This window comes from Leucopleurus acutus (assembly GCF_964270905.1).
Source record: "Leucopleurus acutus genome assembly, chromosome: 12".
Classification (NCBI taxonomy): Eukaryota; Metazoa; Chordata; class Mammalia; order Artiodactyla; family Delphinidae; genus Leucopleurus; species Leucopleurus acutus.
This window is the reverse complement of record NC_139154.1, coordinates 34,917,174-35,061,352: the sequence shown is the minus strand read 5'-3', so window position 1 is coordinate 35,061,352 and position 144,179 is coordinate 34,917,174. Positions and strand designations below refer to the sequence as shown.

The 144,179-nt window shown below is 48.0% G+C and overlaps 2 protein-coding genes across 2 annotated transcripts; one reads left to right on the top strand and one right to left on the bottom strand.

The window, feature by feature from the left end:
* The first annotated feature begins 67,565 nt into the window (after window positions 1-67,565).
* On the top strand, window positions 67,566-90,504 carry PDIA6 (protein disulfide isomerase family A member 6). Its single transcript, XM_082851627.1, has 13 exons — window positions 67,566-67,662; window positions 73,031-73,172; window positions 76,441-76,498; window positions 76,950-77,076; window positions 80,188-80,294; window positions 82,021-82,151; window positions 82,549-82,663; window positions 83,195-83,335; window positions 84,110-84,194; window positions 84,317-84,389; window positions 85,515-85,673; window positions 89,336-89,432; window positions 90,038-90,504. Exons 1-13 carry the CDS (start codon window positions 67,644-67,646, stop codon window positions 90,104-90,106), a joined length of 1,323 nt encoding a protein of 440 aa, XP_082707753.1. The 5' UTR covers window positions 67,566-67,643; the 3' UTR covers window positions 90,107-90,504.
* A 124-nt stretch (window positions 90,505-90,628) lies between these two features.
* On the bottom strand, window positions 90,629-143,796 carry ATP6V1C2 (ATPase H+ transporting V1 subunit C2; the record flags this gene model as incomplete). Its single annotated transcript, XM_082851628.1, has 12 exons — window positions 90,629-91,245; window positions 91,519-91,651; window positions 96,833-96,930; window positions 100,231-100,324; window positions 100,442-100,534; window positions 102,445-102,513; window positions 103,126-103,224; window positions 104,548-104,639; window positions 108,866-108,960; window positions 115,790-115,875; window positions 141,004-141,071; window positions 143,668-143,796. The coding sequence occupies 12 exons, from the start codon at window positions 143,794-143,796 to the stop codon at window positions 91,156-91,158; spliced, it is 1,146 nt and encodes a 381-aa protein (XP_082707754.1). The 3' UTR covers window positions 90,629-91,155.
* Between the last annotated feature and the right edge of the window lie 383 nt (window positions 143,797-144,179).

Genomic DNA, 144,179 nt, shown 5'->3' with positions numbered 1-144,179 from the left:
CCAGCACCAATGGAAGAGATAATCCCTCAGACAGAGATAGCTCAATCTTTGATAAAGCTGCCCCCCCATCCGACAAGGATGCTCATGACAGCTCCGAGAAATGGCCAAGGCAATGATGGCAGACCAGAGAGGGCTGCAGGGGTTGAGCTACTGGGATTCCTAGCATGAAAGGAAGATTGGCCTTTCAAAGCCATCAGCAGGAACAAACGTTTCACTTGTAGTCCTGCCAGCCTGTCTGTACCAAATAAACAGCTTAAACAAGTAGATCTTTATTTTGATAGTTTTCAAATTGGAGTGGTGTTGATTTACCCAGTGTCTGACTTTTGCAAAAATCACACCATTTGAGCTCTAGAGCACTCTACTCCCCGTCTCTGGGGTAAACTGACTTTTAAACGAACGTAGCTAAACAACCACATCTCTGCCAGCAGGCAGGCTAAGAAGTGCGCCTGCCTCCTACATGGCCGTGTCAGTTTCTGAAGGCGTTTCTGTGACTGTTTTCAGACCATAGATCTTGAACCCTTTCCTATCCCAGCAGACATGAGAAAGCAAATGGGGACAGATCCTGGCGAGAGCAGACTCAAAGCCAAGAAGCCAGATTGGGCATCCTCTGATCCAGGACTCAAGGAATACCAAGAAAGCAATCCTTTTTCCTTTTCACTTACCTTTCACACAAGAAGGAGAGCAGACTGAGCACTCAGAGTGGTGGTCCCAGCCTGTGCCTAGGGACTCTCGGGCATAAAGGCTGCTGGCCGGACTCTCACAGGGAGGATGTTGGTCACTATATCCATCCATCGCCCGTCCGTCATGGAGCCACCAAACATTTCACAAGCCCCTCCCACCACAGGCTTCTTGCTGTGCTGGACACTCTCAAGGCGGAGGTAGAAACGAATCTGACGAGTCCCTGCTGCCAAGGACCTCACGCACACACAGGTAGGGACATAGCCAATGTAACGCCCACAAAGCCGTCTCTTTAAAACTCAGGACTCCAGGGCTTCCCTGGTGGCGCAGTGGTTGAGAGTCCGCCTGCTAATGCAGGGGACACAGGTTCGAGCCCTGGTCCGGGAAGATCCCACATGCCGCGGAGCAACTGGGCCCGTGAGCCACAACTACTGAGCCTGCGCGTCTGGAGCCTGTGCTCCGCAACAAGAGAGGCCACGACAGTGAGAGGCCCGCGTGCCGCGATGAAGAGTGGCCCCCGCTCGCCGCAACTGGAGAAAGCCCTCGCACAGAAACGAAGACCCAACACAGCCAAAAATAAATAAATAAATAAACTTATAAAACTTATGACTCCAAAACACAATGAAGTCAGACAGACCCAGGTGGAGCCCAGCTCTGCCACTCACTAGCTTTGTCTCCTTAAGCCTCAGATTTCTCACTGGGAAACCTTCAAGTCAAGTAAATGAAACTTGAAAACAATCCTGTGTGTGAAATCTCCGAGCACACAGTAGGTGCTCAGTAAATGTTAGCTCCCGTCCTTCTTCCCATTAGATGATTACTGCGAGCCTAATACCAGCCTATAAGACTGAAAGTGGAGATGGCAATATAACGGATCCTGATGGGAGTGGGAAAGACCTTTCCCCTCTACCCAAGAATTTCATTCTTCTACTATGTAAAAGAGGTTGCTGGCCCCCTCCTGCCCAAAGCATTCAGCTTCCCTGCTCCTTCTGGCTTCTTAGCCACGTAACCCCAGCACCTAGACACACGGTGGACATCAGCAAGGGTTCCGTTAAACAAGGTCCCTCCAGGATTTCTCAAGTCAATAACAGCTTCTGCATCTTTCTGGTGGCTGTATTGCTGTGTTCCTTTCTCAGCAATCCCAATGTGTTTTTTAGGATAGAGGCTCACCTGCTATAAAGATCCAAACATGAGAGAGAAATATATTTCCAACATGTAGACAGTTCAGGGAAGGTAGTGCTTTTTTATTGGGCACTTAGTATACTCAAGGCCTCATGCTAACAGTAATATGTGGTATCTAATTTAATCCTCCTAACAAGAGATGATGGGTGGACTGAATGTGCGTGTCCCTGCCAAATTCATGTGTTGAAGCTCCAACTCCTAGTGTGGCTATATTTGGAGATGGGGCTTTCAAGGAAGTAAATAAGATTAAATAAAGTCATAAGGGTGGGGTCCTGATCCAATAGGATTAGTGTCCTTATAAGAGGAGACACAGAGAGCTCACACTCTCTGCCATACGAAGACACAAGAGAAGGTGGCCATCTACAAGCCAGGAAGAGAACTCTCAGCAGAAACCAAATAAGCAGCACCTTGATCTTGGACTTCCAGTCTCCATAACTGTGAGAAAACAAATTTTTGTTGTTTTAGCCACTCGGTCTACAGTATTTTGTTTTGGCAGCCCAAGTAGACCTAAGATGGATGATAGTTATTCTAGTTTTACAGGTAATAAAAATAAACACAGGAAGGTGATTTGACTTGCTGGGGTCACACAGCAAAGCCAGGATTTGGGCCCTGATTTGCCACCCTCCCCATGGCCAGTGCTCCTTGTACTGTCCTCCAGCCACCTCTTTTGATAGCCACATGTTTTGTGGTGAAAGTGTGGTTAGAATCCTGCAGTTTGACGTCTAGGGCAGCATATCCCAAAGAGAACCCTGGGGAGCCCTATCTCTGTAGGATGTACTATGATTCAGTTGTGTCCTCCAAATAAGACATGCTGAAGTCCTAACCCCCAGTACCTTAGAATGTGACCTTATTTTAAAATAGGTCTTTGCAGATTTAACCAAGTTAAAATGAGGTCATCAGGGTGGTCCCTAATCCAATATGACTAGTGTCCTTTTAAAAAGGGGAACAGAGACAGACACACCCAGAGGGAAGACAGTGTGAAGAGATGCAGGGAGAACATTCTATGAAGATGGAGGATTGGAGTGATACACCGACAAGCCAAGGAACACCCGAGGTTCCCACGTCCATCCAACACGTCCATCCCCAGCACCTTCAGAGACACCATGGCCCTGTCAACACCTTGATCTGCTTTCCAGTCTTTTCTGCTGATGACGGGCAGGTGGTGGGCATTCGACTTTAACTTCACCTAGTCACTTCCAATTTTAAACTTTGACTCTTTTGAATATATACTCAAATTTAGATTCTGCCCCTTCCCCTTATCCTCCCTAGGATATCTATGTATGAGGGAAGCTCAAGCCCAGAGGGAGAAGGTGGATACCTCTCCTCCCTAGTCCCTAGCTGTGCTGCCTAGTCCTTGAACATCATGGCCTGGCATCCATGGGCTCCCCCTGGATGTGGCAACCAGGCCACACACCACATAGCCTCCTCATCATTGCCCCACCCCCAGGCCTCTTCTGGTCTATGATCCTCACATCAGGTCTGCTGGGTGCCAGGGAACTCTTAGTCATAAAGCTTTTAAAATATGTAGTTTTCTGTATGCTGAGAACTACAAAACACTGATAAGAGAAATCAAAGAAGACCTAAATCAATGGAGAGATATACCATGTTCATGGATCGGAAGCCTCAATATTATTAATAAGTCAGTTCTTCTAAAATTGATCTACTATAGATTCTGAGTGACAGTAATCCAATCCCAGCAGGCTCTTTTTGTAGAAATAAATCAAACATTTGTATGGAAATGCAAAAAAAAATTAAAATAATTTTGAAAAAGAAGAACAAAGTGGAAGGATTCACACTATTTGATTTTAAGACAATATAAAGTCACAGTAATCAAGACAGTGTGGTATCAATGAAAGAAAGACATGTGGATGAGTGGAACAAAACAGAGAATCCAGAAAGAGAACCAAACATGTATGGTCCATTGATGTTTTACTGAGGTGAAAAGATAATTTGTGGAGCAAGGTTAGTCTTTTCAACAAATGGTGCAAGAACAACTGGATATCCATACACAAAATTAAAAGAATCTCAACTCATACCTCACACCATATACAAAACTTAACTCAAGATATCAATATATCATAGACCTAAATGTAAAACCAACAACTATAAAACACTGAGAAGAAAAGATAAAAGAAAATCCTCCTGACCTGAGAATTAGGCAAGATTTTTTTAGATAAGACACAAAAAGTAGTAATCAAAACAGGAAAAAATTGAACTTCTTCAGGATCAAAAACTGCTCTTTGAAAGACACGTAGGAAAATGAAAAAAAAAAAAAACCCATAAACTGAAAAAAATTTTGCAAAACATATACATGATTTTAACAAATCTAAAATATTCCTAAAATCTCAAAATTCACCAAAACAAGCCAATTTTTAAATCAGGCAAAATATTTGAACAGACACTTAAGAAGAAACATGGATGGTAAATAGCACATGAAAAGATGCTCAACGTCATTATGGAAATTCAAATTAAAACTATGAGATACTACCACATTCCTATAAAAATGACTAAAATGTATACATATATACACACACACCTATATGGAGAGAGAGAGAATATTAAGTACTTGGAAAGACACAGAGCAATTGGGACTCACACACTGCTTGGGGGCAGTCACTTTGGAAAACAGTTAGGTAGTTTCTCAAACAGTTCGACATACCCCTACCATATGATCTAGTCATTCCACATCTAAGTATTGATATTTTCCTAAGAGAAATGAAAGCATGTGGCTGTAGACTTGTACCTGAATGTGCATAGAAGCTGTATTCATAAAAGCTCCGAACTGCAAACAACCCAAATGTTCTTGAACGGGAGAATGGATAAATAAATTGTATTAGGCTCCTACCATGGACTCAGCTATAAAAAAATGAACTGCTGACACATTCAACAACACAGATGAATCTTAAAAACATTATGCTAAGAGAAAGAAGTGAAACATGAAAAGCTACCGTATGCCTTCACTTATAAGCCATTCAGAAAAAGGCAAAACTCTAAGGACAGAAATCCAGAGGTTGCCAGGGGATGAGGGTGGGAGGAGTGACTGACTTCAAAAGGGACAAGAGGGAACTTTTGAGGGTGAAGCAAATATTCTGTCTGGATCGTGATGGTGTTTACACAGCCATATACGTTTGGCAAATCTCACAAAACTGTAAACCTAAATTTTATGATATGTCAATTACATCTTACTAAACCTGACTTAACATTTTTTATCATTATTACCATACTCAGAGATTGTTCTCTCTTTTTAAGCAGAAGTTTATCATTAAAAGAGAAAGGAAGCACTATTTATGCTAATTTCTTCTGATTAATACATGACTAAATACCATGCTTTTGTATAGAGAGAGCTATAAATAAAGAGCTACATCTCACTCACGTGGTACGTTCTGTACCTCGCACCTGACAGGAAACTTTTAGAGTCACTGCTTCTAGAATAGTCCCTGCACAGAATCAAGGTGAGGAAAGTGGTCAGGAGTGTTAATTCTCTGCTTCTCACCCACATGCCCCTCACCACAGCTGGGGAAGGAAGCACGGTCACCGTTATTACTGTTTCCATCACATAAACAGAAAGATGCAAGAATGCAAAGATGAAGTTAGAGTTTGCTAAAGGTCACGTGGCAGGTTGGTGGCAAACCCTGAACTTGAATCCACATCTTTTTACCACAGAGAAAATTGTAATTTTTTCTTAATCTTCTCCCCAGAAATAACAAAGTGAAAATGTGTGGGGTGGGAGCTATAGACAGAGGTCTAAGCCCAGTTGAGGGGAAATGGATGAGCAGGGAGAAAACCTGTTTACCAGTGGGCTATTTTGGGTGCTTTCCACAGACCAGCTCAGTCGATGTGACAGCGCCACCCACATCTCAGCCCGGAGCCCGTTAGGTGGCGTGGGCCCAGGGGTGACAGGAGCTGGGACACGCCACCTGCTGTGCTTCTGCAGCCTCTCTGCTCTGATGGGCCCTGAAGTGGAAAAAGCTCCTCTGGGGACAGACGACCTGGACCCGAATCCTGCTCCAGCCCACGTCCCCTGTGGGGTCCTCGGGGCCCAGGACAGAGGGCAGGCCCGGAGAACCTTCCCGTGTGGATAAGCTGACTCCTGTGTCCCCACCCTGCGGAGCTTCCCTTTCCGCACAGCGGGGAGCAGAACTCCACTGCCGGCCCCTGGAGGCCTCCCCTATGTCACCCCACCCCTCGGCTGGCTGCACCTTGTTCATCCCAGGCGGCGTTTCCCCTAGTGAGCTGCTCTCTCCACCAGCTCTGTGGGGTCATTAAGGGGCATTTTCGAAAGAGTTCTGAGGAAAAAAAATAAGTTCAGTGGGAAATTCTGGGCTAAACAAAAGAGTTATGGGTTGAATTGTCCCCAAAAGATGCATTGAGATCCCGACCCCCAGTGCCTCAGAATGTGACCTTATTTGGAAATAAGCTTGTTGACGTAATTAGTTTAAGATGAGGTCATTCTGGAGCAGGGTAGGGCCTTAATCCAATCCGACTGGTGTCCTTATAAGAAGAGGAGAGACGCTCACACAGGGAGAAGACGACCACGAGGCAGAGACTGAAGGGCTGCCGCTGCCGAAGACCGCCAAGGATGCCAGCAACGCCAGAAGCTGGGAGAGGCGGGAAGGGTCCTCCCCTGTGGGTTCCACAGGGAGCACAGCTCTGCTGACACCTTGATCTGGGACTTCCAGCCTCCAGAACCGTGAGAGAAGACATTTCTGTTGTTCTAAACCACCCAGTTTGTGGTACTTTGTTACGGCAGCTTAGGGAAACTGGTATACCAAGTTCAAAATAATTCTGTACTTCTCAGTGACTTTAATAAGCTGACCTGCAAGAATGTCCAAAAAGGAAGAAATAAGCCTCATTTTCTCAATGGATTTTTACCACAGAACTCTTTGGGAAAGGGGGATCTTCAGGACTCACCTGTGGTCCCCCAGGGAGTTGACGTAGAAAGAGGGACCAGGGGGCCCACACAGCCTGGGTGCACCTCCAGGCATGATGCTCCCTCCCATGGGTCCACTGCCAGTCCCCACAGAGAGCCCTGCTCCTGGTCAGTGAAAGAAGGAAGGAAGGAATGAGCACCCCTGATTGGCGGTGGTGTCATCCTACTGATGCATGACCAACGCCCCACCTCCAGGGGCTCACCCCAAAGGGAGACACCACAGGACATTTGCTCGCCTCTCTGGCCTCACCTCCCACCCTCCTTACCCCTTGCACACCAGAGCTTTAGTTATACGACACTAAAATGCACCGTGCTTTCTCTCCTCTGGGCCTTTGCACGTGCTGCCCCTGCTGTCTAGAATGACCCCCTCTCCCACCCAAACCCACCTTCTGTCTCTGGGTGGGTTACCACTCATTCTTTGAGGCCAAGGTCAGGGCCTAGGGAAGCCCTATCCCAGCACCTTGCAGAGGGCCCTACCGCAGTCCTTACCCCTGGTCTCCAGCGAGGGGTGGCCGCAGTCAGAGTGGGACCCAGTGCAGAGAGATGGGCCTGTGTCCTCAGGTCCAGTTCAGTGTGGCCTCCTGGCTCTGACCTTGGGCCCTCACTTTACCTCTCCAACTTTCTGTTTTCTCATGTATAAACAATACTCTTTGTCAGACTTTCATGAAAATAAAATAATATATGAAAGGTGCCAGACATTTAATCAGATAAATAAAAGAGCACTGTTTTTATTTTGATGTTTGTCCAGGGCATGTCTTGCCAGCTAGACTGTGAGCCACTTGAGGGCAGGACAGTGTGTGTCCTTCCTCTTCGAGTCCCAGCCCCTGACACAGCCCAAATCACAGAAGCCAGTGTTCCCAACCCAACCAGAGAGCAATCGGCACAGCAGGCTGGGGCACAGCAGGCTGCCGGCTATGCTGTCAGCCCTTCCTCCTGCTGTTTCACAACTGCCCCGGGGACTTAGGTGCAGCACTGCCTGCCTGGCCGCTCCTGAGGCACCCTTTACACCTTTCCCCGTGGCCCAGAGCCTGGCGTCTGCAGAGCACAGGATGGTGGTGGGTCCCAGGGCATGATTCAGCGCTCGGGGGTCAACCCCAGCTCCCCGCGTTACATCCACGCCCACTTCTCATCCATCAGCAGAGCAGAGCAGGCAGCACTTCCTGTCTCAGAAAGTCCTTGTCATTTACCAAAGCAAGTCGAAAACTGCTATAGCAGATCGCACTGAAAGCACGTGCCTGGGAAGGAGGTGAGTTGAGACGCTGCACTAACCACTTCAGGGCTCCACTCTGTGTGGGAAGAGGTGCTCTCTCCTTAATGCTGTAACTCTTTCCATTTCCAAATTTATATAACATACTGATAAAAAACATACAAAAATGTGCATTCGTTAAACAGATATTTGAGCATCTTTTAGTCACCAAGCTCTGCGGAAATCATGGGGACAAAAATTTTAAAGTCCTACACTTAAGAAATATATTAGTTAAGGTACAAGCTAGATAGCTAGAACAAAAATTCTCCAAATACAAGGCCCGAACCATATAGCAGTTTATTTTTCTCTGTTACAAAACTTCAGAGATGAATTCTACTCCACAGGGTCATTCAGGGAACCAGGTTCCTTCTGTGTTTTTTCTTGCTGTGGTATAACTTACGTATAATAAAGCACAGAACTCTTAAGACGGCAGCTCATTTAATTTTTATATGTGTAAACACCTGTGTAACCGGCACCCGGATCAAGACATAGAACATTTCCAGCATCCAAGGCCCTCCTGTCTTACTGCTTTGTCACACTCTAGGGTGTTATCGTCCTACTGTGGTCAATGGTCAAAATTCACTCAGATCACCACCTGCACGCTCCAGCCCAGAGGACAGGCAGTAGGATGGGGTGGGGTTGGGGGGAGGCGCACAATCTCCTAATACAAATGTGATCTGGAAATTGGACACATCACTTCTGTACAAACTCCATTGGCTACTTCTTAGTCATATGGTCACATGGGCTGCAAGGGTAGCTGGGGGAAATTGCCTTTATTTGGGTAGCCGCGTGTGCCAAAAAATACTTCGTGAGGTTCTGTTACTAAGAGGAAGAAATGGGGAATGGATCCCAGGTGTGGAAGTAAGCAGGTAAGTAGGCAGACAGCACACATACCTGGTCCTCTGGAGCCTGTTTATCGAGGGGACCCATGGAGCCGTTGCAGGGCATCAGAATCTGGGGGAGGGATGGACAGTGGCCCTTGGGCTGTGAGGCTTTTTAGCTGCACAGTTAGAGGCGTGCTGGTTCCTCCCTAGCCAGGTCAGAGACTAGGATCCAACATCAGTATATGTCACGCTGGGATATTGGCTCCATCTCAGCCTCCATGGTTAGGAGACCACCAGCCCCTCCCGTGTCATTATCAGGGGATGGGGTGGAAGCCCTACCATTACAGCTTTTATGGCATGGCCACCTCAGGAACCTACCAGAATCGACTGCCTCAAGCTCTTGGCTTTTGCTAGAGTCTCCATGAGTTTTGCAGGAGATCGACGTACAGAAAATCAATCTAGGACAAACGTACTCCTACCTGTAAAGAGGGCAATTAGCAGTGAGGGTCACAACAGGCTCACACTCTAATAGACGCTGTCAACAAGCCAAAGCAAAGTCGGCATGACAGAAGCTCTAGTGGAAGTCTAGGAGCGCCCTGTATGGAAGGCTGTCAGTGCAGAGAGAAAACGCTTCAAATGCGTCATAAGGAAAGAGGGGGCTTTTGAGTGCACAGGGGAAAGGACATGCATGGCAGGGGAACAGCACGGGCAGGGCAGCAAGAGGTGTGACGGTGGGTATAATAAGTCCCTTAACAAACACACAAACGAGCAAAGATGAACTGTACATAGGGGAAGAAACACAATAAAAAGAACCTTATGGTAACATAGGTTTATTATAGTAAGCATTAAATTTACCCGGCTCTAACTTTCCTGGAAGTCAAAGCGTACAGGAAATTCGCCAGATTATATAACTTTCAGTGCCTGATCTAAGTAAGGACACAAGCTTGTCAAGAATTATATCTTCCAAAAGTGCTACCTGGCATATACTTGGTTTTAACATTAAAAGGAATTCAAAATTATAAGCAAGATGGGTAGAATTTGTCCACTGTGATATCTTAGGAAGTCTTTGCAACCTACGTATGTTAGGGGTAGCAATAAATAATTCTGAACAGCGTCCAGCATAGAGCCATATTACAGATAACTGGATGCCTAACCACACCTTAACTCTGCTAACATGTAAACTATTTAGGGTTCAGTCTACACTGCTGTGTCAGAGGCCCCCAAATACAGGGACTTAAAATAGACACGTGTTTCTCTTTCACATAACGGTCTGAACGTGGGCAGTGGGCCGAGACTGGCAGGTACCTCTGCTCAGTGAGGTCCTTTAGGGACCCAAATTCCTTGCCTTGTGCTCTGCCACCCCCGAGGCTGTCATCACTATCTACGTGGTGAACCCTGGCCCCTCAGAACCCCCTCAACATCCCAGCCCAGGAAGGGTGGAAAGAGTGAGCAGGGCAAGCGGCTTACATACTTAAAAAAGTACGTTGATCTTCTAGAAAATACAAACTAGTAATATAAAAATAGTAATCTGGGCTTCCCTGGTGGCGCAGTGGTTGAGAGTCCACTTGCCAATGCAGGGGACACGGGTTCGTGACCCGGTCCGGGAAGATCCCACATGCCGTGGATCGGCTGGGCCCGTGAGCCATGGCTGCTGAGCCTGCGCGTCCGGAGCCTGTGCTCCGCAACGGGAGAGGCCACAACAGTGAGAGGCCCGCATACCGCATAAAAATAATAATAATAATAAAATAAAAATAGTAATCTGGTTTCAAAATCGTAATAATTTGGAAATGGCACGTACCACTTCCTTTCCCATCCTACTGGCCGAAAGTTAATCATATGGACACAGTTAGCTGCAAGGGAAGCTAGGAAACGTGGTCTGTGGTTAGGGTTAGGGTTAAGGTTGACGTATGCCTGCTTAAAACTCAGAGGCTCCTGTTGCCAAAAGAAAGAAGGGCAGCTCGCAGCCTCTGCCCCAGCGTCTAAATACAGGTGTTCACAGAGATAAAGTAACCGAATAGCAAAGGAGTAGGAGCTCACTAAGGCAGCAAAGCTCACCAGTCCCAAGGCTTTTCTATTTCTTTCAAAGGAAACATCTGTTTGTTGCTGACCCTCACTTATGGGTGAGGAGGAGAGAGGATTGGAACAATTCAGGGAGGCCTCCATAAACTCTCCAGGCAACGGTTCAAACTTCTACTCCATTAAACCCTCTGCCAAGATAAAGGCCAACCTAAGCAGGTAGTCAAGGTGACAAACTTATGTCCCCTTTTCTCGCTTTTGCCACATCTGGGTGATGCCAAATCTGGCCTCACGCCACCTGACCCATCCCTTGCGTCCTGCAGACTATGAGACCCTCAGCACCACCAAGAGGGTAGAAACTTGCAGTCGCTGTGCATACGTAGTACCAGCAACCGAGGCTCCTCGCTCTCAGATGGACACGTTTGTTATAGATGGAATGCTCTTCCCACCGTGAGAAGGACGGTGGTTAGGAGTGGCTCAGTGACTCGTGGAGACCCACAGTGGCTGCCCCGAGGACACAAAAACAGGAGAGGATCGATCGAGCGGGCTCGCGTAGCTACAAGCTGGGCTGGCATGTGATGAGGCTCCGCGGACTTCGGGCAGGAATGCCGGCACTCTCCCACCCGGGGCCCCTCCCCTGGAAGGGATGAGCCCGAGGGACCTGAGTGTGACCCCGCTGGAGGACACCGTCTATGCCGCAGCAGGCCCCCGCCAGGTGGGTCTGGACCCAAGACCAGAGACACAAGCCTTTGTGATAATCTGGTTCACGTCTCCCTTCTCCCCAAAGACTCTAAGTTCCGTAAGAGCAGGGGCCATGCCTGTCTTTTGCACTGTTATGTCCCTTGTGCCTGGCACATAGTAAATGCTCAGTAAATCTTTGTGGACTGACATCCTCCCAACTCAGGCCTCACCTGGAGCCACGGTGCAAGAACATTTGTTGGGTATCTGCTACCTGCTGAGAACTGAATTAGGTATTTCACCATGTGGTATCTTAGCTCATCTTAACAACCTCCACAGGTATTATTATCCTCATTAGGATGGAACAGAGCCTGGGGCCCCTCCTAGACACTGTGTTCTCGTCTCAGGATTACAGGCTTCCAGAATGGGGAGCAGAGGCAGATTCTAAAGATAGCTCAACTTCTTCAACGCGCAGTCAGTCCCATTTTCCACATTTTAAAAAAGAGGAAACAGGCTCAGAAGGATTAATAACTTGCCCAAGCCCCTCAGCTACAGGCACCAGCGCTGGGTTTGAACCCAGATCATTCTGACTCCTAAGCCCCAGCTCCTCCCACCTACGTGGACTCAACACTTGTTCTTGGCTGTGGACTGAATTTTGTCCCTCCCCCAGAATTCATGTGTGGAAGCCCATGTAACTGTACTGGAGACGGGGCCTTTAAGGAGGTGATGAAAGTTATATGAGGTCATAGGGTGGGCCCTGACCAGATAGGACTAGTGCCCTAATAAGAAGAGGAAGAGACACAGGCACCCTCTCTCCATATGTGAGGACACAGCAGGAGATGGCCATCTGCAAGCCAGGAAAAGGGTCCTCACCAGAAACTGACCACGCTGGTACCCTGATCTCAGATTTTCAACCTCCAGTACTATGAGAAAATAATTTCTGGTGTTTAAACGAGCCAGTTTAGGGTATTTTGTTATGGCAGCCTGAGCAGACTAATACAAGACTTTTCTAACACCAGATAGCTCAGAGTTCAGTGGAGCAACCTCATAAGGATTGGCTTCCTCATTGTTCAATATTTTAGGGGAAAAAATTGCTTTAATATCTCCCAAGGACATCACAGAGTGTAAAGAACTGGGAATTGCTGTAACGCCGGGCCTGCTGGTTTAACTTCCTCATAAAGAATTTATGGGGCACAAGTACTCCCCGGGAGCTTCCAGAAACTCTTAAAGCAATTCTTCCCAGTCTGAAGATCCTGCCTTGTAAACGCCTGGCCCTCATCACTCCTCTCCAGGGGGCACCTGCCCTTTCCCTCTGAAAGGCATCTGTTCTACCAAGAATCCCTCACACCTTCCCAGTTGACACAGAGCGTTCAGAACGCCGAGGAGGTGGATTGGCATCTGCCCATTTCCCAGGAGGGAAGATGGAGTTCGATGGGGGGCAGGTCCCCAGACTTACTGAGTAACAGTCCTTGAACTCCAGCCAGGGTCTTCCGACATGAAAACCGGCTCCCATGTCAAAGTACAATGTAAGAAAGTACATCTGAATTAACTGTGTTAAATACGTGAATCGATTCACGGGCAAACAGTTACATTCAAAATGACAACTAAATAATTAGAGCTGTTTGAACACCGTGTTAGCCAGAGAGAGAAGTTACACAAAGATAAAGAGGAGTGAGGGACGGACGAAGGAGGAGGTGGAAAAGGGGAGATGTGCATTTTCCTCTCTCTGTTCATCTGAGGCTCCTTCAGTCCCCCTTCCAATTCAGTCCGTCCAGCAGTTATTGACGGAGGCCACGGGCCAGGCATGGGGCGAGGAAGGACTGAGACTCAGAAATGACTCCACTGAAGCCCCCTCGAGGCTCATCACACTCTGTTGCGTCTCCACTAAATTGTGCCGAGCAAAGCAGCCTCTGGGAGTGGGAGGGTCTTGTCTCTGGGCTAAGCCAGCAGTCTGTCACCATCAACACGTGACATGAGAGTTCAGGGTCCTCCAGTGCTCTGATCGCACCCCCTTGGGGACACGGCAGGTTTGCCAGTAAACTCCAAGTTAGGGCTTCCATTCACTTCCTATGTCTCATCTATGCCTCCTAACACCCTTAAGAAGAAGGTATTGTAACCAGCTCTTTTCTTACAGAAAAGGAAAATAAGGCTCAGGGAGGCTAATTAACTTGCCCAAGGTCAAGTATCTAGTGAGTGACCAAGCCAGGTTTGAACTCAGATCTTCCTGGCTCCTGCCACCCTTCCAAGTTGCCTCCGGTCCTGTGTCCGATCCCTCATTCATACACGCACACGTAGGTCTAACTTGGCACTTAGAGTCCAGACAAATTTGGAGCTGGGCACAACTCAAATTCACCCTGACTCTGAGTGTGTGAGCAATGCATACCCTTGGAAGGAAACTATTTGCACCTGTTTCTGAGGGGGATCTAAAACCAGGGAAGTAATGCCTGAGAATGAACCTTGTAAATTTCTGAGCCACCCAAATGTGGGTTGATGCCAAGGTCAAGGTCCCTCACTCTGTGTCTGCCAGCAGGAAGCAAGACTGGGAGCCCAAGTTCACACCACAAGGCCTCCTTGAGCTCTTACCAGACCCTTCCCTGGGGGAGAGTCCCCCACCCTGGTCCCTTCCACATCCCACCATAACCAAAAGCCTCCACTTCTCCATCAATAAAAACATAACTTAAAATACATTTGATGATTCACAGCACAGAATAGAAAGGCATCCCAGTGTCCTAGCGGGTATTGGCTCTGCCAAAGCAAGTCCTCATGGCTTTCCGCAGCATCACACGCTTCTTCAAAAGAGAAAAATGATTTTAGCCGTCTCAGTAGATGTTAAACCAGAAATGGAGTTTCAGATCTACATTTTGAAGTGTTTCATAAAGCATTCCTCTGGAAATAGAAATGAGTTTGCTTTTTACCACAATGCATGAACTAGCTCATTTCTGAGCTCTTGGAGTGATCCAATTTTTTTCATGGATGTGGTACAAGGGGGGAATGCGTGAGATTTATATGTAATTCTCTTACAAATGTTTTCCCCCCAATGTCTAATTATCCCATTCAAACCCAAGTACATTGTCTTCTAAATTTCTAAGTGGTTTCATAATAGAATTGCTCCGTTAACTCTGGTCCATGCTCAGGAATCAAGCAAAACAATTACAGAAGAGATAATAAAACAAGCAGCTGCAGACACGTGCACATCTGGGTTCTAAACACTCATGGACTTGGCAGCGGAGGCTGTGCTATGGAAAAGCCATTACTGGGAGTCCTTTGGTTGCGAAGGCCTTAAAAGGATTGTCCTACCGTCTCTGCCTCTCCCCTTCCTTACAGAGGCCATCCTTGGGAGGCCATCGGTCACTCCCATCCATTCTCTCCTGCTTTCTTCCCACCGTGAGCAAACTGGGGCTCCACTCTCCTGGATGATCAATGCACAGAACTGAGAAGACGTCTTGGAGCCCTCCCTCCTGCCTCTCCATCCTGTCCGTGACTATGACCCATTTAGATTTCTTTTCCATCTCGTGCATAGAGGCCCAGGGTGATGGGGATCACTGTGTCTCTCCACTTTGTCTGCAATGAGAAAATAAGAACCTGGAGAGGAGAAATGACTTGACTAAGGTGACATCAACTAAGGGGCCAAACCAGGACTAGGATGCAGGCACTCCAGCTCCGCACCTCCTTCACTCCCCGGTAGCCCTCACGTGGATGCCCGCAGACTCCCGACTGGTCTCCCTCTTCCACAACTCCCTCAACTCACCTGTCCCACCACAGCCTCGACAATGATATCTCAGCCTCCCACTCGCACCCCTTCAAAGTCTTCCCAGGACAAATAAAGTCCCCGATCTTTCACCTGGCATTTGGGGACCTGACGATTCACACTCGCTCTACCCTTCCCACTACTTTGGACAGAAACTTCCAAATGGGTGATCCTCCAGCACACCCTGCTTTTGGCCACCCCCAGTCTCATCCCCTTGCAACTCAAACAACCAGTCAGCACCCCCCCACACCGCCCTCTGTGGCCCCTCCCCGGCCAAGTCGCCCCGACAGTGCAGTGCTGGACGCCCCTCACAGCACCTGTGGTCCTCTGCTACCTGGCAGAGCCTGTTGTGGGCATGCATCCTCTCCGCCAGGCTGCCAGAGTAGGAGCCACATCCTAACTATTTTTGTATAACGTTCCCTCTGAGCCCAAAGCTTAGCACAAACCAGACACTTAGCAATCAGGCCCTTAATAAAGGTGAAGAAAGTGTCAGTCCTTCTTAAGAGTGATAGCTTTCTGCATAGTAACTTCCTCCAAATTGGTGCTCATTGTCTATACTGTGAAGGATTTCCAACTGAAAGAGTTTCCGACACAAGTCTACCCTCCAAAGGTGCTGAGTAGGATGATACTTGTGCTTCAACGGTAAGACCCAAGCTGAGGGCCCAAGCTAAGACCTTTCGCAGAGAGTCACCAGGGAGTCCCCCACGCAAGGGGGTGCAGATACCTCCCACTAGGGATCCCCAAGTCAGGACAACCAGCCCTGCCCCCAATGACTTCCCCACCAGCTCTTCTACTATGGAGAAACTGGACTGGGGGTGGGGGAAGTTGAGGGACAAACATCCAGGACCAGGGGGCTCACAGCCCAGCAGAACTGGAAGGACACATCTGAAGAGAGCCCAACGGCAGAGCAGGGGGCCGTAGGCACAGTCAAAGCATGCAAGATGATCCCTTTGACTGCACCTAGATGAACAAGACGCTACCAGATGGAGGGGGCTGGCTTCGAGAAGAGGAGACCTCTCAGAGCCAGACCAAGGGCTTTCCACCCTTCCACTTGGCCATCACCAGCAACGTACCTCCTCGTGGCCATCAAATAGGCTCCATCCCACGCAAAGGGACGCAGGCCTAGAGGAGGGGCATTGCCTCCTGGTAATTTCGTTCCTTAGAGAACTACCGCCCTGCAGACTTATCCCACCTCCACTGGCCGAGGCTGGGTCACATTCTGCATTTCAACAATCACTAGCAAGGGGGATAGAATTATCACCACAACTAATCAACCTCAACTTCCTGGGAGATCCAGGGAAGCATGGAGGCCCCCCACCTGAACAAAATTGGGGTTCAGTGGGCGAGGAAGAAGGGGGGTAGTGGCCGCATCAGCTACAAAAGTAGAACCTCAGCCCAACATACTCAAACCTTCCCAGTTGACTCGATCTCACAGCCCTCTCCCGTAGGGTAACAGGACTTCAGCCGGGAGAGGCAGCATGTGGGCCATCAACGGCCTCAGAAGAATCTGGACTTTCCATTCAGTTCTGAAACCTGAGAGTCATCTGGCATTGGGCAAGTCGCTTAACCTCTCCAAGAAGGTTTTGTCACCTGGAAAATGGGGCTTACGCAGCTACGGTAAAGATCTGCTGAGGACCGGTTTGTGTGCTCTGTAAAATCTTACCCCATGTAAAGGGGCCTCCTTGCCTGCTCCTCAAAACAGTGTAAAGGATGATTGTGACACAGGATGCAGTTGGCTGGCTGGCACCAGTGGTGGCTATTTTGGGAGGAGTGGTTACCAAGAAACACGAGGCTCTGGTAACCTTGACAACTATAGGTAAGACAGCATGATGGTGCATCGACTTTCTGGATTCCATTCTTATCTCCTCCTCATCAAGCTTGGTGTCTGGTGATCTGTCTGTCAGATGCAGCACCTGCCAGGGCCAAGCAGGGCCTAGCATCAGCTTGGCTAGGCTACGCTTAGACAAAATGGTCCGGACGGGCTCTGGAAGGACACAGACAACTCCCCGCGTCTAAGGTCTTTATGGAAAGTGCCCGTTTTCCGCCTCGCTCCTTGCTGTCCTTGACACCATCCCATCCTCACTCCAGAAGTCCAGACTACACCAAACACTGTGTGTGGGAGCAGGGACTGCACAGAGTAGACTCTGGTTAGCAATTACAAGCTCAGACAGCAGCTATAGGGTGCAGGCAGGGCTGCCCAAGAAGAGGCAACTGTGATGCTCCCTCGTAAACTCAAAGCGTTTGAACCGCTGCTTCCATTGAGTAGGTATAGAAGATATTAGTAGATATAAATAGACATAGAGGCATATTTATAACCAGTGGGTAGCGTGTAAAGACGACCAGGGCTACAGGCGCCCACATACCCACAACCCAGCTTAAGAACCAGAATGTGGCTGGCACCTTGGCAGCCACATGTGCCCTTCCCCATCACGTCCCCGCCCCCAGCATCTGGGTGCCTCTATCATGAATTGTCTGTTTACATTTCCTTGCTGTGCTTCATAGTTACCGTGTTTGTATCCCTGAAAATGTATTTAGTTTTGCATGTTTTTGAACTTTACATAAATGGAATGATATAGATTAATATAGACTCATTCTTTTCCCACTGCTATTTTTCTTTCTTTGGATGCACCAGAAATTCCTGAGACTCACCCTTCTTTTTTTCTTTTTAAGATTTTTCCCCCTTTTTAAATTAATTTTATTTTTGGCTGCATTGGGTATTCGTTGCTGCACGCGGGCTTTCTCTACCCGCGGCGAGCAAGGGCTCCTCTTCGTTGCGTTGCGCGAGCTTCTCATTACGGTGGCTTCTCTTGTTGAGGAGCACAGGCTCTAGGCACGTGGGCTTCAGTAGTTGTGACTCACAGGCTTAGTTGCTCCGCGGCATGTAGGATCTTCCCGGGCCAGGGCTCGAACTCGTGCCCCCTGCATTGGCAGGCGGATTCTTAACCACTGCACCACAAGGGAAGTCCCGAGACTCACCCTTCTTGAGACACACTTATTTGTAGTGCATTTGTTGTCATTGCAGTATAGTGTTCCATTGCATAAATACACCAGGAACTTATTTATCCCTTCTCCTGACAATGAACACTTAGGTTGTTTCCAATTTTATGCCACTTGGCACGATGCTGCCATGAGCATTCTTTTTTTTTTTCCTTTTTTTTCGCAGTACGCGGGCCTCTCACTGTTGTGGCCTCTCCCGTTGTGGAGCACAGACTCCAGATGCGCAGGCTCAGCGGCCATGGCTCATGGGCCCAGCCGCTCCGCGGCATGTGGGATATTCCTGGACCGGGACACGAACCCGCGCCCGCTGCATCTGCAGGCGGACTCTCAACCACTGTGCCACCAGGGAAGCCCCCATGAGCATTCTCGTTAAGATTTACTCTAGAACGTGTACCTAGGAGGATGACTCCGCTGGGTCCTAAGGTATAGGCATCTTTAGCTTTGCTAGGTAATGCCAACTTGTTTTCCAAAGTACTTGTGCCAATTTACATTCCCACCAGAAATGGACAGATTCTTGAATTCTCTTCAAATCTCTTTAATGAACAAATTTTTTTATTTTTAATGTTATCCGATTTGTCCATCTTTACCTTCATGATCTGTACATTAAGTCCCCTACATACAAACAAGTTCTGTTCCAAGAGTGCATTCATAAGTTCAGTTTGTTCATAAGTCCAACAAAGTTAGCCTAGGTACCAAACTAACACAATCAGCTATATAGTACCATACTGTAATAGGTTTATAATGCTTCTCACACAAATAATACATAAAAACAAACACAAAAAATAAAGAAAATATTTTTAATCTTACAGTACAGTACCTTGGAAAGTATAGCAGTACAGCACAACAGCTGACATCCAGGGGCTGGCATCGAGTGAACAGGCAAGAAGAGTTACTGACTGGAGGAGGGAGAGGAGGTGGGAGATGGTAGAGCTGAAGGATCGTCAGCAATAGGGGATGGAGGGCAAGCCGCAATTTCACTCACGCCTGACGCTGACGGCACAGGTTCTGGTTCCTTGCTGGATTCAATTCTACCCACCCTCTTGAAAAAACGATCCAGTGATGTCTGGGTAGTAGCATGTTCACATCTTGGAAAGTTCTCTACTTGAAGGTTCGTATGTAGGGGACTTACTGTACTTTTCTGTATCCTGTTACTTCACTTCAGGTCATAAAGATAAATACCACATTATCTTCTTAAAATTTTATAATTCTGACTTTCAAAGCTAGGTCTTTAATCTGCCTGGAATTGATTTTTGTAAATGGTGTGACAAAGGATCCCATTTCAGTTTTATTCTATATTGCTATTTTTTGCTGGGCACCGTTAATGAAATGTACATTTCCCCCACTAATCTACACTGCCTTGTTTCGTCATAAATCAAGTTTCAATGCACATCTGTTTCTGGGCCTGCATTTCGCTCCATTGGTTTATTTTTACATCCCTGTGCCAATGCCACATCATCTTAGTTACTACAACTTTGTATAAGTACTGTTACGTCGTAAGGCCAGTCCCCACCTTGTTCTTCTGGGGTATTTTACCTATACTTGGCCAATTGCTCTTCTGTATATATTCTGGAATCAACTTGTCAAGGTCCACACACACACACATACACACACTCAAAATGGCTGGGGCTTTGAGTAGCATAGAATTGAATGTGTAGGTTAATTCACAAAAAATTAACATCTATATGATTTTGACTATTTTGTATCAATAAACATGATACATATTCCCATTTCTTTTTTAATACTTTTTAGTAAAAATTATATCATTTTCTCAACCTTGGCATTACATACTTCTAAATTTATTTCTATGCATTTATTATTATTTATACGCTAAGTGCTGTTTTTAATATCATTCTCTTTAATAGACTGTTGGAGTATTAAAGTGCATTTGACTTTATCCTGCCTTTCCTCTACAAACTGTATGCCTGGTTGTTGAGGACAAGGTTATTTTTACCCCTGTATTCTAGCTGATAATTGAGGGAATTATAGAATTACACTATCACCATTTCACAATTTCTAATGGATTAATGGATATAAGTAATGATCATCAATAGCTACTGACAGCCCCCCAAAATAAAGAACCAGTCATTATGTGTCTCTTAATTGAAGAGTACAAGAATACCCTATGAATGAAAAAAAATGAAAAAGAAAACCATAAACAAACAAAATATAAAAACTTAAAAAAAAAAAGAATACCCTATGAAGTAGCCTCGCCTAAAAGAATTCAGTCTAAAACTGATCAAGACTTTAGATCCAATTAATAATTTACAGGAAAAACAGAGTATAGAAGAACATGTTAAACACCACGGGCACGCAATAGGAAAAATCCACAACAAACAAACCAGTTTGTTCGACAAATAAATTGCAGGCTTCACTGGTGGTGCAGTGGTTGAGAGTCTGCCTGCCGATGCAGGGGACACGGGTTCGTGCCCCGGTCCGGGAGGATCCCACATGCCGCGGAGCGGCTGGGCCCGTGAGCCATGGCCGCTGAGCCTGCGCGTCAGGAGCCTGTGCTCCGCAACGGGAGAGGCCACAACAGTGAGAGGCCCGTGTGCCACAAAAAATAAATAAATAAATTGCAAGGAAAAATAAGAAACCACAGAGACGTATCTATAGATTACAAGAGACCCAAGAGACACATTAACAAATCACAGTGTGAGTCGAACAAACTATATGTATGAGAATTGGAGAAATTTGAACTCTGACTACTACATAATAAGGATTCATTGTTAACATCAGTTTTTAAGTGTAATAATGGTATTATGATTATATTTTTAGACTGTCTCTATCTTTTAAAGATACATACTGAAGTACTTATGGGTAAAATTGTAAGCTGTCTGGGATTTGCTTCAAAAATAATCCAGGATAGGGGAGTGGGTGGGGATGGATGACCAGGACCGGTCATGAGTTCATAAATCATTTAAGCTGGTGATATGCACATGAGAGCTTAATAAGCTATTTTCTCCACTTCCGTACATTTAAAAAATTTTCCATAGTATAAACCTTTTTAAAAAAGCTAAAAGAAAATAATGTCATTTATCCATTGGATGCAATTTTCTATATATTGATATATATATTACATCAAGCTTTCTAAATGTATTTTTTTCAAATTTTCTATGTACAAACTGAATTTTTTATCTGCTTTCCCTATCAGATAATGAGAGAGGTATAGTTAAATCTTCCAATTTGATGATAGATTCGTCAACTTCCTCTTATAGTTCTTTTCTTAAACCAACTTTTGCTTTATATATTTTAAGGCGATATTCCTAGGTAAATACAAGTTTAGAGTTATAATATCTTTCTGATGAATTCTTTTATTAATATGCAATAATCCTCTTTATCTCCAGTAATTCCTTAACCTCTATTTTGCCTGCAATTAGATTATATTGTATACCTGCTACTTACATAATATTGTACATCAACTATACTTTAATAAGAATAATCAAAAAAAGAAAAACAAAAAATCTGTTACACTAAAAAATGCATACTTAATAAAACCTGATGATAATAATTGTATCTTCCTTCCAAACAAAAAAACCTTATAATTCATTTGCTAAGTTTTCTAGTATATTTGTTCTACTTCATTTCTTTAATCTTGCAAATTAGTAATTATTACTATTATTGCTGTTGTTGTTTTGGTATAATCAAAGGCTGCTTGGATTTACATACTTACCAACTTCTTTGCCCTCATCTCTTTTTACATTTCAGATCTTCCATCTAGAACGAGCCCTCGGCTTTTAGAATTTCCTTTAGTGAGATCGTGTTTGTGATAAGCTCTCCATTTTTGTCTTGAAATGTCTGTATTTTACCCTATTCTTGTAAAATAATGTTTCTGTATATAACACTCTAGATTTCCAGTTATATTTCCCAGTTATGTATTACAGATATATAGTGCCCTTTGAAAGTACACTCTCTTCTGGCTTCCACTGTTGCTATTAAGAAGTTAGCTGTACTGCCTTTTTACAAATAGTACTGAGAGCGAAAAATGAAACCCCCTACACCTCCAGAAAAGGAAGTCAAAACAAAGCCAAGAAAGTAATACAGAAAAGGTGCCCATAGTCACCACCAACAACAAAAAATGATGAAAGGAATGAAGGAGAATTTGTTCCATGTCACCCACATTCAGGCAGCCCAAGACACTGCAACTCTGAGGTATCCAAGTACCCTGAAAAAAATGCACCCTGAATAATCAGCTTGACCCATATGCTGTCATCAGGTTTCCCCGGCCACAGAGTCCGCCATGAAGATGGAGAACAGCTGCACGCCGGTGTTCTCCATGGACGTCAAGGCCAACAAGTATCAGATCAGATGAGCCGTGAAGAGGCTCTCTGATGCTGGTGTGGCCGAGGCTGCGCCCTCACCTGGCCTGATGGAGAGAAGGCGGCACTGGAACTGGCCAACGAGATTGGGGGATTATCTAAACAGGGCAGAGCTGGTGAGTTCTCAATAGAATAAGCTTTTCCACCATCCACAAAAGGAAGGAGGAGGAGAAAGAGAAGAAATCTCTTAGTATAAACTGTCGTTCCTTTGAAAGCATCTGACTCTCCTCTTGTTGCCTTTAATGTCTTCTTGTCCTTGTCTTTGGTGTCCTGTAGATTCAGTTTGACATGACACCAGCTCTTTTTTATTCTTTACAACAGCCCGTTGAGGCAGGCAAGATAGTTACTCAGGAAAAGCCCAAACGGACTGTTTGGCCAGCCCAATATCACTTGAAAGATGCAGAAGCTAAGGCTGAGAGGTCAAGGGTTACAAGGGAAAGAAAGACTGGAAGGCACTTTCAACCATGAAACGTCCTGCTCTTTATAATAAAGGATGAAGAAACGGCTAAGTTAGATGTAGGTTCTGCCAGAACTAGAAGCAGAGACCTCAAAGAATGTCAGAGATCTCACTGAGGGCGTCGGGCTGGCCCTTAGGACTGCACACGTGTGACAGAAGGTCATGAAAGTAGAGAGGCTAGTTCTCAGCTTCTCAGACCCAGAAGCTCCAACCTCCTGATCTCCCGACTGCTAACACCCAAGCTCTTGAGATGCTGATTGGGATGATAAGAAAGGATTTCCGAGAATTAATTTGCAACTCAAAACAGAATGACCAGAGGGCTCAGACAGTCCAGAGCAGTGATCTCCCAATTTTTTTAATGTGCCATCCACCAGTAGAATGTCTAGAGTATGCATCCTCAATAAATGCACTTTTATCTTTTACAGATTGTTAAGTAGTGAATAAGACTAAAGTACCACATTACGTACACTGTAACAAGTAAACTGAAAATAGAATGGGGGTGGAGGTGGTGGGATGACTGGGAAGTTGGGATTGACATATATGCACTAGTATGTATAAAACAGATAACTAATAAGAACCTGCTGTATAAAAAAAATTAAATTTAATTTAAAAATAGAATGTCAGAAAAGGATGAAATATAAATACAAATGGAAGTTCTAATATTTGTCCCCAGTCTCCAGTGAACCATCTCGTCTCTCAAAGCAGCAATAACAAAACAATAACAGCAAGGTTCCTGCTGAAAACCTTATGAGCTACAAATGTTTTCTTTACATCTGAGGAAACCAAGGATAAGTAAGGTCACAACCTTGATCTGCATCACACCAAGTGGGGGACACAGCCAGGACTTGAACTCGGGTCCACCTGGCTTCAAGTCCTGAGTATGACCTTTTCCCCCACTGTCTTTGCCCCAGTTTCAGGGGCAAGTTAGCTAAGACAGGAGCCTTAGCAGGAGTGGAATCACCAGTGCTCTCACAGTCAGTAATTACAGCTGAAACAGCCATGACTTCAATACCATATTTAATTTTTGTAAATACTTGGCTTTCTGACTGCATATAAATAAAAATGCCCACTACACTAACCAGATACCCAGAATTAGAAAATAAGCCATTTTTAAACCACCAAAACATCTAGAGGTATATAATTATTCACTGCCTACAGACTTTATATTTTTAAAAGAGTTGCAAAGAGCAGGAATAATGAAGCTGGCATTATTACTCCATCATTAGATCACCATTGTGTTTTAGTCACGTGATTAACAGATTTCCCTCCTGATTGAAACTGAAATGCCTGTCAGGATTAGCTGGATTTCAGGGTCAGTCATGGGAAAATATAAAATGAAAGTGGCGGTTTTGATTACACAAGCCTAGAAACTGGCAGGGTGCAGCCTCAGACACCAGCCTGCTGTCCTGGACAATCTACCAAGTAACAGTGTGAGCTCCCTGTGATGCCACTGATTTGATGCAGTTGGAAGGAAATTCCTGTCAAGGTGGCAAACTGTCACTGCCTGGTGCCCCCTCCCCTAAAATCGACCTGAAGAAATTACAAAGCAAGAGAAGCACGGGTCAGAGGAGCAAACACCAAGAACCACGAGGTCAGAAGGTTCCGAAAACCAAAGAACGGCGTAAGCAATGCCTGGCATCAAAGGTGCCTCCCAAACATCACCCACACGACCTGCTGAGATGACCGGGCTTTGCCCACCACGGCCAAGGGGAGCATCACCCTCCAAAGGCCTGGCAGCGTCTCGGAGGGGGCAGGACACCGTCAACACTAACTGAGAATTGGAAGCTGGTTTCAGGCGGGTCTTCCGAATGGGGAAAGCTTGACTAGGACCACGCAGGGGCCTCTGATTCTGAGGCCAAGGGTTCAACGAATCTGAGGGCACAAACAGGCTTCTGAGGTTTTCCATCGAAAAGTTGACAGTCTTTCTGGAAATTTCTATAAGAACAACCAAGCAATTACCTGGAAAAATAAAGTTGGGGAAGACAGAGAAATAGCACAGGGTCATATTAGTGCAGGCAGGAGGGGCAGTCCAGGCCTGGTATGGGTAGATCTCTGTTCTTACTGGTTGGAGTGGAGCTGGCGCTGGGGTGCTGGAAGACCCCCAGAGATGGCAGTGAGAGGGGAGGTTAGGGCACTTTTTTTTTTTTTTTTTTTTTTTGTGCCGTACATGGGCCTCTCCCGTTGCGGAGCACAGGCTCCGGACGCGCAGGCTCAGCGGCCATGGCTCACGGGCCCAGCCGCTCCGCAGCATGTGGGATCCTCCCAGACCGGGGCACGAACCCGCGTCCCCTGCATCGGCAGGCGGGCTCTCAACCGCTGAGCCACCAGGGAAGCCGTAGGGCACTTTTAAGTTCCGCTCTGGCCGCCATTCTGCCATCCTTAGAACAGTCATCGTGGGCCCATCAGGCCAGGCCCCTGCCCCTAGTCTCTGTGAGGTAAGGCGAGCAGTACGTGATCCTCGCTGGGGTGAAGATATGAGAAAAACAGGTGAGGACAGATCCCCAACCTCAGGCAGCACCCCCAAGCACCCACAGCATGGGGGCCCGAGGGGACTGGCTCCTTCCAAGGCTGCTGAGGTTCAGAGATACAACCCCGACCAGAGCTTCAGGGAGGGAAACAAAAAATGGAAGTGATGCTGTGGGATCTGGACCTCCACACCCTGGGTTCTACAGGCAAGGGAGAATTCTTTTTCCTTCTCTCCTCCTAGGGTCTCCAGCTTTGAACTGGACAGGTTGACAAAGAGGAAACTTTATTAGCTGTGCATCACGCATACACATGGGAGTACCCAGAAGTGGAGAACTCAAAGGGGGTTAGAATGTGGGGTCTCTTCATCTAATTTAGTAGCGGAAAGGGATGGGGAGAAAGGACATTTGGGGAAAGGCAAATGACTTTTTGGAAAGATAAATGGGCCTTTCGGGGAATAGATGGAGATATGACCGTTTGTGACAATGTCTGGATGGGTGGTACAGACTCCGGAGGGGTTTATGACAACTGAGTTCTCTTTGGAGACTCTGCTTTCAGGCAGATAAGGGATTTCAGGAACTCAAATGCCTTCAGCTCAAAATAATTCTTATGTCAACATGGCAGATTTGTGGTGGCAGACCCTGATCCCTTGAGCTCCATCCCTCCCCTCCCACTAGACTCTGGGATCGACACAGGCCTGGCCTTTGACATTCCTATGGGGTCCTGAACCCACCAAGGCCAAAGTAGCCAGGTTCCTGAGAAGGACAGCCATTCTGAAATAAAGACGGCCAAAGAAACATCATTTACCCCCTGAAGCAGAATGATTGGAAGAGGACGACAAAAAATTTTAAAGAGCATAATAATCAAAATACCTAAGATAAAGGAAGACTTGGCAAAAACCACCTGTAAGAATAAGAAAACATTTTTTTTTTTAAAGAAGAGGAAGGGCAAAGAACTTGAGGAGACATTTCGCCAAAGAATATAACACAAACGGCCAATGAGCACAGGAGAAGAGGCTGAACACCATTAGTCATTAAGGAAATGCAAATCGAAACCACAATGAGGTACCACTGCATACTCATCAGGATGGCTATTACGAAGGGGGAAAAGACAGAAAATAACAAAAGTTGAGGAGGTTATGAAGAAATTGGAATGCTTGCTGATGGAAATGGGGCAGCTGCTATGGAAAACGGTACAGCGGTTCCTCAAAAAGTTAATCACAGAATCACCATTTGACCCAGCAAATGGGTATAAACCCAAAAGAACTGGAAGCCAGGACTTGAACAGATACTTGTACACCCATCGTCATAGCAGCATTGCTCACAGCAGCCAAAAGGTGGAAGCAACCCCAGTGTCTACTGACAGATGAATGAATAAACAAAACACGGTATATACAAACAAAGGAATATTATTCAGACTTAAAAAGGAAGGAAAGGAGGGATAAATTAGGAATATGGGATTAACAGACACAAACCACATAAAATACATAAACAACAAGGATTTACAGTGTAGTATAGGGAACTATATTCAATATCGTGTAATAACTTATAATGGAAAATAATCTGAAAAAAACATATAACTGAATCACTTTGCTACACACCTGAAACTAATGCAATACTGTAAATCAACTATATTTCAATTACAAAAAAGATAACTAAAAAAAAAAAAAGGAAGGGAATTCCAGCACATGTTATAACATGGTTGCCAGAGGAGAGAGGAAATGGGGAGTTATTTTTTCAGTTTGGGATGATGAAAAGGTTCTGGTGGCAGTGATGGTGGTGGCGCAAGAATGTACTTAATGCTACTGAACTGTCCACTTAAAGTGGTTACAATGGTAAATTTTATGTTATGCATATTTTACTCTGATTTTTTTAAAGATTTCATCCAGTTACTCCATTGAGACAAGACTCTACTCTCGCTGTAATCTGAGCATTGCTAGGAAGCTGCAGTGTCCCTGGCGGGGACATTTCCTGGGCACCCTGCGCCTCAAGCCACGTGTCCAGAGGTGTCGCTCTTTAAGGAAGAGACCAACCGCACGCCGGCCCTCCCTCCACACCTGTCTCACAAAGCAGTTTTGAGGATAAAATGAATAACGCCTCCAACGTGCCTAAAACCATAGCTGGCTCACGGTAACCCCCGATATTTTAATTAATATTACGATTTCGAACATCTTCACAGAACTTAAAGCGTTTTAGTTTCTCGTTTAAAGTAGAATTGCAGATCTTTTGTCTTGGTTCTCCAGAATCGGCCTCATCCCGAGCGCAGATGAGAACCATGCTAAGTGAAAGCCCCAGAGCATCCCAGAAGCTACCAAGAAGTTGCCCTCAACCTTCGGTCTTTATGCTTCCCTGAGAATCAGAAACTTTAGCTTACATCCCAGGTCCTCATCGTTGGCGCCGTGACCCCAGTCGGGCAAGTGGGTGAGCCTGCTGAGGCCTCACCTGTGCGCGTGAAGGTGAGCTGGGCCCAGCAGCAGAGTTCTGGGCTCGGATGTGTTGTGGGTCGTGGAGGGCGGGGGGTGCCCAGATCAGGGCACTCGGGCTTGCTCGGGGAAGCATGTACGCAGGCGCACTGGCAGACGCAGGAGGCCTCGGGTCTCGGGAGGGCTGACTCGGTCATCGGATGGAGCCAGCCTGGCCTCACGCCCAGAGAGCAGCTCGGGGCCAGTAGCTCGGGGCTCAAGGCCTGAAGAGCTTCTGGCTCCAGTAGGAGGGGCTGCCCGGAGGCCCAGGTGCAGCAGGAAGGTTGTCGCACAGCCAGAGGCACCTAGCAGGCCACAGGCCCCTCGCGTGGGGCTTCACTGGGCCCACTCACTGCCTCTCCATTCCTGGGTGACTTCCTGAGACCAGCATCCAGGCTTCGAGGGTCCATCTCCAAGCCCTCTGGCCACCTGCTCTCACCACCAGGCCTCCCTCAACCTCCTCTAGCACCCCACCAGCCTTACCGTACCACGACCGCTGCCCACACCCCAAAAGGTTGCTTTCCCACAGTACATCTTAGTGGTGCAACTGAAATATTGGTTCCTCCTCCTTCCAGGACAGGGAGAGCTTAATATCCTGACTGTGCTATAAGGCAGGGGATAAGTACATTCCATTCTTCTAGCACAGAAAAGATAAGGTTTTTTTGTTTCCTATGAAAACAGGCCGAATGTTTATATTCTGCCGTAATTTCAGTGCATCACCTTCTAATGAGTGAGCTGCGGCCCCTGCCTTGAGATTCTGCTCAGTCAGCAGCTAGGTGTCAAGGAAAGCGCCCTCTGGTGAGGGAACTAGGGGACAGTTAGGGTGTCAGCAAGCAGTGCAAAGAGATGTCCGGAGAGCAGCCTGGGGGCGGGACTACGGTGTCCTAGGACAGTCACTCGAGAATCAGGGTTTGGGCTGGGCGGAGATGGGGCTGCAGAAAGAGTGGAGCATTGAAAGAGCAAGTTGGCAGGAGAGGGGAACCAGCCGGTGCTTCAGGGCCATTTCCCAGGAGCCGTTTGACTGGTCCGAGGGGGCTGGCTTGGAGGACTTGGAAAAAGGCAGGGATGGAAGGGCTACGGTAGTCCTAGGAAGCAGGATTCCCATCAACTGAGGGAGTCAGTCAGTGCTCCCTCGAGCCTCTGAATTCAAGCAACGATACCCAAAACTGGGACAGACCCAGAGTGCCCTGACAATGAACGTGTCAACGCAAGGCACCCTCCCGGCCAGCAGCAAGATGCTGCCCAAGTCCGCTGCTGGTGTAAGTGGGGTCTGCGATTTGGGGCACAGAGCAGCTGATGGACGATGCATGGAACACTCTTGTCGACGGTGGGCAGCTCAGAGCATCCTTTCCTCTCTGTATCCTCAGGGCACAGGTAGGCACCCTCTAGGAGTCTGCTGACTGGAGCAGACTTCCGGCAGTCTGTCTCTGATGCATGCTCACCTCAAAACAGGCCTCGCTTTCTCTTTTAGTTCCTGTCTCTCAGAGGTCTGGCCCGAGTCCCCACCTGCCAAGCCTGGACAGGAGCTACTTGTGTGTTTCCGTGCTTGTTGTGTTTCTTCCTTGCCTCCTCCCAAAAAGGATCTGAGGTAACTTTCCACGATATGAACGAGATGGAAAGTGGATACCTTTAAAAATCAGGGCATTGGATAACAGTTGGTCAGTTTCTTACAAACTAAATATATTCTTACCATATCATCCAGCAATCACAGTCCTTGGTATTTACCCAGATGAGTTGGAAACATCCCCACACTAAAACCTGCACATGGATGTTTATAGCAGCTCTACTCATAATTGCCAAAAGTTGAAAGCAACCAATATCCTTCAGTGGGTAAATGGACAAGCTGGGGGATATCCAGGCAATGGGAAATTATTCAGCACTAAAAAGAAATAAGCCATCAAGCCATAAACAGACGTGGCAGAAACTTAAATGCATGTTACTAAGTGAAAGAAGCCAATCTGAAAAGGCTGCATATTGTATGGTTCCAACTACATATACGACATCCCGGAGAAAGCAAAACGATGGAGACAGTGAAAAGATAAGTGGTTGCTAGGGCTCGGCGGGAGGGAGGGATAAGCAAGAACAGCGGATTTTTAGGGTGGTGAAAACTATGCTGTATGATGCTATAATGTTAGAGACACGTCATTATTCATTTGTTAAAATTCACAGGATCCACAACAGCAAGAGTAAACTGTAAACTATGGCCTCTGGGTGATGAGGTGTGTGATGTGTGTTCATCATTTGTAACAAATGTACCCTCTGCGGTGGGAGGCTGATAGAGGGGAGGCTGTGCATGTGTGGGGCAGGGGGTGTATGACAAACCTCTGTACCCTCCTCTCAGTTCTGCTTTGAACCTAAAACTGCTCTAAAAACAAAAATCGATTTTTTAAAAATCTGGGCAATGAAAAACACTAGTAAAGTGGAAAGATAATGCCTGGGACATCCCTGGTGGCACAGTGGTTACGAATCCGTCTGCCAGTGCAGGGGACACGGGTTTGAGCCCTGGTCTGGGAAGATCCCACATGCCGTGGAGCAACTAAGCCCATGCGCCACAACTACTGAGCCCGTGCTCTAGAGTCCACGAGCCACAACTACTGAGCCCGCGAGCCACAACTACTGAGCCCGCGAGCCACAACTACTGAAGCCCATGTGCCTAGAGCCCGTGCTCCGCAACAAGAGAAGCCACCGCAATGAGAAGCCTGTGCACCGTGACGAAGAGTAGCCCCCACTCGCCGCAACTAGAGAAAGCCCGCACACAGTAACAAAGACCCAGTGCAGTCAAAAAATAAACAAATAAATAAAAATAAATAATAAGGAAAAAAAAGAAGATAATGTCTGAAGGAAAGTTAATGGGTACGTATTCAGTTACATATTCTGATACGTATTCTGTTTCCCTTCCCAGTCCTGTCCCCTTCACTTACAAAATCAGGACAAAGATTCCTAAGAGCAGAAATTGAGACCCAATCAGTTAACATGTTTACTATACCAGGTAAAATAAAACAACTAGTCCTATATGCATCTGTATTTACAGATCTCAAAAATACAGAAGGTTGAGTAGAAAAGCAAGTTCGAAACATTGTCAACAAGAGAACAATAAAATATCTAAATACATTCTGTGATGCTGCATGTTGCTTATGGAAGCATGCAGGATAAATTATGAAATCATGGCATGGATGCATGTCGAATACATGACAACAGTCGCCTTTCAGGAGAGCTGAAGGGGACAGGACTGAGAAGGGAAACAGAAGGGGCTTCAAATATTACCTGCAGTGTTTTATTTCAATAAAACAAGCAAACGAAAATGTCTGAAGTTGAATATCTGTTCCTTTAGGGTGTCAGAAATGTGAGAGTTATTATCCTTTGCACTTTGTATTTTTAAGAATTCAAAATAACTATTGCTAACTTCATCATAAAAAACTTTACCACATCCAAAATGGCAAAATCGAGCCAGCCAGTCAGAAGGTGGCTTTTCCTGGGGAATATGTGTCCCAAGGCGCTCATAAACAGGGCAGGTGGGATGCAGTCAGCAAGGGCCTCGATGACCAAGTGCTTTCAGTAAGCACGGTGGCCAGTCCTTCCACATCCCTCGGGACAAACCAAAGGCACAAGAACAAAAGAACTAGGGAGAAAGGACCTGAGTTGGACCCCACCTGAGGCCATTTTAAATTATTTTATATGATACTTAAGAGAACCAGAGCGGGGGCCCTGACATCCATCCTCAAGGATCTGCAGGAACAGTGGCAACACTTCCTTAAAGTTCTCTGGGCCCGCAAGGGCTGAGCTACTCCACCTCCATCAATGGTCTCATCGCACACCCAGGCTCAGAGACTGCCTTCTGTAACCATGAGGGACAAGGGGACTGCCAGCGACAGGATGATAACATGGCAATTCACCCTGATTTGCCCAGGAAACGCCCCCTCTCTCTTGCCTAAAGAAAGACCTTGTCCCCGTCATGTTGTTCTTTGTTCGACAGCAATTGTTAGGTCCACCCTGTGCCAGGCACAAGGCCAGAGACACTACCTTCCTAGACTTTGGGTCCCGGCATTGCAGAAACACTGTACTTGTAGGTGCCTCATGACACGCCACGCCAGCCCACACCTGCGTGTTCTGCAGAGGCTGCTCCAGTGGTCGGAAACATCTTTCTACAAGTCCCACCAGGCTGACTCCTTCTCATGCTACATGACCCAGTTCAGGCATCGCCGCCTCCAGGAAGTCTCCGGGGATTGCCTAGTGCTGGATTAGGTGCCCCTCATTCTGGTTTCTTCCCTCTAGTTTGTTGCATTTCCTCCAAGGAACCTGTTTACTAGGTTATCTCCTCCACTCAGCTGGACCTCAGGGGAGGGGGCCAGACCTTACTCATCCTGGCATCTCCTGAGCCTGGCACACAGCAGCCCTCAGTACTTACCCATAGAAGGGAACCCCACGAACAAACGCCTGCGCCCAGCCCTGCCTCGGAGACCAGCTCACTGTCTGTCTATTGGGAGATGGTGTTACTAGAACAAATATCAGACATCGGGTGGGCTAAGTGCTCTCCCTGAGGCGTGCGAGGTGCCCAGAGGGAGCACCCGCAGGGGAATGGCAGCCTTGGAGGTCTAATACCCCTCCCCCATTTTCTGCTCATCAGTAAAAAGCTGCTGAAACTGAGTTTTGGGGTCGCATCAGCCACCACTGCTGCAGGAGGATCCACAGGGGGAGGGAAAGAAGGGCACCGCCAGTGTCTCAGGAGAGCTTATAGTCCCACAGAGGATTCTGAAGAACACTTAGTGACGTTTAACTCCCTAGGTGACAGAGTCCAACTCGCAGCTCATTTCCCTGCTGGGACCCTGCTCCTATCCTGTTCCCCCCCTCAGGTTAACTTCGCATTCAGGGAGATGACCCTGGCAAAGCACTTAAGTTCTATTAGCCTGTGATAGCCTAATACGTGCCTGTCATCCACTACCTGGAAATTTAGAGGAAAGTTGGGGTAATTTTTACCAATCTCTAAGTACCTCTAAGTAGGAAATTGGCTGACAAACCCATGCAGACATTCTAGAACATCGTGTTCTTGTGTAATGTGGTCTCACTTTCTAGAACACTTATCCCTGTTGAGAACACGCTGTTGCTAGGTTACGACCAGTGAGTAAACACCCTGACTTTCTATTATTGTTTCATAGAATCCCAGCCCCTGTCACTTCATTAAAATGGCTTTGCTAAGGGTGCCCGTGACCTCTTAATCGGTCTCTCTAATGGACACTTTCTAGTACCTCCCTTGCCAGACCTGTGGCCCACGAACTTGGGTATTTATCTCTGTGGCCTCTGGAACATTCCTTGGGCCTCTTTGCTCCTTCCCCTGTGCCCCTCCCCGCAGCCTGCCCCTTAAATACGGCTGGTCCCCAAGCTCCTCCACCACGGCCGGAATAGGGTGAGGGGATGAGGCCCAGGCAGCAATTCTCAAGAGTGCAGGGCCTGCGCCCGAGATGGAGGGCCTCCTGCAATCTGCATCCCAGGCCCCCAGCTGGCTTCTTCCCTCTGATGCTGTCTCCCCAGGTACACTGGTCCAGGCCGCCCCATAAGCACAGGCCTCACCTCCCACATCTACTGGGGCTTCTCCCCGAGCTTTTCCCCAGCCTCAGGCCCACGTGTCCACCTTCCTTCTGACGTCTCCACCAGGATGTCCTTGGCTGCCCCAAAGCAACCTCCCTCACCTTCCCAGGAGATTGCATCCCCCATCTCAGTGAGTAAGGTCACCTTTCTCCTTCAGTTACCCAAGGTAGGGAAGTGAAAGTCATCCCCCCACCAAAAAGAAAAAAACACATCTCTATCACCTGCGCACGATGACTTCATGTATTTCTCCAAATCACCCCCACTGTGACTGCCTTACATCAGACCCGCACATCTCTCTCCTGGACTGTTGCAAAATTCACCTAGTCACTCTCCTTGCCTCTACCTGGATAACCTACCTCGCCCAGCCATCCAAGACTCAGTGCATTCCTGCCGTAATGAATAGACTCACGAACAGGAATTTGTGCGTAGAATGAATTCCCTTCCAGTGCAGGACTATTCGGCAATATTTGTCAAAAATTTAAATGCAAATGCCCTTTGACTTAGCAATCCCACTTCAGGGAATTCATGCTCCGCACCCATTCCTATGTATGAGGATATTAATTGCAGCCTTGTTCGTAATAGCGAGACACTGGAAACAGCCTCAATGCCCATTCCTAGGGTAAATGTTGAGTACAGTGTGCTGGACCCATGGAACATTTTATAGCCAACAGAAAGACCACGGCAGCTCTATATGTACTAATACAGGATGACCCACAATGCAAAGAGTAGAACAGTGTTGTATCATGTGCTACCACTGTGCTCAAAGTGGGGTATATCCATATACACTCTTACATTTGGATTCTGTCTGGAATAAAACACCAAAAAGGGACAGTGATTGCTTTTGAGATGAAGACTCGGGGATAAAGGCCAGGGGAGACTTGTCACTACATACTTTTTGCACCATCAAAAATTCCTTATGCTGGGGCCTCTCTGGTGGCGCAGTGGTTGAGAGTCCACCTGCCGATGCAGGGGACACGGGTTCGTGCCCCGGTCCGGGAATATCCCACATGCCGCGGAGCGGCTGGGCCCGTGAGCCATGGCCGCTGAGCCTGCGCGTCAGGAGCCTGTGCTCCGCAACGGGAGAGGCCACAGCAGTGAGAGGCCCGCGTACCGCAAAAAAAAAAAAAAATTCTTTACACTGACCATGTTTTTACCTTTTCAAATAAAAATACGTTTAACCCGTCTTGCATGCTGGGTATCTGGGACGGTCACAGTTGATACCTGTCATAGAGTAAGTAACATCTGTGAGGTATTTTTAGCACCTTTTCACTCCCAAAAGTGTCCTGAGTGGTTGATACATTATATCCTTTCTCCATCGGTGACACTAAAGATATAGTCTACCCTCCATAACTGGAGCTGCACATCTTCCTCATCTGGCCCATCTCCCCAGCCCCATCCGACGCGGCCCCTGGATAGCTTTTTGTTGTTTTGTTTTGTTTTGTTTGTTTGTTTTTTGCGGTACGCGGGCCTCTCACTGTTGTGGCCTCTCCCGTTGCAGAGCAACAGGCTCCGGACGCGCAGGCTCAGAGGCCATGGCTCACGGGCCCAGCCGCTCCGCGCATTTGGGATCTTCCCGGACCGGGGCACGAACCCGTGTCCCCTGCATCGGCAGGCGGACTCTCAACCACCACGCCACCAGGGAAGCCCCCCTGGATGGCTTTTTAAACTCCAGAAACTATTTACTGAACGGTTTACTGCTCCCCTGCACACAAGCTATTTTTAGCCCCCTTTGTACCCTCTACTGGGGAAACCTAGGTCCCCACCCAGCCCCAGGCACAGCCAGCCACTCGGCCCTCCAGACTCTGGCCCCAGGCATTGCCTCCTGTCACTGCACTGTTCTGAAAGCCACACAGAGCCCGAAGCCTCCAGCACAGCATGAAGCTCTTACATTCCTGATTTCTCTGCTATTCTTGAGGGCTGGAACTGTGTCCTGTTTGAAATCGAAGAAAACGGTAAGGCACTGAATTCCAGCCCAGCTCCAGAGTCAGAAACACTTGGTTTGAATCAGGAGTCTGCCACTTAGCTGTACATCCTTGGACCAGTTACTTCAACTCCCTGAGTTTTCCTTTCTTCATCTGTTTTTCCACTCAACCTCCAATATTTTTTTTGAGATCTATGAATGTGGATGCATGTAGTGCTAGCTGGTTTATTTCACCTGGTGTAGTAAACATGTTAATTGATCGAGTTTCTCTGTTTTCGCTCTTAGGAATCTCTGCCCTGACTAACTGAATGTACACACATTAACTTTCCTGCGGGCATTGATCGAGTTTCTCTGTTTTCATGCTCTTAGGAATCTCTGCCCTGACTAACTGAATGTACACACATTAACTTTCCTGTGGGCATTCTCTTTCTACTTCACCTATTTTTCTTCGCCCGGATTTTTTAATGTATCCACTCTTCATCCCGTTTGTATCTGGGTACACTGTCTCAAGCCCTTCTGGGGATGAGCAGGAAGGACACATAAGCAAGAGAGCACACTAACAACACCAGGCCAGACCCCCCGCCCCAGGGAAAGACCCAGAAGAAAAGGGGAGCCTGTCATGAGGCGAACAAGCATCAAACAACAGACAGCCAGCAACTGCTAGAATGGAGTCTCCCCACAGCACTGCTGAGTGGCCCATGAACATATTTGAGCCTCAGTTTCCTCATCTGTAAAATGGGGACAACAAGGGTGCCTACTTCACAGAGTTGTAAAGATGAAATAATTCAGGGAGTTCCCTGGTGGCTTAGTGGTTAGGATTCAGAGCTTTCACTGCAGGGGGCACAGGTCCGATACCTGGCGGGGGAACTAAGATCCCACATGCCGTGTTGTGCAGCCAAAATAATAATAGTACTAATTCATGAAAGACCTTCCTACAGTGCCTGGCACATAGGAGGGACAATAAATGTTGGCAACACATGAGCTGATACAGGATGTGGAAGCACTCTCAGAGATCACCTAGAGAAATCCAGCCCCCCTGACTCAGGACTCAGAAAGAAGTTACTGGAGCTGTCCTACCATGCTCACAGGCTCTCCCCATGGAACTCTGACTCCGTCTACGAAGATCATCTTCCTGCCTGGAAGACAGGACAACTGACCCGAGCTAGCATGTAGCCAGGTCCTGTCCGCATCGGGCAAGCTTGTCCTCACTTATGCCTGCTATCAAGAACCCAAAGGAGAAGGCATTCTGCAGGAAGAGGTGCTCAGGGATGTCAGAGGTTTTCTCTTCAAAAGAGAAAACCTGCCATTTTTAGAAGGCAGGAAGATTTTTAAGTGGTAGTTGAGAGAGTCAATTGAAAACCAGATCAGCGATGAGATATCTGCTCTTACACAGCCTGTGTACACAGGGTCACAGGCTTTCACAGACCTGATCAAGGCCGCGTTCTAATAGTGGCGCTTCTGAGGCCAGGGCACCCCTGGGGCCTGGGGCTACAGAAGGCAGTGTTTCCATGGCCAGGACCCACGTGGTCAGCAGACGGCTAAGTGGTCAAAGAAGGACAAAGCGAGGGCGAGCACTGAGCTCTAGGAGCGGAATCCAGCAGGGATTCCAGACCTCGTGAGGGATGCGCTAGAAGGAACACAAGAGGCAGATGAATACCCCTTACTCGCAGCGTGACTTCAAACGTGGTACTTAACGTCTCTGGGCCTCTTACTGACTTACCTGTGCAGCAGGGGTGATGATAACCGTGTAGATTAAGAACACGGATGACAACGGGGTGGCACAGATTACACAGTTAAGTAGTACTGGGTTTCATCCCTCTCACAATACTTTTTAACTTTTTTTTTTTTTTTTTTTTTTTGCAGTACGCGGGCCTCTCACTGTTGTGGCCTCTCCCGTTGTGGAGCACAGGCTCCGGACGCGCAGGCCCAGCCGCCATGGCTCACGGGCCCAGCCGCTCCGCGGCATGTGGGATCTTCCCGGACCGGGGCACGAACCCGTGTCCCCTGCATCGGCAGGCAGACTCTCAACCACTGCGCCACCAGGGAAGCCCTCACAATACTTTTTCAATGCAGTCTTGCAATATCACAGAACTTTGAAAAGCTGTGCGGGAGACACACTCTTACCCCTCACACAGCCCATCATGCTTCTGGTCCCTAACTGTGTCAGTTGTCACTTTATTATCTCTTAGCTCCAAATTCACCCTGTTTGCCCGCCTTGGGGATATGGGAGCTGGACCCTGGAAACATTTCCCCTGGCCAGAGCCAGCTGGCTCTGTCCCTAGAGGGCGCTGGAGGGACACTGCAAGGCCGCGCAGGGGAAAGGGCTTCTCTCCCGGCTCCCAGGCCGCCAGGAGGACTGGTGTGCTGCAGTCGTGGAGGCATTCCTTCTCTTGCAAACCTCACCACCACCCAGCAAGCCGCTTTCACTTTCGAGGACGAGCTCCAGCCTGCTCTCCCAGCCCAACAGCTTGGCCCTGGAGACCGCTCTGGCCCCATTCTGGCAGGTTTTTTGTTCCTGCAGGGGTCACGCCCTCTCCTAAAGGTCTGAGTCCCATCCTGGGGACTCCAAGTCCACAGTCCCTTCGTTGTCTACTTCCCGTCGGCCCCCGCAGGGGCAGCGGCTCCCCGCACCTGCTATTCCTGTGTGTGTGTGTCCTCGAGGACTCTTTTGCCCTTTTAGTGGTGAACCACATGGATTAGTGTCCTAGGGCTGCCATAAACAACTGGTGGCTTTAAACAACAGAAATGTATTCTCTCACCGTTCTGAAGACTAGAAGTCCAAAAGCAAGGTGTCCACCAGGGCTCACCCCTTCTGGAGGCTCTACGGGAGCAGCCGCGCCACACCTGTCTCGGCTTCTGGTGTCGCCAGCCATCCCGCGCATCCCTTGCCTTACAGCTGCATCACTCCAGTCTCGGCCTCTGTCGTCAGATGGCGTTCACCTGTGCATCTCCGTCCAAATTTCCCTCTTCCTATAAGGACACGAGCCATATTGGATTAGGGTCCATCCTAATGACCTCATCTTAACTTGATTACATCTGCAAGGACCCTATTTCCAAATAAGGTCAGGCTCACAAGTACCACAGATTTCGGCTTCAACACATCTTCTGGGGGGAGATACAATCCAGCCGATGACACCCCCTTTTGCTAGCTGATCATTCCTTTTTTTTTTTTTTTTTTTTTTGCTGTACGCGGGCCTCTCACTGTTGTGGCCTCTCCCGTTGCGGAGCACAGGCTCCAGACGCGCAGGCTCAGCGGCCATGGCTCACGGGCCCAGCCGCTCAGCGCCAGACCGGGGCACGAACACATGTCCCCTGCATCGGCAGGGCGGACTCTTAACCACTGCGCCACCAGGGAAGCCCTGATCATTCCTTTTATGACATTTCCCCCGTGCAAATTACTGCTGTGGTCTCTGCTTCCTGACTCACTCAAGTCACCGTGCCTCTCACCTCTACCCCTCCAGCACCCCGAGCCGCTCACTGCCTCTGTGCTCACCCGCCTGCAACCCCATTCAGAAGGCAGCACACAAGACCACGTCACTTTGTTGCTTACAACCCTCCAGAGGCTTCTTAGCCAGGATAAAATCCATGTTCTGCCCTGGCTTGCTGCCCTCACTCATTCTATACCTACAGCTCCCTGCTCACTCACCATGGGCCAAGCCCACTGACCTAGTTTTAGGCCTCGAACCTGCCAACGCCATCCCCATCTCAGGGTCTTAGCTGTGCTGCTCCTTCGGCTGGGCCTGCTGTCACCCCCCAAGACACTCGCCCGCTGCTTCCTGGTTGTTCAGGCCTCTGCTCAGCATCTGCTCCAGGGAGAGGCCCTTTCTGAGCAGCTGGACTGTCCTCCTGGTCACCCTCTGCCACATGGCCTCATCTGATAATCGTTCCCACATATATCTGTACCTAAGATCACTGTATTTGTTCTGTGTCTGTAAAATGTAAACCCCTGGGACGAGGACTCTGGCTTTGTCCTTGCCTACTGTCTCCAGCACCAAGTATGTGCCCAGCACATAGTAGGTGCTCAATAAATATCTGATGACCGACTACTGACATTTTAGAGTTTATTAGGACTGGAGTCTGAAGAATACTGTGGTTACTCACCCAATGTTTTCAAAAATCAGACTTTTACAAATAACAATAACCTAAAAGAAATTTTGCATTTTCTGTTTCCTTCTTAAAACTCAGCACCTTTGTCCTCTCTCCTTTGTGTCCTGGAAAACGCCGTATGGTCAGACCTGCAGCTGACTGAGGTCATATTCTGCTTTAGGGACCTTTAGTGACCCTGTGTGACTTCCAGGTGGACAAGGGCCATCCTGCCAAGAAGAACTTCCACACAGACCTGTCCAGAAGCAAGGCCAGAAACTAGAAGGTTCTCCAAGTACAGGTGCTGGTTTCTGAGAAGCAGCACTTTCAGGTACAGAGAAGACGGACAGTCGGTTGTGGCGAGGGCTTTGCTTCCCAATGTGTCACCTCTGTGTCCTTGGAGCACACCTTCTACCCCGGCCAGTCATAGATCTCCTCTTGGAAATAAGTGCATATTCTCCATCTGGGTCGGGTCAGGAGACCCTGCTTTGAGGGAAATGTACCCAGTGGAGAGATCACCTACAATCTTGCAGTGCTCCAACTGTGATAAATTTACTGCCAATTAAGCTGTTTTCTAATACAAACCAACATAATCATTAAGAGAACAATCTTGATGGAATTAGCATTTGCTTAAACTCCCGGGAACTGTTCACAAGATAAAAACCTACAAATGATTAAAGCAAATTGCCAGGAGCCTGCTTCCTCGGTTGGGGGGCTCCACCCAGATCAGCCTCCTGTAGGAAACCTGAGAGGTTTCCAAATGGAGCTGTCTTGCCTGGAGGCTTGGCATGTGTGTCACATCCCAGCAGACATGGATCCCAAGGAGATTCCATTCCTCCCTTCTCCACTTTGGGAGCTCGAGAGAAGCACATCCAGGTGGTGGGAGAATGGTCAGTTCTGGGCAAAAGAGCTTCCGTGTGGACCTCGGCACCCGCTTTCACACGAACTCTCTGAGCCTCTATTTTTCCTCTGTGAAATGGGGTTTTAATCCCTACCTTCCTGGCGCATAAGGATTAGTGGTACAATACGCAAAGTGCCTGGCACAGCGTGGGCTGCCATCAGCGGTGCTGCTAGATCATCATCTTCAGGGCCTGTGTAGGGGAGGGATCGAGGCCACAGCCCAGCGGCCTCCCAGCTGTCCAGTCAGAACCCCTCAGCCCCTTGCTTCTCACAACCCCACTCCCGGAACACAAGGTGGGCAGGGCAACCTGTTTGTTCTCAGCTGCCTCCCTGGCACCCAGAACCTGTGTGCGCACGCTGGGACCTCCATAAACATCTGTAGAATGACCACGTGAATGAACAAGCACCAGCTCCCAACACTAACCACCGTCTTTGCTAACGTGCCTCTCACCTCGAGAAGTTTCTAGAGGGTCTCAGATGTCATCCCTGGGTCCCTCTGTTCCTGAGATCCATGCCAGTCTATCCAAGTGGTCCCCTTAGCTCTCCAGAGAAGCCCCTGTACAGTCTCTACCCTTCCAAACCCCTAGAGATGATGACGCCCGTGCCGGTAGAGCAGGTCTGGGCCCCCGGCAAAGACGGTCCACTGACCTCTTGCCTTCGGTCAGCATCCTTCAGGGTCTCAGTTGAAACTCAGACAGAATAAAAGTCTAATTCTAAACATCCCTTTGCACAGATATAGAAATAGGATGAAATAAAACGCAAAATGCACATGATTTCTGAGACAAAATGCAAGACTTCAAAGATTTTCCTTGTTTGTCCTGCTCCAGCTCGGGCAGCTCTGCCCACACCTGTGCACGCCTGTGACATCAGGAAGCAGCAGGGGCTGCACGAACTTGCCCACCAGGCTGCCGGTTCAAACCCCAGGTCCGATACCCGGTAGCTGGGAGTCCTTGCGCAAGTTACGTAACCTCCCTGTGCCTGGGCTTCCGTGCCTGTAAGATAGGGATAATAATAGTACCTGCCTCACCAGGTTGTCATGAGGGCTAAACGAGTCTATATTTGTAAGACACTTCCAAGCGTTCCTTAAATCTTCATCTGTGCTTTCTTTCCCAACCTCACCCTGGCTTCATCTTTTTTTTTCCTCTCCTCGTTTTATTTCTCTCCTATTACCCACTTTTTAAAAATCTTGTCATATTGAATTATCTTTACACACTTTGGGGAGCTAAGCAGGGCACAGATAAATAATATACACTCTGTTCTCCTCTCTCTGCTGTGCTCCTTGGATATCTAGTAAGTCTTTATGAGAATGTCAGTCCTGGAGAGGGGGTTGTACCCAGCATGGGGGAGAGGGCAGCGTGCTGGTGGCACAGCTAATGGAATAGGAGAGGGGGTGGGAGAGTGGTGACAGTAAGAACGGAAGCAAGGGGCAGAGCCAGGGCCTTAACCAGGCTGCCTCCAGAAGATTCTCCTTCTCAGCACCAAACCCAGGCAGCTTCAGTGTTCTATTGTTTAAGAGAGGCAGGGTTTCCTTGTTGTAAGGGGGACATATCATCATTAACCTTTATTAATTTTTAAAGATGGGGAAACAGAGCCTCAGAGAGATGCTATCCTCTCTCTGTGCGTAGAGCATCAGGGCCTGGAGGGCTAGTTAGTTCCAGGTGGGTTTCCCTGGCCCTGCCTGCTACACCGAGGGCTTCTGCGCAAGACACACGTCCCTTCCTCGTTATATAGAGTAAGCCGTTTCTTTCTTTTTTTAATCCCCATAGAACACAAGTGGGAATACAAAGGCACAATACTGAGAAAATGTGCTGGAATTAGACAGTGGTGAGAGCGGTACAACCTTGTGAATATTAAAAAAACAAACCCAAAAAACACTGAATTGGACACTTTTAAAAGGTAGATTTTATGTCATGTGAACTATATCTTAATTTTTTAAAAGCCTAAAAATAATTTGTTTAAAATCTCAGAGCCCCAAAGCCCCAGTTCTATTCTAGACAAGGACGCTGCAGGCCTGATGTCAAGAGAGTGCCCACAGCTGCAGCTGTAGGACGAGACAGCCTTAAAGGAGTGTGACCATCTGTAAGTGAACTACAGGAGCCTTAGCTGATATCTGCTCCCTAGGAGAGAGACCCTCGGAAAAAGAGGGCTAGCTCCCCACTTCCATTCCATTAGTGACCAAAGTAATTTTAATTTGTCAAACAGATATATCAATGAGTTTAATGGTTTAATGAGTTCTTGGTGCGAGGAAGAGCTAAGGTATTTGGGTACCAAAAAAGATGTAACTTTACCTCCCTGAAGGCAGCAGATGGAGGTGTGTCTTCAGCTGAGCTGGGTAAATGTGTCCTTCTTTCAGGCTCTAATTTGAGTCCCTGGGATACAGGATGACCCAAACACTGGTGAGAGTGGCCGCATCACCCCCACCCCAGAGGGTCCACAGTGCCTGCCCCAGTCCCCCTGGAGGGGATTCCGGTTTGTGGGACAGAAAGCTCACCCTCCAGCCAGGGTCTCCACTCCCCGGGGCAGAGCCGCTGGTCCTATTCAGAGTGGTCTGTTGAATTCAGTGTGGTTGATTGTGCTGGATGTGGTGACATAAAAGCCTGGAGGGAAGGGGAACCCGGGCTTGGCCCCAGGTGGTGCTGAGGTGCGAGTGAGGGGTAGAGAGAGGAGGAGGGGTGTGGATTGAGGGTGCCCTGAGCATCCTTTACCTCTAAGATGAGGGTTTGGGTTTTAGGGCCTCAGAAGTTGCTTCTATAGTAAAAGAAGCCGATTTCTCCATCCCCACACACGGAAGGTTCGGGTTCAGGAATCTGGGGACTCTTCCTGAGTCTAGGCTAACTTCTCATCCGGGTGCTACGGTCCTAGATTGAAAGTTTTTTAAAGAGACAGGCCTTTCTCTTCCAGCCCTGAGAGCAAGATGAGGCCAGCAGTGAGGAGGGTCTCCTTACCTCCAGGGTGGACACATCCGGCAGACAGCTCTCTGGGGTGTTAGTTCCTGGGGCTGCCATAACAAAGCACCACGGACTGAGGGACTTAAACAACAGAGGTTGATGGTCTTGCGCTTCTGGAGCTAAAAGTCCAAGATCAAAGTGTTGGCAGGGTTGGCTGCTTCTCAGGGTCCCTCTTTATAAGAACACCAGTCATACTGAATTAGGGGCTCGCCTCCTCCAGGATGACCTCATCTTAACTAATTACATCTGCAATGACGCTACTTCCTGATAAGGTCACATTCTGATGTGCTGGGGGTTAGGACTTCAACCCATGAATTTGGCGGGGTGGTGGCGGGGGACATAATTCAGCCCGTAACACCTGCTTGTGGGTTTCTGTTCTCAGCCCCCAAGTGTGCAGGCTAGAGAGCAGAGCCAGCCCCTGAGGTCCCCTCTGCCATCACTGTGGGTCTCTCCAGTCAGTCTCACCTCTGAGGTAAACAGGACCAGAGAGGGACACCCTGTTCTGTTCCCTTCATGAGGAAAAGTCATGCTTACAAGTGTCCATATTACTTATAAGGGTTTCGCTGGTGGCGCAGAGCTAAGAATCCGCCGGCCAATGCAGGGGACACGGGTTCAAGCCCTGGTCCGGGAAGATCCCACATGCCGTGGAGTAGCTAAGCCCTTGCGCCACAACTACTGAGCCCGCGCTCTGGAGCCCATGAGCCACAACTACTGAAGCCCGCGCGCCTAGAGCCCGTGCTCCGCAACAAGAGAAGCCACCACAATGAGAAGCCCGCGCACCGCAACGAAGAGTAGCCACCGCTCGCCGCAACTAGAGAAAGCCCGCACACAGCAACGAAGACCCAACGCAGCCAAAAATAAATAAATACATTTACTTATTTAAAAAATATATATTACTTATAAGATGGGGGTGTCGTCTCTCTTTCCAAATGCCAGATTTGAGATGCTGCCTCCTGATTTTGCCCTCCCTCTGTGCGAGAATTAGACCAGGTAAGGCAGGAAGCAAGATTTTGTTTCAGCTACTGCGGTCACTGTCCACACTGACCAATGGCCACCGTCACTTCATGCAGAACTCTAAGAAGTTCTGTCACAGAGAACCAGCCAAAACAGGGGGAAACAGGCCGAGGATCAAGTGACACATTTCCCTCACCTCGGTTAACAGGATCATCTCGGGCTGGAACAGCGCTTTACGGCTTCCAGGCAAGGTTGCAGCCCTTACTTAACTTGAGGGCTGAGGCTACGGTCCCGAGGAAAGGTGACGCTCGAGGGTGGAATCCAGGCCAGCACTTTGCACCAATGTCCTCCCGGGTCCAAGTCAAACTTTGTTTAGTCTTAGTCCAAAACAAAATGTTTTGTTCACGAAAACAATGGCTTGATTTCGCTCCCCCAGAAAGGGATTCAAACGCACTTAGAAGCCCTACTTCCTGTTCCCCGCCAGCCTCCCGGCCTCCCGGGCCGCGGCGCTGCCCCCACGCCATCCGCAGCGCCACCTGCTGGGCGACGCCGGCCGCGCGGCTCCCCTCCCGCCGCTTTCGTCCCGGCCTGAGCCGCGGGCGTCGAGAGCGCGGAGGACGCGGGGCTGCAAGAAACAAGCCCAGGAAGGAAGCCCAGAAGGTGATGGGTGGGAACGTGGAGTCGCATTGATTCACTGCGGGCCTGTAAGGTCAGGAACACGGGCTGACGGTCTTGGGTGTGCCGCGCGCCGCCCTCACCTTCCAGCCCTGTGACCCTGAACCTCTCTTGCCTTGTCACGTCTAAAAGAAAAATAACGCGTCTCGGCTCACAGACTGCTTGTGAGGTCCGCAGGACCTCAGGCCTGCAGGTAAAATGTGAAGTGGCGGCTGACCCAGAATAAGTGCTGGAGAAACACAGAAGTATTGTTAATTTCATAAACACATGCTATAAAATCAATTCATTCGACAAACGTTTTCTGAGTGGCCACTGTGTGCCAGCTGCACAATGTCCAAAGGGAAGGGAAGAGCCTACCTCTCTGTGTTTATAAAACGAAGGACCCGGCAGACTCCCCTAGGCCACAGGAGCCCTGGTCCTTCATCCAGTCAAAACCTGTTCACTGAGCACCTGGACCGCCCAGGCCCAAGGAGAGCACATCCCTCAGAGCCCCAGTCCGGAGGGACCAGGGGCCAGCGGATGCCTGGGGCAGTACCACAGGGTGATGCCTGCCAGAAGTCTGTGCCCAGACCCCCAGGAGGGAGGGAAGCCTTTCAGAGGAGGAGGCGTACAAATCTAGAAGGTTCTGGAATGTTCTCTTTCCACTGAGAGTCTTTTTCTCTCCAAAGCACACAGCTGCGGGCAGCACCTGTGGCCCACATAGAATCAGAGCTTCCGTTTGATCCAGCTTGAGATTTTTACCTTTTTAATCTCTGCTCAGAAATGGAGCCGGAATGGAAATGGAATTGCTGCCTCCTTTTGAAATCATGCAGCTGCTGCCGCCAGAGAAAAAAATTAAAATGCATCGGGGATTTTTCTTCCGCTCTGCGTCGCGCTTACCGTGTAAGCTGTTGGGATTCCGCAACATAAATTATGAATTGAGAAAATTCATAATGCCGGGTTTAGATCTTCTTCAGACATTTGGGGGTTGCAGGAGGATGAGGAATTTATTTTAGAATTCTGGGTCTCTGTGGCATCATCAAAAGATAAGTGAAATACAGAGAAGCACTGACGAGGGCTGGGAGAAAGGAACATTCTCTACCACGAGTGCCAGCGGCTTCTGATAACCAGATGCGGGCAGCCGCTCCAGGATCCTGGTACCCAGACTTCCGCTCCGAGACACTTTGTAGCTTCTAGCCCTGAGGACATGGTGTAACCTTTCCAGTCTTGATTTCTTTATCCACTTATTATCCTGGAGAGCCTGCTGTGCATCAGCACTTTGCCCGGGGAATGCTCATGGGCCTGAGTCACGGCCTTACCCTGCAGGAGCTCCAGACCTCCGTCACTGCGAGAAGGTTGCGTCACAATTCAAGGGGTCTGTGCTAAGTACACGGGCATTCGGGAACCTTCTGAGAAGGGGCTCAGGAAAGTTCTGAGCAGACTGCAGTCACCGTTTACTTGACAGAAGCCAGGGGATGAGTCCTCCAAGGGCTCGTGAGGTCCCAGGGCCTTTGCCTTTGTCTGTGACATTTATTTACGCACCTGCAGGACTGATTGAAAACCCCCAGTGCGGTGGGATGCATGCAAGCGTGGAGAAATTGCAGCAAAGAAGCCTTGAGAAACTGCCTCCCGGACATCCTGATCCCAGGAATCCCAAAGAGGGACAAGGTGGTGGCAGCTGTGTGGAGAAGGGGAGTGGGGGGGAAGAAAGTAGGTGGTAGGAGGGGCGGAGACCCTGAAACTCCCTCAGGCAGGAAACAGCCCGGACCAGATTGGGTCTGGAGGCCAAACTGACATCCACCCCTCCTGTGAAGCTGGCCTGACCACTGGGGATGGGCTAGGTGGGCTGCAGCCTCAGGTGTGCTCCCAAGGCTGCTTATTGAACCTGGTCAGCACCTGGTGACACAGCCTGCCCAGGCTATGAAGAGGGCTAGCAGGGATCTAGCCCTGCCCTGTGTACAGGGCTGGCACATAAAACACTGTATTTGCAGCTGGAAGTGAGAGACTATGGCCACGCTGCCAGAAGAGGCTTTCAGTCCAGAAGGAATTGGTCACCTTCTCCCCAGGCAGCGTGACTGGTGCAGCATATTCTCAGCACTCCGAGTGACTCTGCAGTGGTGGGAGAGCCCTTGCAGATCAACCAGGCCAGGGGTTTCCACCAGTTAAGAGCGTACCCTTTACATAGACTACAATATAAACAGGGCCCCTGGAACTGGGCAGAGCTGTGGCCCCAGCCACAAGGGTCAAGGGGAGGCTGGGGGGGTGGGGTAGAGGGGGGTCACAGAGCCAATCAAGTGGAAGCCTCTCTGTCCCCTCCTTGTACCCCTCCTACTGCAGTAAATTCATCTCTGGCTCTAAGTATTAAGTTGAAACTAACCCAAGCGAACTGTAAGTGAAAGGAATCCCAGAAAGAAAGAAATTGGTCGAGGGATTCTTTCAGCAGGGGCTTGAAGCAGAGTGGAGGTCCCCGCACTTCCCCAAGGGCCCTCCGAGTTTAACAGGTGGGAAGGACCACCTCGTGGCTCAGGGGCAAGGAGAGGCTGGTTGACGCCTGTGCAGGACAGGGTCCTTAGTGACCAGAAGAAGGGGGCTGAGAGGTTAGCTGGGGAGAAATGAGATACTCTCCCGAAGGGCTGCTCTAAGCGGTTCATGCCCGGAGGAGGCCACACCAGCCCATCCATTTACCTCTTGAAAAATCGGCCGAGGTAACACTGGGGACTGCACCCAAGTTCTAGTCTGCTCTGTGAAGTGTCTCTAAACTGAGGCTACTTCCTTGGAGTATTTTCTCCATTTAACTGAATTTAGGATCATTCACAAACTTCTTTGCCTCCCTGGGCTGGATTTGGGATTTCAGAGTGAACTCATGGATGCTTCTTCCAGAAACAATCTGGAATAATCTAGTCTCTTAGGATGTGCTCCCTTGGCCTGCAAAGGAGGGCATGGACAACACACACAGCACGGGCACTTAGCGCCACCTGGTGATCCTTCTAATTATACTGGGGCGCCGTGGACAGGCGGCAGGTGAAGGCATCTGGACTCGATAGTGTAGCTACTGGGCCACTGAAGTTCGATTTGTGTCACCGTTTCACCCGGCCTCTAAGTCTCAAAGGAATCCACAGTCAGGCTTTCGAGGTTACCTCCAAGCGAGATTCAACATTTAGTCACGAGGATGCGCTGGCAGGTAGAAAAAGTGAAACATTCATTAAACTGCTTTGGACTTGCGTCATCAAGTCACACCACTTGGGATGGACTAGATCGTATTAACTTTTTTTAATTCTACAAATTATCTTGTGACGAGCCCTCCTGGATAGCATTACATTTTTTAAATTTAAAGCATTGATTCTCTTAAAAGTAAACATGTAAAATCCATCATAACCTTATAACCCTGCTTTGACTAGTCTTTGGGTTTAATGTGTCCAAGAATAAAATAGGGAAGGGGCCTGGGCCTCTCTCAACCTCTGGAAGTCTCTGGAAAGCTCTGGAAAGTTCTGGGGAAGGATGGAATGGAAGAGAACCAGAAGGAGGTGAAGCAAGGAGGCACTTGTAATAGTTCAGGCCTGAGATGCTGGAACCTGAGCTGGGCCAGGATCTGTGTGGATGGAGAGGAGAGATGCTGCTTAGGTTTCAGGTTTGGCAGGATTTGGCGATAGATTCTGCGAAAGGAATACAGTGGTTTATGATCCCCTGCCTGCTAATGAGGGCAGCTCCTGGTAACCACAGGACCTTTGGTTTGGAGAGCAGAGAGTCAACACCCTTGGCGTCAATGGCAGAGTATCAGGCAGGGGAGGTGGGGGAATGAGAGCTTGAAGAAACAGGAAGGGGCCAAACTGCTCAACCAGGAAAGGGAGCAGGGATGTGAAATGTGGACATTCCAGAGGCTTCAGGAGCCAGGGGTCCTGGGGCCCGCCCCTGGGAGGGTCTCCACAGGAGGGGGCCCTGGGTATCACGGGACCCAGGAGACCCCCGGAGAGATTTGGTTCAGTCAGATGAGAGTCTTCAGGGAATTCTGAGACCTGCTGAGGTCAGCCCAGTAATGGGAATGGCCTGGGGACCCAGGCCCAGGACAGGGGAGGGAGGCGTCCAGGATGAACCCCCAGTTTCTCTCTCTGATGACCTGGCTTCTGAAGACCGACTTCTTGAGGAAGAGCCAGCTGTTGGGGAGGTGATACAATCAGATGTCCCCACATCACACCAACCTGTGGGTTTGAATGGAGCTGTCCTATTATAACAGCAGAGTGCTGAGAATTCTCCCTGAGAATTTCCCCAGGGAGCCGCCGGTGCTGGGGGGACACTGCCTGACCCGTCAAGCCAGAGCGGGAGGTCATTTCCCCTTTGTGCTCCTCCCTGAAGGAGGGGTCTCCCAGGAGCATGCTTGTGCCCCCAGTTCTCAGAGGTCCCCATAAGAATCAGACCAGGGGAGAAACAGAGCAAGGCTGGGCCGTGCCCAGCATCGCCCTCCCCGGCAGTGACCGCATGTACACGTGGCATTTCATCTGTCCCCTCTCCTCCCAGGGTGCCGTCTGGATGTACGGGGAAGCCTTCTGTGTCCTGTGCAAATGGGGAAGGGAGACGGAGCCTCAGTGATATCTGCTGGGGGTGGGGAAACCAGTACCTGCTAATCCCAGCCCAGATTAGAGCAGGCTAACCAAAGACCCTGGAGTATTCTAAGGTCAGCCCCGGAAGTAGAGCATACAAACAGTCCATGACCGATACCAGAGATCCAGCTGGAGATCAGGGAGATCTGGGGAGATTCAGAAAGGGAGGGCCCTTGTCTCTGTCCTCAGGAAGCTCTCCTGAGACTTGCTAGAACAGCAATACCTAATACTAAGGCTCAAACTCTGAAGTGACCACTATGTTTTTCGGTTTTAGCTTTGCCTAGAAGCCCCACAAATTGTTTAGGAAGGTAAAGCCAGGCCAGAACATTAACCAAATGCCACTGGGTCGATATCCAAGCCTCCTGTTTGACTTGTTACAGGCCATAGAGGGTGGAGCTATTGCCGTGCTATGAAAGGCCTCCTTAGAGGAAAGACTCGCAGATAAGGAGAATACGCCCAGTTATCTCTGTTTGCTGAACTAGGATGAAAATCACTGATTATTGCCCTTAGCTGGGATCCTCACAGCCACAGAAACACTTACAATGCTGCAGAGGGACAGCACTGACTTCTCAAGAAAGGCTTCTGCTTTCTGGTGTTAACATCAGTTCAGATATTGCTGAGTAGGGGGTGATACCCAGGTGCGCAGCCAGAGGCCTCCCCTCAGGGGAACTGGGGACCTGGCCTTCCCGATGCCTCTTTCTCTTCTCTCTGCCGCTGCTCCCCGGGTATCATGTATTTATCCAGCACTCATTTATTGGAGACTTGCCTTGCAAGGGGTACTCTGTCCAGCCCCATGAGGGCTGATAGTTGATTGACTAAATCTTGCCCTCCACTTCTTACGGGGCAACGGTAGAGACGGAGGGAGCAAGGCGAAGTGAGTTGGGGATGCGCTGATACTTCCAGCTAAGAGGAAAGGAGGGGGGCGGGGAGTAGGCAGATTTCATCAAGGCTGTGAAGGATGGGCAGTATTTCATCAACAAAAAAGTGAGAAAAGGGCATTCCAATCTGTGAATAAATTTCCAACTCTGAATAAAATAAATCTCTGAAGACCTTTTTAGAACATGGCCCTGAAATGCTTTGCCGCTCTTCTCACTCAGAGATGGGTCTAGTCCCCTCCCCTTGAATCTGGGCCCTATGACTGCTCAACTGATGTCAGTTTCCTGGTCCAGGCCTTAAACTGGCAGCTTCCTCTTCCTAACTCTTAGGATGCTCACTCTTGAACCCAGCTTCCAGACCAGAAAGGAACCCCCAACTAGCCCATGCGAAAAGACACAGGGAGAGGCACCTGTAGGTGTTCTGGCCAAGAGCCCTGGCGGAGGTCCCAGCCAACAGCCAGGGTCAAGGTCCAGACATTGAGTGAGGCTGCAGGTGCTTCCAGCTCCTAGCCCCCGAGCCACCCTGGCTGCCGCCGTGCAAAGAACTGGCCTCCGGTAAAAGGAGAATAGTGATTTCCAACCTGCAAGGTTTGCATGAGGATTAAATGGAACATAATATGTGATGTATCCCATCACCAGGAACAAACCAGCGGCGACAAAGTTAGGCTCGGTAGCTTCCTGCCATATGACGTGGGCTGGGGGCAGGAGGGACTGCAGAGAAACGGGGAAAACGCTCATCAAAGGGAGAAGTAAGATTGCTATATGATTTTGGAGAAGAGTAGAGTTTAGGTAAAACTTAAGCGAAGCAGCGTATCAATAGGCTCAAAGCCAAACAGAATTTTGTATAAAAGGATCACCGTCAGACCAGAGCTACAGAGTGGACTCAGGGTCCTCTTTCCTTAGAAACCACGAAGTTGAGATAAATGTGTTCAGTTGCGCCCAGAAAGCCCTGGGCTGGAAATAGAGGCGACTTCTCACCGTCACAATGACTCAGACCTTCCAGGCGAGACAGAGGTGTTCCGTACTTGCTGTATGGATCTCAGAACAGCGAAGCTTCTGCAAATCCGTGCCTTTAGGGGACTGGGTTCTTCAGCACTGCGTCCTTTTGTTGATTAACCAGCTTTTACAGGTTCACGTATGTGAATGCCAGGCACACTGCCTACGTATAGTGAACGTTCAATAACGGTTTCCCCGTTTCTGCACCGCACCTCCTCTTCTCTCTCACTTTTCAGCCTAAGCTGCTTCTCTGGCCCGACCCCTGTCAGGGAGAAACCCCATAAGTGTCCAACCACCATGGCCATTGCACCCGATAAGCAGAGGAAACTCCCCGAGTGAGAGCCTCCCTCTGATTCACAATAGCCCAAAGGCGTGAGCATCTCCAGCGCCCACAGATGGTTGAAAGGATAAGCAAACTGTGGTCTGTACATGCGATGGAATACTACTCAGCCTTGAAAAGGACAGAAATTGCAATAGAGGCTATAATATGGATGGATCTTGAGGATATCATGTTAAGTGAAATAAGCCAGACAGAAAAGAACAAATGTACGTGTGGTTCCACTTACATGAGGTGCCTAGAGTAATCAGATTCTGGGGCAAAACAGAAGGTGGTTGCCAAGGGCTGGAGGAGAGGGGAATGCGGTTATTATTTAATGGGCACAGACTTTCAGTTTAGGAAGATGAAAAAGTTCCAGAGATGGATGGCGGTGACGGTCCAACAATGTGAATGTACCTAGTGCCTTTGAGCCACACACCTAAAAGTGGTTCAAATGGTTAATTTTACGTTGTGTATATTTTACTGCAATTTTTAAAAAGCCTCTCCCCACTTTTCCTTACTGAGAACAAGACGCTGCTCTGCTGTATTCTGAGCCTCAGAATAAATGAAAGGGGCTTCCCTGGGGACGCAGTGGTTAAGAATCCGCCTGCCGATGCAGGGGACACGGGTTCAAGCCCTGGTCCAGAAAGATCCCTCATGCTACGGAGGAACCAAGCCCGTGCGCCACAACTACTAAGCCCGCGTGCCACAACTACTGAAGCCCGCGTGCCTAGAGCCTATGCTCGGCAACAAATAGAAGCCACCGCGATGAAGCCCCAACGTAGCCAAAAATAAATAAATAATTTTAAATACATAAATAAATAACAATTTTTAAAAAAGAATGAATGAGAAATTCAGACAGGAGCATCCCTAGGGAGAAGCCAGTGTACCCTGGAGGGGTCTGCCCCAGTCCTCTCCATTCGTACATTAGTCAAAGCAAAACTAAACTGTGTGACGAGTTATTTCAAAATACAGTGGCCTAGAGCTATAGGGTCTCCTTTGTCTCTAAAATAGCAGCCGTGAGGCACTGACCTTCACAGTCCTTCTGGACTCACGTTCCTTCCCATCACTGTTCCTCACCCCAAGGGCACTGCGGTGGTCTGCGTGGTGGAAGTTGAGGTGCCCCACGGCTAAGGAGCAGCTGGGGAAGAGGGAAGAGAGTGCCAGGCTAAGTCGTTGAGACATCACCTCCTCTTTCATTCCATCGGCAAGGACTTAGACAAGTACAGGGCAGCTGGGCAGCCACATACCCAGCTACAATTCTATTATGCTGAAGGGAGAAGAGGACAGATTTTGGTGCTAAACTAGCGGTCTCTACCAAGAGTGACTCTGAAACAAGAGTCACCCTCAACACTGGTACTCGAGGAGAGTTCTTTGCTCCGATCCAGAAGGATGACGAGGATGTCTAGAACTCGGAATTAGTGCCTGGAGACCCTTGGACCCAAATGGAGGAGGTTTGCCGCCATAACTCTATCCATTCTATCATAACCGTGTCACCATCAGCTGTTAAGGGTGAAGCAGGTGACTTGTTGCTAATAATAAAGTACACATGTCTGCAAACCGTTTACTATTTTATGTAGAGAGTAACCAGGTTAGCCTCTTAATGGCATCACTGTCACTCGAGAAAAACCACATGGGCTTCCTGAGTGGGAGGGAAAGGCAGAGTGAGGCCCAGCAGCCTGGAGTTGCGTGACGTGTGTTTGCATACGTGAGTTTTACCCCTCAGGAGCATCAGCAGGGCACTCCCGGCGTGAAGGGCTGGAAAGGCAAAGAAGTCTAAGAACAGGCAGCAAGATCCAGGGGAAAGAGCATGAATCCGAGACTCAAGGGACTCGGGTTCTAGTCTTCGATCTGCCGTTAACTAAGCCAAATGAACACATATCCTGAAAGCCTGTAACGTGCCAAGCACGTGTGCAGAAATGTCCTTGGGCGGATCACATGACCTCTCTCCCTGTTGGTCACTTCAACCCCTGCCCCCATAAGATTAAAGGTTGAATTCAGTATCTGCTGAAACCTCCCTCAACTCTATGATATCCGATTCTGTGACGTAAAACCTCACCCCCTGTGATCTTGGGGAGCGAAATGAATGGGACAAGAAGAAGAATTCACAGAGAAAAACCTCAGTCCCTGACACAGTCACCCTGCCAAGAATGCAGCTTGAATCTAATCACAAGAAAACAACAGATCAGCCCAAATGGGGAAGGTTGTATCAAAATAAAGTGGGTCAGAGGACTGTATCCTTTCAAAACATCAATGCCATAAAAGGCAAATTAAAATCGTGGAAATACTCCAGATTAAAAGAGTCTCAAGAAGGACTTTCCTGGTGGTGCAGTGGTTAAGAATCCACCTGCCAATGCAGGGGACACGGGTTCAAGCCCTGGTCCGGGAAGATCCCACATGCCACAGAACAACTAAGCCCGTGTGCCAGGACTACTGAGCCTGCGCTCTAGAGCCCATGAGCCACAACTACTGAGCCCGCGTGCCACAACTACTGAAGCCCAGGTGCCTAGAGCCCGTGCTCCGCAACAAGAGAAGCCACCACAGTGAGAAGCCCACGCACTGTAACGAAGAGTAGCCCCCACTCGCCGCAACTAGAGAAAGTCCACGTGCAGCAACAAAGACCCAATGCAGCCAAAAAAATAATTAACTAATTAATTTTTTTAAAAAAAGGTTCAAGACACATCACAACTTAATTAAACACCTGACCTTAGACTGGATCCCATGGGGGCGGGGTGTGTGATTTTTTTTTTAAAAAAGACATTAATGGGCCAACTAACAAAATGATATATTAGATCAAGTATTGTATCGATGTTATATTGACTGAACTTGACATCAGTTATATGGCTGTGTAAGAGAATAACCACACATACACACAACACACACATACAAAGAGAACAACTTATAAAGCAAATTGGATAAAAGGTTAATAACAGGTGACTTTGAGAAAAGGGTATACGGGAAACTTTGTACTATTTTTATTCTTTTTATATATGTATTTTTAAATTTATTTATTTCATTTATTTTTAATTTTTGGCTGCGTTGGGTCTTTGTTGTGCATGTGGGCTTTCTCTAGTTGTGGTGAGCAGGGGCTACTCTTCATTGTGGTGCATGGGCTTCTTATTGTGGTGGCTTCTCTTGTTGCGGAGCACAGGCTCTAGGGGCGCGGGCTCCAGTAGCTGTGGCGTGTGGGCTCAGTAGTTGTGGCTTGTGGGCTCTAGAGCGCAGGCTCAGTAGTTGTGGTGCATGGGCTTAGTTGCTCCACGGCACGTGGGATCTTCCCGGACCAGGGCTTGAACCCATGTCCCCTGCATTGGCAGGTGGATTCTTAACCACTGCGCCACCAGGGAAGCCCCTATTTTTATTCTTGCAACTTGTCTGTGAGTTTGAAGATTTTTCCAAATAAAAAGTTATTTTAAAATTTCTTTCTCAGTCCTTAAATATCTACCCAACTGTGGTCAGTATCAGAAATTCTGACGCTTGGAAATATATTCCTTTGAGAACTTTAGAATGAGTTGTAGCGAGCACTCTCATGTACTACGGATAGAACTGTAAACTGATTGAGGGTCTGTCCAGAAGACAATTTACCGATATAAATCAAGAGCCTTAAAATGATCATGGATTAGTGAATAGTTGTGAGATACAGCAAATACAGTAAAATATTATTGTAGAACTTGGGTGGGTATGTGAGTGTTCACTGGAAAATGCTTTAGACATTTCTATCTGTTTGAAATTTTTAATAATAAAACATTGGAAGGTGGAAGGGCTCATGATTCCCTAAGAGTGAAGCCTGAGGAAATAGTCTGGTGATGCAATTTAAAAACCTGTATTGCAGAATGTTTGTGATGGACACCAATGACCTCTTTTTTCCTGGAAGCTGCCCTTCTCTCTCAGTCATGAGAGAGGGTCTCTGCCGCCACGCTCCATCCCCCTGGGCACTGTTGACTTAACTGGGCATTTAACCCACTCCTATCAGGTTTCTGTCTCCAGAAAGTTGGAATTTGACTTATAAATTTGTGTTCATTCTTGGCTGGTCTGTTAAATGGGAAAAATGTCAAAATTTAAGAGCTATACTGTGGCTGTTATGGGATGAATTGTATCCCCTCAAAAATATGTTGCAGTTCAAACCAAGGACCTCAAAAGTGATCTTATTTAGAAATAGGGTCTTTGCGGGTGTAACTAGTTAAGAAGAAGTCATGCTGGAGTAGGGTGAGCCCTTAATCCAACACGACTGGTGTCCTTTTAAGAAGAGGGGAAGAGACACAGACAGACTGGGAGAACTCATGTGACGATGGAAGCAGAGGCTGGAGCGATGCATCCCCAAAGCCCGGGGACACTAAGGACTGCAGGAAACTTCAGAGCTAGAAGATGCGAGGAGGGCTCCCCCTACAGGTCTCAGAGAGAGCACTGCCCTGCTGACACCTTGATTTCAGACTTTGAGCCTCAGAACTGTGAAAAGATAAATTTGTCTTGTCTTAAATTTCTGGTCCTTTGTTATGGCAGCCCTCAGTGGCTAGCGCAGTGGCCGTCCTCTGCCATGTGAACTGAATAGAAGAAGGAAGCAGATGCGTTAAGAGATCAGGGAGGAATGGGCTAGCGTCTCAGTTGAGGACATTCACTTTCTGCTTCTAGTCTTCCTGAAGACAGGCTACATCCCTGCCCTCGGGCTCTGAGACCATGCATGTCCTTCACTTACAGAGCCGTTATTCTATTTCAGCCAGCTTGAGTCACATGTTGCTTATAACCAAGTTCTAATAACGAGAACCATGGTCAGTGCAGCCTCACTTATAACAGCAAAACAAAAAGGGGAGCGGGGGTAGACCAACAGAACAGCTGACAACAGAGAACCAGTTACATACATGGTGGTACATTCATAAGAAAGGCCATTAAGCAGTCCATCAAAAATCACATTATTGAAGTGCATATACTCCTGCACTTTACACCTTTTTTCTTTAAACATTTTTTCTGTACACATTTTCCCCTTAAATATGCTGCTGCCTCTGAATTACAGTGAAGTCCTTTTCCTCTGGGCGTAGAAAGTCATTCTTTTCATCCCCAGATGTAGGAATTTAATTCCCTTCATTTCCCTTCACTCTAAGTTCACGGCCACTGCCCTTTTTTGCCCCCTGGGAGCACCTGCGGCCATCACAGCTTCCACAAGGCGAGGATGATGGAGTTTGTCGCCTTCCAGGTGGAGACTGACACTATGTGTCTGGACAGAAATGGTGCTGAGACGGGCCTTTTCTAAGAAAGATGGCCTTCCATGACCCTGTGCTCTCTGTTCCAATCCACCTGGTCCTCTTGGAGAAACAGAGGCAAGGTCATCACTCCCTGCTAAATACCGCAGAGCCCTGGCTATCCTCCTGGGATGTGGAATGAACACAAGGCTCCCCACAGACACGCGCCCCTCCATGGAGCCTGTTGTACCCGAGCAGGCTTCCAAAAACGCACTGGCGTGAGGGTTGCTCGTTTCTTTTTTATTAAAATAAAATACATACTAGAGCCCTAATTATGGCAGGTACTGTCCCAGGTGCTGTCACTGGCCCCCAGGAGCACTTGGCTAGCAGAGGGTCCAGACGAGAACACGGCGCATTATACTGTTCTGATCCAGAGAAGCCTTCTGGGGGCCCAGGAGAATAGCTTCTCTTTGTGTTTGTTCGATTACGATGGTAAAATACACACAGAATAAAATTTACCATTTTAAGTACACGATTCAGTGGCATTGAGTACATTGACATTGTTGTGCAACGATCGCCACCATCCATCTCCAGAACCTTTCCATCTCCCCACACAGAAACTCTGTACCCATTAAACAATCCCCATTACTCTGTCCTCTGGAAACCTCTGTTCTACTTTTTTGTCTTTATGAATTTGACTAATCTAAGTACTTCATTCAAGTGGAATCATATAACTTGTCTTTTTGTGTCTGGCTTATTTGATAGAACTATTATACAGGTGTTAGCATAAGTGCTTTCAAGATTCATCCATATTATAGTGTGTGTCAGAATTTTATTCCTTTAGAAGGCTGAATAATACTCCATTGCATGGATAGATCACATTTTATGTATCCATTCAACCATCCATGGACACTTGGGTCATTTCCGCCTTTTGACTACTGAGAATAATGCTGTAGTGAAAAGTGGCATACACTGTTTAAGAACATTGGCGTGTCTGTTTAAGTCTGTTTTCAATTCTTTGGGGTACATACCTAGGAGTGGAATTGCTGGGTCATATGGTAACTCTATGTTTAACTTTTTGAGGAGCTGTCATACTATTTTCCAGAGCAGCTACACCATTTTACATCCCTGCCAGAAGTGCACAAGGATTCCAATTTCTCCATGTTTTTGCCAACACTTGTCATTTTCTGGGTGTTTTTTTTTTTTTTTGCACAATAGCAATCCTAACAGATGTGAAGAATAATGTCTTTGCTGAATTTGGAAGAATGCATAGAACTAATTAAGCAACAGTGCGGGGAGAAGAATGCCCACAGCAGAGCCAGCAGTACGTGGGATGTCAGGACTGCATGAGAGTCCTAGGGGCTGTGAGTAGAGTGGACAACTGGGGAGACCAGCGGGGAGGCTGGGGCTTCAGGGAGAAACCAGACGTGGAGGGCCATGGGGGCTGGGCCCAGGCAATGAGACACTCCCTAGAGCATCCGGAGCCCCAGGATAGCGTGGAGTGCGGTGCAAGGCCCGGAGGCATGCAAGCTCGGTGGGGACCTCCTGGTCCTCTGGTCACCCGTGGGCCTTCAGGCACGGTATTCCACCTACCTGACTTCCATCTCCTCCACTGAAAATGGGGACACAGTTGTCACTTCATCACAGGATGGCTGCCAGGCTGTAATGAGACAATCCAAGTAAAAGTCGCACAGCCTCTGACCCAGGGCACTCGCTCCCTGGATGATAGCCGCTATTATCAAGGGGAGCGAGTTGTCCTAACAGGAGAACGATAATGGTGCAGACATTTGAGCAAGGCACTGAGCACAACATGGAGTGAGCCCCAGCCAGGCCACGTGGAGGATAAGAGAGGACTAAGCCTCCCTCCTCAGCAAGCTCACGGCCCCTTGCAGGAGGCTCTGAGCCAGGCTTCTTACTGCACTTTGGAGCTGCAGAAGCCAGGTGAGAATCTGTGGTGGACTTTATAAATTTTCTGCCAAATGTTCCACTTACCCTCCCCATTTCCCTATGAGAAAATGATCCGTCGCCATTACCAAGTGAATCGTGTCACCTCAAAATTCATATGTTGAAGTCCTGGCCCTCAATGTGACTGTATTCGGAGACGGGGTCTTTAAGCAGGTGATTAAGGTTAAATGAAGTCACAAGGGTGGGATCCTAAGCCAGTAGGACTGGTGGCCTTATGAGAGGGAGAGACACACAGAGGAAATGCCCCCTGAGGACACAGACAGAAGGCAGCCTTTCTACAAGCCAAGGAGAGAGGCCTCAGAAGAAACCAACCCTGTGGCACCCGATCTTGGACTTCCAGCCTCCAAACTTGTGGGACTATAAATTCCTGTTGTTTAAGCCACTCAGTCTATGGTATTCTGTTATGGCAGCTCTAGAAAACTAATACAGTCCCTCCTAGTTGAGCTCATGTGTCCTGCTTGGTCCAATAAATGTGAGATGTGTGTCTTCCAAACAAGATTTAAGAGCCTGTGTGTTGCTGTGTCAGGGACTCCTTTGGCCTCAGCAACATTCCTGGTGGAGGCTACTCCAGCCCCTGGGCCCCAGAGTGAAGCTGCTGCAGAGCAGAGCTGTAGGCCGCCCATGCGAGGCAGGATGACTTAGAAGCAAGCCTGTATTGTTTTAAGCCTCTGGCATGAGGGTTGTTTGTTACTGCAGCATCACCTAGGCCATCCTGACTGTTGTAGATGCTAAGATCCATAGCTCTGTGAGCTCGCTGAGTTTTTTTTCACCTTTCTGAGCCTCTTCTTATATATAAAAGAGGCATGATAATACCTGCCTTGTAGGGTCATTATTCCTTCACTCAACACATATTCACTGCGGGCTGCTGGGTGTCAGCCCTGGGCCAGGCACGGTGGTACAGCAGAAGCAGCAAAGACACAGAACCTGCCTTCATGGACTTCACAAACAGGACAAAAGGAAGAGAACAAATAAATAATTACAAACTGTGATAACCTCTTATGGTAGGCAGGATGATGGACCCCCGAAAATGTCCATGTCCCAACCCCCAGAACTGGTGAACACGCTACATGACGTGGCAAAGGGGAATTCAGTTTGCTGATGGAATTAAGTGTTGCTGATCAGCTGACCCTAAAACAGGGAGATTGTCCTGGATTCTCTGGATAGGCCCTGTAATCACAAGGGTCCTTAAAAGTGGGAGATGGGGACAGGAGAGAGGAAACAGAGAGAAGTGACACAAGAAGGACATGGCCTGACGTCGTTGGCTTTAAAGATGGAAGATGGTGCGGATTTTAAAGGTGGGGTCAGGAAAGGCCTCTGAAGACTTGAAGTGTAAGCTGGTCCATAAAGGATGAAAAGGTGGGAAGAGTCGTTTGGGGGCAGATTTCATAAGTTAATGAAGGTTGTGAACTTAACCTCATGCTTGACCCCTACGACGCAACCAAGGTATAGTGACTATGATTATAAGACATGCATGTGTACGGTTTTCAGAAAAAATCCAGCAGCTGAGAGAGAAGGCCATGCATTTTCCTGCCCCCGTGCCTTTGCTCATGCCACACCCTCTGCCTGGAACACCTTTCTCTTCTTTCTCTGACTGGTAAGACCCTCCACTGGTATATATATGTATAACTGAATTGTCTTGCTGTACACCAGAAACTAACACAACATTGTAAATCAGCTATACTTTAGTTAAAAAAAAAAAAAGAAGGAAAGAGAAAAAAGACCCTCCCCCGGTGTCAGAGGAGGCAAAGTCAGATGGTTTTCCGGTTCCTTCCTCAGGGCTTTCATTTCATTCACTTCAGAGCAAATGTAACACACACATAAGAATGTCCCCTAGAGGTACTTATTCTCATCCAGCCCCACGGCCTTCCTCTCCTCTCCTTTCAGGATGGAAAAGGTGCTACAGAAACTTGGGATTGACGGACAAGGGCAGACAAGCAATAATGACAATAACTGAGTGTGCGGGGCTGGAAATTATAAGGAAATGAAAGGAAAAGAAATGTCCAGTTTATTCATCAACATCACTACCCCTGCTTTAAAAAATTCTGGAGCTAGAGCATACAAAGTTATCACCTATTACTTATTTATTATCATAATAATTATTATTAAAATAATTATTATTAACTATATGAAGCATGGTGGGAATTTGAGTTATTAATTCTGCTTACTGTCCTAGAAAAAAATCAGGGTTTCTGGACAGTCCTCCCTTGCTCCTTAAATCATCTGTCTTTTTCTTTTCTGGTTGGTGATCAGGCCTTTGAGGATAGAACAAGAAGAGGAGCCTGCGGTACTTCAACAATATTATTGCTGTCCTTTCTGTCTTTTCCGGAAAGAGTGGCCCAGGGCTGGTGTTTGATCAGCTCAGCCTCCAGCCAAAGTCGGCAGCACTTTTTGAAATTGTCTCCAATCTTGGTCACCCAACGCTGAATGCTCCATGCTTATTTGCTGAGCGCCCAAAGAGCCACACAGAATGTGGGCTCAAAGTTCTAGAATTCGAGAGATTTAGTTATGTAAAATGCTTTAATCTCTTGTTTTTAAAACTCACAGTGTTGATAAAAGTGTAGCTGTTGAGACTGGCCCCAGTCAACCTGCAACGGAGGGCTGGTCAGGTTTCTCCACACACCATGCACTTCTCCACTTCTGTGCCTTTGGTCATGAACCTGCCCTCTTCTGGAACATCTCCTTGCCACACCAGTAACCCTCTTCCACATCAGACTCCCTCAAGCAGAGCAAATTGCTGGCTTATTCTATGATCCCAGAGGACTTACTGTATATACCTTATATGTACCTTCACTGTAGCTTTTTAATTTTTTTTTTTTTCTTTGTGGTACGCGGGCCTCTCACTGTTGTGGCCTCTCCCGTTGCGGAGCACCGGCTCCGGACGCGCAGGCTCAGCGGCCACGGCTCACGGGCCCAGCCGTTCCGCGGCAAGTGGGATCTTCCCGGACCGGGGCACGAACCCATGTCCCCTGCATCGGCAGGTGGACCCTCAACCACTGCGCCACCAGGGAAGCCCCACTATAGCTATTTATTGACCTGCCTCCCTCATTGGACTGTGAGCTCCTTCGGGCAGGGAGCATCTCTTCATCATGTTAATATCCCCAGGACCTACCACCGTGCCTGAAATAAGGGGATATTCAGTAAATATTCGTCGAATGAATGAGTGAAGGAAGGAATGAGTGAAAGAGTGAGTGAACAGTGAATTTTCCTTTGTTTACACCTGTAACCAAAGCCTTCTTTGTACTTTAGCTTTTAGATTCAAAGCCCTAAGAAGAGCCAGAGAGACTTCCCTGGTGGTGCAGTGGTGGAGAATCCACCTGCCAAAGAAGGGGACATGGGTTTGAGCCCTGGTCCGGGAAGATCCCACATGCCTCAGAACAACTAAGCCCATGCACCACAACTGCTGAGCCTGCGCTCTAGATCCCCCGAGCCACAACTACTGAAGCCCGCGTGCCTAGAGCCCATGCTCCACAGCAAGAGAAGCCACCACAGTGAGAAGCCCACGCACCACAACGAAGAGTAGCCCCCGCTCGCCGCAACTAGAGAAAGCCCGCGTGCAGCAACAGAGACCCAACACAGCCAAAAATTAATCAATTTTTTAAAAAAAGAAGAGCCAGAATGTTCTAGATGATAGCAAAGTGTACTGATAAACCTACCTTTTGATGGCTGAACCAGTGTTCTCTATATTCCCACATTTGGCCTTCAGTGCATAGCTGAGGGAAGCAGCAACATACCTCACGCCATAGACTAGCTGACTCTTTTTGTCTTAATTTACCACAATTCTCTTCGGTCCTGAGTAGTACTTATTAAGTGACCCCAGGCCTACTAAACAGTTTGTGGTTGTGAGATATATTGTTGGAGCTGAGATTTAAACTGTAATACAATCATACACTCAGCAACGCCTTGAAAATACCTTGGGGCATTGACAGGGAAACGTGTGTCTGGTCTTTTAAATACCTCACTGTGTCAACCTGCCGACGTGATGTGGAAACAACCCAAGCGTCCATCAGAAGAACACGTACACCGTGGGCTGTTTATACAATGGGGTACAACAAGGGAATTCCCTGGCAGTCCTGTGGTTAGGACTCGGCACTTTCACTGCTACGGCCCGGGTTCAATCCCTGGTTGGGAAACTAAGATCCTGCAAGCCGCAAGGCACGGCCAAAAAAACAAAAAACAACAGAAAACAACGGGGTACAACCAGCCATGCCATGGATGAAACGTACCAACATAGCGCTAGATGAAAGAAGCCAGACACAAAATAGTACATACTGATTGATCACACTTGTATAAAGTGCCAAAACAGGGCTTCCCTGGTGGCGCAGTGGTTGAGGGTCCACCTGCTGATGCAGGGGACACGGGTTTGTGCCCCGGTCCGGGAAGATCCCACATGCCGCGGAGCGGCTGGGCCCGTGAGCCATGGCCTCTGAGCCTGCGCGTCCGGAGCCTGTGCTCCGCAACGGGAGAGGCCACAACAGTGAGAGGCCCGCGTACCACAAAAAAAAAAAAAAAAAAAAAAAAAAACAAAGTGCCAAAACAGACAAAACTAATCTATGATGATAATTCATGGTATTAGTTACCTTTTGAAGGGGGTGTTAGGGGTTTTTCTGGGGTGCTGATTACATGGGATGTTTGCTTTACAAAAATGTCAAGGAACTCTTACCTTTAAAGATTTCTGCTCTTTTTTAGCATATGTTTGTATGAGCCTGCTCAGAGTAACACAGACTGGGAGGCTTAAACAACAGATGTTTATTGTCTCACAGTTCTGGACACTGGAAATCCAAGATCAAGGTGCTGGCAGGGTTGCTTTCTCCTGAGGCCTCTCTCCTTGGCTTGTAGACGGCCGCCTTCTCACTGTGTCCTCACTTGGCCTTGTATGCATCTCTGGTATCTCTCCCTCTTCTTATGAGAACGTCAGTCCTATCGGGTTAGAGCCCTGCCCCTATGACCTCACTTAACCTGTATTACCTCTCTAAAGACCCTATCTCCAAATTTAGTCATTTGGAGATTAAGGCTTTGACATTATGGATTTGGGGAAGACACAATTCAGTCCATAACAAGGTTTTATTTATATATATATATATATATATATATATATATATATATATATATTTGTGTGTGTGTGTGTGTGTGTGTTTGTGGTATGCGGGCCTCCCACTGTTGTGGCCTCTCCCGTTGCGGAGCACAGCCTCCAGACGCGCAGGCTCAGTGGCCATGGCTCCCGGGCCCAGCCGCTCCGCGGCATGTGGGATCTTCCCGGACCGGGGCACGAACCCGTGTCCCCTGCATCAGTAGGCGGACTCTCAACCACTGTACCACCAGGGAAGCCCACAAGGTTATATTTTAATAAAAAGTTTACTTAAAGCAAAACAAAAGGCACAAACACAAACAAAAGAGTCCTTGGACTCCGAATCTTCCACAGGCAAGAGGCAGTCTTTGAAGGCTGGGCAGCCCCCTAGGAGATCAGGCTTCCTACCTCCCCCTTCAGATGTGAGTAGAAGACTAATCACCAGCGGAAGCCTCTGAGGATGGAGGGGGCCAGAGTTCCTCCCAGAGAGCAGAACTGGAACCTAATCGAGGAACCACCTTTCTCCAGTGTGGGAGCCTTACAGTGTCCACCCATTAGGATTTCAGAATTGCCCTGAACCAGGGACTTCTGTGTGTCTCCTATTCTCCTTTCTGAAAGGGAGCATTTATTAGGATTATACTGTCCTGTCCCAACAACATTCATTGGGAGTTTCAGGGTGGGGAGGATCCTCTTCTTTTTAGTCCATGAGCTCTACACCATGAGGAGTCACATCCTGACACAGGGGATCAACACCTCACCCAGACACCCAGGACTCTGAGCTGGGTGCAGTGATGGACGCCTCTCCTCCTTGGGGAGGGACTAAGCATGTTTCACGTGTGGAGGAAGAGTAAAGTGGATACACGGAGGTCAGAGGGTAGACTACCACGGAGATTGTCTTGATCCTAACCAATCCACCTTCTCTTCTTGGACACAGAAGACTATTTCCCAGACTCCTTTGTAGCTACATTGGGGTCACATGGCTGGCTTCCAGCCAATGGAATGTGAGTGGAAGGATGCTACCAGGCCTGGCCAAAAGTACCTGTGCAATCCTCCTCGTTCTCTCTTTGCTCTTTGGTCAGTTGGATGCAGAGGAGCCAATCAAGGACTCCAAGGAGGTTCTAGAACTGTGCTGTCCAATAGTTGCATGTGGCTGTCAATCACTTGAAATATGGCCCATCTAACATTAGATGTGGTGTAAGCGTAAAATATACACTGAGTTTCAAAGACTTAGTATGAAAAAAAGAATGTAAATAGCTCATTAATCATTTTTGTATGATTACATGTTGAAATGATAATGTTTGGGATATTTGGGGTTAAATTATATTATTAAAATTAATCTCTTTGTTTTTACTTTTTCAATGTGGTTACTAGAAATTTTTTAAATTCTGTGTGTGGTCGTGGCTCACATTATATTTCTGTTGGGCAGCCCTGTTCTAGAACAGTGTTTCTCCACTTTGTTTTGCATTATCACCCCCCTGTGGAGACTTTTAGATGTCTCTTCTCCTAATTTCTTCTCTCCTATGAAGTTTGAAACACATAGATATACTGTTTATCTGTTTATGTACTGTGGCCCTTGTAATATCTAAGATTTTCTCATCCTTCTGCCCCAAGAACCAATTGTGCCCCCTTGGGAGCAATATTTTCCATGTTGAAAGTGCATTTTTATTTTTATTTTTTTATTTTTTTGCGGTATGCGGGCAGGCTCCGGATGCACAGGCTCAGCGGCCATGGCTCACGGGCCCAGCCACTCCGCGGCATGTGGGATCCTCCCGGACGGGGGCACGAACCCGTGTCCCCTGCATCGGCAGGCGGACTCTCAACACTGCGCCAGCAGGGAAGCCCTGAAAGTGCATTTTTAGAAGACAGTTTCTTTGTAAGATGGGAGGACCCAGATGGAAATCTGCTCCCTAATGAAAGCAAGAAACAAACCATTATGGTAAAAGCCACTGAGATTTTAAGGTTTTCCCTAAAATTTACCCCAACACACCAAAGCCTAGATTTTATAGTAGCATCAATAAACCCAAAGACATCTTACAGAATCAAAAATCAGGAATTGGGCTTCCCTGGTGGTGCAGTGGTTAAGAATCTGCCTGCCAATGCAGGGGACATGGGTTCGAGCCCTGGTTCGGGAAGATCCCACATGCCGCGGAGCAACTAAGCCCGTGCACCACAACTACTATGCCTGTGCTCTAGAGCTCGCGAGCCACAACTACTGAGCCCATGTGCCACAACTACTGAAGCCTGCGCACCTAGAGCCCGTGCTCCGCAACAAGAGAAGCCACTGCAATGAGAAGCCCGCGTGCAGCGATGAAGACCCAATGCAGCCTAAATAAATAATTTATTAAAAAAACAAAACTCAGGCATCTACATTGCTCAGTCTATATATGATCTTAATGTCTCACCATGTCACACAGCCCCCAGCACCACCCCTGTATCTGGCTTTTGTTGCCAGCTTCCTTTTCATGGTGCCAGTTCACCCCACTGTGCCCTCTTCACTCCCTTTGCTCCCTTTGCTCTCTGTGCCTTGAATGACTTTCTCCTCCTTCCAGACTCAGCTCTAGTGCCACTTCCTCCAGGAAGCCCTACCAGTCTCCACTACTCCCAGACCCCATAAATGCTTTGGCCAGAATCAGAGCTGTTTTATGCATTAAGCACTACAGAGAAATAAACCATTAGTAATACAAAAAGAAAATGCTCGAGTCCGCTCTAAATGTCAGAGAGGAAATCACAGTGGAAAGATATTGAAGTCTTAGCCTGCTGTGCTTAAAATATTTCACTTTTGCATATTTTGCAAAACACATGACCGTGTGAACTCATTGCTAGGGCCCCTCTCGGGTGAGGAAGTAAACCCTGTAAGTTAGGAGCTCTGAAGCTTAAGCCCCACAGGGTTTCTACAGAGAACTGAGTGCCTGTCTGTGAAAAGCTTTGCAGTCTTGTGCCCTGGTCGTGGGAACTTTTAAAGTAATTCAACAAAATAAATACTTGTTGAATTATGTTATATACAGTATGTGTTTAGCAAGTGTTTTATGACTGAATACTCGTTCGGGCACAGGAAAAACTAATATGTCATTTGATAAGGTCGTAGATGTACTGAGGGCCCAAAGAAACTTATCCTCCCTAGAGACAAAGAGGATAAGGGTCGGGGGTGGGGGGGAACAAGGGATGAATGAGGGTTGGAAACGGTCTCGTTGGAAACAAGTGGGAAAAGAGAGAATCCTAAGGATCAGAGAGGTAAACCAAGTACTGTACTCCTGGAGAGAAAAGGACGGAGAGCCCAGGAGCCACCGTACGTACGTGAGGGACACGCGGTATGGAGGGGCTGGCCTGCCCCGCCCCCAGCTAGTCCCTCCTTCCGTCGCTCGCCCCGCCCCCTCAAAACCCAAACCGGTAACCTCTACCCGGCTGCCTCCCATTGGCTATGCAAATGAGAGAAGTCTGTCGGGACCAATAAGCCGCGGCCACGGCTTGGGGACGTCTTCCGGCCCTCCCCTGCTGCACCGCCCCGCGTTTGCCTCGCGGGCCGAGGACTGGACGTGAGGCGGCGGGGGCGCGGCACGGCGGAGGGGAGGCGGTGGCTGGACGAGGCGGTGGCTGGACTACGCGGTGGCCCCGGACCTCGGCATGGCTCGCCTGGTGCTTGGTAGGCGCAGGCCTCTACGTCCGGGGCGGGTGGAGGGGCAGCCTGGGAGACCGGGAACCCCCATGGCGGGCCGCGGACGGGGGAGCGAGCGGTTGCGTGGCCTTGGCCGGGCCCGCGCTGGCGGGGAGGGTCGCTGGCCCGGCCCACGCGGAGGACGCAGTAGGGGAAGCCCCTGGGGCGGTGGGGGAGCTCGGGGGACTGGGGCTGCTCTTGGCCGGAGCCCCCTGCGCGGGCCCTCGGGCAGAAGTGCGGGGCGCGTGGGGAGATGAGGGCGCCCTTGCCGGGGGCGACTTTCTCCCATCCGGGAGGAGCGTGTGCCCGAGCGCGGCCGGAGGCGGGAGCCCCGAGACCGGGCTCGAACCCAGGGAGCCTGGGACAGCTCCGAGCGTGGGGCCGAGTGGCCGGTGCCGGGCTCCGGTGAAGGGGCGGCGTTGGGCGGACGGGTGTGAGCGAAGGCCGGGAGCTGCCTTTGAGCCCAGAGACCGGCTATGGCTGATCCCTGGCCGAGGTTGGGTACTGGGGGGGCCACCTAGCAGGGGGACCTTGTTCTGGGCCTCGAGTGTGTGCGGGAGAGTCACGGGCTTCTCACACTGAAAGTTGTCCTCACCACCTGTTTTATGGAATTCCCACTTGTAAAAAACCTGAACTATCAAAACCCGGTCCTGAAATAAATCCTTCCTAAAGCGGGTCTTACGATGCAAGAGCACTTTAAATGTGGTTGCACTTCTAACAACCAAATTGAACCCAGACTTTCTGGACTTACGTAAATGTCAGTTTTAGAGACTACAGTAGTGTGGTTGAGGATCCCGTTCCTTCCTGGGCTCCCCTTGGTCCCAGCCAAGGTGCTCTGACAGTGGATACCTGAACACTGTGGATCCAGATAGCAGGGCTTGAGTCCCACCTCTCCGTCACCCCCGCATCTACTAGCTGTGTGGCTGGGAGCTAGTTACTTAACCACTCTGGGCTAGTACTCCATAGGGTTGATCTCAGGATTAAGGAATTTATATGTCTAAAGAGAGTAAACAAGATCGAAATATTTGCCGTATTAGAAATATTTGCTGTATTACCGTAGAGAGAATAGATGAGGGGGAAAGAACTTAGTTTCTGTTCAGTTGCCTGCGAGTGACTTCAGACAGGGCTGTGGAAGAGTGTAGGATTCTTACAGTTAATTAATTATTATAATAAATATAGTCAGCCTTTTGGGGCGCCCTCGGTTTCTGGATGAGTGCTTTGGGACCATGTACTCTTGCTAGCAGGTGTGGGACAGAGATGTTAGTGACGTGGATTTATGACATCCTTTACTACCCTGGAGGAATCATGGGAGGCCACAGATGGCAAACTCATCTGCTCACATAGATTCTAGACCCTTGGGTGTTCCGGTTTCCCGTCGGTGCTCCTTATCAGCGAGTGGAATGGCCAGTGAGTTTTAGAAACAGAACGGTATTGGTCAGCCTTGACCTACTTTATCATCTTAAGTGGGCTGAGGGGTTTTGTGGGCGTAGTTGCTGACTGCTTTTCAGCTGTTGGAATTTGTACCTCTTCTAATGCTTTTCTGAGTAGCATGTTTGATTTCCTTGTAACCCTACTAGGTCTTACTGCCTTCTCAGGAACTTAGGTCTTGAACCTTCATCAGGACATTTCCACTGACAGCCATTTATGAGGAGGGAATGCTCCTGTGAGAACCAGGCCACTTCATAGATAAGAAAAGTCCAGCCCCCTTACTAGGGGGGGAAAAAAGCTCAAGTTCATGTCCTGCTGAGTGTCATTAGGCATGACCATCTTTGTACAGAAAGGAGGCCCATTCCTGAGGTAAACAGTCATGGTTCATCCTTTGATGACTCCGGCCTGCTTGACACAGCATGAGGAGGAGAGTTCATTGTTTATTGCTGTCCCTGATTGGCATGAGGAGGGAAAGAAGGTAATTCTCCTGCCACAGGCCATAGAATGCCCCTCCTGGGGTTATACTTCTGTAGGCTCCAGTCCTTTGGTTAAAATTTGGGGTTGCATAGCAAGGTACTCTTTCTAATTATGTGGCCTTAGGCAAGTTACCTTTTCTGGTCTCCATGTCCTGTGCTAAAAATGGGCGTGACGATACACACCACATAGAGTAGATGAGCTACTGGTACACAGTGCTGTGTAAGTGTTATTCTTAGTTAAGACGGCAGTTTTTGGAGGGTACTTGGACAGATACATATATCAGAATGTCAGCCATACCCCATTCCCCTTGTAAGATTTTCTCTTAAAGAAATCATATTTATTTGAGGCGGGAAGAAGTATTAGAATTTTTAGCATTGGCCTGTTAATAGAGAAAAATGGAGACCATCAAATTATGTCAGTAGTGGATTAGGAACATGATACAGCCATTAAAAATGGATACATGGGGGGTAATGGGTAATCCATTATTACTTATGTAGAAAATGTAACTTATTTTGAGTGAAAAAAGGTTACAGAAGGGAATGTATGTAGTAAGATCACATTTATATAAATTTTTAGGCCTCTGTATAGTATAGATATGTTAGTTAAGAGTACCCACCAAAATATTAACAGTTCATTCTGGTGGGACTGTTGATAGTTTTTCTTTTTTTGGCTTTTCTCATTTTTGAAACTTTCACAAGGAGCTCAGTATATTGAAAAACTAATAATTCCTACGGATTTTTTTTTTTAAAGAAGATAAACGTCTTTAAACGTAGTAGATCTCCATAGAGGATTTCCTAAGACCAGTCTTCCTCTCACGCTTACTCAGAATTAGGACTATCTCTGCTTAGGTTCTTGATTTACTTGCTTTATTAAATGTCAAACTCTGTAATCTTTCCTGCAGCACCATCCAATAGAAATATAGTGCCAAGTTTGTATGTAATTTTAAATTTTCTAGTAGCCACATTTAAAAAGACAAAAAGAAGTAGGTGAGATTAATTTTAATATATATTTATTTATCCAGTATATCTAAAATATCACCTCAAGAGGAAATCAATATCAGAAATATTAATGAGATAATTTACTTTTTTCCCCTACCAAGTCTTTGCGATTTGGTGTGCTGTTTACACCTACAGCACACCTCAGTTTGGGGCAGCCACGTGTGGCCAGCGGCTGCCATGTTGCACAGCAGTTAGCAAGGGAGCCTCGCTTTGTTTGGCTTGACCTCCATCCACACCCTTTCCCACCTCTTGAGATGGAAGACGAGGTCATTCGGTTGCAAGCTACCCCCGTCTCTGACTCTGGGTTCCCTCCCAGCCTCCTAATTCAGGCATTTTGTTACATTATTCCCTGTACTTTAGCCTCTCCCTCCACATATTTCTTCACTTTGTGCTCAGCTCACTCCCATCTTTAAAAAGAAAGCTTCCTTCAATCCCCCATTTTCTTACTGTCTCCTGCTCTTTCTAAGAAACTTGTTTAAAGAGTTATTGTGTGATTTTCACAGCTTGTCCCCTCCTGCTCTCTCCAGCCCCGTGCAGCCTGACTGCTGCTTACTTTCACTACTGTACCTCAACTGCCCGGGACCCCAGTGACCTCTCTGTCATTATATCCAGTGGACAGTTTGCAGTCGTTCCTACTTCACCTCCCAGTAGCCTTTGTTACTGTTGCTCATTCCGTCTTTCCCCTGGTTTATGTGAAACCGCTCTCCTGATAATTCTCCATCCACTGTCCACACTGCAGCCAGAATACTCTATAGAAAGCAAGTCTGATCCTACCCCCTGCATGGTAACCCTTTAGTGCTTCACATCACCCTTAGGAAGGTCCACAGTTACGTTCCTGCAGTACTAGTCATGTCTATCATTCAAATGCAGTGTTCTCAAACAGTGTCATTGTTATTCATGCCCATGGCATACTGAACATTTTTATCTTGAACACTAAAAAGACAGCATGGTTTAATGGGTAGAGCTTGGAAGTAGAAGTCAGGGAGCTGCTCTCCCAGTTATATGTGTGACCACAGACGGGCCACTTGCTCTCTATCTGCCCTTGTTTCCTTATTTACAAAATAGGGATGATTCCCACGTTCTCCTTAGTAGTGCTGTGAAAAATCAAGTGGATCCAATGCGTTTGAAAGTGATTTAAAAATTCAAAGTGCCTTGTAAGTATAAGGTGGAGGATTTAGCAGTAGAACAAGTAACACCAGTATACACTTATTCCAGAAGAAGTTTACCATTGGGTTGTTCAAAAAGTTCCATTTGAAATCTTCCAAATTCTGTTTACAAAATAAGCATGTGAAAGTGTGACTAAGATGGCATATACACACATGCTTTCTTAGAAGACAGGTGAGTCTCTTATAATTCTTTGCATCAAGAGATTAAAAGAAGGAAATTATATGGTCATCTTCATAGATGTTGAAAGTAATAGAAATTTCTTTAATATCATTAAGTTTATCTGTTTCAACCCAAAAGCTAGCAAATGGCAAAATATACCTATTGAAGTAAAAAACGTTCTGTTATTTAGCATTATTCTGGAGATATTAGACAATGCAGTTAGAAAGCAAATTATATATTTTATAAAATTTCATATATAACATATATAATTTATGTTGTGTGTCTGTGTATACATACACAGACAAATTTAAAGGAGGTAAAATTCTGACATTACCAATTCAGAAAACTTGGGTTTTTTAAATATTCAGAACTTGTTTTTCTATGTAATTGTTATAATCTGCATGTAAGTTCCCAGAGTAGCAACAAAAATACACTTGGTCCACAGTGTGGCTAAACTATGCTATTAATGATACAGACTCTCTGTCCTTCCTTTATAACATTGTTCACATGAACATTCTTTCGGAGCTCATCCTGCAACACTGTGAGCGCCTGATGATGTGCCATGGATAGTGTTAGTAGAAAGAAAAATATTTAAACAATCATTGCCCTAAGAGAGTCACAGTCTAGTAGGGGAGGCAAATAATTATTTTTCCCATCAATAAGCTTTAATAAAGATAGCGTGCTAATACTGCAACTGAATAACACAAGAAATACCATGTGGATTATCCAAGGTCACAGAGCTAGATGTAACTTCCCCATTTTCCAGTGCCCTTGCCCATAAAACGGTGATAATAGTACTGCCTCATAGAGTGTGGTTGTACAGAATGAAGGTGTTAGTGTAGGAAAAGCACTAAGAAGAGTATTTAAATCTGGTCCCAAGGCAGCTCAGGAGATGAGGGTGTGGGCTGTCTGTTCCCTTGTTCAGCACTGCACCAGGGGGGACTCAGATTCCAGGGGCTACAGCAGCAGCCAGGCTGGGGGTGGGAGTTGGGGAGAAGGGGGTTAGGAGAGAGCTGACCCAGGCTGTCCTCTGTGAAGGGCCTTGGTCAGTTGAAAAGGACTTTGGTGGCCCAGATTTCCTGTCAGCATGAACCCTGATGTTGATGGTATGCTTTTTGTTACTCCAGGTCTGATGAGCTGTACCCTCTTTATAGCAGTTAATGGTCTGTATTCGTCTAGTGATGATGTAATCGAATTAACTCCGTCAAACTTCAACCGAGAAGTTATTCAGAGTGATAGTTTGTGGCTTGTAGAATTCTATGCTCCATGGTAAGTATTATAAAATAGTTGTCAGTTATTTATGGTACTTGATAAAATTAAGAAAAATACTACATAAAAATGTAATTTTATTCAGCCATCTCATTTACCTAGTTTACTGATTGTTTAAGAGGTAGAGGACACATCCATGTAATACTAATAAGAATAGATCTCATAATGGCAAAATATAAATAAATAAAAGACGTAGAGGAGAGGGAAACTGTTGATTGAGTCTGTTAAAGGGTGCAGAGATTGAGCCAATGACAAAAAAAAATGGTGGAAGTAGCTAATAGTTGCAAGAAAGAAGGAAGGAAAAAACCCGTATAATTTTAGGAAGATACATCTTTATGATGAGGTAAGTGGGGTGAAGATGGAAGGGAAATTGATTTTTTTTTTTTTTTTTTTTTTTTTGCGGTTCGCGGGCCTCTCACTGTTGTGGCCTCTCCCGTTGCGGAGCGCAGGCTCAGCGGCCATGGCTCACGGGCCCAGCCGCTCCGCGGCATGTGGGATCTTCCCGGACCGGGGCACGAACCTGTGTCCCCTGCATCGGCAGGCGGACTCTCAACCACTGCGCCACCAGGGAAGCCCGGGAAATTGATTTTATGCAGAGAGAATATCGGGCAAAGGAAAGGGAAGGACCAGTGGTTGACTCCATTTTGTTTCTTGAAGAGGGTTGCTTCCAAAAATATGTAATTAGAAAATTTGGTTTGATTTAAAAGCTCTTCTCTTGCCTTACATCTGTTTCTGGGGCGGGGGAGGAGGGGAGCAAACTTGTAATTACCATTGAAATTAATAGTGCCCAGTTTCATACAGCTGACCCTTGAGCAGCACAGGTGTGAACTGCGCCAAGTCCACTTACATGTGGATTTTTTTTTTTTCCAACAAATTTGTACTACAGTGTTACACAATCCACTGTTAGTTGAATCCATGGATACGGAGGGCTGACTGTAAAGTTACATGCAGATTTTCCACTGCAGAGGGTCAGCACTTCTAACCCCCATGTTATTCAAGTCAAATGTGCAGTCAAAATGCAGTATTGTTTATGTAGTTAAAACCTTTAACGGAAACAAAACAAAAAACCAACAAATACACATGTATAAAATAAAGGCTACAGGATCACAAAGGAAACCTAAAATGTTGGAATAACATTATTAAAATAGCAAAATAAATCTTGATATGATTATGTACTACTCATTTACTGGAACGTAAATACCAACATCTAACAGCTAGCTACCATAATACTGAAACAGTGATGAACATAAATGATGTTTAAAGATACCTGCAACAACTATAGTGGTGATAAGAAAATAGCTCTGATTTTTATTTGTGACAGTCACAAGTACTAACCAACTATGATATGTTGTTAATGTTTATAACTGAAGGAAATCCTAAATTTCAATTACAGGTTAATGAAAATAGAGGATTTTTTCTTTTCCCATCAGAGTTCACAGAGCCCCTCAATTTTTATCCACCAGTCCTTTGGGGATTCTTAGACCCCAGTTGAAGAACCCTTGAGTTACAGGGTGTGCTGCTATATTTATATTTGTGGCATTTTGATCTGTCTTTACATTGCTTTACATTGGAATTGAAGGGGGTATATACTCTGACAATCTCCGATTTGAGTCCCCATTTCATTAGAATAAATTGAAATTAAAGAGGCACAAAGTCCTGTAAAATTTTGACTTGTGGACTTCTAAGTAGCTCACCGAAATAGCAAAGCATACTGTATATGTAGTATGTAGGATCAGCATTTCAGGACGTTTTGCTGAAAGATCCTGACTTTTAAAATATTGGATTGGACTTCCCTGGTGGCGCAGTGGTTAAGAATCCACTTGCCAACACAGGTGACACGGGTTCGAGCCCTGTTCTGGGAAGATCCCACATGCTGTGGAGCAACTAAGCCCGTGCGCCATGGCTACTGAAGCCTGCTCGCCTGGAGCCTGTGCTCCGCAGCAAGAGAGGCTGCGCGGTGAGAAGCCGGTGCACCACAACGAAGAGCAGCCCCCACTCGCCGCAACTAGAGAAAGCCCGTGCACAGCAATGAAGACCAGTGCAGCCAAAAATAAATAAATAAAATAAAATATTGGATTAAGCTTAAGCCCCTATGAAAGGTGATGTTACATAGTGATTAAGAATGTGGGATCTGGAGCCAGGAAAACCTGTCAGGCAGCTTTGTCACTGGGTGGTATTGGGAGGGTTTCTTAACTTCTCAGGCTCTGTTTCATCATCTGTAAAATGAAAATGACAAAGCCTGCTTGCAGGGTGGTTGTGCTGATTTAATGAAATCCTGTATGAAGAGTGCTCACCGTGGTGCTGGCACGTGGCATTGGCTCATTAGCTCCTTAGAGACTTAACTAGAAGAAAATATACTTTGTTTAAAAAAGGAAAAAGTCACCTATATAGGTAAACTAGCTATGCTGTCTTCATACAATGGGTATTATACAATGATGAAGATAATACAGCTACCTGTAACCTCGATGACTGATTTAAACATAACAGATTTCTGTATATATAATGTTTAAAAGCAGTTTTCTGTGTGTGTTATATTTCACGATAATTCTTTGCAAGTACTGGTACCTAAAAGATTAAGATTATTTCTCCTTGTGTTCATGTGACTGTCACTCATTCGTGTTCTTTTATCACCACCTTGTGGTATCAAGTGCTTTTCACTTGTTAGCCATACTAAATTGGGACTACATGTGCGTTTTTACCTGTACAAGCTGCTTGTGGGAGCCAAAGAACGTTGAGATTTAGGCACTGGAGATCTAGAGTCTAAAACAGTTGCCTCATCTATAAAATGAAAAGTTTGGACTAGATCAGGGACTATCAAACCTTAATAGATTTAAGAGTCACTAGTAGAACTTAATTAAAATACAGGTTCCTGAACCCCTTCTCTAGGAACTCTGGTTTCTTGGGGCCCAAGAACCTGCACTTTGCTAAGCCATACAACTGGGACCGCACGTGAGGCACATTTGACCAGATAAACACTAACGTTTCCACTCAGGGAGAGAGTTATGAATGATAGTGTTTGGTTAAACTCTTTAAGTACACTTTAACTCAGCAGTAATTTGGAAGCTTTTTTATTATGATATGAAAGAGGATCATAGTAAAATCAGGACAGTGAGTTCCTTCAGGTCACCGATCATGTTTTTTTAGTGCTCTTCTCCCTGCAGGTCCCCACCCTCAGTGCATGTCACTCAGTAGACTGTTGGTGAACGTTTCTTGAATTGGGAATCAAGGACTTAACTGTTGCCTTCTTTGTGTTTTCATCCCCTGAAAGGTGTGGCCACTGCCAAAGGTTAACACCAGAATGGAAGAAAGTAGCAACTGCATTAAAAGTGAGTTTCTGAGATGTCCACATTCACCTGTGTATGTTAAAATAAGTTTAATTAAGCAAATGGACTTAATGTACAATAGGAAGTTAATTTGCATATTGAAGCCCAATACTCTTGTTCTGGTGCCAAAATTATGTAGGGAGCAAAGGGATACTGTACATTCTAATTTTTATCTTGTCTACTTTTGTTAATTCTGTTGCCCAGTTAAATGGCATAATTATGCTTAGCCGTGCTAATTCTGGGAGCCGCACAGTTTCCTCACAGGCTGACTTGCATGTTGCCCAGCTTTCCATTTAGGAATGGTTTCCCAGGCTAAAGTTCTCATTGATTCTGTTGGCAAATGGAACCTGGCCCTTTACTATCTCGTCTCTGAGTCTACATCATCAGATGATGGGTTCTTGTGGAATCTGCTCTGGTTGAAAGAAAAATAGATATTTCTTTTATGTTTCCACAGGATGTTGTAAAAGTTGGTGCAGTTGACGCAGATAAACATCAGTCCCTGGGAGGTCAATATGGCGTTCAGGGATTTCCTACCATTAAGATTTTCGGATCTAATAAAAACCAACCAGAAGATTATCAGGGTAAGGACTTTTCCTAATTACTTCATTCCATTGGTTGGAATTTTAATTTGAGCAGGTAGGTAGAAAATAGGGAACCTGGGACTCTAAAACCTGTTGGCCCTGCTACCTGCAAGTCTCTCACCCTCTTCGTGCCTGAATTTCCTTATCTGTCAAATGGTATAGAGTAATTCCTACCTCTTCTGGGTTGCTCTAAAGACTTAATATGTGTCAAACAGGTAAAAGTTTTTTTATTACTGTTTATACTAGGTTAGGCCCACGGGCTTAGCAATGGGAGAGTAATGATGTTTCGTGCTTCCCTCTTTTTCATTACAGCTTTTAAAAAATACTAGTTACTGAATATTTTATAGTTAGTTAATATTTAATAAGTTTCTGTAATTACTTAATATTTGAAAAGATCTGCAAGTGTTTTCTTGCTCTGATTGCTCGTCCCTTCACTGTGGGGCGGGTCTAGCATATCAGCGTGGAAAAAGAAGAGTCCTGTAATTTGGAAGTCAGTTTAAACTATTGCTATTACTATGGAGTATTTTGCCCATGAATCTTTATGCCTTGTAAACATGTATAGTATCTGAATATTAAAGCTATTATTTAGTCTTTTAAACTATTGATAATAAAGAAGTCCCACAAGTTCTTCATTTTATAGACAGTGGTCAGTTGTATCTGCTGTGAGTCACTGAGGCAAGTGGGCAGAAGATCTTGGCTCAGATTCCCTGTTCTTTTACAGAATCGCCTGTTATTTAAGATGTCACAAAGCATCATATTTAAGACAGAATTGCTAAGTTGAGCCATACCCAGGGTCCAATTAAAGTATTGGGCGTAATGTATTTAAAGTTTAAATTATGGCTCATTTGATCTTTTTTTAAAAAAGATTTTGTTACAAGGGGCATGTAAGTGACTAAACTTAGAGTCTAAAATCTTAGGTTTTGCTTTATGTGAGAGGAACAAGTTTTCAGGGTTGGAGGCGGGGAGAATCGGCATCACGATAAAAACAAAGTGACTGTTGTCTTATCTGTACTTGGTGTCCTGCATTGTATCCAGCAGATTGAGAAAACATTCTCAGAAAAGGGAATGTGAAGGGAGCAGAGAAACCATAGCGTGAGCTTTGAAGACAGCCTGGCCTGGGTTTAACTGCTGGCTAAACAGAATACCTTATCTCTCTGGATCTGCTTCTTGTTTGTAAAATGGGGATGTGAAAACCTGTTTTAGGCTACTGGAAGTTTCACTGAAATAGTACATGTAAAGCATGTAACTTGGTAAATGTCGGTGTGGTTGGTACCTCACCAAGATGGGGGTCAAAATACTTGGGGATGAGGCCTTAGACACATCATTTCTCCTAGACTCCCCAGCTCTAAAGTTCCATAAAATGATCAGTTTCATTTTTCTGACTAACCACCTGCTTTTCTGCTTTGGAATATAATTTGTTCATTTTGCTAACTTGTAAAAATGGAATGTTTAGAGCAGGGGTTAGCGTTTGTCCTGCTGCTTGTTTTTGTAAATGAAGTTTTTCAAAACACAGTCACGCTTGTTCATTCATATGGTCTATGCCTACTTTCACACTAAAACAGCAGAATTGAGTAGCTGCAGCAGTATGGCCTGCAAAGATGAAAATAATTACTGTTTGGTCTTTTGCAGGAACAGTTTGCTCACCCTTGGTCTAGAGTGAGAAAACCCTCTCTGTCTTTTTCCCTAGTGTATTTCTTTTTTTTTTCTTTCTTTTTTTTTTTTTATATTTTCACTTTAAAAAAAATTATTTATTTGGCTGCGTTGGGTCTTCGTTCCTGTGTGCAGGCTTTCTCTAGTTGCAGCGAGCGGGGGCTACTCTTTGTTGCGGTGCACAGGCTTCTCATTGCGGTGGCTTCTCTTGTTACGGAGCACGGACTCTAGGCATGCGGGCTTCAGTAGTTGTGCCACATGGGCTCAGTAGTTGTGGCTCGTGGACTTTAGAGCACAGGCTCAGTAGTTGCGGCGCATGGGCTTAGTTGCTCCATGGCATGTGGGATCTTCCTGGACCAGAGATCAAACCCGTGTCCCCTGCATTGGCAGGTGGATTCTTAACCACTGTGCCACCAGGGAAGTCCCCCTAGTGTTTTTCTTGATTTGGTATATTTCCAGGTGGAGATTGGTGCTGGAAGGGGCACTGGTTCAGAAGGTGGAGGTGTCTGCAGTAGATAAGGAGCAGAAGGCTGTTTTTATGTTGAGGTCTTGCCTTTCTGTCTCAGGAAGTGACATACTTGGTAATCTCAGCCAGGATGTAGTGCAGGATGATCTGAACACACTCCGAATGCTGCTGTTGTGTATTTTCTTTCTAATGTCAAGTCTGAAGCGTTCTCAGAAGTTTTTAATCTCTTCCTGGGCAGTTTGATTAGAAAACTCTATTTTTAAGAAAGGAGAAGAAAGAAGAAACTTTCTAAAAAGATTTTGTTAGTTTTGCCTTTAAACTCTGAAGATAGTCTCAAGGCATATATTATCCATATTCTTCTGAGTCAGTTAATAGTCCCCTAACTTCTTGAGCACATAGTTTTTGGTAAACTTCCAAAGGCTATTGTCACTATCTTTAATACAGGGCTTGTTACTTCCTATATTAGGAGTAAGTTCAGCTACAGAACCTAAAAGCCCAAAATAAGTGTTTTAAGCAAGGTAGAAAACAGTGGATTGCTTTCCAGTTTCTTAGCTTCGGACCCCTCGTATCCTACCTCTTATTATCTCATAGAAATAGTTTTTCCATTTGCCTCATTTGGTACTTTGTGTTTAGAAATTTCCCCTGCTCTCTTAACTAGATAACCTTTTTTTTCATCTGTGTACATGTTATACATTCAGTAATCATTTGTGAACTGTTCTCAATAGTAGATGGTATTTATGGGTGAACAGAATGTCCTCGTTCACACTAATAACCTAACACTGAAGAAGAGGATTTAGTTTTTCCCAGCGTAAAGTCTAGCAGGAAATACATTCTGGAAGAAACTGGCTGTCTTAAAGATACACGTGGTGTTAGGTCTGTTTGAACATCAGATGAAGCTGACAGGTATGTAAAGGTTCAAGTCTTCAGGTAGCATCCGATGTAGGCTCCCAGCCCGCCCGCCCCCGCTCACCTGATGGCCCGTTGTCTTCCCGTAGGTGGCAGAACTGGTGAAGCCATCGTAGACGCTGCTCTCGGTGCTCTGCGCCAGCTCGTAAAGGGCCGCCTTGGAGGCAGGAGTGGTGGATATAGTTCTGGAAAGCAAGTAAGGCTGTGTGTAATGTCAGTTTTTAATGTGGCATGATCTTTAAGCCTGACTGTAAACTCCGCGTAGAAGATAATTACTTCTTAAAATATTTTAAATTGGTGGACTTTCGGTTAAAAAGTAATAGGAGGTTGACTCCCTCCAAAAGGGAGTCAGACACCCAGCCTACTCGTGTGGCCCCTCAGAATCACTGTCGCCATAGCCAGTCCTAGGGCATCCGCCACAGCCGCAGGCCGGGAACCACGGCCCGGCCCGAGATGGCTTCCTTGGCCCAAGATGGCTTCCTTGGCCCAGGGCCGAAGTACAAGAGTTTGGCCTACAGTGGGAGAAAGAGCCCCAGGCCGTGGGAGTGGGAATCTGGCTTCCATGGCGTTTGTAGTTCCAAAGTGGAGAGAGGGAGACCAGCTCTCCTCCAGGTCAGCTTTGGGCAAACGTGGATGAAATTTGGATGACCTCCTGGCCTGTGTCTGTGGCAGTCGGGCTGAAATCCCTGGGCATCTTTACATAAATGGACAGGGAAGAAGATTCCTGTTCTCTGGATTGGTATTACAGATTCCCGTGTGTGAAATGTGGCGTAGTTATGTTCTTGCGAAAAGGCATTGAATTCTTCCTGGTACACACAGGCACACCTCGTTGTGTTGCACTTTTTACAGAGTGAAGGTCCGTGGCGGCCTTGTGTCGAGCAAGCCTCTTGGTGCCATTTTTGCAGCAGCATTTGCTCACTGTGTCGCATTTTGGAGATTCTTGCAATGTTTCAGAGTTTTTCATTATATTTATGGTGATCTTGATCGGTGATCTTTGGTGTTACTATTACAAAAAGATTATGATTTGCTGAAGGCTCAGATAAGGGTTAGCATTTTTCAGCACTGAAGTATTTTCTAATTACTGTATGGTCATTGTCTTTTAGATATAATGCTAGTGCACACTTACTAGACTACAGCATAGTGTAAACATAACCTTTATGTGCGCCAGGGAACCGAAGCGCTCATGCGAGTTGCTTTATTGCGATGCGCACTTTATTGCAGTGGCCTGGAACCGGACCCGCAGTATCTCCAAGGTCTGCCTGCGAGTGTACACACAGCCCTTCCTCCTCTAGGAGGCCAGTGAGACCAGCTTCTGTAGACAGACTCAGAGCTTACCAGAGATTGCATGACTTTGCCTTTTATTTCAGACTTAGACATTCAGTGAGCACAGTTGTCTTTCCTACCCCATGGCTTTTGGCCCAGGCAGCGGAAAGCACTGTATCGATTCTGACTGCTTTGTGGGTTTAGTACTGAAGAAAACTCTTTGAAAAGATAAAAGGATTAAACGTTATTTTTAGCTTTCTTAAATGATAGGGACTTTATGAAGAGGTACTAACTGGATGTCCTGGGATGAACCAGTGCTGTTCTGCATTAGAATGGTGTTATTAAGGTGGTTCTTTGAGCCATGCTGAGGTTTCTCTTAATGAAGATAGCGGGGGGGGGGGGGGGGGGGGGTGGAGTTCAGATACACGTTCCATATTACACCGAGTGTACTGCTAATTGTTTGAAAGTAAATACTATTTGCCAAGTAAAAAGAATAATATTAAGGAATGTCCCCAATCTGAGTAAAATAGTTTTCAGTTGAAATAAGAACTCAAAACTTTTAAGTTGTAGAAATGATTATTGTTATACATATATTTAGAATAGGATTAGTGTTCATTTTGGCCAAGTTGTAACTTAAGGTTTAATGTCACAAATGACAGGGTAGAAGTGACAGTTCAAGTAAGAAGGACGTGATTGAGCTGACGGACGACACCTTTGATAAGAGTGTTCTTGACAGTGAAGATGTTTGGATGGTTGAGTTCTATGCTCCTTGGTGTGGACACTGCAAAAAGTAAGTGCTTTGTACCAGGTGCTTTTTTAAGTCAGGTGCTTTTAGTCTGTCCACGTGGCTCACTTTGAAAGAGCTGAACCAGGTCATAGGTAACCTCCAGGATCTCCTCCCCAAAAGCTCCGGCTCTGAATGAATGTTAAACATCGGCATTAGGGCCGAGTGTTTCCTCTTGTCATATTTTCAGTGATTAACAGGGAGCCGGCATCCAGATTTGGGGGGCATGGTGGACGAAGGACCAGGAAGTGAATGTGAAGGGGGCATCATGCCTTTCGTAAAGCTACACACAGAGTGTTTCCCAAGTGTGATTTAACCGGATTGGGCAGAAATGCACACACCAGTTAAAGTATTTGTGCTTACAGTTAAAATACACTTTTAAAGCGCAGGTATTTTTCTACAGTCTAGAGCCAGAATGGGCTGCGGCAGCTACAGAGGTAAAAGAGCAAACGAAAGGAAAAGTGAAGCTCGCAGCTGTGGACGCCACCGTTAACCAGGTTCTAGCCAGCCGATACGAGGTGCGTGTGCTTCCGAGGCTGATGTCTTTGTGAGGTGCCCTGTGTTTTCACCTGCTACACCATCTAGTACTCCTGGGCTCTCTAGGACGTGGGAGGGGGGAGGCTAGCCGTTTTGTAATGATGAAATTAAATCGTTTTACTGTTGTAACAAGTGAATCTGGCACTCAAGACTGTTGGGGGCTTTTTAGTTTTGTTTGTTTTGTTTTCAGTATCGCACTGCCTATGTGTTTAATGTGAGCCCGAGCTTTCGCAGGTTATTCGTACAGCTTTTGAAGTTGGTTCATTTGTTCTAGAGCACATAGACTGTGTTAAGTATATATCCAGGGTTTGAATAAGATTCGGCTAAGCCTGGCAGTGAGACTGTTAAAACCCCCTGATTAAGAGACCTCTGTGTGCTGTCCCTTACACATCGATGCAGGCTAGGGAATATTTTTGTTACATTAAATTACCTATAAGGTAGTTTTAGAAACCATAAAGATCTTATTTCTTATGAAATGGTAATTTGATTTGTACTCTGATATTTTTTAATAGATTAGGGGATTTCCTACAATCAAGATATTTCAGAAAGGCGAGTCTCCTGTGGATTATGATGGGGGGCGGACGAGATCCGACATCGTTTCCCGGGCCCTTGATTTGTTTTCTGATAACGCTCCACCTCCTGAGCTCCTTGAGGTAATTAAACCTCTTCAATCACTTGTAGTAAGGGAAGCTTTTCCGGGCTGATGATAGAGGATATTAAAGCAGTAATAGCTTGCTGTATTTTCCAATAAGCTCTTTCTCTTCTCTTTTAAAATTCTCTCTTTAGAGTGTTTTTGTACTTTCAGATGGGGAAGACTTGTCTGAAAATGGCTGCCCTTCATAAGTTTTAGTGCCAAAATAATCGCACTGTGAGCAGAAGTGTACCTTAGCGTCTTACAGATACAACGAATCCATTCTTTCATGTATCGCTCTCAAAACAATAGCTAACGTTCATTGAGCACCTGACCATGTGACAAGCACGGTTCTGGTGCGTCTGTGTGGACTTTTCTCATTTAATTCTCCTCTGAACACTTAGAGGTAGATACTGTTTTTAATCTCCATTTTAAATATGGGGACACAGGCACAGAGAGCCTCAAGTTCATGTAAATGTATGATACGTGTAAATGTGTCTTTTTTATCTGTCCAAACGACTAAATGTCGTAGCCAGGCTACGCGCAGGTATTCTGACCGTGTGTGTATACAAATGCCTCAGCACCACCGCGGATAGATGGCTGAGGGATAAAAGCAGAAGTCTTCACAGAACGTCTCGTGGTGTTTCTGTAACGCACACAGAAGTGTTACTTGGGAAGAGGCTTACCTAGCTCTTGAGTTGCTTTGCGCTTAACGAGAGTGACGGTGCTCACGCCAGCTTACCTCTGGGCTTTGTGTCACGTGGCCTTCCAACACCCTGTCTTCTGCGCCCCGCAGATCCTCAGCGAGGACATCGCCAGGAAGGCGTGCGAGGAGTACCAGCTCTGCGTCGTGGCTGTGCTGCCGCATATTCTAGACACAGGTATGGCGCGCCGCTTTCCATTCGTTGTGCTGTGTTCCTCGCTCTGAGAACGCTTAATTGACAGATTAATTTTACCCATTCCTTTATTTTTACCTTAAAATTTTTTTGTCCATTTACATCAGGAGCTGCAGGCAGAAATTCTTACTTGGAAGTTCTTCTGAAGTTGGCAGACAAATACAAAAAGAAAATATGGGGGTAAGTTATCGAACTGTCTCAGTGTCGTCCGGGTGGAAGAGTGCAGCGCTGCGCGAAAGTGGCTCCCTCTGTGTTTTCTGTAGGCTCTGTTCCTGGTCTCACTTTGGCATGTTTTTCTATTTAGGATATAAAAACACTGACCACCTAGGAGGAAATGAAGTCATGCAGGACTCTTATTTATAACACACTTATTTGTACCCCAGCACACTTGTTCTTAGAGGAACCGTGTTCTGATGGCGGTTGGTTCTAGGCTAGCAGGGAAAAACGCCGTTAGTGCCAGAGTTCAATTCTAGCAGAGCCTTGAAGGCTAGATAAAGAAAGCAGAAGCAGAGGTGTGTACCCTCTTCTGAGTGAGGGCCGGACGCAGGCAAATGTTTAAAACAAAGCTTCTCTCTGTTTCCATTGTATTAATAATCTTTTTGCTCCATGTCGTCCTTATCCGCTGCTGTCCCAGGCACCACGTGTCCCTGCTGTCCCTCTCACAGTGGCCTCACACCGCCTCCGTTAGTCCAGCGGGTGTTTACTGTGTGCGTGCAGAAGGCTGCGTGCCCAAGTTCCTTATTCTTCTCCCTTGTATGAGTGGAGGGAAGAGGTTTTTTTTTTAGCGTTTTCTCCTTTTTTTTCTTGTGGCCTCTCTGCGGGGCATGCGGGATGTTACCCCGACCAGGGACCGGACAGCCCAGGAAGCCCCAAGGGCAGAGATGTGGTTGAGCATTTTTGTATGTATTAAATAATGGCATATCCTTAACTTTTAAAAAGAAGTTGTTACACTGCTGAAGAATGTGCTTAATAACCCAAATGATGTTGGTAGGATTTCAGGTAACAGAGAAAATTCATCAGGTTTGTTGGACAGTATTTTGGGGACTGAGGGGAAAAAGAGTCCTAGAGATAGACCAGTCCGTTTGGGGGACTTCCGGGGTTAGGGTCTAGGGAACATAGGAGAGGAACTGTAGTTACTTCAGAGCACATCTAGAACACATTATTTTAAAAACTAATCTTGAATTTTTCATTTATTTTTTCACCTATTTCATTCAAAAGATGTGTAATCTTTTGTTCTTTAATTGTTAGTCAGGTTCTGACTAACTCAAAGGGGATCTTTGCCCTAAAACCAACCTGCTATTCTAGGTGGCTGTGGACGGAAGCCGGAGCCCAGCCTGAGCTTGAGAATGCGCTGGGGATCGGAGGGTTTGGGTACCCCGCCATGGCGGCTATTAACGCACGCAAGATGAAATTTGCTCTTCTGAAGGGATCGTTCAGTGAGCAAGGCATTAATGAGTTTCTCAGGTAAGTCCTTGCTTCTTTGAGGTGTTTTTGTTTTGTCTCTTTGTTTGGTTCTATTGTGGTAATTGGTTCCAAACTAGATTTATATAGACTAGGCAATAAATGGAATAGTTTTGTATTTCACATTTCAGAGAATTAACGTTTATAAATTAGAGCTTTGGAGTCGTCTTCCTGTGCGGTGGAAGTCTTCTACTTAGTGAGTGATACTAGCACATTCCTCCTCTAGGGCCACCTTGCCATTCTGTGCACTTGGCATTGGGCTTGTCCTCATTCTCATAAAGGTCTCATATGGGCTACAGGCAGTCCCGTCTCACCCACTCCCGCCCTAGGCTGCTTTGTACCCCTGACTTCAGGTGATAGAGTTTCCACCCCTGGGCATTGGATTTAGAATGTAGTTATTTGAAAATGAGTGCACTAACTGAAGTGACTCCAAAACGTGCAAACAATATGTTAGGTTCTCAAACTCAAAACCAATTTACAGAGCTCGCTAAGCTGCCCTGTTGTTCAACTCATCCTAAAACTGACTTAGTCTTCATTTAGGCAAATACAGAATGTTGACCCATACTTTTTCTTAGATTTGTGGTGATTTGATTAATGCCTCTTCCCTATTAACTGTGAGTTCCACAAAGTTTGAATCTTTTACACAAAACTTTACCCCTAGTCACCACTGTAGAGCCTGGCTGGAAATAAGCTCTTGTAAATATTTATGAATGAACGATTGACTTCTTGTCTCTGGAACAGTTTCAGTTAGGAAAGGCATCCCTACCCTCAGGGACATTGGCAGGAAGACTACTCATAAGTGTGCTTCATCCTTTTTCAACAGCGAATTCCAATCTAGAAAACCTTAGAGCTCTGAGTGTAGGAGAGTAGTAAGTAACCTTGAGACTAAGCCTCTGGACTCAGTAAAGTACAGAGGAGGTAAATGCTTCCAGGAACAATAGCATGTTGTAAACTTGAGACAGTTACTTTTGTTTGAGATCATACAGGTCACTGGTTCTCAAACTTTGTGTCTTGGAGTTAACAGAAAACCTCAGATTACCAGTGGAGAAAAGTCTGCGGCAATGAATAGGAAGGAAACAAAACGTGGCAGTATGCTTGTTTCTAGCCACATGTGAGTCTTCTTTTCTAAGGAGACTGAACTTGTACGGAGCATGTCACTAGTGAGGAGACTGCTTCCAGCTGGCCGGGGTGGGGCCTGGCAGAGAGCTGGCGGATACATCTGCTTGGTGGCGAGAGGCACCAGCGTACGTACTTGAAAAACCACACACCTGCCACGTTCTGCGTGGCTATTGGAAAACCAAGGACAAAAACCATCAGTGCGTGTGCGCAGGTCGTCAAACAGCCCATAGAAGTTAATGGTAACAGTGAAGCTAAACTAACAATTGATAAATGTAGGGGCAGCAATTGAACACTGTGGTCAACCCAAGGTGACATTAGTGGTTTCTGCATCTTTCCTTAAGAATGTCATGTTATGGGAGTTCCCTGGTGGCCTAGTGGTTAAGATTCCGGGCTTTCACTGCCATGGCCTGGGTTCAGTCCCTGGTTGGGGAACTGAGATCCTGTAAGCTGCATGGTGTGGCCAAAAAAAAAAGTCATGTTGTGTTCTATTGGAGTAGCAGCCAGAAAAGGCAAGTATATAATTGTGCTTTACGCCCCCAGAAGTGAAAAGGGGCTTGAGTCATATATTGGCTTGGCCAGAAAGTTCGTTCACGTTTTTCCGTAAGATGTCAAGCGAACTTTCGGGCCAAGCCGGTATATGCGTTCGTGGCCGTTCAGTTTGAAGGCGGTGGCCATGCTTCTCCAGGCTTTCTTAGTTAGAAGAGAGATCTGTTAGCATTTAGCCTAAAAGGAAGATGGAGCCAGAGGGCAAGTGCGTAATTGAGCAATTAAAAAACCTTTTTTGTTATTTTTTAAATGATGATTGAACTCTCTGCCCTCAAGGTTCTGTTCCTTTTTGAAGGTTTGACATCTTTCCTCTAGTCTGTTTGCTTTTGCCGCTGACATTATTAAGTAGGAAGCTAGAGGCTGATGTCTGGAGATAATAAATAACCTGATTAAGGACACAGAACTAGTAAGAAGCAGAACTGCTGACTTTTTATAATATACACGGGTTTGTGTTTCCCACATAAACCAGAGCCTGGATTGTCCTGTGCCTTTCCCTAGTAAATTGAGCCATTCTGGCGGACGTAGTAGCCTGCGTGTGACACAGGTCTGACTTATTGCGCTGAATGCCTCTGTCCTACGCATACAGCGCAGTTCATGGAATGGTGGTAAAGTGGGCTTTTTACATATTTATAATCCTGTCTTCTGAATGTAACTGGCATGTGTACATGCAGGTTGCTCAACGTGGACACTCTCAACATTCTGGGCCGGGTAGTTGTTTGTCTTGTGCATTATAGGATGTTCAGTAGCATCCCTGGCCTCTACCCCCGGATGCCAGCAGCGTACACACACACACACACATGCGGGCGCGCGCACACACACACACACACACACTCTCTCTCTCTCTCTCTCTCTCTCTCTCTCTCTCGCTCAGTGATTTTTGAGTTGTGACAATCAGAAATGTCTTCAGACATTTGCCGAATGTCTGCTGGGGGCAAAAATTGCCCTCAATTCCAGAACCGCTGACACACATTGTCAAGTGTGCGAAGTAGCCGGAAGCGATGGGTAAAATTACCCAGTTTTCCTACCGTGCACAGTAACTATTGTCCGACACATACAGGAAACTTGACATCCTGTTTGTTTTTCTTTTACCCATATTCTTTTTTTTAATCGAAGTATAATTAATTTACAAATGTGTTTCAAGTGTACAGCGAAGTGATTCAGTTATGCATATATTTATCTATATATGTATTTTTCCATTTCTTTTTTCCATTATAGGTTATTACAAGGTATTGCGTATAGTTCCCTGTGCTCTACAGTAGGACCTTGTTGTTTATCTGTTTTATATATAGTGGTGTGTAAATGTTAATCCCGAACTCCTAATTCTAAGCACCCTTCACCGAGGATATCTGGAGGCGCCTTTTATAAAGCAGCCTTGCTCACCGTCTGGTGATCGCCTCTACATCCCTCCAGGGAAATGTTTATCAATACCTGCCAAAGTCAAAACCTAACACACTGTTTCGTGGTACAACTCTTCTGTCTGAAAGCTTGACATGTGTGAAAATTGCCACCATCACCTATAGATCATTGAGGGGGCCTGTGGTGCCTGCGGGTTCTGCTTCCTGTTAGAAATCTGAGAAAAGGATTTCAGTTTTAAGGTACCATCTTTCAAAAAGCCTTTCTAAAGTTAGTGTGGAATTTTGTTAATCAAGTGTTAGTGTTGGTCTAGACCATGTTCTGGGTCAACTTCGATCGTTTTTACACACTTAAGTTGTATTTTAGCAAGATATGTTTGCTATTTTGTTTTAATTATTGGTAGTACCTGGCTTTACCTACTGCCAAGGCCTTAGTCAGGAATGTCATTATATTGTCATCTGGTTACATTGTTGTCCCTGATTGAAAAGAGAATACTGTTCATGAAGTGCTTTTCCGGGGAGAGAGGTGAGAAATGCCTCTATGCAAACATAGCGGGGAGTAGGGAAATCGTTATTTTTGAAGAGTTGTTTCTTCGTCCGCACCAGCAGTCCGTCGTTAACACCGTGCTCTGCTCATTTTCCCCTAAGGGAGCTGTCTTTTGGGCGAGGATCTACAGCACCCGTGGGAGGTGGGGTCTTCCCTGCCATCAGCACCAGAGAGCCCTGGGACGGCAAGGACGGCGAGGTGAGTCCCGGGGCCGAGCTGTGTGTGAGCAGGGCTCGCTGTCGGGGCTTTGGTCCAGCCCCTTACTTTCCCGATCCCTGTGCATCTTTGCTACTTGTAAACCAGACCTTTGCATCACACCTAAGCCTTGCCGTGAGCATAACCTGAAGAATCACCCTCACGGGCCTTTCGGGGTGTTCTTTGTCGCAAGACCCTTCATCCCATCCTCCGTATTACACGGTGCTACGTGGCATAGGATATTCGCGACAGAGACACCGAGATCAGTTGCAGCGAGGTTGCTTTCCTGACTGTTACCTGTAGTGAACATTTAAGCTAGAATTCATTAACTTTGAGAGAAGTACAAAATTGTAGCTTTGAAATTAGCATTTATTCCGGTACACTTCTGCCCACCCCCCTCCAAAGGACCAGTTAAATAGCTGTTAGTTTCTATCTATATAATAATAGGCAAACTTAAAAGCAGGAGCTGGACTGGGGAGAAACTTGTGACCAGAGCCCCTCTGGAAGTTTAGTGCTCTGTAAACTGAGTTGCCAGACTTCCAGGGTCACCCTGTCTGTGGTTCCGTGTAGACCCCTGCAGGGCCTGATGGTGGCTTTCCGTTTTACAGCTTCCTGTGGAGGACGACATTGACCTGAGTGACGTGGAGCTCGACGACCTGGAGAAAGATGAGTTATGAGAGGTGCCATACAGACTGGAGTTTTCTTTTCTTGGGAGCAGATTTTCCACCAGTGAAGGAACATTCTTTCCAATCAGATGGATCTACCAGTGGCCTTTTTAACCAAGAAGAAACACTGATTGGTCATTTGAAAACACTGCAACAGTGAACTTCTGCGTCTCAAGAAAACAGTGAAAAATTCTGTGAATTGTCACAGCCGGTGAATTGGGTTGTATTCTGTCAAATAATATTTTGAAGAAAACTGATGGGCTGTTTAAGCGTTTTTCCCTCCCTCTGACTGCTGCTTGAATGTTCTTGGAGGCTGTTTCTTATATACCAGGTTTTTTAATGTGATCCTTTCCTTTGAATATTAATGGCTTTTTTCCATTAAAGAATAAAACTATTTTGGACAATGCCAATAAATGTATGAAATTAGTGTCCACATCCTAAATTCAGTAAATTAGTACTATGAAGGGATGACCTTGATGTCTCTCCTCCCTGTAAACCTGTGGCTCACATGACACCATCTGGATGCCTGCCACCACACGGATTTTACACGTGTCCTGCAAGGCTGAGTTTCAGCTGTAAGTGTGAAATGTAAAGCGAGCTTATATAGAAGGATGAAAAACAATGGTTTGTCAAGTGAGAACTGCATTCCACCCCCACTGTTTTGTCTTTGGGCCATCACCAGCGACTACTAGGGTATACAGCTGGTTATACAGTTAGCCCACGGTTTTTAATACGCTATTATTAAACCCTCACAAAATGTCCCTTAAGACAAATAAGCGGCAGGTTAGCAGTTTATAGGAAGTCCCCATTTATGTAAAACATTCAGAAAAGTGAAGCTTTGAATCTGTTAGAATGTAAATGAAGAGACAATTCAAAGGATTGAGAACATTCCTTTATTGTAACTTAAAAAAAATAAATACAACTGTAACTAATTTTTGTGAGCAATATTTCTCTAAAAATTTAAATTCTGTAGGATACTTAAACTCTTCTCTGGCTAAAGGAAGGAAGCGTCTGTGGTAATTTGCACAAATATGCAAGTTTAGCGGTGCCAGCTCATCTTTCTAGTCAAGAAGACCAAGGTCGATGTGGAAATAGACGTAAGGAAAGTAGTCTTGGTTGCTGAGTTGCAATCCAGGGATCTCCACGGATGCCTGCAAAAGACATGGTCACGTTCTAAGTGCATAAACTCGTTTCTTGTTTTACTTTTCTGTTTGAGGAAAGCTCTCTAGGCATTGACTGTATTTTCTGCCCCACCGTCCGCCCCCTACCCCAAACACACACACAGCCTCTGTTAAACTTTCACATTTGTGAAGTGTAGATTTCCCTAACAGTCTGGCAGGTACCACTTTTGGAAAGTACCTCCCATGTGGAGAGGCTGACCTTACTGTAGAAAGGCAGCTCTTTCTGGATAAAAATATACCTACATCCAATATACTTGCGGCTGCAACTTCATCCAGATGTCTGAAGACGGAGTTCAGAACCTCTCTTAAACGTTTGGTGGATGACTTCTTATGAGGCTGGAGGAGAACCGCCTGGAAGTTCACTGGCAATCCATACCTGTTCAAAGTGCAGAGGAGTCACTGCAGATATGGGTAAAATGAACCTGACACTGTAGTAAGAATGAAAAACGAGGCAGCATAGCTCAGGAAAAGAAAACTCGAGTGCAATGTCTGCGGTCAGAAGTGAGACTAATTGCTAGATCCTTGTGCGTGGAAAGATCTCTAGAATATGCTCACCCACTTCTGATGGTGACAGTGTTTTGACTATAGAGCCACGGGGTCTCCGGGGTGTGTGTAATCATCAGGTGGTGAGGGGTCAAGCTGAATGGAGGCTGTTTGACTAAATATTCTGACTCCAAAGCCTTCGTCTAAAACCCAGCTTAGCTGACATACTTTTCTCCACTGAAAAAAGCAGCACACGCACACACGCGCAAATCTGGTTTATCGAGATTGTGAATTCCTTTTGCTGAGTTTTGGGTGGACAGAAAGGACTTTAAATGGACTTTGTGTGCATGAGTACCTCTGAAACCACCTGCTGGCAGCTCTTCCTGTGGTGGTATCTCAAAACACTTAAAATATTTACACTGAGTACTACATAAACAGGAAACATGCATTTTGTGATTCTCAATGTTTTTAAAATACATGTCTATACTACCAGTGAGCAAAGGCTTGGATGTTCGATACTTATCACCTGTGCTTCTTCATGCCGGAGCCCAGCATGTGAAAGCTGGCCTTAAGATGCCCTTTTACTGCCTGACCTGTTAGTATTACTTAGTTTTAATTTCTCAGTCAATGCCCATAAACTAGCCCCTGGCTCTCCCGTCCTCATTTCTGGCTGCTAATGGTGCAAAGTGTTCACTCAAGTCCTGAGGTCTCCTGGTGGATCTGCAGAAAGGTGAAGTGAATACGTGAAAGGGCCATTTGTTAATTGCTTCACTGTAACCAAGCATAAGACGCACCTAGTCCCGTTGCCTTAGAACACTGGGTGAGCAGGGCCCCGCCAAACCCGAGAGGCGAGGGCCACAGAGGCCGGCAGATGCTGGCAGGGATGGCGGGGACACCTGGGCTAGATCGTGGGTGAGAGGATGGCCCAGCGGACCGCCCTCATTCCTTCTTTGTTCCTTGTCACCAAAGCTCCGGTCACCCAGATGACGCTGAGGTGCTTCTGGAGAGCCCCTATTACCCGGACGCGCAGTAACCCTCGCCCTGCCTTCCCTCCTGAACTTCCTCCCCGAGCTCCCAGTGCCCTGGATACCCACCCCACACCCTCGACCTCACCAGCGCAGCTCTACCCGCTTACTACAGGGAAGTCTGCAGCCTTCTCAAAGGGCGACGGTCACCAATCTCACAGCCCAGGCAACATGTATGCCAGGAGATGGCATTCCAGCTCCCAGGTGCAGCTGCTAGACCATCACTCTGCTGCCCGGACACAGAACCTGCCTCTGCCGCCCTCCAATCCGCTCATCCCACCGATTCATCAGCAGGCTGCTCTGGAAGATTACCCTCCTGAACAAGGACCCCGCCTTTTGAGCTCTCCCCCCCCACCCCGACCAGCCTGTGAGCTCCTTGCAGGCAGCGGTCCGCATCCGTCTTGTTCGCTCCCGGCTCCCCAGTGCACGGCGGATAACAGGCACCCCATCAGCAGTGGCTGAACGAATGCTCCTCGCCCCTCATCCAGCCTCCACGCCCTGCACCCCTTTCTCAGCCCACTCCCCTCTTGGTTTCAGGGTTTGCACGTTCTTCCAGATCCTTCCAGCCCTTTCCCTGCCAACCCTCCCTCCAGGTCAGTTTAGTGAACACCTCCCCATCCTGCTCAGAACCTGCTTTCCAGGATCGGCAGGTCAGCTCTCCGCTCCTGCCTCCTCCAGGCGGCCCCCCTGCTGCCCCCTCCTGGACGCCTCAGTAGAAGAGCCTCCTTCCCCTCCGGGCCCCCTGGCGGTGAGCCCTCCACCTGCACCCTCCGTGCTGAGAATACTGCAGCCGCCACCCTCCCCTTTAACATGGCACGACTGCAGCTCTATTTACAACAGCCAGGACATGGAGGCAACAAGTGTCCATCGACAGATGAACGGATAAGGAAGATGTGGCACATGTATACAATGGGGTATTACTCAGCCATAGAAACGAAATTGAGTTATTTGTAGTGAGGTGGATGGACCTAGAGTCTGTCCTACAGAGTGAAGTCAGAAAGAGAAAAACTAATACCGTATGCTAACACACACATATGGAATCTAAAAAAAAAAAAAAAAAGTGGTTATGAAGAACCTCGGGGCAGGACAGGAATAAAGACACAGACGTAGAGAATGGATCTGAGGACACGGGGTGGTGGAAGGGTAGGCTGGGACGAAGTGAGAGAGTGGCATGGACATATATACACTACCAAACGTAAAACAGATAGCTAGTGGGAAGCAGCCGCACAGCACAGGGAGATCAGCCCGGTGCTTTGTGACCACCTAGAGGGGTGGGATAGGGAGGGTGGGAGGGAGGGAGATGCAAGAAGGAAGAGATATGGGAACCTATGTATATGTATAACTGATTCACTTTGTTATAAAGCAGAAACTAACACACCATTGTAAAGCAATTATACTCCAATAAAGATGTTAAAAAATAAAATTCTACATGTCCAGAAATAAAACAAACATGGCACCATCGTGCCCTGTTTAAAATAAAAATTCCCTCAACTCCCTCCCGCTCTCACCCCACATCCGAGAGCACCCAGTGTCCTATGTCACCCAAGCATCGTTCAGCCACTACACTCGAGCTGCCCACACCAATGACCTCCCAGCGGCCCCATCCCAGAGACAGCTAAAACCTTAACCTTCTGATGCCTGGCTCACCCATCTCTCCCTCCTCCGGCCTCTGACATCACACAGGCTTCTTTGCTTCCACTCCTTAAATGCCGGTACATTCCCTCTAAGCGACTCTCTGGAGGTGAACCCATCCACACACATCAATCATCACTGGTGCTTCCCTAATATCGATTCCCCACTAGAGCTCTCCCAAGATCCAGACTAATGACCCAGCTACCGGCTTCTCCAGTCTTGCCATGGTCCCACCACTCACCCAGGGCCCGTTTCCATTCTCACCTTGGGTGATTTAAGCCCGATTCACTTCACCCTGAGAATGAACCAGCACTTCCTCAGCTGAGGACTGGTCCGCTTCTCTTTGATTTGATTCAGGCCCCAAATGTGGGGCACCTCCTCTTTGTCTGACTCTGCGCTGGGTGACAGCCAGAGAGGCCAAGTCACCCCAGCCCTCCCCTCCAGCTCTCAGGGTAGGGAAAAAGGACAGAACCAGCTCTGAGAAAAGACACAGCAACAAGTGCGAACCGGGGGAGAAGACCTACGCGGGGTCGGAGGGTCAAGAAACAGGCGAACTTTACCCGTCTGCTCTAATCAACTTGTTGGTTTAACATCTATTTTCTTAGCTTACGCTCTCTCCATACGATGGAATATGAAAAAGCCATTAAGGAGGAGCGAGTATCTCTATGCATACTGATAAGACTCTAATGCAAAGCAGATGAAAACAGCAAGTTGCAGAACGTTAAGTGTAAGTGATGACATTTGGGGGATGAGAAGAGTCTTGAAACCATTAACTGGGATGATCTATGGGCAGTGGGGCTGCAAGGAACTTACTTTCCACAGTACATACTTTCCACAGTACATATTTCTGAGCTTGAATTTTTTTTACAGTGTTCATGTATTACAACTATTCAGGAGAAATAAAAAGTACCGTTTTTGAAAACGTCATACATTGATAGTTTTGGAAGGAATTATTTTTGCATAGACTCAGTTTTACTGAGCTTAAACAAGATATTAGGGACGTCCCTCTCGACGTCTCACTTGAGCAAAACAGGCATCCTGTAAGGATGGGCAGGCTTTGCCACACTGGGCCTGAGAACTCCTGATTTTCACGGTGAGCAGGGACAGACTGGGGCCCGTCTACACTGTCGATGGCTGGAACACTCCGGGTCACCTCGAGTGTCCCTTCAGCCCAGCGCCACAGTCCTTGCCATTACAGGGGTCTGAGACGGTTCAGAGGATGAGGAACCACCAGCAGAGCCGGTCTGTATTTGGACAGAACCACACTGGCAGCCACGTGGAGGGAGCACTGAACGCAGGGGCCCAAGTAACAGCTGGGCGGGCGAGAAAGCAAAGGCAGGATGGAGCGCTGTCAGGGCTGCGTGAGGTGCAGGGAGGCGGGGGGGACGTGAGGATGAGGCAGCGGAGGTGTCCAAGCAGGCCCTGAAGTTTGGGGAAGGACCTGAGGCCACCGGTAGAAACGGAGATCAGGAGGAAGGGACGGGGAGGGAAGATGAGTCAGGAATCCAGTGAAGCCGGTCGGGAAGTGCACGGCAGCAGAGACCTAGGAAGCCTGGGCAGGAAAGAGAGAGCAGGGCAGTCAGCCTGGTGGAAGGGGCCCAGCAACACCACCCCAGAGGGGCCGAGGGGCCCTGGAGCCTGCAGGCCAGAGCAGGCCAAGCTTTGGGAGAAGGGGGCAGCGGCCGTGAGCAGTGCTGCCGAGACTGCTGCATGGATACATGCATATGTATGGCTGAGTCCCTGTGCTGTGCACCTGAAACTATCATCACAACACCGTTAATCGGCTAGAGTCCAATATAAAATAAAAAGTTAAAAGAAGTTATGCATGTCTGCAAATTTAAAGAAACAAACCCCAAAACTCTGAAGGATGCTGGTATACCAGCATGTTAGCAGTGTTTCCTCTTGCTGCTTTCACTCTTTGGGATTACCTATAGTTTCTACAAAATAGTGAACCTAGTTTGCATTTGTTTAAAAAAAAAAGGGGAAAATAAGTTTAGCTGTTGTTGGTTCGGTTTGGTTTGGGGTTTACTTTTTGTGTGGCCTTGAGGGTTAGGCCTCAAAGCTCAAGGATGGAGACGGTCGGTGCTGGTGTTTCTTCCAGGAGCCCCTGGCCCCTGGTGGGCTGCACAGAGGGGGTGGGCGCAGCAGGACACCAGCCCCATGACCGGCAGGAAAGGGCCAGAGCACCGGACAGCAGGGGCCCTCAGGACTGAGGGAAGGGTTATTTGACGGAGGAAACCCTAAGCCTGTTGCCAAGAGCCAGGAGTTGCAGAGGAAGAGGGTAGGAAAGCCAGGGCGCGTCCCAGAGGAGGCTGGAGGGGCCAGAAGAGGGGTGGCAGAGCCCAGGTGGCCCCGGAGCTGGCTACGCCTGCCCACCCACCGCAGGACAGCCCAGGGTGGGCGTCTCGTCCACGCACCTGAGCACAGACTCCACGAACACTCTCAGGGCCTTGATGTGGATCCAGGCAATAAAGGCTTCGCTGAAGTTCACCTTGAGCCATCGCAGCAGCGGGCCCTGCAGGGACAGGAGTGCGGTGAGCCCTCCCGGCCACTCCACCCAACGCCCGGCCAACAAAGGACGTGGGTTTCGACAGAGCAAGCCCCGAGCTGAGAAGAAACGCCCAGGGGCCAGCAGGAGCAGCGAGTCGGTCCGACGAGGCCAGGGTGAGGCCCAGGCCCACGTTCTCCAGGGCACCTGCCAGCCAGCACACGCATGGGGCCGTCACCCACCGGGCTGCGGTGGGCGGGCAGCCCCTGACCTCGGGGCATTCAGAAGGCAGCCAGCAGGCTTCTGGCTGACACTGCGCCGCCAAGGAGCCCCCCCTTCTCGAAGGCTCCACTCCAAGTCCCGGCACCATCCACCAGCCGCCACTTCCAGGGGGTTCCTCACAGCCCCACTGCACGTGGCCACAGCCACTGTCGCTAATGCTGGCATGGCTGGTCCTCCTCGGATGCCCACAAAGGTCAGGGGTGGGTCAGGGGCGGGCACCCAGGGGAAGAGAGCTGAGCTGCCCGACCACCATCCCCCAGCCGGGACCTGCCCCGTCACCAGCTCCAGCGACCGCCAGCCAGGACAAAGGCACCCTGGCCAGCAAGCACCAATCATTGCTGGGGGAGGGGGAGGGGGAGCAGGAGGGGCAGCTCTCAAGAGACCCTGCAGATTAGGAGGAAGGCATGATTCTGGAATCCCTGAATTTAAGACCTCAAAAGCCATAGTAGATAACAGGAAATGCAAGGATTTGCTTTCTCCAAAGATGCCTGCGCGGGCAAGGACATGCGAGCCGGGGAACCCCAGGGCTCCCGGGGAGATGCTTACCTCACCCTCGCCCTCACTCTCTCTCTCTCTGTCGTTCTGCCCCGCAGCGGGCCTATCAGGGTTCCCTAGCGGGGTTACCTTAACCTGGTGGTCCGGGAAGGTGGATGATCCCTTTTTAAGAGCAACACAGGAAGTTTGCTAAAGGCACAGAAATGATTTATTAATCTTTCAGCAAACATGCATCACAAACAAACAGAAATCATTCTCACGGCCTGAAAAGCACCTGAAGGTGGGCTCAGGCATGCCGGCCCACCCTCGGCACTTGCGTGCTGGTTGGACTGGAGGTGTGCCGGGGCCATTGGCACTCCCCCTCCAGGGCGGGGGTGTTCAAGTCCTCGGCTTCCATATTCCAGGGGCAGAGCCCACAGCCCCTCCCCCGGCCTGGCCTCGGCCAGGAGCTGCCCCTCCCTGGACCGTCTGTGCGACCAGCTCCGCCTTCCGGGCTGTCTGGGCTGAGTCAGGGTGTCTCTCCCAAGTCCAGCTCACAGTAGCCTCCTTGGCCGTCAGGATGCACTTAAGCATGTTACATGCAGAAAACTGGTCAGGCGTGCTGTTAGCACACATTCGACCCTTGATCAACCTTCTCTGCAGACAGGTGCAAAGAGCGGGAAAATCCCATCCTGTGCTCTCACAGGGAACTGACACCCAGGACCTAGGTAACAAAAGGACGGACGCAGGATGCTGGTCCTATGCACCTCCAAAAAGCCTAAAGGGGGAAAGAGATTCTTAAGAAGCCGGGGTCGGGCTGACCCCAGCTGACCCCTGCTCGCTGGCGCCCGGCAAGAGCCTCGCAGGCAACTTCAAGTTTCCAAGTTAGTTTGCCCTTCGGAGCTCCGCTTCCCCTCCACGGAGACCGGGCAGGGCTCCCGGGGGGAGCAGGGAGCGGAAGTCTACACCACACGGAAAAACGCCAGTGAGCAACCTGAGACAGAGGCGCAGGCGCCGGGCTCGGGTGTATCACCCGGGGGTCTGTGCCAGCGCGGAGGTGGGTGCCAAAGACTCGCCCTGGTCACCTGTGAAAGGTGCCACCGCCTAGCGCCCTCCAGAGACACCGCGGGGGGCTCGGGCCAGGACTAAAGCAAGCGGGGAAAGGGGTCAGCTAAAGAGAAGGCTGGAACCTTCCTGGGATATTAGGGTTCCGGGCGAGCTCAGGTGGAGGAGGAAACCCTTTGGATCTCAGCTCTCGCTGGTGAGCATCCTTCCTGCCTGGTGAGTCGGGTCCGAGGCCAGGGGCTTAGGGCTCCAGCTCAGTCCTCAGTCTCAGGAAGGGCCCGGGAGCCTTGGCCCAAGCCCGACAGACTATGGCTCTAAGAAGTGTGTGTTCCCTCGGCGCGCACACACGTGTCCACACGTGTGTGTGCGCGCGCGTGCCTTTCTCCTCGGGGACAGAAGGGTTTTATATGATCAGATCCCATTTCCTCCTCAGAGGGGGATGGGTCCATCCAGTGGGGCTCTGGGGACCCCATTTCGGGGGCCCCGTGGCTGGTTCTCACTCCTGATAGGACCAGGTGTCTGCAGTCCCTGTGCAAAGGCCACGGACCCAGAGAGGTCAGGCGGGATGCACAGAATCCCCCAGCCCGAGGCAGGAGGCGGCCCGGGGCACAGGCACAGCCCCACGGGAAGCACTGGCTCTTCACCCAAACACACACTCACAGCTTCGTGTTTACACACCAACTTTCCTCACCCCTCCCTTCCTCTCTACTCTAGAGGCTGAACTGGAAGTTTCTCTGAGAACCCTCCCTGGGGGGACTGTAGGGCAGGGGACCTGAACACATGCCCCCCGGCTCAGCCCCGCTCTGAGCTGAAGGATGCTGGGTCCCGAAGGTGCCCATTCTACAGAGCGACTTTCTCAAGGCTACACCATTCACATTTCAAAAATGAAAATCTGTTTTTCTCTCTTGAGTTCAGCTGCCCTCACACATGAGAAGGTTCTGAGTGGCTGTGGCTGGAAGTCTCTAGGATAAGCACCCACTCTTTGCTAAAAGCCTTGGGGAGGTAAATACAGGTGCCGGTGATGGGGATGTCACAGCACGCCTGGACGTCACACGGACCAGGGCTTCGGGTGGCAGCTAGCTGCACTCTCCAAGGCGGCGGCCCTGCCACTCTCAGCACAGGCGCTCCTGCCCGGAGCCCTGATAGCCTCGCTCGACCCCAGGCGGCCAGGTGGGGTCCTCTCCCAGGGCCAGTGCCCGTTCACCTCTCAGAGCCTCACTTCCTCCTCTGCAGAATGGAGCTAAGAGTTCCTTCCCGGAGAGCAGTGCCGGGCTCGGTGAGATCTCCTACAGCAGGGCTCACGGCTCATGTGTCACCTCCAGGTTACCAATACTTGTCACCCTCCCCCAGACCCTGTCTGGCAGCCCCAGGAGTGTGCACCGGGCAAGTAGGGATGTTGGCGTGGGTGTTGGGACTTAGGCGGGGCCCTTCTGCTCCAGGCCTTGGGTGCGCGGGCACCAGCCAACGCCTTCAAGAAAATCCTCGGGGCCTGTATCACAGACTCACGTATTGTTGCTTCCTATCCGACAGCAGTCTGGTCATCTCTTCCCTTTCCCTTTTAATTTCTTTTTCATCATAGTAAAATTCACGGACAGTGAACCTTAAAACAAGCAAAGGAGAGGCTTCCGCTAAGAAGCTTCCAGTCAGAGCAGAGACCCCCCCCCCCTCCAGGGGAGACAAACCAAACCCGGAGAAACCCACCGAGGCCAGCCCTTACTTATTCTCTTTGGCTTTGGTTTTGAAATCGTCAATCACTTTTCGAAACAGAGTCACGGTGAAGAGGCCACACTCGTTGTCCTCAGCTATCAACCTGTGGGAGAGAAGCGTTTGTTCACTGGACTCACCACCAGGCCCCGGAGCTGGGCCGGAAGGAGCCTGTCCTCTCCCCGGCGGGGTGGGTCGCTGCAGGGGGAGCCTGGTGGCCCTGGCGGCAGCGAGGGTGGAGAAAGCGAGGGCGTCCCTTCCTAGCGCCTAACTCCTGGCTGCGCGGGGTCAGCTGCCGGCGCCTTCCCGGCGTCTCCTCTCCTTCTCCCACCCTCCAGGCTAGGGCTCCAGGGGTGACCCAAACGCCGAGACCTGCTCGGATCTGGGGTGTGCTCCAGGTCATGAACTGGCCGAGAGCAAGCTGTACGCAGGTCTCAGTCACCTGCTGCGCCGAGCGGGGCGCGCCAGCTCCCACGCGCTGTGGTTGCAACGAAGCAGAGGAAAAGGTTCCAGATGGCGGAAACCATCCCACCTGGGCATTTCACGCCCAACGGCACAATGTTCCAACTAGACACGGTCTCCCTGGCACACCCTGATGCAGGACCACTGCGGTCGCTGTCCTCAATGTGGGGGTCACTGGGGCCCGTGGTCTGAGCGTCTTTGAGTCCCGCTGGCCAGATGACCTGACCATGGGAGCCCTTGGGCCCAAGCAGGGTCTCGGGTCACCTTTGCTGCTTCTCCGAGCCCACACCCATAGGGGCTGACCCAGGTTCCAGAAACCTTCCCAGAGTAAGCTCAGCAGACTCTCAGGTGCCCCCCGACAATGGAGGGCCTGGGGGTTCTGGTCTGAGAAGTCAAGCCACCGCCTGAAGCAGCCTCTCCTGGCAGGAGTTCCCAGCACTCAGCCATGGAGAGCCAGCATTGGAGAGCAGTGAACGCTCCTGCCAAGCAGGCCAGCGTCGAGGGCCAGCTCCTCTGCCGGCCTGTACGCCCTCCTCCTCCAGCCTCCCCTGGTGACCTCAGGCTGTGACTGTCCTGGCCCTGCACCCTTCAGTTTAGCTCCTGACTGCTCTCTCCCGTGAGTTTGTGACCCTGGGAGAGCCAGCAGGCGCCCCAGGCCAGAGGCCTCTGGGCTGGGATGGGAGTGGGCAGGGCTGCCCAAGGCTCATGGAGAAACCATTTAAAGTGCAGGCTATTTCAGGCATGGGAAAAGGCACAGAGAATACACACCCACGTATTCCCCGCCCAGCTTAAGACATAAAACCATTTTCGTACAATAGAAGCCCCACATGCCCTCCCCAACCTCATTCTAATCCCACCCCTAGGTCACCGCTGTGCTGAGTTTGGCGTTTCTCATCCTCAAACACCCACAATTCCGTGCACCTGCATTACCCAAGTCACATACAGTTTCGTTTTGTCCATTTTTAGATTTTCAATAAATGGCTTCGTGCTGTGTGTCCCCTTCTGCAACTTGCTTTCCGCTTAACACCACAGAGCAAGATTTATCCTTGCTCATGCCCGTAACGCTAAACTGTTGATTTTCCCAGCTGTGTGGCATTCATGGTTCAAGTATGTTCCTCTATCCCTTCTGCTGTCACTTTCCCAGCCCTCACTGGCCGCTCCTGCTCTGACCCCAGCAGGCCACACGCCGAGACTCTTTTTCTCCCCTGCTCGGGCTCTGTGGCCATCACAGCCAGGCTCTTGATTGACCCTCAGGTGGGGAAGAATCCAGGCCAAGCTGAGAATGCAGAGCAGAGCACAGCGCAGGCCCTGCATGCCCCGAGGGCCGGAATGTAGTCAGGGAGGGCTTCCCGGAGGAGGGGGCAAGGAAGCGGGATGCTGAAAGACAGAGGGAGTCTGGCATGTGGCTGAGTGTGTGGCTGTGAAGGCACAAGTGTGGAGGGCTGAAGGCACTTGTGCTCTTGGGGCATGTTTGGTGGCTAGGTGCCCCAGAGCACCCACACATGCCCCCCCCCCACACCCCAGGCCCTGGGGCCAAGCTGAGGTCTCACTTACTTCGTCGACCGTGGGACCACCATGTCCGAGAGGGATTCGTAGGTTTTTTGCCATTGTACATAGCTTGGTCTGCGAGAGTACAGAATCGTTCAGTGATTTTTTGCAGAAAAGACTGTGGAGTGTCCTAAGAGTCCAGGAAGCTGCATGCCCCTTTCCCTGAGGGCCGGAGAGGAGCAGGGCTAGGGGCCAGACAGAGCCCCAAATATCCCCTGAGGCACTGCCGTGGGCTTTGGGACCCCTGTCCCCAGCCCCATCTGGGGCTTAGCCTCCCCATGAGGCCCCAGGCACCATGGAGCGGCCGTGAGAAGGACTCAGGAGATTCCTGCTGGGGGCTCTGATCCTGGCCCTGTGTGAGCGTGGGCAAACCAGCTGACCTCTCCGGCCGCAGGACAAGGGAACAGTAACAGCCCCCGCCTGACCCCAGGCGTGTTGTGAGGGAAAGGAGCTCCTGCGTGTGGCATCGGACACACAGCAGATGCCCGAGAAATGACCGCTTCTGTCACTATTACTGCCACAAGCACTGTCACCTGCTCCCCTGACCACCCCACAGCTGCCATTTAGGGCTCCAGGATCTAGCCTTGGGGGACTCCCGCTTCATCTCTGTTGGGCAGGACGAGTGTCCTTCTGTGATCACCAACCCAGATGCAGACCCCAAACCACTCACCTTCCTGGTCCACTTACTTGGGAACAATGACCAGAAGTGTGATCAGATACTCAGAATCCAACACAAAGTCTTCTTTGCTCACAATATCGCTCAGTGTCCGAGTGAAGAGGTTTCCCCTGAATCCACGTGGGACAAAGGGGTTGTGATCAGCAGAAAAGCACACAGAGGCATCCCTGGGCCTGTGGGATGCCCAGACCCCCAGCACTCCCACGACATGCAGGTGTTGGGACAGCAGGGGCAGCAGGGGACAGCAAGGTTCAGGACGCTTCCTGGGGAGGGGTGGGGGCCCTGGGCTAAGTGTCCCCCGGCTGTGTGTCTGGGCACCCAGAACTGCTGTGCCTGGCGGGACCCCAGGTCCTATCACCAGTCACCCGAGCTGAATCCAACACCTCGGTCAGCTGCGCTGCCCCAGCGCAAGCCACCGGCTGTTGGGAGGGGATCGCTGGCGCCAGGCAGCTTATGTTACCCAAATGGAACACAGCGGTCGGCTCACGCCACTACCTGGGCCACTCCGGGCAGAGACAGGCCCAGAAGAGGGCTCCGTTTCACTTTACACACCTTACAGGTCCAGCAGCCAGGGGACATTCACCTGAAATAGCTTTGTACGTGTGTCCAGTGGAACCTGTCTCATCAAGGTCATGGTATTTTTAGCACAGGGACCAAGGCTATTGTATCAGCCAATGGGCCAGAACACAACTACTGGGACGGTCTGTAGCATCAGCACGTAGGCCATGAGGTTAAATACCCAAGTGCACGTTGCTTCCCGAGGAAAGAGTTCTCGAGCCCTTAGTCAAGGCAGAAGCTTTAGGTAAAAAGCCGCCCCACAGGGCTCTCCAGACTGCCCCGCCTGGAATCCACACGCGCTCTTCCCCATGCCCACCAGCCATCACGGATAAGGCCCTTAGGGTCCCTCTCCAAAGGCACCCTGCAGTGCCCGTCTGTCCCGGACTCCTTACGCTATCAGACCTTATCTGTCCAGTCTTATCTATAAGACCTTATCAGACTTTCCATAAATATTTGTTGAGTGAACAACTGTGAGCTCTCCAAGTACAGAAATGGTATTTTATTCTGCTTTGTATCTTTAGGGCCTAGCATAAGGCCTGAGTATGGTGGGTACTTAATAAACATTGATCCAAAGAAGAAAAAGAGAAACATCAGAGGGAGATGGAGACTGTCGGACCCTCTTCACCCTCCCCTCCTTCACTCCGTGTATGTTCAATCAACCACTGTTACTGTTGGCCCTCCCTGCCCAGCACGTAACTCCTGAAGAGGCAGGAGTGTCTCCGTGTCTGTCTGTCCATCTGGCTGGCTGGCTGTCTCTCTCAGACACAGACACCCAGCTCACCCAGTGATCTGAAAGGCCCGTGCAGGAGCCCGGCTTGGACGCTGCCCTGGCCAGGCCCTGAGGCTGCAAGGAGCGTGGGACCCCGAAGACTCACGTGGATTTCTTCTCCAGGTTCTCCAGATTTGTCTTCAGAGCGTTGTAGGCGGCCGTGCGGGACTTCAGGTCCGTCTCAATCTGTGCCAGTTGCTGTTTGGAAAAGCAAGAGTTTAAAGAGCTGGCTGAACTTTTCACAATTGCCGCAAATTGCGCCTGGTGCACTTAAGGAAAAGGCTGCACCCCGCCCGTTTGCCGGGATGGCTTACGTTTTTCTCCCCTCTGCTCTCCCAGACCTTCCAGCATTTGACCCTACAGTGAGCTCACCCCGGGAGGCAGGGAAGGGATTAATGGCTCTTCTAGGCTCACTCAGCAAGCTGAGTCTTGTCCCGATTTCAAGCCCATCTCGTGCTCTCAGGGCCCCCAGGGCCCCAGCTCCATGTGCTCTCAGGCTCTGCTAGAGGTCAGCTCGGGCTGACCCCCATCCCGGCTTCTCAGGGGACCCGCTGTAGCCCAGCCCGACCAGCACCCAGGTCTCCAGGCTCAGCTGTGCCCCACGGCAGCCCCTTCCTGTTCTGTGTAGGTAGGAAGGCTCTTTTCATTTTGGAGGCAGGTCACCAGCCTGACGTTAGGGATATCCCCCTGTTCTGGAAGTTTCGGGAGCACGTCCGGGATCCCCTCCTGCGGTGGGCAGGGAAATGAGGCTCAGCTCTCCAGATGCCTGGCCTCAGGTGCCCCACCTGCTCAGCCGGGGTGATAGCTCATCCACAGCAGTGAAAGAAAAATGCTCACCAGGCCCAATTCAACGGAAGTGCTCAAAACTCAGCAGCTGTTACGACGATCACTGCAAATCAGTATCTCGAGGTCGCTGAAGCCCGCGGCTCAGCGACAGCGGCGAACCCCTCTTGCACGTGGGAACTGTGGGGATTTTCCGGCTCACACTTTAACAGCAGGGTCCACGAACACAGAACTGGCCCGACAAGGCACGGCACCCACACCACGGAATACGGTGCCAGCGACACGGTGCCTGAGGGCTGGTCCCACCCGGAGGAAACACATTCAGGGACGCCTCCCTGGTGGCCCGCCCTCGGCTGCGAGGGGACATTACATCGCACCAACACACACAACAGAGCAGCACACCACTGCTGCTACGGGAATGTCTCGGGAATCACTACACAGAGAAAGGAGGCAATCTATAGGATATGCAATTTTGAGTTGAAATATATATACTTTTAATATAGATGAGAGGATCCACTTTAAACTTGTAAACATTGGTTACCTTTAGGGAGATTAAAGGGAGTGGCAGTTGGAGGGGAGGGGACGTGTGGGGGGGGCTTTCATCTTTCGATTTTGATTGTTCGATGTTTAAAATAAGATTTATAATTTTTTCTTACAATTTTTAGAACCTTTTTACTTTGAAATGATTATCGATTCACAGGAAATTGCAATGATTATCGATTCACAGGAAAGAGGTCCCATGTACCCGTCTCACCCATTGCTAACATCTCACATAACAAGAGTACAATATCGTAACCAGGAAATTGATGTGGCTACGAGCCACAGATCTTGATTTTTAAAATAAGGTTTATACATTTGTATTTTTTTTAAAGGAAAAAAAAAATCAAACAAAAAATCCTGTGTCGTCTTTATTCTTCTGATTTTACCACAAGCCAAGGAAAAACTACAGAGTTTTAGAAAAACTGCAGTGTTTAGAAACCCGCAAAACAACGAGAGGAACTAAGACTTGGGAACCCATCAGGCCCGAATTTGAATGCCAGTTCCAGCTCTGGCTGTGTGACGTGGTGTCAGCTCCTGAACCTCTCTGAGCTCAGTGCCATGGAATTACCATGAGCTGCTACAGCCCTCAGAGCAGGTCATCCAGAAAGGTGAGCCCTTTCTTCAACAGACTGAGCCCCTCAAGGGCAGGCTGGGTCTGGGTGATCTCTGCGATTCGGGGCAGAGCGGCCGGCACAAGGCAGTGCTTCGAGAACATGTCCAGAGCCAAGCGCTCCCAAGTCCTGCCCCTTCTTGCATGTGGCTGGCGTGCACTTCCCACCACCGAGGGGCAGGTGCGCCAGGCAGAGCCTTGAGACCCCCTGAACCTCCCTGCACAGCACCCAGAGATGCTTCAGGTGGTGGAGACGCCAGCAGCCGCTGCCCGACTGGTTTGGAGGGAGCAGGTCCCCGCCGAGCACCGTGGACATGTGTGCGGTAGGCATAGAAACTGTTTGTTATGTTATGCCGGTGAGATTTGGGAGCCTTTTTGGAACTACACCGTGACCCAGCCCGTGGAGACGGACACAGCCAGGGGCTGGGTCCCCATCCTCGCTCCCCTTCATTACGGGAGGCAGGTGGGCTCAGTTTCCAGCTGTTGGGAGGGTCAGGGGCCCAGCCCTGAGAGTGTCAGCACAGGGAGCCTCCCAGGTGGGGAGACCCGTTCGGACACCTAGAGGACACTGGGCGCTTTCAGAGAAGGGAGTTCCTCTGACTAGGACGTCTCTAGTTAACAGATTTAGATCTCGCGATGCGGGGAAGAGGCCTGAGCCAGTGCTGAGGGCAGCGCTCGAGTGCTCCTGGGGCGGGACGGGGTGAGGGAGACGATGCGCGGAGCCTCTGTCTGGCCGGCCTCAGAAAGCTGATTCCTGGCAGTGGAGCCAGCCCAGGGCTTCCTTGGGAAGTGATGCCAGGCATACGGCCCAACCGAGACCTGCATCCCCATCCCAGGGCAATACTTCGACACCTGCAGGTCCTGGGGGATGCCACGCCACCTCTCAGCCAGCTTCCCCATCTGAAAGCAGAGGAAGGCGACACCTACCCCACAGGGGTGACGTGGGAAGTAAAAGCCCGGCATGGCTCCAGGCACACAGGGAGCGCTTTCCGAACCAGTGCCCTCCTCTCCACCCTGCTTTCCTGCCAAAGTCACTCTTTGGGTCCCCCGGACTAGAGACAAGCCAGGTCCTGTCCTCTACAACGGCTCTGCTCCCCCGCTCAGCTGACGCCCCGATGCACTCTGGGAACCCTCCTCACTGCCTGCATCCCCGGGACAGCCATGCCGGCGAGCGCTGTCCCCAGTGGACGTTTGGCACAGCCCTGGCCATGCTGCCTAGCTCGGTCTGGCCTCACCAGAGCAGGGCGGGGAGCGGCCAGTCCCACAAACTACTGTGTGCTTCCAGCTTGGGGGTGGAGGTGCACAACACCCTCCTGGATGCCACACCTGGCACAGGTGCTCTGGGAGCCCCTCCTCGAAGGGCCTTCCAGAATCATTGCCCAATCGCCCCAGGAGGGGCTGGGACCTCTGATGTAAAGGGTGCCCGATGAGCTGCACCCAGATTCCAGAGCCTTCTGATCCTACCCATGCTCCCAGAGACACAGGCCGGGCGCCAGCCCGCCAGCAGGAGATGCACAGGACTGCAAGGGGGTGGGTCCCAGCAGCCCATCGCCTTCACCTGAGCCGCCCAGACACACCTGGGCGCCTCTGTCGCCCTGAGACAACAGGAAGGCTTTGTTCCCGGTCTGGCTGAGATGCTCCCCAGCCACCCAGCCACAGGAGACGTGACATATTAGGGGCTCTGTGCATCTTAGAGGGAGGGGAGGGACAGTGGCCATAAACCATCAGGCTAAACCTCAGAAGCTTCATCAGCGCCCACCCTCAGGGAGACCAACGGGAGTCAACATGCTGCAAGACACCCGCGATGTCCCCAGAGGGCTCCGCCTTGGTGCTCTTATTAACACAGCAGAAGCTGGAGGCCCCCCACTCACCGAGACAGTGCAATCATGGGGGCAGCACCCACCGGCCTCCCCACTGTCACCAGGGGTGGGACCCCGGGAGATGCCTCCCGGGAGTTAGGGCTCTTAAGCCAAACTCTCCACGGAAGCAGATGGTTTTTGTTAAGTGAACAATGGCCGTCGGGGTCGGGAGAGTCAGGGTGGGACTGACTTCTCCATCAGCACCTTTCAAAGGGGAGCGCAGTGAACAGGCACTGGGGTCTGGGGTCAGAACACCAGGGGCTCAGAGCCCCTGTCGAGGGCAGTGTCCTGTAAGACGAAGTCACCCTGCCCAGTGGCAGATTTGGAAGAGGTGTAGGGAGGACAGGTGGTCACCAAGCCGTCTCCAGGGCTGCCCTGAAACCCAAAGGTGTCTGACCTCGCCCAGCGCACGGAAGGCCACAGCTCAGGGCCCAGTCAGGGCTGGCGGGAGCCAGACGGGAAGGGACCCCACCCAGAGCCACTGGGCAGGGCGAGGACCCACCCAGCCTCCCGCCTCCGGAAAGTCCCTCCTCGCTTCGCTAGGGTGCAAACGCCGTGTAGCTTCACCCCAGATGGTCAGTGACGCCGGTCACAGCAGTGTGACGTCCCCCAAGAGAAGGCCCTTCTCTTACCTTTGCCAGAGTGTCTGCTATGCTCACCAGCGGCTGCTTCGCAGGATACTTGGCCATGTCCCATTCGAAGTGGGTCACAAAGGACATTAAGTCCGCTGGAAGAACATAAACACATTGCACCGGACAGTGGACTCCCCGTCTCTCCTGAGACGCAGGCAGGCCAAGCATCCCCACTGAGACCGAGGAAGCAATGAGAGAAACGGAAGGACAGACTCAGGGCGCCCTCCCCCTCCGGGAGAGCAGACGCTCCCCACGGGAGCAGAGGGCCAGGCCAAGCATCAGCCAGGACCACGGTAGCCCCACCCTCAGGATGCTGTAAAGGTGCGCTCCTGCGCCCAAGCTCAAACTCACACGCTGCCCCAGAGCCCCGCGCGTGGGAGGCCCTGCTCTCCCGGGGGTGGCCACGAAGTCAGAGATGTTCTGCGGCACCAGATGAATCCCCTGCCTTTTCCAGTTGGTTCGACCACACTCCCAGCTGAGTTGTCAGTTCGAGGTACCCCAAAGGTACCCCAGAGAGCCCCAAGCCAACCCCCAAGACCCCACAGCCACCATGGGTGCCACCTGCCCAGCAGATGACCATCTCCCTGCCTCTCCCACGTCCCAGCGCTAGACATGGGCCAGGTCCTCACACGCATCTATTTCAACAACGGCATTTTCAACATTAGCGAAATACAGGAGTTAGTGAAGGTGGTTTTTACCGCCTGGTACAGATGTGCATTTGTCAGGGTATGTTCTTTATATAAAAGTGCATAGTGAGTGGAACAAATCAGTGTTTTTTCAAATTTCCTTTTCTCTCTTGCTTTCTCCGAAGGCAAGCCTAAACCTGTGTGCTCAGGGTGTCTGTGATTGTCTCTGACCGGCCACGGGTGGAGGAAGGGGCTGGGAAGTCAGGCAGCGGCGCCTGGGGGCCCTGGGGCGTGTTAGTAACCAAACCTCTTTGCACCTCAGCCTCCTGACCTGGGAAGTGGGTGCGCGAAGGGGTGTCCGCACACCTCCTGAGGGCCCTCTCTCCTCAGGTAAGCTCTAGGCACATTGAAAGGGTGAGACCCGGGGGCCAGCTGCAGGCTACACCCCGGTCCATTACCCCTTCAGTGTAGGATGCGCTACGGGGGCCCCCAGAATTCCATGAACCCCAGCAAGATGGGCCTTGCTAACCTGGGTTCTCACCCCAGGTTATGTGGACGCCGGCCCTTCACGCAGGTGAAAAGGGACTGGTCACCGCTCCCTCAACATTCAGTCACCGCGACTGAAGGCCAGCTCACTACTGTGCTGGGGACAGCAGACCGTAGCCCCCTCGCCTTCGAGCTGCTCCCTGTTTGCTCGGGACACGAGTCAAACACGACACCACAGTGAGCAGTGTACACACGGCTGGCAGGGGCTGAGGCAGGAGGGGGAGAGCCCACACCTGCCTCCTGTCCTGGGGGGCACTCCAAGGGCTTCGTGGGGACCCCGTATTCACGCAGGGACGGAATGGGACAGAGTTTGCCACGTGGCCAGTGAAGGAGGACGCCGGGCATCAGGCAGGGTGGACTGGAGCGTCACATGCGGGGCATGAGGACTCCCTGGGTCACGCTGATGGAGCGGGGAGTCTGGACGGAGGGGGAACAAGAAGGCCAGGCAGGGTCAGGAAAGTCACGTCTGCACCTTCTCCTGTGGCGATACAGACACCAGGCCCACCTCCTGAGCCCCTTGCACATGCCAGGAGTGGGACACGCGTCACTCCAACCTCAACAGCACTGCGGAAAGGTCACCAAGAGGTCAGGACATAGCCGGGGGGAGGACATTGGTGCTCTGAGGAGCCTTCTCTGGGGCTGTGAGGGAGACAGAGGGAAAGCTAAGAGGGGCCCATGCCCGGGGAGTAGAGGCCGGGGGCCAACAACGGCACGCAGGGACAATTACCCCTGGGGCACGAAGGAGGCTCGGGGTACACCTGGGTTTCCAAGTTGGGTGACTAGGTGAAAGGAGGGGATGCTCACTCGGCCAGGCAGCGGGGAGGCGGCAGCCTGGGATGGAGCAGAGGCGAGCGGAGACGGGCTCCGCTTGGGACGAGCTAAGTCGGATATTCGGGTCAGTTAAGTTCCCGCACGGCAGATGGAAATGAAGCGGGGCTTGGAGGAGGGAAGTGGGCTGTGGGAGGGAGGTCAGCAGGATGACGACGCTGGTGATGACCATTACGGTAGCTGACGCTGGCTGGCGCTTTACTGTGGCCTGGACGCATGAGTTACTTCAGTTCATTTACCCTTCAACCCTGTTCAATATTATTATTATCTCCATTTCAGAGATGAGGAAACTCTGGCACAGAGTAAGTCATGTAACGTCCACCAGAAAAGAAGACAAGGAACGTGGAGGCCAGGGAGGACCACGCCCCTTCCCCGCCCCAGCCTCAGGCAGGAGCGGCCACACTCTGGGGGGACAGGGAAGCTGCCGTTGTCGGCACCTCCGCAAGAACCACACTCCGATACCTCTGGTCTCCTGACTTAGAGGGTCCTTCAGATTGCAACGGTGTTGGGATTGACAAGAGGGCCTCTGAGGCACCAAGGGTGGGGCCCTGACCCAAGTGGACTAGTGCCCTTATGAGGAGAAACCAAAGAGCCCCCACGCCCCCTGTGATCCCACCAAGCAAGGGCCGTGTGAACATACAGGGAAGGGAGCAGGTTCTCACCAGGAACCACATCCGCCATCACCTTGATCTTGAATTTCCAGCCTCCAGAGCTGTGAGACATAAACATCTGTGGTTTAAGCCTCCAGTCTGCAGTATTTTGATACGGCAGCCCGAGCTAATACAGATTTTGGTATTAATTTGGTTATTAACATGGGTTTGGAGATTGCTACACTAGGGCAGGGAAATGACTGTGTAGGAAGGATCCAGGCCTCGGGGGAGCTGCATTGAGGTCTGCATGATGGCAGGGGCGCAGTCAGAGGCAGAACTGACGGTCGCAAAGGACTCCTCGTGTGCCAGCAGTCACCCAATCCTGCTACTGGACCCTACTGTGGGCCAGGCCCTGGGCAAGCACGACGGTCACACACCTCCCATGCGGTCACATGCTGCCCGGTGGGAGCCATCGCCCGCCACACAGGCCAGGGAACAGCCCGCCCTAGGCAGGTGCCAGGCAGGTATGTGCTCTAGAGACTCCTGCCTCTGCCCAGCCCAGACCCCTGGGCACACCACCACCCAAGCTGAGCCACCCCCGACTCCTCACTCTCTCTCTCACTGCTGCTCTTGTCCTAAACATTAGGCTGGAGACCAACTCCTGCGAGCCTGCCCGGCCCTCCCTCCCCCTGCTGGCCTGAGCCCTGGATGCCTGTCTCATCACACTAATGACGCTGCACGATCACCCTTGCTTCCCTTGCTCTTTCAGCCTCCTTGAGGGCAGGTGATCATCTCTGTGTCCCCAGAGCCTGTGACAGTGCCCAGCAGGGAGCAAGTGCTTCGTATGAGAATCTGCCTATTAACCCTGATTATTGGACTAACACTATCCAGGTTGCTTAGAAGAGGTGCATTTCAGACAAGGTCTCGTGTCCATGCATTTTCACAAACTCCAGGCTTTTACGGCGCTCAAACCAAAGAGAACGCATCCCTCTTTTCTACTAGAATGCCTGTGACTCCTTTAGGACTCAGCCCCCTTCCTCGTGGAGGCTCCTAAGTACTTGGTTTCCATCACAGCACGTCAGGCACTGTGGGTCTGGTCCCCAGGCCGCGAGCTCCTGGAGGACAGTCATCGCTGGATGCCCGGCACCCAGCACACTGCCTGGTACTCAACGGCCAGGCACGCGTGTCTGATGAGTGAGACGAGGAGACGGTGAAGGTCTCCCGACAGAAGCCTCCAGAAACCTCTGGTTTGTGACTGTGAGTTCTTCCACCTCCTCTTCCAGGTGGGAAGCACCAGCCCCAGCTCCAGACACCGCCCCCTCCCCGCAGCCCCAGCTCCAGACACCGCCCCCTCCCGCAGCCCCAGCTCCAGACACTGCCCCCTCCCCGCAGCCCCAGCTCATGCATCCAAGGGCCTTGCCCCCTCTGCCTGAGGACGCCCTCAGCCTTAGAAAGCAGCAGCCCTGGGCCCTCCTGTGCTGCCAGGACCGCAGCCTCCACTCCGCCTGCCCCGGAAATGACAGGCTCCCGTCCCCTCCCCTCTCCCCAGCTGAAGTCCGGAAGCCTGGTCTCGAGGGAGCAGTACGGGGCTTGGATCAAGGGCCTGTGAGGTCAGACCACGGCCCGGGCAGGCCCACTTTGAATCAAAACACGCTGTACACAGACGGCTGCCCTTGAGCAACAATGATGTCATCTAAGAACCAAAACAAGGCCTTCCCGGCAGCAGCAGAAAGAAGGACCTGTGACCACACAGGCGGCAGTCTGCTGTCCGGGCAGCCAGACGGGCCTTCAGATGGTTCTGACTCTGCGCGCTCAGCCTCTGCTGCAATCATTCCACGCTCCAAGCGCAGCGAGAGGCAGAGAACCAACAAAAACAAAAGGTGCCCAGGCAGAGCAGAGAGTCGTAAAGGGATTAGGTCCATTGACAGGTGAGAAAACCAAGACCCAGGGAGGTGACCTGCCAAGGTCACAAAGGACCAAGCCTGACTGTTCCAAGGCCAGTACTGCTGGCCCTCCAGCAAACACAGCCCAGAAGACTTGGGTGTACCCTCAGGGACATCAGATTAAAATCCCACCTGCTGGGGGCAACACTGAGTTTCTCCAGTGAATTCTCTCAATCACTAGTTCCCTGGGTGCTCTGCAGAAGAAAAATATTTCCCCATCCGGATAATATCAGGAAAGCCTGAGACAAACTGTCTCAAAGGTCTCTTGACTGCAGTACTTTTCAGAGCCTTTACTACACGTGCATGAGCAATGTTCAGCAGCCGGCCATGAGCTCTGCCCTAGCGTCCTTGACCTTTGTTTGCACAGGGCTGGGGTACGGGACCAGCTGGAAGTTGTGGGCACCCAACTCCCAGGCGGCCTAGAGATAATGCAACACATACGAACAAATGAAGCTGAATTCCCACCTCCTGAGAGGAGCGGCAGCGGCTCTTAGAGTCGTGCCATTTGGACTGGGAATGGATACGATGTAACAATAACATCTAATTTTAATTGACGTGAATTTTGAATAGACTGTAAGCATTTTGATCATTATTGTAATGTAAGCTCAAATCCTAGAATCCTCAGGACCAGGTTTTTATGTAGAAAAGTAGCTCTAGGCCCTAAGTCCGTGCTTCAGTCTAGGGCCCTATGAGTTACCTGCTGGGAAGTAAGACCAGTTCATCAACTGAACAAAATAATTTGTTTTGATTAGCCTCGGCAAGAAATCTCAGTGTAACTATCAGATTGCATTTGCGGAGGCATTTTGGTGACTTCTAATCTCTAAAGATTTGTATTCGTCCTAAGAGGATCTGCTGGCTTCAATTCCACCAGTCTGAACAGGCTGGAGAAAAAACCAAAGCAAACCTTCGAACAGGGAAACCAGAAATGGCCTGTTTAAGCACAGGGACTCTCCCAGGAGGGGCCCGAGAGAAGAGGGCTCCCTGTATGAGCCAGCCCCCAAGAACAGCCAGGAGGACGCTAGGGACAGCCATCACGGCAAGAAGCGAACCGCAAGCCAAAAGATGCCCAAGTTGATCTTGAACTCCAGGGTCAAGGCATTCACCACTCCAGGAGGCATGCAGTGCTGCATGCCTTGCCTCCCTCGAGGGAAGGGAGATGCAAGGAAGAGCGGGGAGGGAAAAAACAGTTGCTATCTGTGTTATATGGATATCGTGACCACGCTACGAGATTGTCACTTGAGAAATCCATCGTCACCTGATCACTGTATCCCTACAACCAGACTGAGATTCCACCTTCCGGGGGACATGCGGGTGGCACATTGAGCACACACACAACAAACAACGCACAACCTACTCTTTAAACATTTCATTTTCTCCTTCAAACCTGCAACGTAATAAGGTGGAGTTATTAGACTGCATTAACATACAAAACTAAGTTCAGATCTGGGAGTACGAACATTTCCATGTATCAGTTAAAACAAGCAAAGAAAAAGCTTTCGAGTGTTCCCAGGAGGGAGTTCCCTGGCGGTTCAGTGGTTAGGACTCCACGCTTCCACTGCAGGGGGCACGAGTTCGATCTCTGGTCAGGGAGTTAAGACCCCACATGCCACACGGCGGCCAAAAAAAAGAAATGTTCCCCGAAGGGAAAAGACTTTAATTTATATGTAATAAATGATATAAATAAATATTAAATATAGAATATATGTTCTCATTTTCAGTATACTTATGCATAGAGTCATAGGTCTAATTATCTCTACAGATGCTGAAACACCTAATTCTAAGGTTTCCAAAGCCTCAAAGCTTTTGTCTTGCACGTTTTAAGTGCACTCAAATTGTTTGTACACTAATTCATGGACCAAAACATCCTTGGAATCTAAAGATTTATCCTGTTTGCATAGGGGAGACAGAACGCCAAAGGCAAACATGCTACCCAAAGTGTTTTTGGTCCATCTCTCCTCCGCCTACTGGGCACAACTAAAGAATTCAGTCTGAGGCATTCCCAGCAATGGAGGCATTTTTCAGCCTCGTTTGGGGAAAGGGATAAATCGGTTGGGGGGTGGGGACGGAATACTCCATGCGGGATAAAGGGGAGGCTGATAGACAAGGTGGGTGAGCTAACCAACCATTAAACCTCATTGAACCCATTTTCATTTCAAATTTCACTGAGGAGTTCAGCTACAGGTAAGAAATGCCAGATGCTTTAGAAATGAGACAGCAGGATTATGAGCTTGTAAAGGGGCACGTCTTCCAAACAGCGGTGCCGATGTGTCAGTCTAGAGCCTCCGTGGTACCTGCATCATTTCAGCCGCTACTGTGTGGTCACATCTGAGGCCACTGATGGACCAGAATGGGCTGGGAAAGCACCGTCATAAACGTACTTCAGGAACCTACCTCCATTGGCCAGGAGGTTCTCCTGGACCTTCCCCTTTGCATCCTCCATCACTTCCACCACACTCTGGGCCATTCTCTTTATGAGGCTTTGGGGAAAGAACAAAAAGCCAGTTAGAGCAGGAAACTGCCCTCAGCATACTCTCACACTCTGCTGGCAGGAAAAGGACCAGAGTCACCCTTTGGGAGAACAACCCAGCAATATGCATGAAGAGACGTAAAATGCTAACCAGTATTTAAACCAGTGTTTCCACTTCTGGGAAACTATCTTAAGGAAACAGGACAAACAGAAAAAGCTTTCTGAATAAAAAGATGTTCTTCTCAGTAACGTTGCTGACAGCGAAACACTGGGAGCCACTGGAAGGTCTGACAATAGCGGATTGTTTAAGTGAAGGACGGTATACCCAGCTGAGGGGTTATTAGCAGCCACTGAAAATAGGTTTACAAGGAATTTCTAATACCGTGGAGCAAGGCGTGCATTATAATGTTACGTGGAAAGAAAACAAGATACAGACTTATACAGACAGTATGGCTGCAGCTATGTGAAAATGCTCTTCCTACTTCACATATTTTCTATTCTAATCCAGTACTGCTTTTATAATTAGAAAATTAAAACTTTCTAAGTCTTCAGAAAACATACTGAAGGCTCCAGAAAGTACGAGAAAGGAAAGGAAAGTATGAGACTTGGAGGCAGAAGGGCTCAAGTTCACTGTGGCTCTGCCAAAGGTATGACTCTGGCCAAATTTATTTAATCTCTTTGAGCCTCAGTTCTCTTCTCTGTAAAATGGGATGATACCCATTTTGCGGGATTGTTATAAACATTAATAGAACTAATCAGGCAGGAGTGTCTGGTGGCAAAGAGTGTCCACTCCTGGAGGCCCATCAGTTAGAAGTCCAGCTGGCAGCAGGCCAACCAGGATCAAAGTCTAAAAGCTCTGATGATCTACATCTTTGCCTCAGGCCCTCTCTACTCATTCTCCTGGCTCCCAGGAGGGAGCAGGTGTTTGCAGGCAGGAGGATGAGGTCACTGAATTCCAAATGGAGAACACGGTTTTCTGCTGATGCAGACACTGGCCATGTGAGTGGAGCCCAAGGGCCTAGGGCCCGACACAGAAAACTGAGGCAGAGGGCACTGAAAGGCCCCAGATTAAAGAAAGAGAGGGAGAGAGGGAAAGACGGAGAGAGGGAAGGAAAAAAATGACAGAGTAGGCAGGGAGAGCAACTTGTTTTCGCATCTAACTTATGTATGTTCGTGACCATAAACTGAAAAATACAAGTATAAAGTAATTAACAAAAAATGAAGGGGCTTTCCTGGTGGTGCAGTGGTTGGGAATCTGCCTGCCAATGCAGGGGCACGGGTTCGAGCCTGGTCCAGGAAGATCCCACATGCCGCGGAGCAACTGAGCCCATGCGCCACAACTACTGAGCCCATGCGCTACAACTACTGAGCCTGTGCTCTAGAGCCTGCGAGCCACAACTACTGAACCCACGTGCCACAACTACTGAAGCCCGCGTGCCTAGAGCCCATGCTCCGCAACAAGAGAAGTCACCGCAATGAGAAGCCCGAGCACTGCAATGAACAGTAGCCCCCGCTCGCCGCAACTAGAGAAAGCCCGCGCACAGCAACAAAGACCCAATGCAGCCAAGAATAAATATAATTAATTATTTAATTAATTTTTTAAAAAAATGAACAACCACACTCTCCCACCCAAAAGGAAACACGTGCTTTGAATTCTGGCATATTTCCAAATACTTAACACTTCCACAGTTTATATTAAGTTGAGGTTCTCTTTTGTTTACCAAGTCCTCTATCACTGTTATCGAATCATCACAAAAATTCTCGAATTTTTGTGATGATTATCATCCCATTTTACAGATGGGAGACTGTGGCCCAGAGGAGTAATTTGCCTCAAAACTACCCAGTTTGTCTGTGGACCCCAAGGCTCTAGGCCACCTGGGCTCAAATCTCCACAAATGTGTCGGCATTTCTTAGGATAGCAGTTCTGCATCTTACTAATGACAACGGGGCAAGTTACCTAGCTAATCTCATTCTGTTTCCTTGGCAAAATGCGGGTGATGCTCCTCATCTCACAGAGTTTGGTGCAATGCATGTCAAGAACCAGGCCCCCGGGAGCTTGTGGTAGGTACCTTCAGATGAGCTCTGGGCAGCCTGACAGAGGCGTCTGGGCTCTCTGCCCTCTGGCTCCCCAGTAGATTCGATAGGAGACGGTGAGGGCAGGGGTAGGGGGTACAAATCTGGTTCCCTCCCAGTTCCAGTAACCTATCTCCCCTCATCTCCTATAGCCTAGGGCTGTGGCAACCTCTCTGCGTCTACCTGGGTTCCTGTACCATTCCTTGTGCTTCTCAACAGCCCTCATACAACTACACGCTCCTTTATGAATAGACCTTTCTCAGATCATCCTAACTGGAGTATGTCTTCTGTTATTTGTTAGAACCCTGACCCTATAAATTCATTTGCTCATTCACTCATTCATTTAGCAAATTCCAGACATTAGTCAACGGTGTGCCAAGCACTGATTAGAGCGCTGTGAACCTATTTGCTATGCACAGAGCAGCCCCTGCTCTCAGGGAGCTTCTTTCTAATGCTGTCAAGCGCTCCTCTTCATCATTATTATAGCGACACATGCAGGTTGCTGTCTCTTATTACCATATCCTCTGTCACATTTTGAGTAATTTCTTTACATGAAGGAGGTAGTAACTGCAGCCCTAATGGCAATGCCTGAAGCACAGCAGCTGTTCAGGAAATGTTTGCTGAATGAATAAATGAATGTCATAGCACCTAAATAACACACATGCTTCCTTCCTAATCGACCTAAAAGCAGAACTCCCTCGTCATTTTGTTAATGACTCTTTGCTGTTCCCAATTCTAGCCTCCAAGAAATGTTTAACTCTAACAAGCATGGAGGCGCACCTGCCCTTAGGTGTGTACACCACCACGGAACATCTCAGAATAGCACGGTCTGACGAAGCTTAATTGCTGGAAAACTTGCTTGTTGCACGTAACAAAAATTCCCTGACTTACTGTGATCATTAACTACAGTCATCCGTGAATTGTGGTATGACAAAATCAGAACATTTTTCTCATTGAAAGGAATCTAAGAGTCTAGATGCTGTTTTAAATTTACTTTTTTCACTTTACAGTTCATTGTGAAAACCTTTACACGTCACGGTAGAGCTTCCTCATTCCTTTCACTGACTGCATAGCATTTCATTGCAAGGTTGTATCATAACTAATTCTCCCGATTGAACATTTGGGCTGTTTACGCTTTGAATGATTTTGCAGCAAAACATGTATTTTGCCCATTTGTGCAGGCACATATGTAGGATAAACTGCAGAGGAGTAACTACTGGAATACAGGGTGTGAGCACTTGCAGTTCTAACAGATAAGGCCAAATTATCCACCAAGTATACAGAGCCAATGTACCCTCCCACCAACAATGGGTGAGACTGCCTGCCTCCTAAAGTGATGGATTACGGATCTTTTTAATCCCTGCCAATCTGAGAGCTGAAAAGTTCTATCTCACTGGTGCTCCGACTTGCATCTGTTTGATCATCGATGAGGCTGGACATCTTTTGATAGGTTTATTAGACTCTACCGATGGCTATCTTCTTCTGGTAACAGAGTGTTCATATCTTTCACTGGTTTCTCGTCATTTTTTTTTAAACAAAACATCGATTTGTAAGGGCTCTTAGGTGTTTTGGGGACTCAATTCTTGAGACGCTCTTTTGAGCTAGGTAACATCCCCACTCGGAAGATGAAAAAATTAAGACTTAAAGAGCTAAAAGTCCCCCTACAGTGAGTTATAAGTGTCAGAGCAGAAGTTGAGCCCAGATCTACATGACTCCAAAGCCATGCTCTTCAGTGCTTGTCTAAACTAAACTATGGCTCCCTCCTCTAACACAAAAGCTTATACTAACCCACAAGGGAAGATATAGAAATCATATTTTTAATTAAAAAAGCAAATTGCAGATGGTGTGCAACCTTGATTGGGGTTTGGTTACACTGAGGCACCCAACAAAATTCATCAACCTGTTCATACAAGATGTACACATTTCACTGTATGTACATTTTACCTTATAAAAAAATTTTTTTTGATGGCCAACAGGCACATGAAAACATGCTCAATATCACTAATTATTTGAAAATTGCAAATCAAAACTACAATGAGGTATCACCTCACACCGGTCAGAATGACCATCATGAAAAAGTCTACAAATAATAAATGCTGGAGAGGGTGTGGAGAAAAAGGAACCCTCCTACACTGTTGGTGGGAATGTAAATTGATATAGCCACTGTGCAGAACAGTATGGAGGTTCCTTAAAAAACTAAAAATAGAGTTACCATATGATCTAGCAATCCCACTCCTGGGCATATATCCAGAGAAAACTCTAGTTAGAAAAGATACATTCACCCCAATGTTCATAGCAGCACTGTGTATAATAGCCAAAACATGGAAACAAACCCAAATGTCCATCGACAGATGAGTGAATAAAGAAGATGTGGTACATATATACAATGGAATATTACTCAGCCATGAAAAAGAATGAAATAATGCCTTTTGCAGCAACATGGATGGACCTAGAGATTATCATATTAAGTGAAGTAAGTCAGAGAGAGAAAGACTTATATGTGAAATCTAAAAAAATGATACAAATGAACTTATTTACAAAACAGAAACCGACTCTCAGACATAGAAAATGAACTTACGGTTACCAAAGGGGACAATGGGGGGGAGGGGAAAGATAAATTAGGAATTTGGGATTAATATACACTTACTACTATACATAAAATAGATAAACAACATAGACCTACTGTAAAACACAGGGAACTATATTCAATATCTTATTGAATAACCTATAATCACCATTACATTAACCTATAATGGAAAAGAATCTGAAAAAGAATATATATATATATGTATATATATATAAAACTGAATCACTTTGCTGTACACCTGAAACTAACACAACATTGTAAAATAACATTCAATTTTTAAAAATTGGTAAAACAAAGAAAAGAAAAAATATTTTTTTACAAGATACTATCTTTGTTTTTTTTGGCCACACAGCATGTGGGAATCTTAGTTTCCCTACCAGGGATCAAACCCGTGCCCCCTGCATTGGAAGTGCAGAGTCTTAACCACTGGACCGCCAGGGAAGTCCAACAGATACTATCTTTTTTTTTTTTTTTTTTTGTGGTACGCGGGCCTCTCACTGCTGTGGCCTCTCCCGTTGTGGAGCACAGGCTCCAGACGCGCAGGCTCAGCAGCCATGGCTCACGGGCCCAGCCGTCCCGCGGCATGCGGGATCCTCCCAGACTGGGGCACGAACCCGTGTCCCCTGCATCGGCAGGCGGACTCTCAACCACTGCGCCACCAGGGAAACCCTATAATCCCACTTTAAAAAATTATATGTCAGTATACACCTAAACGAGAATCCTGAAAGAAAAGACACCAAACTGTTAACACTGGTTACCTTTGTGGGTACAAGAACAGCACTTTTCCCTTTCTATGTACTTCTGTAATGTCATGCTTGAATTAAGACATAATGTTACTTTTGTAAGTAGAAAACAAAAGAAACGAAATAAATAATAATAATTAAATAAATAATAATGAATAAAAATAAATAAACATAGCAGCATTATTTACAAGAGCCAAAAGATTGAAGCAATCCAAGTGCCCGTTGGTGGATGAATCGATAAACAAAACGTGGTATTACCCATATAGTGGAATAATCGTGTAGCCTTAAAAAGGAAGGAAATTCTGCTGCCTGATACAACATGGATGAACCTTGAGGTCATTATGTTAAGTGAAATAAAAAAAGAAACACTGTATAATTACACTTAAATGAGGTACCTAGAGTCAAATTCATAGAAACCTTAAGTAAAATGATGGTTTCCAAGAGCTGGGAGGAAGAGGGAATAAGGAGTTAGTGTAGTGTAAAATGGGTTAGCAGAGTTTCAGTTTTGCAAGATGAAAGAGTTCTGAAAATGAATGGCAGTGACGGTTGCACAACAATGTGAATGTACTTAATGCCACTGAACTATTTTAAGAATGGTTAAAACGGTGATAAGTGGGAGAGAATTCCAGGACTACAGTAGAGTCAGAAGCACCAGGAATCTGTCTGCCCACCTAGACAACAGTGGCACTGGCAGAGTCTATCTGCTGTTCTGTGACTGTTTTGGAGCTCTGGAGCCTATTGAAGGCTTGCAACTGTCGGGTGGAGGCTTAAACCATAAAACTGCAGTCAATCTGGGTCAGTTTCAGCTCTTAGCACAGTAGCAGCCATCCCTCCCCACCCCCAGCCATGGCAGGCAGCCCTGTGTTCCTGGAGCAGCTGATACAGTTTGCAGGAGCCAGGGTGGGCAAAGGACCCTGTCCTCCAAACAGTGGAGAATCTGCTCTGACTGCTGCTTCTGATCACAGAGGCACAGACGAAGAGGTGGGCAGCCATTGCTGCCACCTCCCCACATTGTTGGGAAACCCCCTCCCTCTAGCTGTAGTGACTCCCAAGGGATTTAAAGGGCCAGTGCCCATTTTTCCTCCCTTCTTTTCTCTTTTTTTCCCATTTTTGGGAGCCGGACATTAAGACTAGGACATTCAAAAACAACTGTGCACATGGGGGAAATTAGAAAATGGCTGTGCGTGTCCAGGGAAAGCCTCAGAAAAGACTTAAGGGGACTTTAAGTTTACACCTCAGGCTGGTCCTTGGCACAGAGACAAACTACAACAATAATTTTTTTTTTTAATAATAAGCAAAAACAACAAAACCCAGCAAATCCTGGGGAAGGTGGAGGATCTGATTTCCAGAGTTACCACATTATTAGATTCAAATGTCCAGGGCTCAACAACAACAAAAGAAATCACAAAACATAAAAGAAACAGGAAAATAGGGCCCATTCAAAGGAAAGACATATATCAACATAAACTGTCCCTGAAAAAGATCTGATGGCAGATCTACTAGACAAAGACTTTAAAACAATTGTCTTAAAGATGCTCAAAGAACTAAAAGATGATGCAGAGAAAGTTAAGAAAACAAAGTATGAGCAAACTGGAAATATCAATAAAGAGATAGAAAACCTAAGGAGAAACCTAAAAGAAATTCTGGAGCTGGAAAGTACAATAACTGAAATAAAAAATTCACTGGAGGAATTCAAAGGCAGATTTGAGCAGGAAGAAGAAAGACTCGGTGAATTGAGGACAGGACATTGGAAATTATTGAGTCTGAGGAACAGAAATAAAAAGATAGAAGAAAAGTGAACAGAGCCTAAGGAACCTATGGGACACCATCAAGTAGACCAACATATGCATTGTGGTAGTCCCAGAAAAAGAAGAGAAAGGAGCAGAGAGAATATTTGAAGAAATAAAGATAAAGCTGAAAGACTTATACTTCTTGATTTCAAAACTTACTACAAATCTACAGTAATCAAAACAGTGTGGTACTAGCATATACATACATATAGACCAATGGAATAGAATAGAGACCCCAGAAATAAACTCTCACATATATGATCAAATGATTTTTCACAAAGGGGCCAACAGCATTCAATGAGGAAAGGACAATTATTTCAACAAACAGTGCTGGGAAAACTGTAAAAGAATGAAGTTAATTTAACCCCTTACCTAACACCATATATAAAAATTAACTCAAAATGGATCAAAGACCTAAATGTAAGACCTGAAACCATAAAATGCTTGGAGTAAATCACAAGACAAAAACTTAATGATATTGGACTAGGAAATGATTTCTTCAATATGACACCAAAAGCACAGGCAAAAAAAGAAAAAAAAATACAAGTTGGACTTGAAAAATTTTAAACAGTGCATCAAAAACATTATCAACAGGATAAAAAGGCATCTCACAGCATAAGAGAAAAAAATTGCAAACCATCTGATAAGGGATTAATATTCAGAATATATAGAGAATCCCTAAAAATCACAACATAAAAACATACAACTTCATTCAAAAATGGGCCTAGGGCTTGAACAGACATTTCTCCAAAGGAGATATACAAATGGCCAACAAGCACTGAAAAGGGCTCAAAATCACCAGCCAACACTGATGGTGAGGAGGCCCGGTAAAATGCTTGGCAGAACAACAAAAAGTCACCCATAAACATCAGGATAAAAGCTTAACCTCACTTGCTGTGATAAAGCATTTTTCACTTACCAGATGGGCACAGTAAAAAGATTTATAATTTCAGCACTGGCAAGTACTCTAGGAAATGGGAATACCCATGCCCCGTTGACATGGAGTGTCAAATGAACAGCTTTACAAGAGAGTATTTTCAGAATATCGATCAAACGTTTTTAACACACAGATATTTTTGCCCAGCAATTCTACTTCTAGGAATTGGCCCTTCTGATACGCTGGCTCCTGCGCAAAAAAACGTATACACAAGGATGTGGGCTGTGGCATGGTCTGTAATTGCAGAAGACAGGAAGTCATCTCAATGTTATCAATAGGGGACCCAGCTGATATAATGGATCACCAAGGAATCTCTAAAAAACAATGAGGCAGAGGGACTTCCCTGGCGGTCCATTGATTAAGACTCAGCACTTCCACTGCAGGGGGAGCGGGTGTGATCCCTGATTGGGGAACTGAGATCCCGCATGCCACACCGCATGGCCAAAAAACTAAAAACAAACTAACAAACCAAAAGCAATGAGGGAGGTATCTCAGACTGCCATGAAAGGTTGTACGTCACGGAATAAAAGGAAAAAAGGCAAATAATAAACAGTATCTATAGTTATGACCACATTTTTGTAAAAAGCAAAAGACATAAACACTCAAACTTGTATTATGTATAGAAAAGTCTATAAAGGTTCACAATAAATTGTGGAAATGGTGTCCTTGGGGGAGTGGGACTGTAGAGGTGGAATTTGGACTTAAAAAAACCAGCATGATTATGTATTAATAATAAAAAGACCAATAATGGTCCTGCAAATACACAAAGCAAGAAGCTAATAAAGGAATAAGTCAAAAGCATCTACCTGGGCACAGCCCATTAAGATTTCTTTCAAATTAACTGCTGATACCGTGGCAGTCATCTGGGGAGCCCCCACGGGGAGAATGAGTAAGATGGGGGTGGGGGGCATCACCCAGGCGGGAGGCGGGGCAGGTCGGGAATGGAGAAGGGAGGAGGCCCTCAGGAGCTAAGCAGGCAGAATCCAGAGACCTGGAGCGGCAGGGCTAAGAGTCAGGAAAGACGGAGATGCCTGTGGCCGAGTATGCAGAAACACCCTGTCCTCCCTTTCTACAAATCTTCCGGGGCACCTTGAGCACTGCTGATTTCTGCACCCTGGGCTCCAAGGGGGCCCAGAATCCCTGCTGCGCCTTGGGGTATATGAGGGCTCAAGAGCTAAGAGCACAGCTAGGCAGGTGTTTCTGAGATCTCTCTGTCTACCGCCTCTCCTCCTGCAATCTCATCTGGCCGTCTGGCGTGCAGGGCCTCAGCGTTTTTCCAGGCCCAGGTCTGTCAGGGGAAGGAGTAGCCGGGGCAGGAAGCCTGTCCCACACTAGGTGGAAGTGGGCTGATCCCCACTCACCTGAGTGCCCCTGCCCCAGGGCTCAAGCACAGAGGAGGTGCTTCCTAAATGGTGTCTCCACGCCAAGCTGTGCACAGCAAAGCATCCCTGGGGGCCACACTTTCATCAGGGCGCTCCGCCTCGGCTGGGCGATCTGTACCCACCTGCCTCTCCCCCTGTTCTGTGGGAAGGGCTGGGTCTCCTATACCCAGTTCTCTCATAAAGAGAGCACGGCTGTCAGGTTCCGAGGTCCTGAGTGCAAGTGTAAGGGACATGAAAGAGGGCATCCCCCCTCCCCTGGGTTTTCTGGGTAATTCAGGCAGAGCAGACTAAGGTGGGTCTGGTTTTCTGAAAGGACCCCAAGCCTGGGAGAGAGGGCCAACAGGTGACAGGCAGGGAAGAGGGAGTTTCCATAGGGTCTTAAGCAAGGGTAACAGCGGCTCCATCTAGAGAGCTGCCCTCGGTCCTCAGAAGGGCCCTTGGCACAGATACATCTGAATCCTCAGGACAGAGAAGGAGAAGCCCCCAGGAGCTGAGGAAACAGATTCAGGGAGGCCAAGAAACTCCCCCCGCCCCTGGCCCTTTGCTGGTGGCCGCAGCATCAGCTAGTACCAGTCCTGTACCCCTGCCTCTAAAGCCAGTCTCCATCCTCCACACCAGCTGCTGGCAGCACACCTGGGATTGACGTGCCCCGCTATGGGGGACCCAAACCCCAAGCCCCTCCCTCAGCGCTAACTGGCCTCAGAGTCAAGGTAAAGGTGCCACCACAGGCCCAGTCTCCCTCTGCAGCCACACGGCGGCCCTGAGCAGTGAGGTCCAGAAGCTTCCACACAGGTAGGCAGCCTGCTCCCCACGGCTCCTCTGGTGACTCAGGAGCCCCGAGGCACCTCACCCGCTCCTTTGTCTCTCTGCTTCCTCCTCGGCCAAGGGACATGTCCCGCAGCAAAGTCATCAGGAAAATGTGAGGAGAGCAATTCAGTGACTTTCTTTTTAGAAAAACAAGATCCAGTGGGGTCTCTGGGAGGTCCCTGCTCTGGGGACTCTGGCCCCACTTACAGCTTACTTTGAATTCTGCCCTTGATTCTCAGAAACTGTTTCAGAAATAGACAAATATTTCCACCTTTAGAGGAATGCCACTCAGTTAAGTCACCCCGCCCCCTGCCACCGTCACTCAGAACAGAACGGGTTCTGGCCAGGTTGGCTTTGTGCAGCTCAACTTGCCCACAACACAGCATAGAAATTCTTGGTCCTCTCCAAAAAGCCAACCTGCCGGGACTTCCCTGGCGCTCCAGTGGTTAGGACTCTGCGCTTCCACTGCAGGGGGCACGGGTTCGATCCCCGGTTGGGGAACTAAGATCCCACATGCCACCACCAAAAAAAAAAAAAAAAAAAAAAAAAGCGCCAACCTACCCCCAGAGAAAATTTGCCCCCTAGTGGAACGTGGAGGAGAGGAAGGCTACTTGTTCTGAAGTGGTACTGAAATGCTCTGGGGTCTTTTAGGAATAAGCGGGCAGTTAGACCCTGAGCATCAGCACACATTTGTCTACGTTCTGGAGAGTTTGCCCAAAGTCAACCCACCAAGCAGCCCGGTCACCACGCCCAATGGCAGGGGCCCCAGGGCTCACAGGTGAAGGGTGCCGCCAGACTGGCACCACCCGCAGCCTTCCCAGGGGATGGAGAGGTCAAGGTCAGAAATGGCAGACCACAAAGTGGGATGACAGGTGACTCAGGAACACCCGAAAGTGTACTTGCTCGTGCTGGTGACCCAAGAAATCCACATTCACACAATCATACGTCATTTTCATCTTGCCAGGGACGTGAACGCCGTTTTTTAAAGGCACTGAATCAATGAGGGTCTGATGAAACAGCACGTTCTCGCAACCTCGTTGGAAAACAATTTAGCAACGCGTACAAGCAGCTTTAAATATTTCTACATCCTTTGAACCTGTAATTTCACTTTCGGAAGTGCAACTTTAGGAGGTAACCAAAAATGAAGACAAGGATCCATGCTAAGATGCTAATTAGGGTGTTAATTATAGTAGAATCATCTGTGTTTTATTACCATAAAAAATAAAATGAAACAAGCCCCCCACCCCGGCCATTGAAATATCTTTAACATTACTTTAGAGCCATGGAAGTATGACCATAACATAATTTGCCCACCCAGAATCATCATATGGGGTCACAGCTGGAAGGGCCTTCAGGGGCCAAGGCGAGGTGGGGACTTGCCTGAGGTCACACAGCTCCTGGGGAGCTGACAGGACAGAAACTAGGCCTCTAGGACAGCTTGACGCCCCTTGGGAGGGGACGGCAATGGGTTCCAATCACCCTTTGGCGACGATGGCGACGTTCTGGAATTAGGTAGTGGCAATGGCTGGGCTACTCTGTAAATATACTAGAGACAAGTGAAGTTTATACATTAAGGGGAGGAATGCTGCAGTGTGGAATTATATCTCAATTTTATAAAAGAATGTCTCGGCCTTTTTCTTGGCTCCAAGGGTGGAGGCCCAGCGTGGAGAATGTCAAGGAATGGTTTGGTCATTTATGCTGGATGTCGCCACCTCCCCCAGAGTTCCTTAGCTCTACCCCCTTTTTTCCCACCACCACTATATTTTACAATTACCAGAAATCTGTCCAAGCCCTGCCCTGGGTCGCTGTCCCAGGCAGGTCATGCCAACTTCGTCCAGGTTTCCTTCAACAGCCTCCACTGTGCTTTCCTTGCCTCTCCCAATCTGGCCTCCTCCTGCCCCTCCCTCCCATGGCAGCCAGAGGGATCTCTAAAAATACACATCTTAGCATGCCATCGCATTGCTTCAACTCAAGAAGTTCAAATATTGACGTTCCAACTCCTTAGCAGAGTTTACAAGGAAAACCCCTCCCTGTCGGCCTCCTCTTTCTCCACCCTCTTCCCCTCCTTTGCCCTTCCCAGGCCAGTCTTCTGAAGCTACCTGGATGCTACTCACCCTTTATAACAGCCCAAGCGCCCCCTCCTCAAGGCAAGTCAACCCTAACAAATATTGTACAAGAGAGCGTTGGAGAACACCTCCACCCACAACACGTTGCTTCCTCTGCTGCACACCTGAAACTAACACAACATTGCAAATCAACTGTACCCCAATTAAAAAAAAAAAGGAACTACCATTAAAAAAAAAAATTGTTGCCTCCCGCACTCAGCAAGAACATACTGTATCTGCTATGCACCAGGCGATGTTATGGGAAACAGCGGTGAACGAACAGACCACAGTTGTTGCCCTCAGGGGGCTTACACCAGGACCCTCCCTCCATCATATAAATTATCACACTGCTAAAGTGCTGGTTTCCTCATCTGGTCACCACTAAACAAACAGATCTCTGAAAATTTATTAATTAAGCTATCATCAGCTCAAGCAAACGTATAGTGGCTCCTAGAAAACACACAGACGCTCAGCAAATCCTGGCTGGCTAGTGGATAAGCGCCTTAGGATGTGAAGCAAGAAATCAGCCCAATGGTCCTCAGAGCCACCACGGTCCCCAGCCTTCCCTGCTTCACTCACGTGCCACCGACAGGATCCAGACGTTTGCTTTACTCTGCTGCCTCATCTCCCAGAACGTGAACTTTTCAAAGAATGGGCATTTCTTTAAAAAAAAATCAGTATCCCTTATGTCTACAAAATAGTAGTACTCAATGCAGCTGTAATATCAAGCTTAGTCCATGGCAAGGGGGCCACGCCCTGGGACACCATGCTTTAGAGGGTCCTAATCTGGCCCTCATCTAAGCCACTACCATCCCACAGGGTCAGGAAGCAATGCAAAGGCTTGAGGGTCAAAGGGGAGGTATGCAATCACACTTTGGGTACCAGGAGCCTAGCTGCCTCAAGGAATAGGTATTTACCCAAGAGAAATGAAAACTATGTCAACATAGAAAGGTACATGGATATTCATAACAACTTAAATAGTCCAAAACTGGAAACCATCTAAATGTCCTCCAATGGGTGAATAAATTGTGGCTTACCCATAAAATGGAATACTACTCGGCAGTAAAAAAAGAAAAAAAAAAAAGACAATTAATATACACACTACAACATCAGTAAACCTCAAATAATGATACAGAATGGAAAAACCAAACCAAAAAAATAGAGTACATACTATATCATTCCATTTATATAAAAGTACTAGGACTTCCCTGGTGGTGCAGTGGTTAAGAATCTGCCTGCCAATGCAAGGGACACGGGTTCGAGCCCTGGTCCGGGAAGATCACACATGCTGCGGAGCAACTAAGCCCGCGCACCACAACTACTGGGCCAGCGCTCTAGAGCCCGCGAGCCACAACTACTGAACCCGCATGCCACAACTACTGAAGTCCACACACCTAGAGCCCATGCCCCGCAACAAGAGAAGCCACCGCAATGAGAAGCCTGCGCACTGCAATGAAGAGAAGCCCCCCACTCAATACAACTTAGAGAAAGCCCGCAAGCAGCCACAAAGACCCAATGCAGCCAAAAATAAATAAATACATAAATTTATATATATGTTCTAAAGCACATGCACACTCTTACAGTGGCAGAAAGCAGATCACTGTTGAGGAGGTGACACAAGGAACTTTCGGGGGTAACAGATGTGCTCTATCTTGACTGTGGTGATGGTTTCACTGATGTATATATGTCAAAACTCATCATTCGAAATGTACACTTTAAGAATTTGCCATTTGTTGTACATCATTTACGTCTAAATAAAGCCGTTTTTAAAAAAAAAAGCCTACACTACACTGAGGTACCATTTCTTACCTATCAGGTTCATAAAAAACCCCAAATTTGACAGCATACTTGATTAGAAAGATTGTAGGAAAATGGGGACCCCTTAATTTCATTGCTAGTGGAAATGCAAAATGGTCAGAGAAATCTGACATCCATTAAAATTACAAAGGCAGGGCTTCCCTGGTGGCGCAGTGGTTGAGAGTCCGCCTGCCGATGCAGGGGACACGGGTTCATGCCCCGGTCAGGGAGGATCCCACATGCGGCGGAGCGGCTGGACCCGTGAGCCATGGCCGCTGAGCCTGCGCGTCCGGAGCCTGTGCTCCGCGACGGGAGAGGCCACAGCAGTGACCTGGGGATCCAACAATTTGCTTCTGAGAATTCATCCTGCAGATACACCTGCACAATTATATGTGCAAGGGAATGATGCTGGAGCAAGATTACACCCTACAGCACTGTTGGTAATGACCCCCTTCCCCATAAAAGTAAATAAGGCAAGCATCCACTTCTAGGGCTGGTTAATAAACTATGATACCTCCCCCATGTGGAATTCAAGGTAGCTTAAAACCGAGAAGGCTCTCTATGTACTGACGGGAAAAATCTCCCAGGATATATTGTTAAGTGAAAAAGAAGCAAGATGCTAAACATGTGGATTACTACTTTGTATTTGAAAAGGGGAGAAATGAAAATCTATGCTGGAATTTGCCTGTATTTGCATAAAGAAGGACCAGCAATGTATCCAAGCAATTCATACAAGCAGCTTCCTAAGTGGGGGCTGAGGAGGGAGTTGGACGGGGAGAGCATAAGGGAAACTTCTCACGTAGAGCCTTTTATATTGTTTTTATCTTTGATGCATGTGAACGTATTACCTGTTCACAAACAAACAAACAAAAAAACCACACACACACAAAAAATACAAAAAACTTTGTTGTAAGTTTTTAAATATAAATTTAGAATCCCTGGCCTTAAGACATGCTTCCTAGAAGTACGTTAGGATCCAGTGGGCTAAATAGCTGTGTAAGCGCCATTATGAACACCGGTCCTCAAAGTCGGAAGCCCACCTGCCTCAGGATCACCCAGAGGCCCCTTTAAAACGCAGATTCCCAGGCCCTACCCCAACCGGACCCAATCAGCATCCCTGGAGGTGGTGCCCCAGGACCTGTAAATCTTTTACGTTCCCCAGGAGATGGTACAGGTGCTAGAAGAGGAGGCCCACTACTGTGAGATGGACATGTACCCGATAGATATGAATTCAGCACACACTCTGAGCCAGGAGCCGCGCACAGAAATACCGTCCCTGTTTCCTTGGGGCACATATTCTACAAGAGACACACAAAGACAAACGAGGAGAGTGTTACACAGTGGTGTGTGGAAGGCAGAGAATTAAAATAGGGTGACCTAGAGGGGCTCGGCTGGCTGGTAGCCCACAGAAGGCCTCTGGAGGGGGTGACATTCCAACTGAGATGGGATGACGACAGGGGGCCCCCCCTTCGAAGGTGAGGTGGCAGGTGGCGGGCCTGGGTCAGGAGTTTGGTGCACAAATACAGAATGGGAAGAAGGTGGTTTGGTTGAAGGCAGGGGAGTGGACGGAAACGGGACAGGTTCGGCAGGCGGAGGCCGCCGGGCTCGGTCCTCACTGGGGTCTCAAGTGGAGGGTCAGGAAGGAGGGGCCCAGACCGTTTGCTCGGTGCCTGGGCCCCGGGAGCCTTTGACTGAGGTGGGAAAGACCACGTAAGAGGAGAATGGAAACATATAAGCTGTCGGTTGAGAATGATATTAACTTCGGACATAAAGCCAGTGCCAAAAAAGAACCATTTAAAGCTGCCCCTTAAGCCTCTGAAAATAAGTCTAAGTGGCTGCCATCTATGTAAGGCGTGAAGAGTGCTGTGTGGACAGGACTGGGCTGAGGTCTGGAGAACAGTGGAGCCGTGGCTCCCAGGAGCTGATCCAGGTCTAAAATGGAAGGGGGGAACTTCCCTGGCGGTCCAATGGTAGGGAATCCGCCTTCCAATTCAGGGGACACGGGTTTGATCCCTGGTCAGGGAGCTAAGATCCCACATGCCGCAAGGCAACTAAGCCTGCGCACCACAACTACTGAGCTCGTGTGCCTCAACTAGAGAAGAGAAAACCCGCACACCACAGCTAGAGAGAAGCCCGCGGGCCGCCACAAGACCTGACGCAGCCAAAAAATTAAGAAAATAAATAAATGAAAAGGAGGGGCCTGATACTAAATTTAACCTCCAAAGAATCACTCTGTGAGTTTCACAATGTTGCCTGAGGCTGGCGCTGGCCCGGTGGCCTCCTGCACAGAAATCAACACCCGCTCCTTCCCTGCAGGTGGGACTTCCGCTTTGGTGAGAACCCCGGGAGCTGGTTGGGGGCTGTCAAAGCAGAGACTATCCCAGCAGGCTTTGAAGGAGGGGATGAAGGGTAGGTCGGGCGGGAAAGAAGTTAACCCCGCCATCTGCCAGGAAGGGAGAGAAGCAGGGGGACCAGTGAAGGCCTGACACATGTCAGCTATGATCCTGCACAGTGACTTAACTCTGAGAACATCAATGTTCTCATCTAGAACGTGGGGATATTCACCCAGTTCCTGGGACTGTGGTGAAGATCTCATGAGGAAATAGAGAAATGGAAGGCACCTAATACAGTGCCTGGTATACAACGGGTAATCAAAGAATGGCCCCTAGCAAAACAGGGATGTGACAACCGGCAGGTGGTGTGGACTCAAGACAGGGAACAATATAACAGAGACTCTAGAGAACATCAAGGGGCAACCCTCAGTGGAGTCATAACTGTCACAGACCTTTATGATCCAGCAGTAAGAGCAGCAAAGTGCATCAAGGTTAGAAACATGGACCCAGCAGATATGAAAATCATCGATACTGTGGGTCCAACAGACATATATCAACTCTACAATGAAAACAAGAGACCACACCCATCTCAGGCACCCATGCAACACTTAGAAAAAGCAGCAAAGAAAACTTCAAATTCCCAAAGGTAGAAATAGCACTTATTTTATTCTCTAACGACAAAGCAATGGAATTAGAAGTGAAAAACGAAAACAGAACAACAAAAAAACTCAACAGTCCAGAAATTTTTAAAAGCATTTAAAAAGTTGCAGAACATCTAGAAAAAAATGATAAGGAAAATTCCAAAAGTTACATAATATGCCGAGAAAAATCCATCACCTTAAACATTACAGAATGAAACAAAAAAGAACATAAATGAACGCAGCATGTAACTCAGTTGTTTCACAGAAAAGAGCAGGAAAATAAACCCAAGCAAAGCAAGAGGAAGGAAACTAAGATAAATGCAGAAACGTGAAAATTAGAAATCAGAAAAGGGTAACATTGATTTTAAAAAATTGAGAAAAAAGGCTGCTTCTCTTAAAGAGTGATATAGGTAAAACTGCTGGGTAGCCTAATCAAAGAAAACACACACACACACACACACACACACACACACACACACACAAAATGAGAAATTAGCAGAGACAATTATAAAACTCACAACAATATCAAACTCAATGCAAATAACTTGGAAAAGTTGATGGTAATAGATTATTTTCTAGGAAAATGAATTTACCAAAATCCATACACCTCTTCTCCCAAAGAGAAAACCGAGAGAATACTGGAAATTCAGCAGGAAGCCCCAATATGTCACAATGACATATTTTAAACTTTCCAGAAACGAATCATCCCAGTACCATCTAAAGCAGCTGTTCCCAGCTCGGTGCTTTGTGACCACCTAGAGGGGTGGGATAGGGAGGGTGGGAGGGAGAGGCAAGAGGGAGGGGATATGGGGATTTATGTATACATATGGCTGATTCACTTTGTTATACAGCAGAAACTAACACACCACTGTAAAGCAATTATACTCCAATTAAGATGTTAAAAAGAAAAAACTAAACTAAAATAACGCAGCTGTTCTCAATCACGGCGCCAGGACAAGCAGCGGTATTAGCATCGCCTGAGAACTCCCAGAAATGTAGGTTCTCAAGCCTCACGTCAGACCTGCTGCATCAGAAATTCTGGAGGGGGCCCAGGAACCTGTTTTACCAAATCTTCCAGATGACTTGACTCACACACTTTGAGAGCCCCTGTTTGACCATGCCATGCCAAGGGCGGTCTGCCACAGCCCCAGTATCACTGGGAGCCTGGGAAAATGCAGAATCCCAGGCTCAGCCCAGACACACTGAGTCAGACTCTGCATTTTGTCAAGACCCCCAGGGGACTCATGTGTGTGTTTGAGAGGCACTGTCAGAGCTCTAGCCCAGTGCTGTGCAATAGAAATAGAATTGAACCAGACATATAATATAAAAATCTCTAGTAGCCTCATTTTAAAAAGTAAAACGACTCAATTAATTTTAATCATATATTTTATGTAAGTAACCCAATATCCCAAATATTATTATCTTAACAGGTAACCAACATAAAAATATATTGAGATATTCTACATCCTTTTTTTTGTACGTACAGGTTCTTCAAAATCTGATGGGTATTTTAAACTTCACACATCTCGATTCAAACTAGCCACATCTCAAGTGCTTAGAAGTCCCATGTGGTCAGTTGATGTCATTTTGAACAGTGTAGAGAGAATGGAGAAAGAAGGAAAGCTTCCGGAATTCTTCTTACAAAGCCACCACTTTTCTTACGCTAATATGGCTTTTTAATTGTGTGCTGTCACACAATAGACCAATTTTAATACTGTGGTTAAGAATGAGGACTCTGGCAGAAACTAACACACCATTGTAAAGCAATGATACCCAGTAAAGATGTTAAAAAAAAAAAAAATCAAAGGGTTACATTTCAGGAGACAAAGCTTGAGCTAGAATAAAGGAATGAGATTCACAAAGAAAAGAAAAGCATGAGGACTCTGCAGCCAGACTCCCTGGCCTCCAACTTTAGCTTCACCAGTTATTGAAATCTCTGGGCTGTCACAGAGTAGGCATTCAATAAATGTTAACTATCACTATGTTATGATAACATTATGATGTTAGTATTATTGTCATTCATGATTACTAATGCAAAATCTTCCAACATTAGCAAACAGAGGTCAACATCCCAAGTAGGGTTTCTCCTTGGAATGCAAGGATGATTCAATAATTATGATATCTATTAATAAATATACCATATTAAGGTCAAGGGAAAAGAAAGAAACAACATAGGACCAATTCATTATATGCCACAAAAGGAATTTGAAAAAAAATTACAATACTTATTCCAGATGAACTCTTAGTAAAACAGAAACAGATACTTCCTTAGCATGATAATAGCATATTTAAAAACAAGAGCTCAATGATATTTAATGGTGAGCCACTAAAATTATCCAAATTAAAGGCAGGAACGAGAATACGATGCCCACTACCGTCACTGACAAATTAAACATTTTTCTGGGCTACTACCCTCTGCAATTAAGCAAGAAAACAAAATGAGGGAAAAGCAGGGAAAACTGTCACTTACAGACAATATGATCACATGCCTAAAAACCTTAGAACATAAGCTGAAAAATCATTAGAAACAACAAGGAAATTCCATAAGTTGTCACGTCATTAAGTTAATGTGAAAAATCCCTATTTACAAACAATAAGCATTTAAAGAAAAGATCTCATTTACAATAGCAACAAAATAAAACCTGTAACACTTGGGGAAAAAATAAGATATTTTGCAGGACCTTCTGAATAAACCATTAAAGCTTTACCAGAGGAACAAAGAAAAAGAACTAAGTCAATTGAAAGATGAACTGTGCGCATGGAAACACTCAAAGTTTTAAGACTGTTAATCTCCACTAATTTCAGTGCAATCCTAAATGAATCATGAATAGGATCTTTGCAAATCTGTTTGTGCTAAGTAGATATCCCGAAATAAAATTTGTAAATATTGGGTTGGATCGTGAATGTGCGTGTGCGTGTGCGTGTGCATGTGTGTGTGTGTGTGTGTGTTTCATTTTGTCTTTTTTCACCAGGGAAGGAACCACACAAAATCCTAATAATGGCCACCTATGGGGAGAGCGACTGGGGTGAAAGTGGAACTTTCAATTTTCTTTTTGTACCTTTTTATATCATTTGATTTTTTTTAAATGTGTAAATATATTACTTTTTTAAAGTGTCAACAATAATTATCTGAGCAATGAATAAAACACAAGTAAGACACCTTTCAAGGTGTCACCTTTCAAGGTCTGTATTAAAAAATACTATTAAGCTTCCTGTTGGCGCTGGTGGGAGCCACTGAGAGGAAGGGTAGGCACAGATGGACACATGGGTGGATTAGTGAATCTGGTTCAAGGGTCTATTCCCCCTCCACTGCCCCCAGCCCACCCAGCTCTTTCTAGGAACTTCTCTCTGGGCATGTTTCCCCATCTGGAACATGAAGGAGTTCGATTAGATCTCTAAGGACCCGTTCAGCTCGAATATTCCAGGATTCTTTCTTCCGTTCATTCATTCAGCTGGTCTTCTGGAGCTTACAGTCTAGCTGGGAAGACAGACAGTCATCAAACGATCCCACAAGAAAATGTACAAGGCCACCATGGAGGGTGTTATGAAGAAGCGGGCGCACTCAGTTGTCCTAGAAGAGGGTCAATCAGCAAGTCTGCAGGCAGTGGGTGTGGGTGAGAGGAGAGTCTGGGGGAGCTGAACAGGATTAGCAGGCGATAACAGGGGCGAGTGGGGCATAAGGGAAAGTTAGATTCCAGAGAGCAGGAGGTCAGCGCACACACGGTGGGACTACCAAGCAGCCCTGAGGACTCACAGCACAACAGCATAAACAGGCATTCAACTGACATGTCTCCAGTGAATCTAAACTGCGTCAACGCAGGTAATCGCATCCCGATGTTCTTGCAGTGACAGAGAAGAGAAGCTTGGGTCATTTTTTTTAAATTATATTTTTGCTTCTCTTTAGAATGCCCTTAGAAGAACCACCTTCCTGAGACTTGCATCACTAAGCAGACAGCCACCCTCGGATACGGAATCTTTGATCAGCCAACCCTCAGTCAACTTCACGGAGCCACGTGGCTGAAGAAAAGCCACCAGCCATTCCGCAAGCCAGGTAATGCACTCGGGGCAGCTGACGGTCACCAAAGTACCAGAGAAACTCATGAGGTGCCTCTGACAGCCGAAGCGCCGGTGAAATGTAATATTTTAACCAACACTGCAAAACAGGCTAAGATACTGGGAAGGACTCAAACGTATAAGAGAAAAAAAAAGGGAGGGAGGGCTCTTTTAAAGGTAAAATCATTTGGTTTCTCAAAAGTTCATTAATTACAGTGCAAATACAGAGTAAATTACCAAACACAGCATGGGGGGATAAATCAAAAACAAAAGGAAGGCTCCAGTAAGCAAAAGCTGCCTTCCAGCTACGTGGAAAAACACTCTAGTGCACCGAGTAAATAAATAATAAAAGGATGTGGAAACAATACACCTTGAAAACTCCTGATCCTTCTCTGTTCTCCTGGCCAGTAGCAGTGCTGACAGGTTGATGCTGCCCGGGTTACAGACCCAGCTAGGGTTTATTTATCCAATAACACCTGCGTCGTTTTAACTGAAGCTGATCTCTGTATTTTATGAGTGTATGCCATTGTTTTACCCCAAGCTCCAGCATTAAGCCCCAAACAAAAGTTATCTGACCCCTAGACTAGATAAATGCTAGAAATAAGAATTTCAGGGTGTCCAGACCACACCGCTTTTCTTCTCCCCCTGAGATGAAGGCTTTTGGGAATATACACCCACAGGGAAATAATAAAACAATGCCCAGTGATTTTCATTCTTCCATACCTCACCCTGTTTAAAAAAAACCAAAAAATTCTTTAATTCATTCGGGTGTTATCTGTTTCACAATTACGGCCTTAATTTGGCTTACTCACGCATTTTCTTAAACACGAGTAACTTGTGCAACCGATAGCTACGGGACAAAACACAAACGCTTAGTGAAAAAAACAAAGAAACAAAAAAGGAAAGTGGAAGCGATAATAATCCAAGATCACAGCATTTTATAAGAGGTGGAGGGGGCTTTGGTGAATAAGAAAGAGGTTAAGGACTTGCACCAGGGAAGAAAATTGGTAGCAAAGGAAGGTCTAGAAAAATTAAAATGCTGACTAGCTGTCATTTCTGCAGCAGGCCTGAGAGCAATTCACACTTTTCTTTTTTTTTTCAACAATTCACTCCCCTGAAGCCAACACTGCTGCACCTCACCGCGTAGCCTCGTCCTGGGGTGTGTCAGGGCTGCCGAGGAAAGGCATCTCCAGCCCAGGACAGTGGGCTGGCCTCCGCCGTATCTGTTAGACCCACCTCCCCAGGGGGCAGAGCAGCCTAAGAAAGGAGCTGATACTTAGGGATCAAGCCACTTTTTCTTGGATGTTAGTTTTTCATAGAACACTTCCTGGGATTTGCTCATTCTTGATTCAACATGATTTCACTCCCCTTCATTGTTCCCTGAAAGCACAGAGATGATCACTGCTGTCCCATTTCATAGATGAGAAAGGTGAAGGTTAGTTTTCTTTCTCGAGGACTGTGAGCTACAAACTGCTTGGTGATTAGGATTTGCCTTGGTGTGGTTAGTGCAACATCCCACATAGAGCAAAACGTTACTAACAAAGGATTCTTTTTATTCTTAGGCGATGGGTGGCTGAACAGCAACTGGAACACAGAAAACTTAATTTCTAGCCCATGGCACCAAGCTGCAGATTAGAAACCTCAAAGTATGATCACTAGAACTCCTCACTATACAATTTCCGTAAAAATGCATCAGAGAAGGCAGTAGCATGCACATCACCATTCCACTGAGCAGGTAAAAAGCCCATGTCCACAGGCCCTGAAAATAGGAAACCCGCTATTTAGGGTCAGGCAGCCAAACCCTGGTCTCCCCTGGTCATGCAGATTGGTAGGTGTATGCCTTGGCCCCTGAAGACTCCTTCCTCACCTATCTCACCTGTATTTTTCTTAAAACCAAGTGAAAACACTTGTTAAACAAGTTTCATCTTCACCAAGACAAGGAAGTATTATTATTTAAAATCTACCTAAAAGGTAAATTATGGCAAATCCATATGGTATAACATTACAGTGGACTAGGTAACGGTGAGATCCAAAGAACAAGATATGAAGGGAAAAGCAAGTTACAAAATATGTGTAACATGGGGACTTCGCTGGCGGCACAGTGTTTGAGAATCCGCCTGCCAATGCAGGGCACGTGGGTCCTAACCCTGGTCCGGGAAGATCCCACATGCCGTGGAGCAACTAAGCCTGTGCGCCACAACTACTGAGCCTGCGCGCCTAGAGCCCGTGTTCCGCTGCCATGACAAGCCCGCGCACCACAATTAAGAGTAGCCCCTGCTCATCGCAACTAGAGGAAGCCCGTGCACAGAAACAAAGCCCCAACGTGGCCAAAAATAAATAAATAAATTTATTTAAAAAAAAAATGTGTAACATGAAGTCACCTTTATTAACATATGTATGCATAAATAATATGTATGTATAGAAAAAGCTAGACCTACATACTGCAAATAAAACAAATGTAGCATATCCAGTTATCTCCGGATGGCATATTTACAAGTGATTTGTATCGTATGATTTGTATTTTCTTTTTTATGCTTTTCTATGATCTATAAATATTTTCCAATGTTTATGTACCAGATTTGTAATAATTTTTTTAAATAAATGATTTGAAGACTAAAATATCCTCATACAATTTTGGTGGGAGTACACATAGGAACAACTTCATGGAGGGGTAATATGGACATATCTGTAGATGTTTACACGCAAATACTCCTTGATGCAGCATTTCAACTTTTAATTATCCCACTCCTACATGGGCACAAAGAAGTACAAAAAAGGACAGTCATTACAGCATCGTTTGTAATAGCAAAAGACTAGAAAACTTAAATGTCCATCAATAAGAATATTCAAATAAATTAGGTAACATTTATTCAAGGTAATGCAGCCAGTTTAAAAAAAATGCAGGGGCTTCCCTGGTGGCGCAGTGGTTAAGAATCTGTCTGCCAATGCAGGGTACACGGGTTCAAGCCCTGGTCCAGGAAGATCCCGTATGCCGCAGAGCAACTAAGTCCGTGCGCTACAACTACCGAGCCTGCGCTCTACAGCCCGCGAGCCACAACTACTGAAGCCCACGTGCCTAGAGCCCATGCTCTGCAACAAGAGAAGCCACCACAATGAGAAGCCCACGCACCACAACAAAGAGTAGCCCCCACTCGTCGCAACTAGAGAAAGCCCGCATGCAGCAACGAAGATCCAACACAGCCAAATAAATTAAATGTTTTTTTAAAAGATTAAAAAATTAAAAATAAAATTAAAAAAAATTTTAAATGCTATTATGGACTGACATGAAACTATCTCTAAGAAATGTGATTAAGGGGAAAAAGCAAGGTGCAGAATATATGCTATCATTTGTATAAAATTATTTTTAAGAATATGTTCATATTTATTTGTACATGTACAGGCTGTCTCTGGAAGGCTCTCCTAAAAATTATAATAACACTGCCTTAAAAGAGGAAAAATGAGGGGACAGGAAACTGAAAAATAGGTGAGAAGAAAACAATTTTCACTGGATAACTTGCTTCCCTTTGTACTTGAATTTTTTAATACGTGCATATGTTCCTACAAAAACAAAACCAAACAAAAAACTTAAAAAGCCTTGTGGGGAAAACTGCACCAACTGTTTTTCTAAGTGTTTTAGTACCTTATGCCGTAGCCCTCTTCATTTTGAAGGCAGCCCCCTAAAAAAAACTCTGCCTCAGCAAACAAAACTACGCAAGGGACCCCACGTGCAGCCATCGACCTGGCACCCTCACGGAGACCTGCCCTGTCTCTTCCTGTGACTTCCAGGACCGGGTTTAGGCAAGTATGGCCTCCTCCAAAGCAAGAGCACTGTGTCCTCTGACAACAGAGTCAAATTCTCACTTGTATGTAGTAAATAAGAAATATTTTACCTTTCAGCAAAGATATCGACTTTCCCCAACTCATCAGAGAGGCCAACAAGGGAATCCAAGGTCCCCACCTAGAAAGATGGGAGAGAAGTTAGATGCTCAGGCTTTGCAGCTGGTGGGGGGCACAGGGTTTCAACTATAGCACAGGGAATTCTTCTATCTTGACTCAGTCGTCCTTGGTCAATGGTGAAACTGGAAACTGAGAAGAGCTCTCAAGGGAAACCAGTGGATTTGGGATGATGATGATTATTACTATCATTATTTTTTTGGCCAACAGGATAAACTGTCATTTGTGCCACAGAAAGGAGTGACTATGTGTCGTGGTCTACCCTCAGCTTATTTTCCTCTAAGAATGGCAGTCTGCCCTTCCGGGGATGAATCACCACAGCCAGGGAAGCAATGAGACAGAAAGCACGTCAAGGAAGTTATCACTTCTGAAAGCCTTTCTTCTCCAAGGCAGTCCAGCCGATCCCTATCTCTGGTCCTCTGTGCTGTTATTAACAATGATCTTTCTGGGGCAAGGGCAGCTTTTCCTCCCACTCCCTTCATGAAAGTCCTTTTCCTTACAGATTACTTAGGACGAGCTGTTTCTTGTGGAAATTATTACTGTGTCCAAAATTGTATTTAAAGGTCTACTCACAGAACCAGAAGGAAAAAGTCTGTTATCACATCATCAAGCACCCGTCAGATGCTGAAAAGTAATCAGGGAACTATGAAGTCTGGATATTCCTAGCAAGTGTTGTTTCTTTTCAGACAACTTAATTTTAAGCAACTTTTGGCAGACGTCATGTCTTCTTTTCATCTTTGTACCCTCGGGCCTGGCACAGCACTTCCCACGTAGTAAGCAATGAGAGGATGCTTAATTTACTAACCTTCACAGTGTCTGACCCTGGACAAACAACGGCAGGCTTGAAAAATCAGCAAGATGTGGGTTCAGAACCCAGTGTTGCCACTTACCAGCTCCACAACCCCGGTCTCCTTTCTCAGCCCATCCTGATCTATAAAGTGGGAGTGTGAAGATTCAGGAAGATGCGCTTAAACAGCCTGGCCCCCAGCATACGCTCCATAAACACTAACAACTGTAGGAGCTCATTAACAACTATGCAGAAAAGCCCAGAGGGGCAAACTGAGGTTTGAAAAAGGATTACGCGCAGTTTACTAGAAGAGCCACCTCTGGGCGTTCAGCACCATCCCTCCAGAATCCATGATGTAGTTGTAGGGCAGAAAGACTGCCTTAGGCGTCTTCCCCTAGGAGGAAGTGTGGCCAGAAGTCCACTCTTTTGGAAGTAAGAAGATTGCACATTCTCTTCCTCCTCTTCCATGTTTGTTTCATTTTAAAATCTCTTTCTGGGACTTCCCTGGTGCTCCAGTGGCTAAGACTCCGCATTCCCAATGCAGTGGGCCTGGGTTCGATCCCTGGTCAGGGAACTAGATCCCACATGCCACAGCTAAGAGTCTGCATGTCACAACTATGAGTTCGCATGCTGCAACTAAAGATCCCACGTGCTGCAACTAAGATCCGGCGCAGCCACATAAATATTTTAAAAGTAAATAAATAAAATAAAATCTCTTTCTGCCATCTGTCCAGTTGTCGCTAAGTCTCCTTCCTTCTCTCTCCACCAGAACCAGAGGGATGCTGGATTGCCTGCCCTGCTCCCAGTTCAACAACACAATCAAGGATGAACCTCTTAGGCTTCCCTGGTGGCACAGTGGTTAAGAATCCACCTGCCAATGCAGGGGACACTGCTTCTAGCCGTGGTCCAGGAAGATCCCACATGCCACGGAGCAACTAAGCCCATGTACCACAACTGCTGAGCCTGCGCTCTAGAGCCCGTGAGCCACAACTACTGAAGCCCGTGTGCCTAGAGCCTGTGCTCCGCAACAAGAGAAGCCACTGCAATGAGAAGCCCGAGCACTGCAATGAAGAGTAGCCCCCACTCGCCGCAACTAAAGAAAGCCCGCGTGCAGCAACAAAGACCCAACGCAGCCAAACATTAATTAATTAATTAATTTAAAAAAAAACGATGAACCTCTCCTGGGATGGCACAGTGGTTAAGCATCTATCTGCCTGCCAGTGCAGGAGACACGGGTTCGATCCCTGGTCTGCAAAGATCCCACATGCCGCGGAGCAACTAAGCCTTCAAGCCACAACTACTGAGCCCACGCGCCGCAACTACTGAAGCCCACGCACCTACAGCCCGTGCTCCGCAACAAGAGAAGTCACCGCAATGAGAAGCCCGTGCACCGCAATGAAGAGTAGCCCCCGCTCGCTGCAGCCAAAAATTAAAAAAAAGGTTGAACCTCTCCAAGCCTGTACATTTAAAGTATATTGTTGGTCTTCTTAGATGTTGAAGATAAAACAGGAAGAATCTGAGAACTCAATGAGGACCCACGTGTGTTTAAGACACTCTTTCCACTTTTTGAAGACACTGCTAGCCGCACCCTTGTCTCCCTCTCATTCTGTCCTGTAGCTCTAAGTCCATAAGCATCACAGTTAATTTGGGGCTATTCGTGAAGTCCCATCCAGACCAGTCCCCCCGTACAGCTTCACAGCCAGGCTGATCCTCAGCATTGGCGCCATTGTCCTGTTGTTTTCTCCTTGGCTTTCCAGAAGACACCCACACCACCCCAGCCCGTCACCTCCTTCCTCCTCCTGGGGTATTTTACCTTAAAATCAGGAATCGTGAATTTGGTGTTATAAGACAGGTTTGACTTGGAGGTTACTGTATTCATCCTCTCCAGCGCTTGTAAATTTTCCTTATCTCCAGGGGCAGAAATTAACCAAAATTCGGACATGTTTCCAGTCTTCTTTTATCCAGTTACTGACCAGAACCACAGCAACATACACAAACAGAAACAGGAGAGAAATGTCAAATACCTCTACCTGTTCACCACTCCCTTCCCTCTGAATTAATCCTCTCCACTCTTCCCATTTCCCGTTCGTTCCCCCCTTTGACCTTCCAGTTCAGATTCTACAGTTCCAAGGACAGCCATCTGCCCAAAGCTTATCTCCACTTGGAAAGCCCTCAGGTCTTTGTAAAGACTGCCAAAGACACTCCTTCCCAGGGTGGTTCTGACTGGTTTTGAGGAGAGAAGGAGGGGGAGTGTGATTCCTGTCCCTCCTACTTCAGCGAAAAACCCATTCCTGGCATCATAAAATGGGGGCCAGTAAGCTGGAC

Excerpts from the sequence above, each read along its gene's own strand:
- PDIA6 (XM_082851627.1), top strand. Across the intron at positions 76,499-76,949 it reads AAGTAGCAACTGCATTAAAA|GATGTTGTAAAAGTTGGTGC; the intron begins GTGAGTTTCTGA and ends ATGTTTCCACAG. Across the intron at positions 85,674-89,335 it reads GGCATTAATGAGTTTCTCAG|GGAGCTGTCTTTTGGGCGAG; the intron begins GTAAGTCCTTGC and ends TTTTCCCCTAAG.